Genomic DNA, 144179 nt, shown 5'->3' with positions numbered 1-144179 from the left:
GTTGTCCGTCCTTGTGTCATTCTGACCCTCAGGCCCCTGTGGTTTAATAGACCTCCAGCTCCCAAGAGCTCTTTGCCTGGTGGAGACGTGGAGAACTCAGGGAGCAACACTACATCACACTGGAGCCTGGACCAGAGAGAAGGTTCTTGCCAGGAAGGCTCCATCCCTGCTGTGGGGGGTTCGGAGTTATCACTTCTGATTGTGCATGGCCCTCGGTGCAGGCCCCACTCTGAGATCTGGAAAGGAGGTGGCTTCCCTCATTGACACAGAACTAGTATTTGTTTGTCCTCGTCCTTGTCCAGTCCCATTCCGCTCCCAGGCTCTACCCTTGACCCTCGCCCACAGGATCAGGAGAGCCCAGTTCTAGAGGAGTTTCATACAAGGAGAGGCTCCTGGAGACACTCCAACCCCTCGGCCTAAATAACCATTTCCTTGGAGTTTCACAGCCCTGGGAGGAGACACTGGTTTTGTGTTCATTTTACAGTTGAATATGTTGAGCCTCAGATCATTGTGTGATTTGCCCTGGGTCACTCTACAGGTCAGTAGGTGAGCTGGGATTTGAACCCAGACTCTAGGTCTTGGAGCTTGTGACTGTACAGGTATTTCTGCCCCTCGGTGAAATACATTTTAGGTTTTTTTTTTTTGGGGGGGGATGCATTTGTATATGGGACTGTTCTGTTCTCTCTCTGATGGTTCATATCTTGCTATGTTGCTGAGTTTATTAGTTTTAATAGTTGTTACTTGGTGGAGTTTTTAAGGTTACATATAAATCCTGTTGTTATCGAATAGTGACAGTGTAACTTCATCTGTTCTGATGGGGATGCCTTTAATTTCCTTATCTTGCCTAGTTACTCTGGGAAGGACACTTCCACTATTATGATGAGCAAGACAGGTGAGAGTGGACATCCTTGTTCTTTCCTGATCTTTTAGGAAAACCTCTGGTGGCTCAGATGGTAAAGCATCTGCCTACAGTGTGGGAGACCCAGGTTGGATCCCTGGGCTGAGAAGATCCCCTGGAGAAGGAAATGGGAACCTACTCCAGTACGCTTGCCTGGAAAATCCCATAGACAGAGCAGCCTGGTAGGCTACAGTCCCTGGGGTCACCAAGAGTCGGGCACAACCGACAGACTTCACTGTCACTTTTCACCTCTTTACCACTGAGTTGGATGTTAGCCGTGGGCTCGTCTTATATACCCTTTAGTATGTTCCATGTATAGCCACTGTACTGAGAGATAGTATCCAAATTGATGTTACCCTTTGTCAAAAGCTTTTTCTGCAATTATTGAGAAGACCATGTGATTTTATTCTTAATTTTGCTGATATTTTGTATCACAGTGATTGATGTGCAGATCATAAATCATGCTTGCAGGCACAGAATAACTTACATTTGATCATAGTGTATGATTCTTTTAATGTATTCATCAATTTGGATTGCTAATATTCTTTTAAGGATTTTTACATCCATGTACAGCAGAGTCAGGGTTTTCTGGTGGTTCATATGGTAAAGAATCTGCCTGCAATCCAGGAGACCTAGGTTTGACCCCTAGGTCAGGAAGATCCCCTCGAGAAAGGAATGGCTACCCACTCCAATATTCTTGCCTGGAAAATTCTCTGGACAGAGGACCTGGTGGGCTACAGTCCATGGGTCACAAATAACTGAACATGACTGAATGATTCACACTTACAAGACTACTTCTTGACATTCGTAATATCTAAATTTAAGATTTTATCTCAGTCAAAAATTACAGTCAAATGCAAAATGTCAAAAGTCTAAGAGTCCTTAGAAATAAATGACAATAAGGCATAACAGATGAAAGCAAAGAGAACTCCACATAATTTACTTTTCATAAGAATTTTAGATCTTCAGAGGAATTCTCATTAAGCTGAATTAAAATGCAAGCTTTAGTTTAGAATGGAAACCTTTTTTGGTATTATGTTTCTATGTTGAGACTGAAATTTCATTATTTATGTATGATATATTAAGCAATACTGTGTGGATATTAAAATCATATTTTCAAAACCTTTAATGACATTTATAAGTACTTATTAATTCAGCATCCTGAATTATTACAGAAGCAGTGCGGATCAAAATGACAAGAAATCCAATCCTGTCTGACAGGATGGCCATCCTAACTGTCCGCAAACAGTGCGTGGAGAAGAGCCGGGGGATGATGGGACCCCTTCATGTTCCCTGCGAACACACACTGGCAACAGCCCCAAGGAGAGCCACAGGCCAGAGCGAAACATCTCAGGAGAGCTAAACCTGGGATTCTCATACCCACGCCTCGGCCTATGTCACGAAAAACCGCCATTGAAAGTGACACACACACCCAACGTTCACAGCAGTGGTTCCTCCCATTGCCGAGACATAGACCCAAGAACAGGCCCTCGGACAGATGGAATCTTATATACATATATGATATATATGGTGTGTATATATATATATATATATATATGGTACATATATATAAAGGGCTATTACTCAGACTTGAAACCCCACTTCTGAAATTATGAAATTAGGCCAACAGTCCCAACAAGGCTGGGCCTTGGAGAAAAATACACTTAAGTTAGCAACACAGAAAGCAAATACCAGATGATGTCCCTTGAGGGTAAAACTGAAAGAATGAGATACGGAGGAAGTAATTTACAACATAAGAAGAAACTCTCAGTTGCAAACACAGAGTTTAAAAAAATAAAAACAAAAAACAGGAAAGGGCCAGGCATGAATTGGGAGGTTGGTATTAATGTATACAAAGAAATCTGCGTCTGTAGTAGATAATCCGCAAGGATTATTTCCTCTTTCCTTCCACCCTTGCTTCCTTTCACATAGGCGCTGAAATCTGTGTACCTAACCTACCTCCAGAAATCTGTATCTGTATGAGCTAATCCACAAGGATTATCTCCTGCCTTCTTTCCTTGCTTGCTTTCTACCTTCTGAGAGGGTTACAGGCAGGAAGGATAGGGTCCCCAAACTGAGGAAATGGGCTGCAAGTGTCAGACATTTTCTCTCTCTTTTAAGTGGCAGGAGGAAACAAACCACAAGTGTCAGGCTTTGTTTTCCCCTTGGCGCTACAAAATTAAGAGGTTTATTTTAAAATTCTGTGTTGCCATGACGACACCTGGTTCCACCCGAACTTAACTTTTCTCAAACCTGGAGCTAACCAATGCCTTTTTCTTATGGAAATGCTTTTCTTAAGCTACGTTAATGTGTTATTGTCCTATGTATTTACATCAGACTCTGTCTTTCTTCAAGTCAGTTCTGCCTGAGACTCAGAACCAATAATGGCTCAGCAAACCAGTATGTTTTACTCGTGGAAATGTTCTTTTAACCTATGTTCACTAAACTGTGTATTTGCTCAGAAAACTACCTTTCATCAAGATTCACATCAGTTGTTTTATGGCCCTGGATGACTCACCTTGTGCCAATGTTATCTCAGAATGCATGTTGTGGGTGAGGGGCCTGGTGCCACTTTCTGAGTTTTGAGACATTTCCTTTCTTTAATTAGCAGCTAGCTAATAGGTATATAACTTCTTGCTGAAAACTAGCAAGGGGGCACTCTTTCTGCCCCCTTCTGATGTCTATGTCAGATGCTTTCTCTATCTCTTTTATACTTTAATAAAACTTTATCACACGAAGGCTCTGCGCGATCAAGCCTCGTCTCTGGCCCCGGATTGCATTCCTCTCCTCCGGAGGCCAAGAATCCTGACGTCGTTCCTGGCTCATAGTGGCAACTTTTCACGTCTGTGCACATATACACAGAAGCATCTGTCTCTAACACAGACACAGAAATCTGTCGCTGGGATAGATAGTCTACAAGGACCACTTCCTTGGCTCTTTGCGCATGTGCAAAAACTCTGTCTCTCTAATAAATACACCACAGGGACCTGAAGATCAGAATGGAGAACTTTACTGAACCTTGTTCAATAAACTGTATGGCAAAAAAATCAAAACAAATAAACACTACACATATGCTGAATATATCTGTCATAACTGAATCAGCTCACTGTACACCGAGGACAAGCACAAAACTGAAAATGGACTAGACTTCAACAGAGCATCAGCATGAGACTAAGGAAAAGGAAGGAAACGTAATGCCTACTTTATTCCCTGCCTCCTCCAAGGCTTGGGCTGTTATCCCATCCCTGGACCCGGAGCGGGCTTGAGTCCTAGGGCTGGGCGGGGGATGGGTAGAGCCAGCACAGCAGGGTGCCCATCATAGACACTCCTCTTGAGCCTCTACAGTTTGGTTTGTCCTGTCTTGGACCAGAATCCCTAGTGAACCCAAATCCTACTGGCCCAACCCTCTGACTTTGAGAAACACGGAAAATCACCCAGACCCCAGTCTCCTGGTGCTTGGGTCCCCAGCTCAACACTCCTTCCTGAGAGTGCAGTCTCCTAGGCACTTCAGCAGGGGGCGGTGCCCCAGGTAGGCATGAGGCCAGGGGGAGGGGTGAAGCTTCAGGGAGAAGAAGTGAGATAGAAGGGCTTGGGTGTTTGCTCAGGCACCTTCTACTCTAATTCACAGCCCAGGAAGTCGACCTTCCCTAAGGCTCTGGTTGCAGGTAGAACCAGAGTTGGCATGAAGAAGTGCTGCCGCCTTGTGGACGTATCGTGTAACAACAACTTGCCCACCAGTACTGACTGACACCTCCAATTCAAAAGGCCTGTGAGGTTGCTAAAGACAGTTGCCCTCAGGAAAGGTCCTGGGGCAGGTATTGCTGAAATGAATTCCAAACACAACTGACTTTCAAGAAGCTAATTTCAAGAAGCTAACTTTCCTTGCACCCTTTCAGGAAAGGAAAAAAAAAAAAACCCAAATGCCTACATGACAAGATGAGGACATGAGCTGAGAGCCTTTCTAGATGCTTCATAGTCACAAATGAGGTGAGTGTCTGCCTTGAGGCCTCATAGACACACACAAATTGAGCAAGAGCATTGAGGTCTCTAGATAAACACGAGCTGAGCATCTGCCTAGAAGCCTTATAGTCAAACATGTGGTCAGCATTTGCTGAGAGGTCCCATGACAAGAGATATGCTGTTTGTGTATGTCATAACTGAATCAGGTGGCTGTACACTAACCTGAAGCAAAACACTAGAGATTAAAGAAAAGTGAAAGAAAGAAAAGGAATGCCTATTTTCTTCCCTCCGAACTCCCATCTTGGCCTGCTAACCCATCCCTGGAGCCCGAGTAGGCTTGGGTCCCATGGCTGGACTAGATGGGGATGAGACATCTGGGCAGGGTGTCCTTAATTGACTTACCTTTTGAACCCCTACTATCTGAATTGGTTGGCTGGGAACAAAGTCCCCATGGCACCCAAAAGATGGTGGCTCAGTCCTCTGACCTCCAGGACCGTGGAAAATTCACCTCACTTCTTGGTCTCTTCATGGTGGGGTCCCCAATTCTAGCTTTCTTCCTGAGTTTCAGCCTCCTAGGCACCTCAGCAGGGTGCTGTGGCCCAGGTGAGGAGGTGTCTAAAGGGGAGGGTGGAGCTTTAGGGGGAAGAAGTAGTGAGCCACAAGCCCTTGAGTGTTTGCTCACACTTTCCACTATAATTCACAGCCCAGGAAGCCAGTCTTTCCTAAGGATCTGTGTGCTCCAGGAACAACAGTTGGGCATGAAGAAATGCTGCTGTCTTGTGTACATTTCCTATAAATACAACTTGACCAGCAGTGCTTAATTGCAAGTCCAGTTCACAAGATTGAGGGACTTTTAATGAGAGCTGCCCTCAGGAAATGTCCTATGGTGGGTACTGCAGAAAAATTTCCAAACACATTCAACTTTCAAGAAGTCAATTGGGACATGTAAATTTCTTCAAACCCTTTATGGAAAAGAAAGAAGACCAAATAGCCACAGAACAAGATGTTCAGCATCGTAATTATTACAGGAGGGATGACAATCAAAACAATATCAAGAAATCAAATCCCACCAGTCAGAATGGATATCCTCAAAGGTCTACAGACAGTAAAAGCAGGAGAGAGCCAGGACATCATTGAACCCCACTACACAGTTGGTGGGGATGGACATTGCCACCACCCCTAGAGAAGACAGCCTCAGCATGCCAGAAGATAAACCACTGAAGAGAGCAAAGCCTCGTATCTGACATCCATGCCTGGGCCTATATCCCCGAGAAAACCATCGTTCAAAAAGACACATGCACCCCAACATTCACTGTTGTCTTCCTTACAGAAGCCAAGACACAGAACCACAAGATGTCCTCTGACAGAATAAAGCTTATTGCAGATGTGGTACATAAATGCATTCGTATTAGTCAGACACACAAAAGCAGCACGAAGATTATGAAATTATGCACCACAAGCATGGACCTTGGAGGGTCATACACTAACTGTATTCAGCCAGGCAGGAAGAGAATAGCATATGATGTTCCTTCTAGGCAAATAAAGTGATATATACAAACTAATTTACAACACAAAGGAGACTCTAAAAATTTAAAGAGAAATAAGGAATTACCGGAAAAAAAAAAAGAATAAATAGCCAGGGATGAATTATGAATTAAGGACTAATGTATATGCAGAAATCTGTATCTGTAAGACATATTTTACAAGGATTATCTCCTTCCTTCCCTTCCCTCCTTCCTTCCACATATTCACTTAAATCTGCATCTCTAACATATATACCCAAAATCGTATCTGTAATAGATGATCCACAATGAATATCTCCTTCCTTCCTTCCACATATACACAAATCTGTACCTGATGAGATGGTTGGATGGCATCACCAACTTAACGGGCGTGAGACGGAGGAAGCTCTGGGAGATGGTGAAGGACAGGGAAGCCTGGCATGCTGCAGTCCCTGGTGTCACAGAGTCAGACATGACTGAGTGACTGAACAACAAAATATAGGTAATTCAAAGGATTATCTTCTTCCTCCTTTCTTCTACCTATACAAAAAATCTGTATCTCTAATAGATACTAGGGGTTCCTTGGTGGCTCAAAGGTAAATAATATGACGGGAATGTGGGAGCCTGCATTCAACTCCTGGATCCAAAAGATCTCCAGAAGGGAATGGCTACCCACTCCAGTTTCCATGCTTGGAATTCTCCAGTTTCCATGCCTGGAGAATCCATGGAAAGAGGAACCCAGAGGGTTACAGTCCTTGGTGTCACATACAGTCAGAACGGATACTTCAGAAGGACATAATTTTCAGCACAGGGAGCTTGCTCAACTTTGTTCAATAATCTTTCTGGCAAAAAATTGAAAAAGAACAGAGATGCTGTATGTATATCTCATAACTGAATCAGGAGCCTGTATACTGACAATAAGCACAAAACTGAAAAACAAATATAGGTCAATACTGTATCACCATGAGATTTAAAAAAGAGAAGACTATTGACTATTTTATCCCCTCTGATCTCCCTGACTTGGGCTGCTTTCTAATCCCTGGAATCCGACCAGGCTTGGGTCCCCAGGATTGGACTGGAGAGGGGTTGACACAGTCAGGGTGGGTGCCCTGAAATGAGCCCCTCTTAACCTGACCATCTGGTTTGCTCTGGCTGGGACCATAGACCCTAGTGCACCCAAAGGATGGTGGCCTGACGCTCTGGCCACAAGGATCTTGGAAAGGTCACCTAGCCTCCAGGTCTGCTGGTTCTGGGGTCCCCAGCTGAAATCTCTTTCCAGAGTGCAGCCTCCTAGGCACCTAAGCAGAAAGCAGTGTCCCAGGTCGGGATGAGTCTGAAAGGAAGGGTGAAGCCTTAAGGGGAAGAAGCAGTGAGACACAAGGCCTTGGTGTTTTTCAGGCACATTCTACTCTTATTCACAGGCCAGGAAGCCGACTTTCCTGAAGTCTCAGTTTGTCTGAAGAACCAGAGTTGGACTGGGGGCGTCCCTGGTAGCTCAGCTGGTAAAGAATCTGCCTGCAATGCAGGAGACCCCTGTTTGATTCCTCGGTCAGGAAGATCCCCTGGAGAAGGGAAAGGCTACCCACTCCAGTATTCTTGGGCTTCCCTGGTGGCTCAGCTGGTAAAGATTCCTCCTGCAATGCGAGAGGCCTGGGTTTGATCCCTGGGTTGAGCTAATCCCCTGGAGGAGGGCATGGCAACCCACTCCAGTATTCTTGCCTGAAGAATCCCCATGGAAAGGGTAGCCTGGCGGGCTACAGTCCATGACATTGCCAAGAGTGGGACAAGACTGAGGGACTAAGCACCAGGTTGGACATGGAATAGTGCGGCCGCCTTGTGGACATTTCCTGTAACTACAGCTTAAACACCTTGCTTACTGGTACCTCCTTTCACAAGGACTGTGGGGTTGCTAATGACAACTGCCTTCTGGAAAGGTCCTTGGGCAGTTATTGCAGAAATCAAGTCCAAACACAACTGACTTTCAAGAAGCCAACTGCAACAGGTACATTTTCTTCTCACACTTTAAGGAAAAATAAAGAAGATAAATAATCCCCAAAAGACACAGGATGAGATGCTCAGCATCCCTAATTATTACATGAAGAATACCAATCAAAATAACAACAAGAAATCTAATCACACTAGTCAGAATGGTCATACTAAGAAGGCTACAAATAAATACAGTAGTGGGCTGGCAAGAGATGTAACACCCCTGCTCCCCGCCTGACTCTGTTGGTGGGATTGACATTGGCAACAGCCACTGAAAGGATAGCATCCCCATGCGAGGGAAAAAACTTGCAAAGGAGTCAAGCCTAGGATCTGACATACCCACACCTGGTCATATATCCCATGAGAAACATGATTCCAAAAGACACATGCTCCCCAACGTTCACTGCAGCACTGCTTACAGCAGCTGAGACACAGACATGAGAAAATGTCCACCGACAGATTAAAGATTAAAGAAAATGTGGCAACATATATAGTGGGCTATTCCTCATCCATGAAAAGCTACCAATGAAATTATGAGATTATGCCATCAGGCACTGAAAGAATGGACCTTGGAGCATCGTACACTAAGTGAAGTCAGCTAGAGACAGAGGAAGACAAAATAACATGATATCTCTTACAGGCAAAATTTTAAAAATATACAAAGGAACTCATTTAAAACACAAAGTACCTGCTGAGACTTCAGTCATAATCAATAGGAACTCATTTAAAACACAAAATACTCGCTGAGAATTCAGTCACAATCAGTCAGTCTCAGAAAAGTAACAGTAAATGGGCAGGGATAAAATCAGAGGTCCCGAATAACATACACACAGGGATCCGTATCTGTAATGATAATCCCCCTTCAAGGATCACTGCCTTGTCGTGGCGAAGGGACTTGCGTGACTCACTGAAGCTGTGAGCCGTGCCACCCAACATGAACGGGTCACACCGGAGAGCTCTGACAACACGTGATCCGCTGGAGGAGAGAACGGCAAACCACTCCGGTACACTTGCCATGAGAAACTCATTACCTGCTGTTAAAACATCTAGAGGACGCGAGGGAATTCCAGTAGAGCTATTCAAAACCGTAAAGGATGATGCATCAAGGTGTAGCATTCAACATGTCAGCAAATCTGGAAGACCCATCAGTGGCCCAGGGACTGGAAAAGGGCAATCCTCATCCCGATTCCCAAGAAGGGTAGTACTAAAGATGTGCTAACTATCAGACAGTTGCACTCATCTCTCATGCTATAAGATCAATGTTTAAAATCTTGCATGCGAGGCCTCAGCATTATGTGAACCAAGGACTTCAAGATGTCCAAGCTGGGTTTAGGAAAAGAAGAGGAACTAGAGATCAAATTGCAACATTCGTTGGATCAGAGAGAAAGCAAGAGAATTCCAGAAAAACATCTACCTCTGGCTCATCAACTACACTGACTGTGTGGATCATAACAAACTGTGGAAAGCTAGCAGACCATCTTACCTGTCTCCTGAGAAACCTGGATGCGAACCAAGAAACAACAGTTAGAACCCTGTATGGAACAACTGATGGGTTTGAGATTGAGAAAGGAGGATGACAGGGCTGACTGCTGTCACCCTCCTTGTTTAACCTATATGCTGAGCACATCATGAGAAAGGCCGGGCTGCTGAGTTACAAGCTGGAATCAAGATAAGCGGGAGAAACATCAACAATCCCAGATATGCAGATGATACCACTATAATGGCAGAAAGTGAAGAGGAACTAAAGAGCCTCTTGATGAGGGTGAAAGAGCAGAGTGAAAGAGCCGGCTTAAAACTCTATATTAAAAATACTCAGATCATGGCATCCGGCCCCGTTACTTAATGGCAAATAGAAGGGGGAAAGGTGGAAGTAGTGACAGATTTCCTCTTCTTGGACTCCAAAATCACTGTGGATGGTGACTGCAGTCATGAAGTGAGAAGATGCTTGTTTCTTGGCAGGAAAGCTATGGCAGACCTAGAGAGTGTTGTTGAAAAGCAGAGACGTTACTGTGCTGACAAAGTTCCAAATAGTCAAGGCTGTGGTCTTCCCAGTGGTCCTGTGTGGTTGTGAGAGCAGGACCATGAAGAAGGCAGAATGCCAGTGAATTGATGCCTTCACACTATGCTCCTGGAGAATACTCCTGAACGTCCCGTGGACAGCAAGGCGATCATAATAGTCGGTCTTAAGAGAAATCAACCCTGAATACTTATTGGAAGGAGTGATGCTGAAGCTCCCAAATTGGTCATCCTACACAAACAGCTGACTCACTGGAAAAGTCCCTGATGTTGGGAAAGACTGAGAGCAGAAGAGGGTTTCAGAGGATGAGATGGTTGGATGGAATCACCAGTGCAATGGACATGAACTTGGGCAAATTTGGGGAGATGGTCAGGGCCAAGGATGCCTGGCATGCTGAGGTCCACGGGGTTGGCAAAGAGTCTGCCATGAAAGAACTAAAAAGCCATTTCTCCAAAGAAGACATACAGATGGCTAACAAGCACATGAAAAGATGCTCAACATCACTCATTATCAGAGAAATGCAAATCAAAACCACAATGAGGTACCAACTCACGCCAGTCAGAATGGCTGCCATCCAGAAGTCTACAAACAGTAAACGCTGGAGAGGGTGTGGAGAAAAGGGAACCCTCTTACATTGTTGGTGGGAATGCAAACTAGTACAGCCACTATGGAGAACAATGTGGAGATTCCTTAAAAAACTGGAAATAGAACTGCCATCCGACCCAGCAATCCCACTGCTGGGCATACACACCGAGGAAACCAGAGTTCAAAGAGACATGTGTATCCCAATGTTCATTGTAGCACTGTTTACAATAGCCAGGACATGGAAGCAACCTAGATGTCCACTGGCAGATGAATGGATAAGAAAGCTGTGGTACATACACGCAATGGGGTATTACTCAGCCATTAAAAAGAATACATTTGAATCAGTTCTAATGAGGTGGATGAAACTGGAGCTGATTATACAGAGTGAAGTAAGCCAGAAAGAAAACCACCAATACAGTATGTTGCTGCTGCTGCCGCTAAGTCGCTTCAGTCATGTCCGACTCTGTGCGACCCCACAGATGGAAGCCTACCAGGCTCTCCCCTCCAGGCAAGAACACTGGAGTAGGTTGCCATTTCCTTCTCCAATGCATGAAAGTGAAAAGTAAAAGGGAAGTCGCTCAGTCGTGTCCGATTCTTAGCAACCCCATGGACTGCAGCCTACCAGACTCCTCCATCCATGGGATTTTCCAGGCAAGAGTACTGGAGTGGGGTGCCATGTATACTAACGCATATATATGGAATTTAGAAAGAAGGTAATGATGACGCTGTATGTGAGACAGCAAAGGAGACACAGATGTATAGAACAGTCTTCTGGACTCTGTGGGAGAAGGCGAGGGCAGGATGATTTGAGAGAATAGCATTGAAACATGTGTATTATCATATGTGAAATAGATCGTCATTCCAGGTTCGATGCATGAGACAGGGCACTCAGGGCTGGTGCACTGGGATGACCCTGAGGGGTGGGATGGGGAGGGAGGTGGGAGGGGGTTTCAGGATGGGGGATACATGTACACTCATGGCTGATTCATGTAAATATATGGCAAAACCCACCACAATATTGCAAAGTAATTAGCCTCCAATTAAACACATTTACAAAATAAAAAATAAAAATATTGTAATCTTCACACACACACACACACACACACACACACAGAGTCGGCCATGACTGGGCAACTGAACAACGATGATGCCACAAGGATTATCCTCTCCTTACTCTCTCCCTTTCAAATATACACAGACATCTGTGTCTCTAACATAGACTAAGGAATCTATCTGTGTCAGTGTTATAACTATCTGCTATAGATAACTCACAAGGATTATCTCTTCCCTTCCTTTGTTCCACAAACACAAAAAATCTGTGTTTGCTGTGACCAGTGCCAGACCACCTGACCTGCCTCTTGAGAAACCTGTATGCAGGTCAGGAAGCAACAGTTAGAACTGGACATGGAACAACAGACTGGTTCCAAATAGGAAAAGGAGTACGTCAAGGCTGTATATTGTCACCCTGCTTCTATGCAGAGTACATCATGAGAAATGCTGGGCTGGATGAAGCACAGGCTGGAATCAAGATTGTCGGGAGAAATATAAAAAATCTCAGATATGCTGATGACATCACCCTTATGGCAGAAAGTGAAGAAGAACTAAAGAGCCTCTTGATGAAAGTGAAAGAGGAGAGTGGAAAATGTTAGCTCGAAACTCAATATTCATAAAACTAAGATCATGGCATCTGGTCCTGTCACTTCATGGCAAACAGATGGGGAAACGTGGAAACAGTGGCTGACTTTATTTTTCTTGGCTCCAAAATGACTGCAGATGGCAACTGCAGCCATGACATTAAAAGATGCTTGCTCCTTGGGAGAAAAGTTATGACCAAACTAGAGAGCATATTAAAAAGGAGAGGCATTACTTTGCCAGGCTATGGTTTTTCCAGTGGTCATGTATGGATGTGAGAGTTGGACTGTGAAGAAAGCTGAGCGCCAAAAAATTGATGGTTTGGAACTGTGGTGTCGGAGAAGACTTGAGAGTCCCTTGGACTGCAAGAAGATCCAACCAGTCCATCCTAAAGGAGATCAGTCCTGAATATTCATTGGAGGAACTGATGCTGAAGCTGAAACTCCAATACTTCGGCCACCTGATGTGAAGAACTGACTCATTTGAAAAGACCCTGATGCTGGGAAAGATTGAAGGCAGGAGGAGAAGGGGACAACAGAGGATGAGATGGTTGGACGGCATCTCCGACTCAATGGACATGAGTTTGAGTAAACTTCAGGAGTTGGTGAAGGACAGGGAACCCTGGCGTGCTGCAGTCCCTGGGGTCGCAAAGAGTTGGACACGACTGAGTAACTGAACTGAAAAGAAGGGGAAAAAATGCCCATTTGCTCCCTCCAGCCTCCCTGACTTGGGCTCTATCCCACCCCTGGCCCCTGAGCAGGCGTGGGTGCCCACGCTGGACTGCATAGGGTACAGACAGCAGGCAGGGTGCTGGTAATAGAGCCCCCCCAAACCTGTACTGTCTGGTTTGCTTGGCTGGGAACAGAGTCCCAGGCACCTAAAGGATGGTGGCCCAACCCTCTGACCTCCAGGACCTTGGAAAGTCACCTAGACTTTAGGTCTCCTGGTGCTCGGGTGCCCAATTCAAGCCTCCTTCCTGACAGTGGAGCCTCCTTGGCCCCTTGGCAGGATGCTGCAGCCCAGGCTGGGAGGAGTCTAGAGGGGAGGGGTGAAGCTTTAGGGGGAGAAGTACTGAGGCCAAGCCCTTGAGTGTTTCCTCAGGCACTTTCCCCTGTAATTCACAGCCCAGGAGGCTGATTTCCCCTAAGGACTTCCTTGCAAGGGGAACAAGAGTTGGGCAGGCAGAACTGCTATTGCCTTGTGGACATTTCCTGTCGTTACAACTTGACCAGCACTCCACACTTGCACCTCCAATTCACAATTCTTGTGGGGCTGTTAATGACAAGTTGCCCTCAGGAAAGATCTTGGGCAGGTGTTGCAGAAATTTATTCCAAACAGGATCGACATTCAATCAGCCACTATGACAGGTAAAGATCTAGATTCTTTATGGAAAAAAACCCCGAACCACCACAGGACATGATCATCAGTGAGGGGAATGACAATCACAACAGCAAGAAATCAAATCCCATCAGTCAGGATGGGCATCGTCTCATGTCCACAAACAGTAAATGCAGGAGAGAGCCAGGAGATGGTTGAACCCCACTACACAGTTGGTGAGAATGGACATAGCCAGCAGCCCTTAGAACAGACAGTCTTCCCATGCGGAAGGAAAAAAAACCCTTTCGGACAAACTAAACCTAGTATTGTCATTCCTCCTGTAATAATTAGATGCTGAAGGGCTTGTCCTGTGGATATTTTTTCTTTTATTCCTTAAAGGATTTGAGGAAAGTTGCCTGCCGCACTTGGCTTCTTGAGTCGGTTATGTTTGGACTTTATTTCTGCAATACCCGCCCAGGACCTTTCCTGAGGGCAGCTGTCATTAGCAGCCCCATAATTAAAAGACACTTACTCCTTGGAAGGAAAGTTATCACCAACCTGGATAGCATATATCAAAAGCAGAGTCATTACTTTGCCGACTAAGGTCTGTCTAGTCAAGGCTATAGTTTTTCCAGTGGTCATGTATGGATGTGACAGTTGGACTCAAGAAAGCTGAGCGCCGAAGAATTGATGCTTTTGAGCTGTGGTGTTGGAGAAGACTCTTGAGAGTCCCTTGGACTGCAAGGAGATCCAACCGGTCCATTCTAAAGGAGATTAGTCCTGGGTGTTCACTGGAAGGACTGATGCTAAAGGTGAAACTCCAATACTTTGGCCACCTGATGTGAAGAGTTGAATCACTGGAAAAGACTCTGATGCTGGGAGGGATTGGGGGCAGGAGGAGAAGGGGACGACAGAGGATGAGATGGCTGGATGGTATCACTGACTTGATGGACATGAGTTTGAGTGAACTCCGGGAGATGATGATGGACAGGGAGGCCTGGTGTGCTGCGATTCATGGGGTCGCAAAGAGTCAGACACGACTGAGCGACTGAACTGAACTGAACTGACTGATGCCTTGTGAATGGAGGTACCAGTAAGCACAGGTGTACACGTTGTAGTTGCAGGAAATGTCCACAAGGTGGCAGAACTTCTTCATGCCCAACTCGTCCTCAGGCAACCAGAGACAAGGAGAGCCGGTCTCCTGGCCTGTGATTTAGAATGGAATGTGCCTGAGCAATGGCACCCCACTCCAGCACTCTTGCCTGGAAAATTCCATGGACGGAGGAGCCTGGTAGGCTGCAGTCCATGGGGTGTGAAGAGTCGGACATGACTGCGCGACTTCACTTTCACTTTTCACTTTCATGCACTGGAGAAGGAAATGGCAACCCACTCCAGTATTCTTGCCTGGAGAATCCCAGGGAAGGGGGAGCCTGGTGGGCTGCTGTCTATGGGGTTGCACAGAGTTGGACACGACTGAAGTGACTTAGCAGCAGCAGCAATGCCTGAGCAAACACTCAAAGGCTTGTGTCTCACTACTTCTAAGGTTCTCCCCTCTTCTACAGACTCATCCCAAGCTTGGCCATAGCCCCTGGTGAGGGGCCTACAAGGCTGCACTCCCTTCAGAGAGCCTTGAATTGGGGACCCCAGCAACTTTGTTCAATAACCTCCATGGCAAAGAAGTGAAAAAAGAACAGATGTGCTGTATGTATATGTCATAACAGAATCAGGAGCCCTTACGCTGACAAGCACAAAACTGAAAATCAAACACAGGTCAACATTGTGTAGGCATGAGATTAAAGAAAAGAAAAAAGTAATGTCGATGTTATTCCCTCTAATCTCCCTGACGGGCCGCTTGCCATATCTGGAACCTGACCAGATGGCTTGAGTCCCATGACTGGGCAGGAGAGGGGTTGAGACAGTCAGACTGGGTGCCCTTAATTGAGCCTGCTCTTAAGTAACTACATCTACAACTACAAATACAAGTTGTAGTTACAGGTTTTGCCTTGGCTGGGACCATAGACCCTAGAGCACCCAAAGGATGGTGGCTTGAGCCTCTGGCCACAAGGACCTTGGTAAAGTCACCTATCCACCAAGTCCCCTGGTACTGGGGTCCCTAGTTGAAGCCTCCTTCCTGAGAGTGCAGCCCAGGTTGGGATGCGTCTGAAAGGGATGGGGGAAGCCTTAAGGGGAAGAAGTAGTGAGACAAGTTCTTGGGTGTTTGCTCAGGCACATTCCACTCTTATTCACAGCCCTGGAAACCAACTTTCCCAAAGGCTCAGTTTGCCTGAAGAACCAGAGTTGGACATGAAACAGTGCTGCCTCCTCGTGGCCATTTCCCATAATAACACCATGAAGAGCGGTGCTGCTGGACATTTAATATTCCCAAGGATCTAGGGGCTCTAAAAAATTAAACACATGCCCTCAAGAAATGTCTTATAGGTGGTCAAGAAAAAAGAATTCAAAACAAGGTAGGCATTAAAGAAGCCAATGTCAAGGTGTAAGTTTAACTCATACCCTTTTCGAAAAATCACATGAAATGATGTCAACATCACTAAACGTTAGAGAAGTGCAAATCTAAACTACAGCAAGGCATCATATCACACCAGTCAGAATGGCCATTGCCAAACACTCTACAAGCAGTAAGTGCTAGAGAGGGTGTGCAGACAAGGGAACCCTCCTCTGCTGATGTTTGGGATGTAAATTGTAACAGCTACAAAGGAGAACACAGTGAGGGTTCCTTCAGACATGAAAATGAGAATGAAACTAGAAAACTTCCTAAGACCATACACAAAATCAGCTCCAACTAGTATAAATGTCTAAAGCTAATGATGGATACTATGAAATTCCTGAGAAAAATGTAAACAGGACATGATCTGAGAGAAAATGCAGCCAGTCTGCTGTAAAAGTAAACCACAGATCAGAAAATGGGGCCTCATTAGCCTGGAGACCATTTGCCTACCAAAGGAAACCCTAAATGAGAGACAAGCACAAACCTCAGAACAGGAAGAAACATCTGCAAACAAAGACACCCACAAGGAATTCATCTCCAAAACACACAAACAGCTCATGCAACTCAATATCAAAAATAAATACAACCCAAGAACAAAATGGGCCAAAGATTGAAATGGATATTTCTCCAAGGAAGGCCTACAGATTGCAGTTAGGCACATGAAAGATGCTCAGCATCACTAATTATTCTCTCTCTCTCTTTAGTCGCTAAATCATGTCTGACTCTTGCGACCACATGGACTGTAGCATGCAAGGCCTCTCTGTCCACGGGATTCTCCAGGCAAGAATACTGGGGTGGGTTGCCATTTCCTTCTCCAGGGGATCTTCCCCACCCAGGGATCGAACCCAGGTCTCCTGCACCACAGGCAGACCTTTTACCGACTGAGCTACAAGGGAAGCCCTAAAGTGAAAGTCGCTCAGTCGTGTCGCATGGACTATACATCCCATGGAATTCTCCAGGCCAGAACACCCCAACCCAGGGATCAAATCCAGGTCTCCTGCATTGCAGGCGGATTCTTTACCAGCTGAACCATAAGGGAAGCGCGAGAATGCTGGAGTGGGTAGTCTATCCTTTCTCCAGGGGATCTTCCTGACCCAGGAATCGAACCAGGGTCTCCTGCATTGCAGCTGGATTCTTTACCAACTGAGCTATTATTAGAGAGACGCAAATCAAAAGTCCAATGAGCTAAGCACTCACACTGGTCAGAATGGCCATTTAAAAACATCTTAAAGAATAAATGCTAGGACTTCCCTGGTGCTGTAGTGATTAAGAATCAGCCTGCAAATGCAGGAGACATGGGTTCAATCCTTGGTCTGAGAAGATTCCACATATGTGGGACAACTAAGCCCATGGACCAAAACTGCTGAGCCTGTGCTCTAGAGCCCTGGAACCACACCTGCTGAGCCCTCGCAATGCAGCTCCTGAAGCCCGGCGCTCTAGAGCCCACATTCTGCAACCAGAAGCCACCACAACAAGAAGCTGCACGGTGAAACTAGAGAGTAACCCCTGCTTGCTGCAGATAGAGAAAGCCCATGCCCAGCAGCCAAGACTCAGTGCAACCAAAGGTAAATGGATAAATAAAATTATTTTTAAAAGAATAAATGCTAGAGAGGGTATGAAGACAAGGGAACCCTCCTGCACCATTGATTGCAATGTACATAGGTTCATCCAGTAGGGAGAACACATGGAGGTTCATTTAAAAAATAACATAGAAGTACTTCAGGACCCAGCAATCCCATGTCTGGGCATAAATCTGGAGAAAATTTTAAAAAAATTAAGTTTTTTAAACTTTTTAAAGTTTTTTAAACAGGAACCCCTGCAATCTTGGCCCCACAAGGTACAACAGCCAAGTCTGGGAAGCAAGCTAATTGATGAAATTACAGATGAATGGATACACAATGGGGTGCATACACACAATGCAATATTTCTCAACCATAAAGAAGTAGGAAATAATCCTAAGTCCAGCCACAGAGAAGAAGGTCAAGTGAAGTAAGGGAGACAGGGACAGACAAGCACCATCCATCACTCCTAGCTGTAATCTAAAAGTGGATGCAAATGAACTTCTTTACAAAAGAGAGACAGATTCACAGACTTAGAATCTAAGAAACTTACGGTTACTAAGAAAGAAATGTGGAGGGGCAGGGAGTAATGACCTGGTTCAGGTCGATATACACACATTAGAACGTGAGCTGCTGTTGTTTGGTCACTCAGTCACGTCTGGTTCTGTGTGACCCCATGGACTGTAGCCCAGCAGGCTCCTCTGTCCATGGGGTTTCCCAGGCAAGAATACTGCAGTGGGTTGCCATTTCCTCCATCGGGGAGCTTTCTGACCCAGGGATTGAACCCATGTCTCCCGCACTGCAAGTGGATTCTTCACCACTGAGCCAGCAGGGAAGCCGTAACACAGGTGCTGAGGGGCTCTTAATAGTAACGAGTCCAAGAGGGCTTTAAATGACACCTGCCCTCAAGAAATGTCCTGGGAAAATCATTGCAAAAGAATTCCTAAGAGGGCCAAGTTTCAAGAAGCCACTTTCAAGAGGTAAGTCGTACTCATGAGGTGTAACATAATATAAGCATATGGGAAGATACTCCACATCAATAATTATTAAATCAATGACAATCAAAACATCAATAAGCTATCACCTTACTCTAGAATAAATGCTGTAGAGAATGTACAAAAAATGGAATCTTCCTACAGTCTTGGTGGGAATGTAACTGCTGAAGCCATGATGGAAAACAGCATAGAGGTTCCTTGAAACATTAAACATAGAGGTATCATATGATCCTGCAATCCCATTCCTGGGCTTCCATCCAAAGAAAATCATCATTCAAAATGACACATGCACCTTGATATTCAGGGCAGCACTATTTACAATAGCCCAAACAAAACCCACCAAAATGACCACTGACACATATGAAGACATCATACATTTGTACACTCAAATACTACTCAGCCACAAAACAGAATGAAATAATCATATTGGCAGCAGCAATGAATGAACCAAGAAATTATAATTCTATGTGAGGTAAGTCAAAGACAAAAAGGCAAACATCTTAAGATATCATGTATAGTTAGAATATATAAGTTCATACCAATGAACTACAAAACAGAAACAGCCTGAGAAAACCAAATTCTGATTATCAAAAGAAAGTTAGAAGGGAGGGATAAATTAAGAGTTTGGGATGAAAATATATACATGAATATATGTCAAGTTGATAATGAAAAAGTCCCTACTGAATGGAACTCTCCTGAACATACTGTAATAACCTATATGAGAAAAACAAACAAAAAGAATATACATACATCTCCATATAACTGAATCAAGTTCATGTACACCTAAAACTAAACATTGGAAATGAACTCTACTCCAGTATAAAACAACAATTCAATTACAAACTAAATTACCTTAGCTTGGTCTATGGGAAACCAGACCGTTGTGACCCCATGAATTAGCATGTGATATGCTATGATATTAATATGACACCAGCAAAGGTTTTCACTCAGCAGAACAGAGCAGCAACCCACTCAAAGGTGCCTGACCTCATGTGAATGTGACAAGATGACAAGAAGAAAAAGGACCACAGGTTAATCAGGGCAACACCCTCAATTCAGATGCTGGGAATCTCCTAGGGGACAGGACACACTGCAGGTAAAGAGCAGACATGTGGTCTCTGTGTACACAGGATCCTGACCCACTAGGATGGGGTGAGAGCCACACAATCCCCAGAGCCTGCACCTGGGGACACACTTCCACACTCTTCAGATTGACACCACCTCCCTAGACCCTGCACCTGGGGTTGCATGACCCTTGGTTAGGACACCAGGTCTCTGCTGGTTGGGGCCCTAAGCTGGAAACAAGTGGGTTCCTGTAAACTCCCGGGATGGTAGAAAGAAGTGTAGGGTCTGTCTCCTCTCCCCACACTTGTCTTAGAGAAGTCCTCCTCTTTTCCCTTTGGTTCTGTGTGATTTTCTGCTGGTATGAAAGCTCATGCCAGAGGTGAACACGCGACCTCGGTTCTGGCAGGCTCTGTCTTTCTTGTCCCGCTGAGGTGTTGAGAAAACACGGGAGAGCTGGGCTGAAAGACGAGGGGCAGCTCTGCTCTCTTTGGAGGAGAGAGTCGACGGGAAGGAGAGCACAGCCGCAGCCTCACCTGCTGCCCATTGACTTTATGCCCTACCCCTGTGCCCTGGAACCAATTCGCCAGGTGGACCTGCCTCCCTACTTCACATTCAGGTGAACCTGAATGTGCGGGAACATTGGAATGATTACCAGGTGGCCCACCTGAGGGGTCTCCAGGAGCCCAGGGAGGTGAACCCGGCAGGGGAGAGACTAGGAGCCCGACCGCAGCACTGACCCCCGGGAGGGCCAGGGAAGCCCACTCAGAGGAGAGCACGGTTCCCAGAGAAGCCCACCCAGCCCCAGAGCTCAGACATCTGAGCACTGACGCTCAGACGCAGGCACGGAGTTTCCAGACAGAGGCCAGGCCAGGCCTGCACCCGGGTCTCCACGTCCCAGCGCACGCGGAACAGTCAGGGGTAAATGTCCTCACTGCAGAAAGCGCACAGTCTCATTAAACATCATCAGTGTAGACAGGACTTTTTTCAGTTGCTCTATTTTCATATATGAAATAAAGGAAATCCTACCACTTCATATATGAAATATGCACAGCCATATTCATATATGAAATTCAGGAAATTTTACCATTTTCATAGATGAATTATGCAGCTCTTTCATATATAAAATGTAGAAAATTTTACCACTTTGCAATATGTGCCTCTGTTTTCATATATGAAATATCCCCTGGAGAAGGGAAAGGCTACCCACTCTAGTATTCTGGCCCGGAGAATTCCAAACATGACTGAGTGACTTTGAGCCCTTGGTGACTCAGACAGTAAAGAGTCTGCCTGCAGTGCGGGAGACCTGGGTTCAATCCCTGTGTCAGGAAGATACTCTGGAGAAGGAAATGGCAACCCACTCCAGCACTCTTGCCTGGAGAAGCCCATGGACATATTGCAAAGAGTTGGACACAACTGAGCGACTTCACTTTCACTTTTCACTTTCATATATGATATATGGACCTCCATTTTCATATGAAATATAGAAAATTCTCTTTTCAGAGACAAAATATGCACACATGATTTCATAAATGAAATATAGAAAATATTATTATATTGCCATTTCAGCAACATGGACCTAGAGATTATCCTACTAAGTCAGAAAGACAATGATAAATACCATATGATTTCACTTATATGTGGAATCTAATATGCAAATGAATTTATCTATGAAACAGAACCCGGCTCACTGATATAGAGAACTAATGGTTACCAGTGCAGAGAGGGAGGTGGGAGGGGCAGGACAGGGGTAGGGGAGTAAGAGACGCGCACTGCTGCCTGTGAGGTGAATAAGCTCCCATGACACAGCACACAGCAGAGGGAGATGGAGATGTTATTTTCTGATGCCTTTAAATACATTCCATAAAAATACTGAATCACTATGCTGTACACCCAAAACAAATATAGGGATGTAAATCAGCTGTACTTCAGTTTAAAAATATAGTTACTGGCTAGCTACAAACACAAAAAATAATCAACAACAAAAACGTTAGCAAAATAAAATGGGTATTTTTAAAAATAGAAGATTCCATTCATCAAGAAGTTAATTTTGGTGAGATTTAAAATAATCATATAAAGTAGTTTAGTCTTTTAAAATTTGCTTCACAAAGAACTAATTAGTCAAGTCAAGCCAATTAATCTAACTACAGAATAAATATGGTTTTTTGAAAGTTGCTTTTTTTCAGTGTTCTCTAACAAACACTTTATTTAATGTTATTTTTGATACCTACATATTGATTTCAGTTCACAATGCCATATAAATAAAAGTAACTTAGCAATCTTCTGGTTTCAAATTAAGACTTTCATATGTATTAAGATGTAAGACAGTATACTTGATTTAGAAGAGTTATTTTAAGTCTTTAAAAGCATTACTCAAAAGGCACAATGATTTTCATTCTGGTCGCTGGACTGGTATTTGCAAATCTACTAAATCAAAAGCTCTGGAACTGCCGTCTGACAGTTTGAGTTCACAAGCCCTCCAGGTGATTCTGAAGCACTGGAGCACACTGAAGTTTAAGAACTATTGCCCTAGAAATCCAGGCAAAACTCAAATTTTACCAAGCCCAAGTTGTAAGACTTAGTATCATTATAAATTACAGTAAATTTTTGATTTTTTTGGTCAAAGAATAATAGCAAATGTGTTCACTCTACAGATGTAAATACCTATATTTTCATACATAAAATATATAAAATTCTATTTTCATATGTGAAATATGCAGTGGTATTTTTATATATGAAATATAGAAAATTCAATTTTCACATGTGAAATATGCACCTATATTTTCTGTATGAAATATAGAAAACTCAATTTTCATCCTGAAATACACACATATTTTCATATGTGAAATATGGAAAATTCTATTTTCATACATGAAATATGCACCATATGTTTACATAAAATACAGAAAATTCTACTTTCATATATGAAATATGCACCTATATGTTCATACATGAAATACAGAAAATTCTACTTTCATATGTGAAATACAGAAATATAGACCCGGGTTTGATCTCTGGGTTGGGAAGATCTCCTGGAGAACGGAATGGCTACCCACTCCAGTATTCTTGCCTGGAGAATTCCATGGACAGAGGAGCCTGGCAGACTACACTTGCTCCTTGTGAGGAAAGCTATAACCAACCTAGACAGTGTTTTCAAAAGCAGAGACGTCACTTTGCCGACAAAGGTCTTTGTAGTCAAAGCTAACAGCCAAGACAGGGAAGCAGGCTAATTACAGGAGCAACATGAATGGAGACAGGAGGTGGGGTACACGTACACAATGCAGCAACCTCAATCACAGGAAGCAGGATATGATGCACAGTCCAGCCACAGGAAAGGAAGGGGACATGGTCACTCCCAGAGAAGTGAGGGAGGCAGGGAGATGCCAGTGGCACATGATGTCACTTCAGGTGTGATCTAAAAATGCATACATATGTACGCCTTTCAAAAAGAGACACAGCCTCAAAGACTTAGAAGGGAAACTTCCAGTCACCAAGAAAGTAAGATGTGGGGCAGGGAGAAATGAGCTGCTTCAGACTAACACATGCAGACTCGAGGACCCACTGTGTAACACAAGGAATCTTATACCACACTATGTAAGCACCTATATAGAAAAAGAACCCCCAAAAAACATGTATACATCTACGTGGAAGTGAACCAGTTGCAGCACGTTGAAAAGAAAAAAAAAAAACCGACAAGATTTTAACTCACCTTTATCAGTTCAGCTCAGTCATGTCTGACTCTTTGCGACCCCATGAATTGCAGCACGCCAGGCCTCCCCGTCCATCGCCAACTCCTGGAGTTCACTCAAACTCACGTCCGTCAAGTTGGTGATGCCATCCAGCCATCTCATCCTCGGTCGTCCCCTTCTCCTCCTGCCCCCAATCCCTCCCAGCATCAGAGTCTTCTCCAATGAGTCAACTCTTTGCATGAGGTGGCCAAAATACTGGAGTTTCAGCTTTCGCATCATTCCTTCCAAAGAAATCCCAGGGCTGATCGCCTTCAGAATGGACTGGTTGGATCTCCTTGCCGTCCAAGGGACTCTCAAGAGTCTTCTCCAACACCACAGTTCAAAAGCATCAATTCTTTGGCACTCAGCTTTCTTCACAGTCCAACTCTCACCTCCATACATGACCACTGGAAAAACCATAGCCTTCACTAGACAGACCTGCAAAGTAATGTCTCTGCTTTTGAATATACTATCTAGGTTGGTCATAACTTTTCTTCCAAGGAGGAAGCGTCTTTTAATTTCATGGCTGCAGTCACCATCTGCAGTGATTTTGGAGCCCAAAAAAATAAAGTCTGACACTGTTTTCACTGTTTCACCATCTATTCCCCATGAAGTGATGGGACCGGATGCCATGATCTTAGTTTTCTGAATGTTGAGCTTTAAGCCAACTTTTTCGCTCTCCTCTTTCACTTTCATCAAGAGGCTTTTTCATTCCTCTTCACTTTCTGCCCTAAGGGTGGTGTCATCTGCATATCTGAGGTTATTGATATTTCTCCCGGCAATCTTGATTCCAGCTTGTGCTTCTTCCAGCCCAGCATTTCTCATGATGTACTCTGCATATAAGTTAAATAAGCAGGGTGACAATATACAGCCTTGACATACTCCTTTTCCTTTTTGGAACCAGTCTGTTGTTCCATGTCCAGTTCTAACTGTTGCTTCCTGACCTGCATACAGATTTCTCAAGAGGCAGGTTAGGTGATCTGGTATTCCCATCTCTTGAAGAATTTCCCACAGTTTATTGCGATCCACACAGTCAAAGGCTTTGGCATAGTCAATAAAGCAGAAATAGATGTTTTTCTGGAACTTTCTTCCTTTTTCCATGATCCAGCGGATGTTGCCAATTTGATCTCTGGTTCCTCTGCCTTTTCTAAAACCAGCTTGAACATCAGGAAGTTCACGGTTCATGTACTGCTGAAGCCTGGCTTGGAGAATTTTGAGCATTAATTTACTAGCATGTGAGCTGAGTGCAATTGTGCAGTAGTTTGAGCATTCTTTTGCATTGCCTTTCTTTGGAATTGGAATGAAAACTGACCTTTTCCAGTCCTGCGGCCACTGCTGAGTTTTCCAAATTTGCTGGCATATTGAGTGCAGCACTTTCCCAGCATCATCTTTCAGGATTTGAAACAGCTCAACTGGAATTCCATCACCTCCACTAGCTTTGTTCATCGTGATGCTTTCCAAGGCCCACTTGACTTCACATTCCAGGATGTCTAGCTCTAGATTAGTGATCACATCATCATGATTATCTGGGTCATGAAGATCTTTTTTGTATAGTTCTTCTGTGTATTCTTGCCACTTCTTCTTAATATCTTCTGCTTCTGTTAGGTCCAGACCATTTCTGTCCTTTATTGAGCCCATCTTTGCATGAAATGTTCCCTTGGTATCTCTAATTTTCTTGAAGAGATCTCTAGTCGTTCCCATTCTGTTCTTTTCCTCTATTTCTTTGCGTTGATCGCTGAAGAAGGCTTTCTTATCTCTTCTTGCTATTCTCTGGAACTCTGCATTCAGATCCTTATATCTTTACTTTCCTCCTATGCTTTTTGCCTCTCTTCTTTTCACAGCTATTTGTAAGGCCTCCCCAGAAAGCCATTTTGCTTTTTTGCATTTCTTTTCCATGGGGATGGTCTTGATCCCTGTCTCCTGTACAATGTCACGAACCTCATTCCATAGTTCATCAGGCACTCTATCTATCAGATCTAGGCCCTTAAATCTATTTCTCACTTCCACTGTATAATCATAAGGGATTTGATTTAGATCATACCTGAATGGTCTAGTGGTTTTCCCTACTTTCTTCAATTTGAGTCTGAATTTGGTAATAAGGAGTTTATGATCTGAGCCATAGTCAGCTCATGGTCTTGTTTTTGCTGACTGTATAGAGCTTCTCCATCTTTGGCTGCAAAGAATATAATCAGTCTGATTTTGGTGTTGACCATCTAGTGATGTCTATGTGTAGAGTCTTCTCTTGTGTTGTTGGAAGAGGGTGTTTGCTATGACCAGTGCATTTTCTTGGCAAAACTCTATTAGTCCATGCCCTGCTTCATTCTGCATTCCAAGGCCAAATTTGCCTGTTACTCCAGGTGTTTCTTGACTTCCTACTTTTGCATTTCAGTCCCCTATAATGAAAAGGATATCTTTTTTGGGTGTTAGTTCCAAAAGGTCTTGTAGGTCTTCATAAAACCATTCAACTTCAGCTTCTTCAGCGTTACTGGTTAGGGCATAGACTTGGATAACTGTGATATTGAATGGTTTGCCTTGGAGATGAACAGAGATCATTCTGTCATTTTTGAGATTGCATCCGAGTACTGCATTTCGGACTCTTTTGTTGACGATGATGGCTACTCCATTTCTTCTGAGGGATTCCTGCCCACAGTAGTAGATAAAATGGTCATCTGAGTTAAATTCACCCATTCCAGTCCTTAGTTTGCTGATTCCTAGAATGTTGACGTTCACTCTTGCCATCTCTTGTTTGACCACTTCCAATTTGCCTTGATTCATGGACCTGACATTCCAGGTTCCTATGCGATATTGCTCTTTACAGCGTCGGATCTTGCTTCTATCACCAGTCACATCCAAAGCTGGGTGTTGTTTTTGCTGTGGCTCCATCCCTTCGTTCTTTCTGGAGTTATTTCTCCACTGATCTCCAGTAGGGTGTTGGGCACCTAATGACCTGGGGAGTTCCTCTTTTGGTATCCTATCATTTTGCCTTTTCATACTGTGGGGTTCTCAAGGCAAGAATAGTGAAGTGGCTTGCCATTCCATTCTCCAGTGGACCACGCTCTGTCAGACCTCTCCACCATGACCTTGGGTTGCCCCGCAGGCATGGCTTAGTTTCATTGAGTTAGACAAGGCTGTGGTCCTAGTGTGATTAGATTGATTAGTTTTCTGTGAGTATGGTTTCAGTGTGTCTGCCCTCTGATGCCCTCTTGCAACACCTACCATCTTACTTGGGTTTCTCTTACCTTGGGCGTGGGGTATCTCTTCACAGCTGCTCCAGCAAAGCACAGCCGCTGCTCCTTACCTTGGATGAGGGGTATCTCCTTACCGCCGCCGTTCCTGACCTTCAACGTGGGATAGCTCCTCTAGGCCCTCCTGCGCCTGCTCAGCCACCGCTCCTGGGGATGCTCCTCCCAGCTGCCAAAATACTCATCAATAATTATTAAATCAATGCCAATCAAAACTTCAATAAGGTACCACCTTACACTAGTCACAATGGCCATCATTGAGAAGATTTACAAAGAATAAATACTGTAGAGAACATACAGAAAAAGGAATCCTCCTACCATCTTGGTGAGAATGTAAATGGTGAAGCTACTGTGAAAAACGGCATGGAGGTTCCTTGAAACACTAAACCTGGAGGTATCATATGATCCTGCAATCTCATTCCTGAACTTTGGTTCAGAAAAAAGACTTCATTCAAAATGACATGTGCACCTTGATATTCAGGGCAGCACTATTTACAATAGCCAAGACAGAATCCACCAAAGTGTCCACTGACAGAAGTATGAAGACTATGTGGTACATTATACACTGGAATGCTACTCAGCCATAAAGCAAAATGAAATAATGATATTGGCAGTGGCATGGATGAACCAAGAAATTACAATTCTATGTGAGGAAAGTCAGAGAGAGAGACAAATATGTGATATGTGCAGGTGGGATATATAAATTCATACCAGTGAACTAATGTACCGAACAGACTCACAGCCTGAGAAAACCAAATTCCAATTATCAAAAGAAAGTTAGAAGAGAGTTTGGGATGAAAGTATACACACTAATATATATCAAATTGATAATATATTAAGTTTTCTGAATAGTACGAGAAATTATACTGAAAAAAATTTTAATAACATATATGAGGGGAAAAAAAGAATAGATATATGTCTATGTATAACTGAATCAAGTTCATGTACATCCAATACAAGCAAAAACATTGGAAAGCAACTCACTCCAACACAAAATAACAATTACATTACCTGAGCTTGGTGTAGGGGGAACCAGACAGTGGTGACCCTATGAATTGGATATGGGATATGCTATGATATTAATATGACACCTCCAAAGGTTTTCACTCAGCAGAACACAGAGCAGCAAGCCACTCAAAGGTGCCTGATTTCTTATGAATGCGACAAGGTGAAGAAAAAGGACTGCAGGTAAATCAGGGCAACACCCACAATTCAGATGTTGGGAATCTCAGAGGGGACAAGACACACTGCAGGCAAAGAGCAGACATGTGGTCTCTGTGTACGCAGGATCCTGACACATGGTGGATGGGGTGAGACCCACACAATTCCTCAGACCCTGCACCTGGGCCCACGCCCCAGGTCTCTGCTGGTGGGGCCCCTAAGGCGGAAACGAGTGGGCTCCTGTAACCCCCTGTGATGATGGTAGAAAGAGGAAGAGTCAGTCTCCTCTCCCCACACTGTTCCAGAGAGGTCCTCCTCTTTTCCCTTTGGTTCTGTGTGATATTAACAGTTTTTACAGCTGTCGTGATAATGTTGAACACACCACCTTGGTTCTGGCAGGCTCGGTCCGTTCTTGTTCCACTGAGGTGTTGAGAAAACACGCCAGATGCAGGGCTGGGAGATGAGGGGCAGGTCTGGTCTCTGCTGAGTAGGGATGGTCGACTGGAAGGAGATCACAGCAGCAACCTCACCTGCTGCCCATTGGCTTTTTGCCTGATCCGTGTGCCCTGCAGTCAACTCACCAGGTGAACCTGCCTCCCTCCCGCCATGCTCATGCTGGAAAATTGGAATGATTACCAGGTAGACAGCTACCTGGTACCTGAGGAGTCTCCAGGAGCCCCAGGAAGGGTGAACCTCGCGGGGGTAAAGAGGCAGGCAGGCACAGGCCTGTATAAAGTGAATACCGGGAAGCATTAATTCCTAAACACAAGTGAAACTCTCATGTATTTTTTTTAGCTTTTTCTTAGCTTGGTTTGTGGTCTCCCCATACATGTGATCCTGACCCATTCAGATGCAGTGAGACTCACACAGTCCTCAGATCCCCCAACTGGGGTCACATGTTCCCTCGGTCAGAACACCATGGCTGTGGTCAGCCGGCCTCCGATGTGTAAACAAGCCTGGTCCCTGGGACCTCTGGGGACCCTAGAAAGAAGTCTAGGGTTGGTCTCCTCTCCCCTCAGTTGTCCCTGAGAAGTCAGGCCCCTCCTGTTTTCACTTTGGTTCTCTGTGATTTTTTGCTGGTTTGAAAGCTCATGCTAGAGGTGAACACATTACCTTGGTTCTGGCAGGCTCTGTCTTGTCTCGCTGAGATGTTGAGGAAATAGCAGAGCTGGGCTGAAAGACAAGGGGCAGCTCTGTTCTTTTTGGAGGAGAGAGTCGACTGGGAGGAGAGCACAGCAGCAAACTCACCTGCTGCCCATTGACTTTTTGCCCGATCCCCCAATTCACCAGGTGAACCTACCTCCCTACTTAACCTGAATGTGATGGAAAATTGGAATGACTACTAGTTAGCCTACCTGGGAAGTCTCCAGGAGCCCTACCCACAGCACTGACCCCTGGGAGGGTCATGGAACCCCACCCAGAGAACAGCACAGTTACCGAGAGAAGCCCACCTCAGCTCCAGACCCCAGACATCTGAGCACTGACATTCAGATGCAGGCATGAAGCTTTTCAGGACAGAGGCCAGGCCGGGTCTCTACCCAGCTCTCCGTGCCCTAGTGCACACAGAACACTGTCAGGTCTAAATGATCTCATCGCAGAAAGCACACGGTCTCATCTAAACATCATCAATGTAGACAGGACTTGGAGAAGTCTAAATCTACCATGGAGACAGAACTTGGTCAGGTTCAAACTTGGTCTTCCAGCAGGCACAGGTCACTCACATGCAGAGTCTCTCATCATTGGATGGGGGGTCACCCTCGTGTGGGAGCTAGGATGTACATTTTTTGAAGAAATCATCGCTGGGCTCCACACTTCACCCGCATCAGGAAACTGAAAGGATCTGTGTCATTAAACATTTCAACAGGCAAAACAACAATATTAGCAGTTTCTCTGGTGACATGATGGTCAGGATCCAGGGAAGATCCAGGAACTCCTGAGTGTAGCCCAGTGTCCTGTCTTAAAGACAGACAGGAAGTGGCCAGATTCCAGCACCCCAGGCTTCCAGCAGGAGGTGGACTGGAAGTCTTCCGGAAAATACTTTCTTTATCAGTATAAAAATATACTGTTAAAATTTCCAGCATACTAGTTATTACTTGCAAACCTAAACTAGTCTTAGAAGCTTGGCACCCTCATCTTTGCGGTTTCCATTGTTTCCTTTGTTTCAGGTTTTCTAGGTAGAAGCAAGCCATCATTTCAAACTACTTTCATCTAATTCTGTTATGTTATACTATGAATGAAGGGTCACACTTAAAAATAAAAGAAAGTCCCTGTCAACAATTCGTGATTGAAGGAGCACACGAGCTGCAGGAACTTTTTCTCCTAACAGTTTCATTTTTCTCCGGGAAGAAAACAGAAAACATAGGCCCCCTGATTTCTTGCTTCTCTGTTCAAAGTGAGCTAGAATGGAACTGATTTTCATATCAATAGGTAACATTTTTGAGGGTTGAAATTTCATACCAGGGAAAAAGGACCTGGAGAAGAGGGAATGCTCCTATGCTGTTAGAGGGAAAGCCTATCCTAAAAATAAAGCTAAAATTCAAGTAGGATTTAATTATGACAGTATGTGATTACATAGAGTATAAACCAAGGGTCTACATATAGCAGGCAATATGTGAAGACAAATTTGATATCTCAGATGTGAGAGTAAAGGTTACCTGTCAGATATGCAGCTGGTATGCACATATTCTTTTAGAATATTGCATGTATCTTTTCAAATTATAGCTTTGTCAGGATGTAGGGCTAGGAGTGGGATTGCTGGATCATATGGTGACTGCAGCCATGAAATTAAAAGATGCTTGCTTCTTGGAAGAAAAGTTATGACCAACCTAGACAGCATGTTAAAAAGCAGAGACATTACTTTGCTGACAAAGGTCCATCTAGTCAAAGCCATGTTTTTTCCAGTAGTCATGTATGGATGTGAGAGTTGGACTATAAAGAAAGCTGACTGCTGAAGAATTCATGTTTTTCAACTGTGGTGTTGGAGAAGACTCTTGAGAGTCCCTTGGACTGCAAGGAGATCAAACCAGTCAATCCTAAAGGAAATCAGTCCTGAATATTCATTGGAAGGACTGAAGCTGAAACTCTAATACTTTGGCCACCTGATGTGAAGAACTGACTTGTTAGAAAAGACCCCGATGCTGGGAAAGATTGAGGGCAGGAGGAGAAGGGGATGACAGAGGATGAGATGGTTGGATGGCATCACCGACCAAGTGGACATGAGTTTGAGTAAACTCTAGGAGCTGGTGATGGACAGGGAGGCCTGGTGTGCTGCAGTTCATGGGGTCACAGAGAGTCAGAAACAATTGAGCAACTGAACTGAATAGAACTGATCCTGCAATTAGATTCATTGGCCACACTTGACTGGAAAATTCTTTGTAAAAAAATGAAGAGGAAAACTGCTTTATATGATTTTTTTTAAATTCTCATTAAAATTAGTTTCCTAATGGGATCTTCTATTTTGAAAAATCTTCCACTTTTATTTTTCTATTTTGCTGAGTATTAGTCTATATATATTTCATATATGGCAATACAGATATGTATGTCATATGAAAATATTGGTATATCTTTTATGGCAACATATTTATATATCTCATATATGAAAATAGAGGTATATATTTTATATCATAAAATTTAGAACTTTCATAAATCAAAGATTTTCAAACAATTAAAGCCTTTCATTGTGTGGCTCACAACAAACTGTGGAAAATTCTTAAAGAGATGGTAATACTAGACCACCTTACCTGCCTCCTGAGAAAACTGGATACAAGTCAAGAAGCAACAGTTAGAATGGGACGTGGAACAATGGACTGGTTCCGATTTGGAAAGGAGTATGTCAAGGCGATATATTGTTACCCTGCTTATTTAACTTATATGTAGTGTTGATGTTCAGTTGCCCAGTCATGTCTGACTCTTCGTAACCCCGTGGACTGCAGCTCACCAGGCCTCCCTGTCCCTCACCATCCCCCAGAGTTTGCCCAAGTTCATGTTCATCACATCAGTGATGCCATCCAACCATCTCATCCTCTGATGCCCTCTTCTCTTTCTACCCTCAATCTTTCCCAGCACTTTTCCATTGAGTCATCTGTTTGTATCAGATAATCAAAATCCTGGAGCTTCAGCTTTAGCATCAGTCCTTCCAGTGAATATTCAGGGTTGATCTCCTTTAAAATTGGCTGGTTTGATCTCCTTGCTGTCCAAGGGACTTTCAAGAGTCTTCTCAAACACCACAGTTTGAAGGCATCAATTCTTTGGTGTTTTGCCTTCTTTACAGTCCAGCTGTTATAACCATACACGACCACTGTGAAGACTATAGCCTTGACTATATGGACCTTTGTCGGCAGAGTTAATGTCTCTGCTTTTCAACACACTGTCTAGGTTAGTCATCGCTTTCCTGCCAAAATAATCGTCTTCTGATGTCATGGCTGCAGTCACCGACTGCAGTGATTTTGGAGCCCAAGAAGGGGATCTCTGTCACTACTTCCACATTTTCCCTTCTGTTTGCCATGCAGTAATGAGGCTGGAAGCCATGATCTTAGCTTTTTAAATATTTAGTCTTAAGCTGGCTCATTCACTCTCGTCCTTCACTCTCAGCAAGAAGCTCTTTAGTTCCTCTTCACATTCTGCCATTAGAGTGGTATCATCTACATATCTGAGGCTGTTGATGTTTCTCCCGCCTATCTTGATTCCAGCTTGTAACTCATCCAGCCTGGCCTTTCTCATGATGTACTCAGTGTATAGCTTAAACCAACGGGGTGACAACAGATAGCCCTGTCGTATTCCTTTCTCGATCTTGAACCAATCAGTTGTTCCATACAGGGTTCTAACTGTTGCCTCTTGACCTACACACAGGTTTCTCAGGAGACAGATAAGATGGTCTGGTATTCCCATCTCTTTAAGAACTTTCCACAGTTTGTCACGATCCACATGGTCAAAGCCTTTAGTGTTGTCAATGAAACGGAGACAGATGTTTTCCTGAAATTCCTTTGCTTTCTTGATAATCCAGCAAATGTTGGCAGTTTGATCTCTAGTTTCTCTTCCATTTCTAAACTCAGCTTGGGCATCTGGAAGTTCTTGATTCATATAATACTGAAGCCTAGCATGCAAGATTTTAAGCATGACCTTACTAGCACGGGAGATGAGTGCAACTGTCAGAAGGTCAGCACATTCCTTGGTACTACCCTTCTTGGGACCTGGGATGAGGATTGACCTTTTCCAGTCCTGTGGCCGCTGCTGGGTTTCCAGAGTTGCTGACATAATGAATGCAAAATCTTGACGGCGTCATCCTTTAGGGATTTGAATGATTCTGCTGGAATTTCATTGCATCCACTAGCTTTCTTAACAGCAGTGCTTCCTAAGGCCCACTTGGCTTCACACTCCCAAATGTCTGGCTCTGGGTGACTAAGCACACGATCGTAGTAATGTGGTTCATCAAGATCTTTTTTATACAGTTGTTGCATGTATTCTTTTCATCTCTTCTTGATCTCATTGTCTACTAGGTCTCTACCATTTTTATCCTTTATTATGCCATCTTTGGGTGGAATGCTCCCTTGATGTTTCCAGTTCTCCTGAAGAGATCTCTAGTCTCCCCCTTCTGTTCTTTTCTTCTAGCTTTATGCACTGTTCATTGAAGAAGGCCTTCTTGTCTCTTCTAGCTGCTCTTTGGAACTCTGCATTTAGTTGGATGTACCTTTCCCTCTCTCCCTTGCTTTTCGATTCTCTTCATTCTTCCACTATTTGTAAAGCCTCCTCAGATAACCACTTTGCCTTCTTGCTTTTCTTTTTCTTTGGGACGGTTTTGTTTGTCACCTCCTGTACAATATTACAGGCCTCTGTCCATAGTCTTTCAGGCACACTCTTAGCTAGATCCAGTGCCTTGAATCTGTTCGTTACCTCTACTGTGAATCCATACGGAATTTGATTTCAGTCATACCTGGCTGGCCTAGTGTTCTTCCCAGGTTTCCTTTAGTTGAAGCCTGAATTTTTCTGTGAAAATCTGATGACCTGAGCCACAGTCAGCTCCAGGTCTTGTTTTTGCTGACTGATTATAGTTCCTCCATCTTCAGCTACAAAGAATGTGATCAATTTGATTTCAGTAATGACCATTTGGTGAGGTCCATGTGTAAAGTCATCTCTTGTGTTGTTGAAAAAGGGTCGACAACATGAAGGATCCCCTTCACGGATCACTGCCTTGTCGTGGTGAAGGGGCTTGCGTAACTCAATGAAGCTATGAGCCATGCCATGCAGGGCCACCCAAGATGGACGGGCCATAGCAGAGAGTTCTGACAAAACGTGATCCACTAGAGGAGGGAGTGGCAAACCACCCCAGGACGCTTGCCGTGAGAACCTCATGAACTGTATGAAGGCCATATGCGCAGAGTGCATCTTGCTAAATGCCTGGGTGGGTGAATCACAAGCTGGAATCAGGACAGCTGGGAGAAATATTAACAGCCTCAGATATGCAGATGATACCACCCTAAGGGCAGAAAACTAAGAAGAACTAAAGAGCCCCTTGATGAGGATGGAAGAGGAGAGTGAAAAACTGGCTTCAAACTCAACTTAAAATCATGGCATCCAGGCCTATCACATCATGGCAAATAGAGGAGGAAAAAATGCAAACAGTGGCAGATATTCTTTTCTTGGGCTCTAAAATCACTGTGCTTCAAATTTCATGGTGACTGCAACATGAAATTAAAAGACATTTGCTCTTTTGAAGAAAAGCAATGACAAACCTAGACAGCATGTTAAAAAGCAGACACATCACTTTGCTGAAAAAGGTCTGTATAATCAAAGCTATATTTTTTTCAGTAGTCATGTATGGATATGAGAGTTGGACCATAAAGAAGGCTGACCACTGCAGAACTGATGCTTTTGAACTGTGGTGCTAGAGAAGACTCTTGAGAGTTCCTTGGACAGCATGGAGATCAAACCAGTCAATCCTAAAGGAAATCAACCCTGAGTATTCATTGGAAGGACTGATGCTAAAGTTGAAGCTCCAATACTTTGGCCACATGACGTGAAACATGGACTCATTTGAAAAGACCCTGATTCTGGGAAAGATTGAGAGCAAGAGGAGAAGAGGGCGGCAGAGGATGTGATGGTTGGATGGCATCACTGACTCAATGGACATGAATTTGAGCAAACTCCAGGAGAGTGAAGGACAGAGAATACTGGTGTGCTGCAGTCCATGGGGTCACAAAGAGTTGGACACAACTTAGCAACTGAACAGCAACAAAGAATTAAAAAGGTTCATAAAATGAAGAAGTTTCTGAAAATTTAAACTTCATGAGACTAAAACCTGCTTCATCAAATTAAAAACTTCCTAATATTGAAATTATAAAATTATTTATAAAATTAAAAATTTCTATTCCGGGAGACAGCTTATTCAGAAAACCAAAAGATGAACCACATCCTGGAAGAAGTCATTTCCAAAATACATATCAAATAAAGGCTCTGTACTCAAACTAGACCAAACAGCCCCATTTACATTTGGTAAAGGCTGAAAAACACACCTAGCCAAGGAATATAAACAGATATGTACGTAGATATTTTTATCAAGATATAATTTTTATATCTCTGTGTAGATTTTAACATCTCTGGGTAAATAGATATTTATATCTCTTGGTAGATAAATATATATATATATTCTATAAAATTAAAACTTCCATAAAAATAACTTTCATAAATTGAAAAACTGGCATAAAATTAATAACTTTCATAAAATTAATAACTTTCATAAAATTAATAACATTTATATTACTCAGTTCAGTTCAGTCACTCAATTGTGTCTGACTCTTCATGACCCCATGGACTGTATGTAGCACGTCAGACTTCCCTGTTCATCACCAACTCCCAGAGTTTACTCAGACTTATGTCCATCGAGTCGGTGATGCCATCCAACTATCTCATCCTCTGTTGTCCCCTTCTCCTCCCGCCTTCAATCTTTCCCAGCATCAGAGTCTTTTCAAATGAGTCAGCTCTTCGCCTCAGGTGGCGAAAATATTGGAGCTTCAACTTCAGCATCAGTCCTTCCAATGAACACCCAGGACTGATCTCCTTTAGGATGGACTGGTTGGACCTCCTTGAAGTCTAAGGGACTCTCAAGAGTCTTCTCCAACACCACAGTTGAAAAGCATCAATTCTTCAGTGCTCAGCTTTCTTTATAGTCCAAGTCTCGTGTCCACAACTGACTACTGAAAAAACCGTAGCTTTGACTAGACAGACCTTTGTGGCAAAGTATTGTCTCTGCTTTTTAATATGCTGTCTAGGTTGATCTTGGCTTTACTTCCAAGGAGCAAGCATCTTTTAATTTCATGACTGCAGTCACCACCTGCAGTGATTTTGGAGGCCCCCCCTCCCCCGCCCCCGGCAAATAAAGTCTCTCATTGTTTCCATTGTTACCCAGTGTATTTGCCATGAAGTGATGGGACTGGATGCCGTGATCTTAGTTTTCATATTACTCACTTCCATACAATTACTCACTTTCATGTGACCAAAAACTTTCCCAGAAAATTAAAAACTTCCTCAGAAAAAGAAAACTTATAAAAAAAACTTTCACTCTATGAAACATCTTATTCAGAAAATTAAATAATGAACCACAAACTGAAAGAGGCTATTTCCAAAACACATATCAGATAAAGGCTCTATACTCAAATCATACCAAACAGCTCCATTAGAATTTGGTAAGGATCGAAATACAAACCTGGGGGGAAAAAAAGGTAAATAGATAATAAATAAGGAAGGACTAGGGTCGGGTAGAGACAGCCCCTTGAGGCAGCTAACCCTAGGGCCTGACATTCCCACACCTGGTCAATGTCCTGAGAAAACCACCATCCACACAGGCAAGTGCCCCCCGCCTTCATTGCACCTCTACTTACAATAGACAGATTAAATCTTGAAAGAAATGTGGTGTCTATATTCAGCGGGCCATTACTCAGACATGAAAACTGCCACTGAAATTATGAAGCTATGCCACTGGTCACCACAAGGCTGAACCCTGGAGGATCAAACACTATGTGGGGTCAGCAACAGAGAAAGAAAATAGCAGATGATGTCCCTTCTTGGAAAGTTAAACAAAGAGATACTCTGGAAGTAATTTACAACACTAAAGGAGACTCAGAGCTTCAAACACACACACAAAAAAGAATCCAGGAAAATAAAAAGGAAAGGGCTAGGGATAAATTAGGAGGTTGGTACTAATGTATGCACAGAAACCTGCATCTGTGACAGATAATCCACTAGGATTGTCTCCTTCCTTCCACCTATGCACGTATCTCTAACATACCCACAGAAATCTGTATCTGTATCCACAAGGATTATCTCCTGCCTGCCTTCCTTCCTTTTGGCCTTTTTTCCATTTACATACACAAATACTTATCTCCACATATAAATACCTGTCACCATAATAGGTAATCCACAAGGAATATATCCTTCCTTCATTCCTTGCACATACACAAGAATTTGTATCTCTAATAGTTACTCCACAGGAAACTGATGTTCACCATAGAGAATTTTATTCCACCTTGTTCAATAACCTCTATGGCAAAAGGATCAATAAAAAGTGCAAACATGCTGTGTGATTATGTCATAACCGAATCCGTCCGTTGCACACGTTGCAATGAAAGGAGGAAGAGAGGAATAGGTTTTTCCCGTTTCCTTTCCTGAGAACAAAGAAGATAAAGAGAACAGTGAGCAGGCCTGAACATTCCTAGTTGTTTTTTTACTTTAACTGCTCCTGACTCTGCAGGTCTGTAACTAAATTTGCTTTGTTCCTCCCTAACTCTGCAGGAGCTACAATTCACATTTTTCTTTAGACTCGATGCTAAACACATCTCTCTGCTTACAACACCCTTCCCCTTGCAGTCATACATCAGAAAGTAGGCCACAGAGCCACTGAAAGCCCAGACACAATTACTGAGTTACTGACCCCAGCCTGTGACTGTCTTTGAAACCATCAAATGAAAACATCTCCTGCCATATTAATAAACAAGAAATATCACCACCATCAGTGATTTCTGGCCTCCAAATGTGAATGAGGGCTCCCCAAACTGCGATCCAGGGGGTGTGGCCACCCCCTCCCATGGTGATTGCTGAGGGGCTGGGGGAATGCAAGAAGCAAGAAGAACAAGGAAACACGATTGGCCCCAGACAGCTGAGGTCACGGGAAAGGAGTGGAGGCAGTGACCCCGAGGCTGCACCTCCCCCACACAGAATGCTGGATGCCTTAACCTGATAGCTGATCTCTGATGTGCAGACTGCCTGCTCCCTGCGTTGCAAACCTGTATATAGCCTGACTCACCCTCTGCCTCCTTGGAGCAGTTTTCTCAGAGCTACTGAGATGCTGTCTCCAGAGCTTAGAGTCCTAAACATTCGCACCAAATAAAATAACTCTACTTTGAGGTTGTGACTATATTTTTTAGTAGACAAAACAATGCACGAGGAAGAAATCAAGATCCTGTCGCCTTTGCCCCTCATCTCATGTAAGCCCTGGACTCCTCATGGAGCGGGGGCGCAGTTCTTGAGGCATGAGACCACTGTGTTCCGCTCTCTGATGGCTGAGAATTAAAGCCACCTTTCTATTTCCTCCAAACTCTGTCTCCGTGTTTTCCATTCAGCTTTGGTGGGCAGAGAGGCCAAGCTTTTGGCCAGCAACACACTGAGGACAAGCACAAAACTGCAAATTGACTAGACTTCAACATAGCATTGGTGTGAGATTATAGAAAAGGAAAGAAAAGTAATGCCTAGTTTATTCCCTCCCACCTGCTGGACTCAGGATGCTATTTGATCCTGGGAACGTGATTAGGCTTGAATTCCAGGGCTGGGCTAGTGTGGAGTCCAGACAGCCAGGCAGGATGCCCTTCATTGAGATCTGTTTCAATCCTGTACTGTCTCTGGTTTTCTCTGGCTGAGACCAGAATCCCTAGTGCAACCCACTGATGGTGGCCTGACCCTCTGGGCTTGAGGGCAAGAGTAAAGTCACCAAGTATCCAGGGCCCTGGTGCTGGGTCCCCAGTTGAAGCCTCCTTCCTGAGAGTGCAGCCTCCTAGGCACCTCAGCAGGGAGCGGTGCCCCAGGTAGGCATGAGCCTGGAAGGGAGGGGTGAAGCTTTAGGGGGGAGAAGCAGTGAGACCCAGGGCCTTGGGGGTTTGCTCAGTCACACTCCACTCAAATTTATGGCCCAGGAAGTTGACCTTCCTTAAGGCTCTGGTTGCAGGTGGAACCAGGGTTGGGCATGATGAAGTGCTGCCACCATTTGGACATTTCCTGTAACTACAACTTGCCCACCGGTGTTTACTGGCACCTGTGTGGCTATTAATGACCGCTGCCCTCTGGAAAGGTCTTGGGATGAGTATTGCAGAAATCAATTCCAAAGATAACTGCCTTTCAAGAAGCAGCTTGCAACAGGTAAAATTTCCTCACACCCTTTAGGAAAAAAAACAACCCGGATGGCCTCAGGACAAGATGCTCCACATCCCTAAATATTACAGGAGGAATGCCGATCAAAACAACAAGAAATCAAATCCCAGAATGTCCATCCTCACAAGCCGACAAATAATAAATGTGGGAGAGAGCTGGGTAAAGGGGGAACCTCCCTGCATGGTCAGTGGGAATGGACGCTGGCAACAGCTGCTAGAAAGGACAGCTTCCCTATGCCAGAAAAGAAAAAAAAAACTTTCCAGAAAACTAAGCCTAGGATATTGATTTCCCACACCTGAACCTAAATCCTGAGAAAATCATCATTCAAAAAACACATGCACCCCAATGTTCACCGCAATGCTACTTCCAATAGCCAAGATGCAGACTCAATAAAACATCACCGACAGATTAAATCTTAAAGAAATGTGGTACACATATACAATAGGCTGTTACTCAGATATAAAAATTTCCACTGAAATTATGAAATTAAGCCACTGGTCACCACAAGGCTGGACCTTGGAGGATCATACACTAAGTGGATTTAGCAACAGAGGAAGAAAATAGCAGATGATGTCCCTTCTAGGCAAAGTAAAAAAAAAAAAGAGAGAGAGAGAGAGATACAGTGTAAGTAATTTACAACACAAAAGGAGACTCAGAGATTCATACACAAAGAATTGCAGGGAAGAAAATGGAAAGGGCTAGGGATGAATTAGGAGGTCGGTGCTGACGTATACACAATCTGTATCTGTATTAGCTAACCCACAAGGATCATCTCCTTCCTTACGTTCTTCCGTTTATGCTCATATACAGAGAAACAGTTGTCTCTAACATATACATAGAAATCTGTGGCTGTAATAGATAATCCACAAGGACTATCTCCTTCTTTTCCTTGAACATGTACAAAAAATGAGTATTTCTAATGAAGAGTCCAGAGGGACCTGATATTCAGCACAGAGAAGTTTATGAACTTTGTTTAATAAAGTCTATGGCAAAAAAAATTTTTTAAGTACAAATATGCTGTGTGTATCTGTCATAAGTAAATCAGTCCATTGCTCACTGAGTGATAGTTGCTCAGTCATGCCTGACTCTTTGCAACCCCATGGACTGGAGCCTGCTAGGCTCCTCTGTCCATGGAATTCTACAGGCAAGATTCCTGGAGTAGGTTGCCATTTCCTTCTCCAGTGCATGAAAGTGAAAAGTGAAAGTGAAGTTGTTCAGTTGTGTCTGACTCTTAGCGACCCCATGGACTGCAGCCCACCAGGCTCCTCCATCCATGGGATTCTCCAGGCAAGAGGACTGGAGTGGGATGCCATTGCCTCCTCTGGGGAACCTTACTATTAAGAGACATTTCTAAGTATAAAGACAGGTCAACTTAAAAAGTATCAGCAGATACATGCTTGACTTTATCTTATAATCTATAGACAATACATTAGAATATGTAATGAATCCATACACCTTTTCCAAAGGAATACCCTAGACACAAGTAGCAATAAAGTTATAAATGACAGTCATCAATCAGATGAAATAATTTAGATGAAGCTTTTCTCTCTCGAAGACATGGGGACTGGGCAAGCGGTCAGGAAGGAAATACAATGTGCTTTTAACTTTGTATGAAAAATAATGTTGCTGATAATAATGCTGTTCCACGTTGCTGAACACAGTTCTGTTTTTGTCAAATAAATCCTCTACTTCAAATTGCTGTCCAAATGCTTTATTAAACTCTGCTTCTGGCCTTTGTTTTGGAATCTGTCACTTTTGTTGCCACCTCCTGATCGCTGTCCCCTGAAGCTTCCACTTCTTTCCTGCTGTCCCCTGACACCTCGGTTGCCCTCGCACTCTCCCCTGAAGCCTCGATGGCCTTCTCACTGTCCTCGGAAGCTGGGATATCCTTTCCGTGGACCTTCTAGCTCTGGTTGCTCTGTGGCCACAGAAAGCGGCCAGTGCGTGAATCATGCCACTTTTCCTGTACTTCTGCTACTGATGCAGTAGGGATATCAAAGCAAACACCCTGCTTTCCTTTGAGAAAGACCATTCCCTTCACTTTGGAATCAATATCCTCACCCAGCTGCCTTTTAAGTTCTTTCCAAGCATAGCTAATGTTTGGCATTTCAACTGAGCACCACAAGGTCATGGCCACAGAGCCTGCTTCGGAGTTGATCAAGGAGCGCTGGTCTACCGACACGGCCCCGGAAAGGCGGGCCAGGGCTGCAGCCAGGGCTTCTGCAGCGCCCTCTCCGCAACCAGCTGCTCGGCTGACCGCTTGAAGTGACCAGTCGCAGTGGGAGGCACCGAGTCCAGGAGCCTGATGGCATCTTTGCTAGAAGCTTTAATTATCTCTGTTGCAGAAGGAACAGCTATTTGTTTAAATTTAATTCCTGCTTTTTGCTCCACTTGGGCTGACTGGTATTCTTTGTGCTGGTAAAAGCAGATGCAAACCCCGGTCCTCTCGGCTCTACCTGTTCACCCATAACGATGAATGTAGGATTGCACATGCTTTGGTGGAGAACTTTGAACAACCAGATCGACCTTGGGGATATCTAACCCATGTGCAGGAACATTGGTTGCAACCAAAACTCCAAAATCACCATTTCGAAAACCTTTCAGGGTGATTTCCCTTTGCTTCTGTGGAAGTCTCTGTGTAATGACTGGGCATCCTGTCTTACAGCCACATTCTGTGACAACTCCTGGACTTTATTCTTCATTTCGCAAAATATGCTAGTGTGCCCTTGATAACCACTGTACACGCAGGTCACGTCTCCAGTAACTGCTGTCCTCTGAGTCCCATGGCACTTGATAGCCAGATGCTCTAGAGTTACTGCTGTTTTCTGCGTCCTTTTACCAGTCAGGCCCACTTGTTCTTATGTAGATTTCATGTATTTTGTAGCAACATTATACACCCAATAGGGGCAAGTTGCAGAAAAAAGCAATGTTTGGGGATTGTCTTCTGAATCTTTCTTGTATGTCACACATAAAATGTCTTCCGCTTGATCAGGAAAGCCCATATCCAACATCTGGTCAACTTCATCCACGATAACATGCTTAAGTTTGGTGAGATCTAGCTTGCCATTCTGCAAGTGGTCTTTGACACGACATTTCTCCGTAAAAACAAGCCACTGCCAAGGTTTTTTGTGATGTCACTGAAGTCTCTGCTTACTTGACTTGCCAACTCCCTTGTGGGTGCAAGAACCAGTACCTGAGGGGCATGACCTCTCTTCCAGTCTTGCAGTTCTCCAAGAAATTTCTCAACCAAAGGGATAGCAAAGAAGAATGTCTTTCCAGTTCCTGTCCACACCTGTACAATCAAATCCTTCTCAGTATAGACATAGTGAAACGTCTTTGCTTGTATAAGAACCAGGAAGGTCACCCCACAGGCTTTGAGAAGTTTAATAGTTTCTTCAGATATGGGAAAATTAGAGAAAGCTCCTTCTTTTTGCTCCACAGTCATTCCCTGTCTAACTCACTGTTTTCTTCACTGGCAGCTTCCTTGGAGTTGGAGTCAGGTCCAGAATCAGGGAATCCATTCTTGAGGTTGGGGCTTTTCTCTCAAATTTCTCCATTTATTTCTTTTTCTTCCTTCATCTTTTTGGGCTTAGGTGCACCCAATTCTTCCTCAGAAGGCTCTTCATTTTTTTATCACTTTTTTGGTTTTAAGAGGAACAATTGTCTTTTCACAGGCGTCCTTTGATTTTTTTGAACCTTGGTTTTAGGAGAAATAATGCCATCTTAGGATGGCTCCTCTTTTTTGACTTTTTAGATTTAGGAGAATTCACGTCAACCTCAGAAGGCTCTCCTTTTCTTTTTAACCTTTTTAGCTTTGGGAGAAATCATTTCTTCCTTTTCTTCTGGTTCCTCTTCAGTCTTACTAGATTTTGGCTTCTCTTTTTTACCTTTCTTCTCATTTTGCTTTCACGGTATCTCCATTTCTGCCACGGCTGCGTCTGACTCCAAATCTGCTTCACTATGAAGTTTCCCTGGCATCACTCACACAAGCTGTATAGGCCGACCAGTCTCAGTTGCTCACTGAGGACAAGCACAAAACTGCAAATTGACTAGACTTCAACATAGCACTGGCATGAGACAAAATAAAAGGAAAGAAATATAGTGTTAGTTTATGCCCTCGACCTCTGTGACTTGCTATCCCCTCCCTGGACCCTGAGTAGACTCAGTCCCAGGGCTGGGGGTGGGGCCCACACAGCCGTGCAGGGTGTCCTGCACTGAGGCTCCTCTTAAGCCTGTACTGTCTGGTTTTCTCTGGCTGGGGCCAGACTCCCTAGTGAACCCCAGGAATGGTGGCCTGACTCTGGATACAGGGTAAAGTCACCAAGTATCGAGGTCTCCGGTGCTGGGGTCCCCTGTCCTTCCTGAGAGTGCAGCCTCCTAGGCACCTCAGCAGGGAGCGGTGCCCAAGGAAGGCATGAATCAGAAGGGGAGGGGTGAAGCTTTAGGGGGAAGAAGTAGGGAGACTCAAGTCCTTGGGTGTTTAACAGCCCAGGAAGCCGACTTTCCCTAAGGCTCTGGGTGCAGGTGCAACCAGTTGAGCAGGAATAAGTGCTGCCGCCTTGTGGACATTTCCTATAACTAAACTTGCCCACCAGTGCTGACTGGCACCTCCAATTCAAAAGGCCTGTGGGGCAGTTAAAGACAGCTGCCCTCAAAAAAGGTCCTGAGGCAGGTATTGCAGAAATGAGAGCCAAACACAACCTATGTTCAAGGAGCCAATTTCAAAGGTCAATATTCCTCACATTCTTTAAGGAAGGAAAGAAAGAAAAGAGAGAAAAAGAACCCAAATGGCCACAGGCCAAGATGCTCAGCATCCTGAAGTATTACAGGAGTGACGCTGATCAAAATGACAACAAGAAATCAAATCCCATTTGACAGAATGGCCATCCTCACAGTCTGCAAGCAGAGAAGAGAGCCAGGAGATGACGGAAACCCCCTTCATGTTCCCTGGGAACAGACATTGGCAAGTCTCTTGAAGGGATAGCCTGCACAGGGCAGAACAAACAGGTCAAGAGAACTAAATTAGAGCTAGGATTCTAATACTCACACCTGGGCCTATATTACAAAAAAAAAAATCATCACTCAAAATGACACATGAACCCCAACCTTCCCTGCAGTGGTACCTCCAACTGCCAAGACACAGACCCAAGAAAAGGTGCACCGACAAATTAAATCTTAAGGAAATGTTGTACATATATACAAGGGGCTATTACTCAGACTTCAAATATCACCAATAAAATTATGAGATTATGCCAATGGTCCCCACAAGCATGGACCTCGGAGGAAAATACACTCAGTGAAGTCAGCAACAGAGGAAGACAGAATAGCAGATGATGCGCCTGGAGGGCGAAATTGAACAAAAGAGATACAGAGGAAATAATCTGCATCATAAAACGACACTGAGATTCAAACACAGTTCAGTTCAGTTCAGTCAGCTCAGTCGCTCAGTCGTGTCCGACTCTTTGCGACCCCATGAATCGCAGCACGCCAGGCCTCCGTGTCCACCACCAACTCTCGGAGTTCACTCAGACTCACGTCCATCGAGTCTGTGATGCCATCCAGCCATCTCATCCTCTGTCGTCCCCTTCTCCTGCCCCCAATCCCTCCCGCATCAGAGTCTTTTCCAATGAGTCAACTCTTCACATGAGGTGGCCAAAGTACTGGAGTTTCAGCTTTAGCATCATTCCTTCTAAAGAAATCCCAGGGCTGATCTCCTTCAGAATGGACTGGTTGGATGCCCTTGCAGTCCAAGGGACTCTCAAGAGTCTTCTCCAACACCACAGTTCAAAACCATCAATTCTTCGGCGCTCACCCTTCTTCATAGTCCAACTCTCACATCCATACATGACCACTGGAAAAACCATAGCCTTGACTAGACGGACCTTTGTTGGCAAAGTAATGTCTCTGCTTTTCAATATGCTATCTAGGTTGGTCATAACTTTTCTTCCAAGGAGTAAACGTCTTTTAATTTCATGGCTGCAGTCACCACCTGCAGTGATTTTGGAGCTCAAAAAATAAAGTCTGACACTGTTTCCACTGTTTCCCCATCTATTTCCCATGAAGTGATGGGACCAGATGCCATGATCTTCGTTTTCTGAATGTTGATCTTTAAGCCAACTTTTTCATTCTCCTCTATCACTTTCATCAAGAGGCTTTTTAGCTCCTCTTCACTTTCTGCCATAAGGGTGGTGTCATCTGCATATCTGAGGTTATTGATACTTCTCCTGGCAATCTTGATTCCAGCTTGTGCTTCTTCCAGTCCAGCGTTTCTCATGATGCACTCTGCATAGAAGTTAAATAATCAGGGTGACAATATACAGCCTTGACGTACTCCTTTCCCTGTTTGGAACCAGTCTGTTGTTCCATGTCCAGTTCTAACTGTTGCTTCCTGACCTGCATACAGATTTCTCAAGAGGCAGGTTAGGTGGTCTGGTATTCCCATCTCTTTCAGAATTTTCCACAGTTTATTGTGATCCACACAGTCAAAGGCTTTGGCATAGTCAATGAAGCAGAAATAGATAGTTTTCTGGAACTCTCTTGCTTTTTCCATGATCCAGCGGATGTGGGAAATTTGATCTCTGGTTCCTCTGCCTTTTCTAAAACCAGCTTGAACATCAGGGAGTTCACGGTTCACAGATTGCTGAAGCCTGGCTTGGAGAATTTTGAGCATCTAGCATGTGAGATGAGTGCAATTGTGCGGTAGTTTTGAGCATTCTTTTGCATTTCCTTTCTTTGGAATTGGAATGAAAACACAAATATTCCAAAAAAAAAAAAAAAGAGAGAGAGAAAGTTCCAGGGATGAATTAGGAGGTTGTGACTACTGTATACACAGAAATCTGTATCTGTAATAAATTATACACAAGAATTATCTCCTTCCTTCCTTCCACACATGCACTGAAATGTGTATCTCTAACGTTGTTTGGTCGCTAAGTCGTGTCAGAAAGTTTGCAAACTCCTTGAATGGTAGCCTGCCAGCTTCCTCTGCCCATGGCATTACCCAGGCAAGTATACTGGGATGGGTTGCCATCTCCTTCTCCAGGGTTTCTAACATACCCGCGGAAATATGTATTGGTATTAGCTAAGCAACAAGGATTATTTTCCACCTTCCATCCTTCCTTCTGTGCACGCATCTAGAGGAATATTTCTCTCTATCATATACCAAGAAATCTGTAGCTGTAACAGAACACCCACAAGGACTATCTCCTTCCTTCGTTTCTTGCACATGTACAAGGAAACTATACCTCTAATAAATGTTCCACAGGGATCTGATGTTCAGCACAGAGTACTTTATTCGACCTTGTTCAATAAACTGTGTGGCAAAATAATCAGTAAAAAGTACTAAAGCCCATAATATATGTGTCATAGCTGAATCAGTCCATTGTACACTGTGGACAAAGACAAAACTGCAAATAGACTGGACTTCAAGATAACAACAGCATGAAATAAAGGAAAGTAATGTCTAGTTTATTTCCTCCAATCTGTTTGACTTAGGATGCTATCTGAATCTTGGTAGCTGAATAGGCTTAAACCAGGGATGGACGTGGGTGGTGTCGAGATAGCCGAGCAGGTTTGCCCTGGCTGGGACCAGAATCCTTAGTGAACTGAAATCCGGATGGCCCGACCCTCTGACTTGGAGGAACACAGAAAACTGCCCAGATCGCAGGTCTCCCCGTGCTGGGGACCCCAGCTCAAGACTCCTTGAGAGTGCAGCCTCCTAGGCACCCCAGCAGGGAGCACTGCCCAAGTACAGCATGAGGCTAGAGGGGAGGGGCGAAGCTTCAGGGGGGAAGAGGTGGTGAGATGGAAGGGCTTGGGTGCTTGCTCAGGCACACCCCACTCTAATTCACATCCCAGGAAGCTGACTTTCCTTAAGGCTCTGGTTGCAGGTGGAACCAGAGCTGAGCATGAAGAAGTGCTGCCGCCTTGTGGACATTTCCTGTAAGAACAACTTTCCCACCAGCGCTGACTGGCACCTGCAATTAGGAAGGCATTGCAGGGAGAAATATCAATCACCTCACATATGCAGATGACACCATCCTTATGGCAGAAAGTGAAGAGGAACTAAAAAGCCTCTTGATAAAAGTGAAAGAGGAGAGTGAAAAAGTTGGCTTTAAGCTCAACATTCAGAAAACGAAGATCATGGCATCTGGTCCCATCACTTCATGGGAAATAGATGGGGAAACAGTGGAAACAGTGTCAGACTTTATTTTTTTGTGCTCCAAAATCACTGCAAATGGTGACTGCAGCCAATTAAAAGATGCTCACTCCTTGGAAGAGAGGTTATGACCAACCTAGATAGCATATTGAAAAGCAGAGACATTACTTTGCCAACAAAGATCCGTCTAGTCAAGGCTATGGTTTTTCCAGTGGTCATGTATGGTTGTGAGAGTTGGACTGTGAAGAAAGCTGAGCGCTGAAGAATTGATGGTTTTGAACTGTGGTGTTGGAGAAGACTCTTGAGAGTCCCTTGGACTGCAAGGGCATCCAACCAGTCCATTCTAAAGGAGATCAGCCCTGGGTGTTCTTTGGAAGGAATGATGCTAAAGCTGAAACTCCAGTACTTTGGCCACCTCATGCAAAGAGTTGACTCACTGGAAAAGACTTTAATGCTGGGAGGGACTGGTGGCAGGAGGAAAAGGGGAAGACAGAGGATGAGATGGCTGGATGGCATCACCAACGCGATGGACATGAGTCTGAGTGAACTCCGGGAGATGGTGATGGACAGGGAGGCCTGGCGTGCTGCGATTCATAGGGTTGCAAAGAGTCGGACACGACTGAGCGACTGAACTGAACTGATGGGGATGTTAAAGCCAGCTGCCCTCAGAAAGGTCCTGCGGCAGGTATTAGAGATAAATGCCAAACACAATCGACTTTCAAGAAACCAATTTCAAAGGTCAATTTTCCTCATACCCTTTAAGGAAAGAAAAAAGAACCTAAACAACCACAGGACAAGATGCTCAGCATCCTGAATCATTACAGAAGAGATGCCGATCAAAACGACAACAAGAGATCAAATCCCATCTGACAGAATGGCCGTCCTAACTGTCTGCAGCAGTACGTGGAGGGGAGAGCCGGGAGGCGATGGAATCCCCCTTCGTGTTGCCTGCGAACAGACACTGGCCAGAACAAAACAGTCAAGAGAACTAAAGCTAGAATTCTAATACCCACACCTGGGCCTACATTTGGAAAAACCTCCATTCAAAATTACACATGCAGAAAAAAACAAAAACAAAAACAAAATTACACATGCACCTCAGCTTTCACTGTAGTGGTACCTCCAACCGCCAAGACTCAGACCCAAGAAAAAGTCCACTGACAGATACAATCTTAAAGAAATGTGGTACATATATACAAGGGGCTATTACTCAGTCTTCAAATATCGCCACTGAAATTATGAAATTATGCCAGTGGTCCCCACAAGCATGGACCTTGGAGGAAAGCACACTAAATGAGCAGAGGAAGAAAATAGCAGATGATGTCCCTGGAGGGAAAAACGGAAAAAAAGACATACAGAGGAAGTAATTTATAACATAAAAAGAGACTCAGATCAAACATGAATAATTGTTAAAAAAAAAAAAAAAAAGAAAGTGCCAGGTACATATTAGGAGGTTACTACTACCTTATACATAGAAACCTGTATCCGTAATAGATAATCCACAAGGGCCTGATTTTTAGCACAGGAATTCTATTCAGCCTTGTTCAATTATATTTACGGCAAAAGAATGGATAAAAAGAACAGATACGCTGTATATGTATATATGTCTTAACTGAATAGTGGACTGTACACTGAGAATCACAAAACTGCAAATTGACTATACTTCGACATAGCATTGGCATGAGATTAAAGAAAAGAAAAAGAAAAGTAACGCCTATTATATCCCCCCGACCTTGCTGACTTGCGCTACTATTCGCTCCCTGGACCCTGAGTAGACCAGAGTCCCAGGGCTGCACTGGGGTGGGGTTGAGACAGCCAGGCAGGGTCCCCTTCATAGAGATGCCTCTTAAACCTGTACTGTCTGTTTTTTTCCGGCTAGGACAAGCATCCCTACTGCACCCAAAGATGGTGGCGTAGTCCGCTGGCCTCGAGGATACAGGGTAAAGCTCCCAAGTATCCAGGGCCCTGGCGCTGGGGTCCCCTGCTGAAGCCTCCTTCCTGAGAGTGCAGCCTTCTAGGTGCTTCAGCAGGGAACGGTGCCCCAGGTAGGCATGAATCTTGTGGGGAGGGGTAAAGCTTTAGGGGGAAGGAGTAGTGAGACTCAAGCACTTGGGTGTTTGCTCAGACATAGGCCACTCTAATTCACTGGGCCAGGAAGCCGGCCTTCCCTAAGGCTCTGGTCGCAGATGGAACCAGAGTCGGGCATGCAAAAGTGCTGCCGCCTTGTGGACATTTCCTGTAACTACAACTCAATCTTTTGTGCTTACTGGCACCTCCAATTCACAAGGTCTGTGGGGCTGTTAATGACAGCTGCCCTCAGGAAAGGTCCTGGGACGGTTATTGAAGAAATAAATTCCAAACACAATGAACTTTCAAGAAGCCAACTGCAACAGGTAAATTTTCCCCACATCCCCCAAATCCCCAAACGGCCACAGGACAAGATGCTCAACATCCCCAATTATTGCAGAAGGAATGCCGATCTAAAAGACACCAAGAAATCAATTCCCACCTGTCAGAGTGGTCATCCTCACAAGTCTACAAACAATAAACAAGGGAGAGAGCCAGGCGGAGAGGAAACCCCCCTACGCGGTCAGTGTGAATGGACACTGGAAATAGCCCCTAGAAAGGACAGTCTCCTCAGGGCAGAAACTAAAGCTTCAGGGGCTCAGCCCATGGCCTGACATACCCACACCTGGGCCCATATCCTGAGAAAACCGCCAGTGAAAAAGACACAGGCACCCCATCATTCGCTACAGAGCCAAGACACAGAACCAGCCAGATGTCACCTGACAGATTAAAGGTTAAAGATGTGTACATACATACAATGGACTATTACTCAGTCATGTAAAATGGCCACTGAAATTGTGCCACTAATTGTCACAAGGATCGACCTTGGAGGGTCATAGACTAAGTGAAGTCAGTTGGATGGAGAAAGACAATTTTGCCTTATAGGCAAAATACAAAAAGAGATACAATGGAACAAATTTACAACAAAAATAGTGACTCTTGAGAATTCAAATACAAGCAGAAGTTCCCCCAAAAAAGTGAAAGAGCAAGGATGAATTAGGACGTCAGGGCTAAGATATACACAGAAATCTGTATCTATAATAGAGAACCCAGAAGGGTATCTCTTTCCTTCCTTCCTACTATACACAGAAATATCTCTCTCTCTAGACACTCAGGAAGGGCCTGATGGTCAGCACAGGGTGCTCTACTCGACCTTCTGCAGTAACCTCTATGGCAACAGGATCCAGAAAAGAACAGATATGCTGTCTGTATGTGGCATAAGTGAATCAGGTGGCTGCAATCTGAACACAAGCACGAAACTGCAAAGTGACCCTACTCCAAGACAGCACAGGCACGAGACTAAAGAAAAGGAACAGAACAGCAGTGCCTAGTTTATTCCCCACGACCTCCCTGAGTTGGGCTGCTCTCCCATTCCCGGAGCCTGAGCAGGCTTGAGTCTCATGTCTGGACTGGGCTAGAGTCGAGGCAGCTGGGTCGAGACGACCACAATTTTAATAGACACGTAACCTGCGATTTCGGCCCCACTAGGTACAACAGCCAAGACAGGAAAGCAAGCTAGTTGTAGAAGCACAGACGAATGGATTCAGACAAGTCCATGTGCACAGCGGAATATTTCTCAACCATAAAGAGGCAGGAAATAATGCCACGTCCAGCCTCAGGAAAGACAGTGGAGACGATCATTCCAAGTGAAGTGAGGGAGACGAGGAAAGACAAGTATCAGATGATATCACTTCTAGGTATAAACTAAAGAGGGATACAAATGAGCTTATTGCCTGGAGACACAGGCTCCCAGACTTAGAAAAGAAACTTCCGGTCACCAGATATAAAGATGTGGGGCGTGGAGAAATGAGCTGCTTCAGACTAAGATATGCACACTACTATTGATAAAGTAAGAGACCAAGACCCACCAGGTAACACAAGGAAACTGATTCCACACGCTGTATTAATCTATGAGGGAAAAATCCCCAACAAATCATATATACATCCATGTAAAAGCGAAACAATTTGTGGTAGAAGGAAAAGCAAAAAACAAAAAACCCACAAGACTGTAATTCACTGCATTATGCTATGCTTAGTCGCTCAGTCGTGTCTGACTCTGTGCGACCCCATGGACTGTAGCCCGCCAGGCTCCTCTGTCCATGGGATTCTCCAGGCAGGAATACTGGAGTGGGTTGCCATGCTCTCCTTCAGGGGATGTTTCCAACCCACAGTTCAAATGATGGGATGAAAACAGAAAAAATGAAAAAGAAATTCTGACTCTATTTCCCTCAGGAAATACTGAGTTGGGCTGGCGTCATATCCCTGGAGCCTGGCTGGTTTGGGTCCCAAGGATGGAGTGTCCTGGGGCTGAGGGAGCTGGAAGCATGTAGCAGGCAGTGTGTCTCCAAAATGGACCTGGAGTGTCTGTTGCCCCCTGGAGAGCCCCCAGCCTCCAGAGACAGGCAGGAGAAATTAAGAGATTGGAATTAACATGTACATATTAGTATATATCAAATAGATAATTTAAAGTACTCACTGAATAGCACAGGAAAGTTTATTGAACACACTATAATCACCTATATGCGAAAAGAACCCGAAAGGGAATAGATAAACGTCTATGTGTAACTGAATCGAGTTCCTGTAACCTGACACAAACACATCAGAAATCCACTGTATTCCAATAGAAAATAACAAGAAATTTACAGACCCCCCCCTCCCCCTCGACGAAGAGAGAGAGAGACAACGCGGCATGAAGTACTGCTGCCGCCTTGTGGCCAGTTTCTGTAATAACACCATGCACAGCTGTGCTGCTGGGAATTGAATATTCACAAGGATTCCGGGGCTGTAAGTAAAAAACAAGTGCCCTCCAGAAATGTCCTTTGTCATCGAAAGAGAACCCAAAACAAGACAGGCGTTAAAGAAGCCAATTTCAAGATGTAAGTTTAAATCACACGTTTTTTAAAAAATCACATGAAAAGATGTCAACATCACTAAACATTAGAGAAATGCAATTTTAAACTACACTGAGGTATCACATCACACCAGGAGGAATGGCCGTTGCCAAACACTCTGCAAACAATGAGTGCTGAGAGGGTGTGCAGACAAGGAAACCCTCCTCCACGGAGCTTGGGATACAAATGGGGAACACCCACTCGGGAGGATACCGTGAGGATCCCTTCAACCATGAAAATGAGAATGAAATTAGAAAACATCCTAACACCAAACACAAAATAAACACCAGAGAGCATAAATATCTAGATGTAATGACGGATACTATGAAATCCTTGAGAAAAATATAAACAGGACACAATCTGACATAAAATGCAGCAAGTCCTTTATAGGTCCCTCTCCTAGAATAATGAAAAATAAACCACAAATCAGAAAGTGGGACTGAATTAACCTTAAAAGCATTTGTATACCTAAAGGAAATCCTCAAGGAAAGGCAAGGAAAATCCTCAAAATCAGTTCAGTTCAGTTGCTCAGTCATGTCTGACTCTCTGCGACCCCATGGACTGCAGCATGCCAGGCCTCCCCATCCATTATCAACTCCTGGAGCTTACTCAAACTCATGTCCATCGAGTTGGTGATGCCATCCAACCATCTCATCCTCTGTTGTCCTCTTCTCTTCCCACCTTCAATCTTTCCCAGCATCAGGGTCTTTTCAAATGAGTCAGTTCTTTGCATCAGGTGGCCAAAGTATTGGAGTTTCAGCTTCAGCATCAGTCCTTCCAATGAATATTCAGGACAGATCTCCTTTAGGATGGATTGGTTGGATCTCCTTGCAGTCCAAGGGACTCTCAAGAGTCTTCTCCAACACCACAGGTCAAAAGCATCAATTCTTCAGTGCTAAGCTTTCTTTATAGTCCAACTCTCACATCCATACATGACCACTGAAAAACCATAGCTTTGATTAGACCGACTTTGATGGCAAAGTAATGTCTCTGCTTTTGAATATGCTGTCTTGGTTGGTCATAGCTTTACTTCCAAGGAGCAAGCATCTTTTAATTTCATGGCTGCAGTCACATCACATCTGCAGTGATTTTGGAGATCCTCAAAATAAAATCTCTCACTGTTTCCATTGTTTCCTCAAGTATTTGCCATGAAGTGATGGGACCAGATGCCATGATCTTAGTATTCTGAATGTTGAGTTTTAAGCCAACTTTTTCACTCTCTTCTTTCACTTTCATCAACAGGCTCTTTAGTTCTTCTTCACTTTCTGCCATAAGGGTGTATCATCTGAATATCTGAGGTTATTGATATTTCTCCCAGGAATCTTGATTCCAGCCTGTGCTTCATCCAGCCCAGCGTTTCTCATGGTGTACTCTGCATATAAGTTAAAGAAGCAGGGTGACGTACTCTTTCCCCAATTTGGAACCAGTCTGTCATTCCATGTCCAGTTCTAACTGTTGCTTCTTGACCTGCATACAGATTTCTCAGGAGCCAGGTCAGGTGGTCTGGTATTCCCATCTCTGTAAGGATTTTCCACAGTTTGTTGTGATCCACACAGTCAAAGGCTTTGGCTTTGTAGTCAATAAAGCAGAAGTAGATGTTTTTCTGGAACTCTCTTGCTTTTTTGATGTTCCAGCGGATGTTGGCAGTTTGATCTCTGGTTCCTCTGCCTTTTCTAAATCCAGCTGGAACATCTGGAAGTTCACGGTTCATGTACTGTTGAAGCCTCAACGTGGAGAATTTTGAGCATTACTTTGCTAGCGTGTGAGATGAGTGCAATTGTGCAGTAGTTTGAGCATTCTTTGGCATTGCCTTTCTTTGGGAATGGAAGGAAAACTGACCTTTTCCAGTCCTGTGGCCACTGCTGAGTTTTCCAAATGTGCTGGCATATTGAGTGCAGCACTTTCACAGCATCACCTTTTAGGATTTGAAATAGTTCAACTGGAATTCCATCACCTCCACTAGCTTTGTTCATAGTGATGCTTCCTAAGGCCCACCTGACTTCGCATTCCGGGATGTCTGGCTCTGGGTGAGTGATCACACCATCGTGATTATCTGGGTCATGAAGATCTTTTTTGTATAGTTCTTCTGTGTATTCTTGCCACCTTTTCTTAGTATCTTCTGCTTCTGTTAGATCCATACAATTTCTGTCCTTTATTGAGCCCATCTTTGCATGAAATGTTCCCTTGGTATCTCTAATTTTCTTGAAGAGATCTCTAGTCTTTCCCATTCTGTTGTTTTCCTCTATTTCTTTGCATTGATCACTGAGGAATACTTTCTTCTCTCTCCTTGCTATTCTTTGGATCTCTGCATTCATATGGGTATATCTTTCCTTTTCTCCTTTGCCTTTCACTTCTCTCCTTTTCTCAGCTATTTATAAGGCCCCCTCAGGCAACCATTTGGCCTTTTTTGCAAAGGTTTCTTTTTCTTGGCAATGGTCTTGATCACTGCCTCCTGTACACTCTGAGGAACCTCCGTCCATAGTTCATCAGGCACTCTGTCAATCAGATCTAGTCCCTTGAATCTATTTCTCACTTCCACTGTATAAGCATAAGGGATTTGATTTAGGTCATACCTGAATGGTCTAGTGGTTTTCCCTACTTTCTTCAATTTAAGTCTGAATGTAGCACTAAAGAGTTCATGATCTGAGCCACAGTCAGCTCCCCGTCTTGTTTTTGCTGACTGTATAGAGCTTCTCCATCTTTGGCTGCAAAGAATATAATCAATCTGATTTCGGTGTTGACCATCTGGTGATGTCCATGTGTAGAGTCTTCTCTTGTGTTGTTGGAAGAGGGTGTTTGTTATTACCTGGGTGTTCTCTTGGCAAAACTCTGTTAGTTTTTACCTGTTTCATTTTGTACTCCAAGCCCAAACTTGCCTGTTACTCCCGGTATCTGTAGACTTCCTACTTTTTCATTCCAGTCCCCTATAATGAAAAGGACATCTTTTTTGGGTGTTAGTTCTAGAAGGTCTTGTAGGTCTTCATAGAAACGTTCAACTTCAGCTTCTTCAGCATTACTGGTTGAAGCATAGACTTGGATTACTGTGATATTGAATGATTTGTCTTAGAAACAAACATTATTCTGCTATTTTTGAGATCAGGAATAAATTTTTGAAATAGGAAAAAATATTTGCCAAGGAAGATACCCAGAAGGGATTCATCTCCAAAACCTAGGAACAGCTTGTGCAACTTAATATCAACAATACATACAACTAAGAACAAAATGGGGAAAGATTGAAATGGTTATTTATCTCAGGAAGACCTACAGATTGTACTTAGGCACATGAAACTATTCTCAGCATCACTAATTATTAGAAAAACACAAATCCAAGTCCAAGGAGCTAATCACTCACATTGGTCAGAATGGTCATCTTAAAACATCTTAAAGAATAAATGCTAGGACGTCCCTGGTGGTGCAGTGTGAAGAATGTGCCTGGCAATGCAGGAGAAGCAGATTGAAACCTTGGTCTCAGGAGATTCCACATCAGTGGGGCCACTAAGCCCCCATGCGCCACAACTGTGGACCCTGTGCCCTAGAGCCCCCGGACTACAACTGCTGAGGCCTCCTGCCACGACTCCTGAAGCCTGGTGCTCCAGAGCCCGCTTTCTGCAGCCAGAAGCCACCACAAGGAGGAGCCTCATTCTACAGTGAAACTACAGAGTAGCCCCGCTCACTGCAGATAGAGAGAGCTGGATTTCTGCAACTGAGGCCCAGTGCAACCAAAGACAAATGAATAAGTAAAATTATTTAGAAAAGAATAAATGCTGGAGAGGGTGTAGAGACAAGGAAACCCTCCTGAACTGTTGATCACAATGTACATAGGTCCCTTCAGTAGGGAGAACAGTATGGAGAGTCATTTGAAAAACAACATAGAAGTACTTTAAGACCCAGGAATCTAAATCCAGAAAAAATAAAAAAATGTAAAGGACACCCCTGCAATCATAGCCCAAAGATGCAACAGCCAAGTCTGGGAAACAAGCTAATTGTAGAAATTTCAGATGAATGGATACAGATGATAGGGTACCTATACACAATGCAATATTTCTCAGCTATAAAGAGGTAGGAAATAATGCCAAGTGCAGTCACAGAAAAAGAAATTAGAGATGATCATTCAAAGTGAAGTAAGGGGAGACGGGGGCTCAGGGCGCGCGTGCGCGCGCTGGGGCCGGCACCGGAAGTGTGTGGTTGCCATGTAATATCCTGGCCGCGCGGGCTCGCGAGGGTCTGAGGCGGCTCCGGGGCGGGCGGGGCTGGCTTGAGGGCGGCGGAGGCCGTGCCGTAGGCGCCCGTTGAGGCGCCCGTTGAGGCGCGCTGGGGGTTGGTGGCGCCCGGAAACCGTCGCCTGCGCGGTCCCTCCAGTTCGCTGTGTCCGGGCGGCAGGCCCGACGGCGGGAGGCAGCATGTCGGTGGCTGGGCTGAAGAAGCAGTTCTACAAGGCGAGCCAGCTGGTCAGTGAGAAGGTCGGAGGGGCAGAAGGGACCAAGCTTGACGATGACTTCAAAGAGATGGAGAAGGTGGATGTCACCAGCAAGGCTGTGACAGAAGTGTTGGCCAGAACCATTGAGTACCTGCACCCCAACCCAGCCTCTCGGGTCAAGCTGACAATGCTCAACACGGTATCCAAGATCCGAGGGCAGGTGAAGAACCGCGGCTACCCACAGTCGGAGGGCCTGCTGGGCGAGTGCATGATCCGCCATGGGAAGGAGCTGGGCGGCGAGTCCAACTTTGGTGACGCCCTGCTGGATGCCGGGGAATCCATGAAGCGCCTGGCTGAGGTGAAGGACTCCCTGGACATTGAGGTCAAGCAGAACTTCATCAACCCTCTGCAGAACCTGTGTGACAAGGACCTGAAGGAGATCCAGCACCACCTGAAGAAGCTGGAGGGCCGCCGCCTGGACTTTGACTACAAGAAGAAGCGGCAGGGCAAAATCCCCGACGAGGAGCTGCGTCAGGCCATGGAGAAGTTTGAGGAGTCCAAGGAGGTGGCGGAGACCAGTATGCACCACCTCCTGGAGACTGATATCGAGCAGGTGAGCCAGCTCTCTGCCCTGGTGGACGCCCAGCTGGACTACCACCGGCAGGCCGTGCAGATCCTGGATGAGCTGGCTGACAAGCTCAAGCGAAGGATGCGGGAAGCCTCCTCACGCCCCAAACGGGAGTATAAGCCCAAGCCGCGGGAGCTCCTGGACCTCGGAGAGCCTGAGCAGTCCAACGGGGGCTTCCCCTGTGCCGCGGCCCCCAAGATCACAGCTTCATCATCTTTCCGATCTTCTGACAAGCCCATTTGGACCCCCAGCAGGAGCATGCCACCCCTGGACCAGCCGAGCTGCAAGGCCCTATACGACTTCGAGCCTGAGATCGATGGGGAGCTGGGCTTCCATGAGGGCGACATCATCACGCTGACCAACCAGATCGATGAGAACTGGTACGAGGGCATGCTGGACGGCCGGCCAGTCAGGCTTCTTCCCCCTCAGCTACGTGGAGGTGCTGGTGCCGCTGCCCCAGTGACCACCCCTCCGTCCAGATCTCTGCATTCCACACGGCCAGGGCAGTGCTTGTGGCCGGTCCAGGGGCAGCAGGGTCCCCGTTTACACTAGCACTCACCGCCAAGGGGCTCCCTTCCCCACTCCGCATGGCCATCTTGGGGCTGGGCAGTGTTCCCCATCTTGCTGCTCTAGACTCTGCCCCCGGCCTACCCGCTCGCCCCAGGAGGCTCACACTAAGGTGCTCTTAGAAACACTAACTCCTACCCCTTTCCAGGGATGGGTGACTCCAGGTGGACCTCCTTCTCTCCCCCCACCTCTTTCTCACACACACAGATTCAAACACACATTCTTTCCCACACACATACATGCACACTCACATCCTCTCATGTCTCCATCCAACATTCACACACATGTGCACATGTCCTCTCCCACCTCCATCCCTCACAGCCCAGAGACTTAAGGCTGGGACTGAACGTTGGTGTGATGGGGTGGTCTATGCAAGACACCCTGGCTGAGACTTACCACCCTGCTTTTAAATCCCCTTCCAGGGTCCCCTGGGCCCATGAATGTCTACAGATGTCACCTCCCTGGAAGGGCCTCGCCCCTTCCCTCTGGCTGGGGGCTCACGAAGAGACAAGGCTGGGTGTCTCAGAGGCCAGGGCCCCCAAGGACAGGCCATCGCCCTCCTGCAGGGCACTGAATCCCACACACTCATGCCCACCGCCCCATCTCCAGCCAAGCACAGGGAGCATCTCTCTCTGGCACAAGCTGCCATGACCAGCATATAGTGCGTGTACACATACACACACATTTACAGACACACACGGGACCATGGGGGCCCAGCCTCCACTATGTGGAAGGTCAAGCACAAAGGCTTTGATAAGTGAATGTTCCTGAGCCCTGGTGCTGGAACCCCTGGGGAGTCCCAGGCAACTCCCTGTCCCAAGCCAGCCATCACACCCTCTCTGGACAGTGGCTCAGGCATCTCCTCCACACCAAGGTAGGCAGCTGCCCAGGCCAGCAGGGGACCCTTGGCCTGGCTCACATTCCTTTCCTCTGGTGACTGATAAAGCCCCCAAGGACATCAGGCCCCCCTTCTCGTCCCTGAGGCCCCCTGGTTAACCAGCATCTGGAGGAGGCACAGATGTCATAGCCTGGGGAAGATCCAAATGTAATCCTGATGTTTTTTTGAAAAAGTATTAAATGTCTCTTTCTACAAAAAAAAAAAAAGTGAAGTAAGGGAGACAGGGACAGACAAGGATCATATGATATCACTCCTAGGTGTAATCTAAAAATGGATGAAAATGAACTTCTTTTTTAAATAGATACAACCTCATAGACTTAGAAAAGAAACAACTGCTCACCAACATAGAAGGCTATCGGTGAGGGAGAAACGAGCTGCTTGAGACTAATATATATATGCACAGTGCTATTTATAAAGTCACCAGGACCTACTGTGCAACACAAGGAAACATATGCAACACTATGTGATTACCTACACATAAAAAACCGAAAAATAATGTATATACATCTGTGAAGTGAATCAAGTTATCCTAGATAACAACCCACATGATTGTAATTCACCTATTTACTCCAGTTCAAATTATAGGATAAAAACATTAAAAAGAAAAATAAGAAGAAATGCTGACTCTATTTCCCTCAGGCCATAGTGACCTAGGCTGCTGTCACATCCCTGGAGCCTGACTGGCTTGGGTCCCAAGGCTGAGTGTCCTGGGGCTGAGGGAACTGGGAGCATGTGGCAGGCAGTGTGCCTCCACAAAGAACCTAGAGTGCCTTTGCCCTCTGCAGAGCCTCCAGATACAGGCATGAGAAATTAGGAGTTTGGAGTTAACATATACATATTAATATATAATCAAAAAGATGATCAAAAATTAATTGCTGAAAAGCAGAGGGAAGTTTATTGAACATACTGTAATCACCTATATGCAAAAAAGAACCTGAAAGAGAATGAATAAATATCCATATATGACTAAATTGAATTCCTGTACATCGTAAACAAATACCACATCAGAAACGACTCTATTCCGATATAAAATAGCAACGAAATTACAGATTAAAAAAAAAAAATTGTGGCATGAAGAAGTGCTGCCACCTTGTGGCCATTTTCTGTGATTACATGATGAAAAGTTAGGCCGTTGGGCCTTTAACATTCACAAGGATTCAAGCTCTGTAAGGAAAAAACACAACATTTGAGGTCTTAGGATTGGACATCCAAAAAGAATTCAAAACAAAGCAGGTGTTCAAGTGGCCAATTTCAGGTGGTAAGTTTAACTCACACCCTTTAAAAAAATCACATTAAAATATGTCACCGTCACTAAATATTAGAGAAATGCAAATCAAAATTCCAATGAGGTATTTCCTCATATGATTCACAATTGCCATTGTCCAAAAGTCGACAAACAATAAATGCTAGAAAAATGTGGAAAAAAGGAAACCCTCCTACACTGTTAGTGAAAATATAATTAAATTAGTAATAGACTATGGAGAATGGTGTGCAGGTTTTTAAAGAGATGATAATGAGAGTGTAATTAGAATACCCCCTGGTGCATGCATAAACATAAACTCCAAATAAAGACCTAAATAAAAGGACGGATATAATGAAACTCTTGAGGAAAGGAGCAGAACACACTTTGACATAAAATGCAGCAAGTCCTTTTCCAACCCACGTCTTAAAATCATGAAGAATAAAACAAAAATAAATTAATGGGACCTGCTGCTGCTAAGTTGCTTCAGTTGTGTCCGACTCCGTGCGACCCCAGAGATGGCAGCCCACCAGGCTCCGCCGTCCCTGGAATTCTCCAGGCAAGAACACTGGAGTGGGTTGCCATTTCCTTCTCCAATGCATGAAAGTGAAAAGTGAAAGTGAAGTCACTCAGCTGTGTCAGACTCTTTGCGACCCCATGGACTGCAGCCCACCAGGCTCCTCCACCCATGGGATTTTCCAGGCAAGAGTACTGGAGTGGGGTGCCATTGCCTTCTGTGTGTGTGTGTGTATGTTATAAACACTAATATTTATCAAACTGATAATCAAATAGGCCCTACTGAATAGAACAGGGAACTCTACTGAAAAACTGTAATAACCTATATAAGGAAAAAACTGGATAAAGAATAGATATACTTCTATGTAGAATCAAATCAAGTTCCTGTACCAACAAGACAGTGGAAATCAACTCTACTCCCCTGTAAAATAAATAAAAATTAAATTACCTGAGATTGGTGAAGGGGAAACCAGACAGTGGTGACCTATGAATTAGCATGTGATATGCTATGATATTAATATGACACCTCCAAACATTTTCACTCAGCAGAACACAGAACAGCAACCCACTCAAAGGTGCCTGACCTCAAGTGAATGCGACAAGGTGCAGAGAAGGAAAAGGACCACAGGTTAATCAGGGCAACACCCTCAATTCAGAAACTGGGAATCTCTGAGGAGACAGGACACACTGGAGGTAAAGAGCAGATATGGGGTCTCCGGGTACAGGAACCTGACCCATGTGGATGGGGGTGAGCCCACACAATCCCCAGACCTGGGGTGCCATGACCCTTGGGTAGGTCACCAGGTCTCTGCCAATTGGGCCCCTAAAGTGGAAGCAAGTGTGTTCCTATAGCCCCCTGGGATGGTAGGAGGAAGTGTAAGGTCAGTCTCCTCTCTTCATACTTGTCCCAGTGAAGTCTTCCTCTTTTCCCTTTGGTTCTGTGTGATATTAACTGTTTCTACAGCTGTCATGATAATGTTGAACACACCACCTTGGTTCTGGCAGGCTCGGTCCTTTCTTGTTCCACTGAAGTGTTGAGAAAACATGCCAGATGCAGGGCTGGGAGATGAGGGGCAGGTCTGGTCTGTCCTGAGTAGGGACAGTTGCCTGGAAGGAGATCACAGCAGCAACCTCACCTGCTACCCATTGGCCTTTTGTCTGATCTATGTGCCCTGCAATCAATTCACCAGGTGAACCTACCTCCCTCCCGCCATGCTTGTGCTGGTGAATTGGAATAATTACCAGGTAGCCACCTGAGGAGTCTCCAGGAGCCTCAGGGAGGGTGAACCTCATGGGGGTAAAGGGGCAGACAGGCACAGGCCTGTATAAAGTGAACACCGTAAAGCATGAATTCCTAAACAAGTGAAGCGCCCCTGTATTCTTCCCTTTTTCCTAGTTGTCTGTGTGTGGTCTCTCTCTACACATGATCCTGACCCATGCAAATGAGGTGAGACTCACACAGTACCCAGACCCCTCACTTGGGGGGGTCACACATCCCCTCTGTCAGGACAAGGACACCGTGGCTGTGGTTGGCAGTTCCCAATGTATAAAAAAGCCAGGTTCCTGCGACCTCCAGGGACCCTAGAAAGAAGTCTAGGGTCAGTCTTTTCTCCCCTCAATTGTCCATGAGAAGTCAGGCCCCTCCTGTTTTCACTTTGGTTCTGTGTGATTTTTGCGGCTTTGAAAGCTCATGCTAGAGGTGAACACACTACCTTGGTTCTGGCAGGCTTTGTCTTTCTGGTCCCGCTGAGGTGCTGAGAAAACAGGAGAGCTGGGCTGAGAGACGAAGGGCAGCTCTGTTCTCTTCGGAGGAGAGAGTGGACGGGAAGGAGAGCACAGCCGCAGCCTCACCTGCTGCCCATTGACTTTATGCCCGATCCCTGTGCCCTGGAACCAATTCACCAGGTGAACCTGCCTCCCTATTCAACCTGAATGTGCTGGAACATTGGAATGATTACCAGGTGGCCCACCTGAGGGGTCTCCAGGAGCCCCAGGGAAGGTGAATCTGGCAGGGGACAGACTAGGAGCCCGACCGCAGCACTGACCCCCGGGAGGGCCAGGGAAGCCCACTCAGAGGGAGAGCACAGTCACCCAGAGAAGCCTACCCAGCCCCAGAGCCCAGACATCTGAGCGCTAATGCTCAGACGCAGGCACGGAGTTTCCAGACAGAGGCCAGGCCAGGCCTGCACCCGGGTCTCCATGTTCCAGTGCACAGAGTACAAGGTCAGGGCTAAATCCCACTGCAGAAAGCGCACAGTCTCATCTAAACACAATCAGTGTGGACAGGACTTGGAGAGGTCTAAACCTACAGTGTAGATGGAACTTGGTCAGGTTCAAACTAGTTTAAGGCTGGTCTCCCAGCAGGCACAGGTCACACATATGCAGGGTCTCTCATCGTTGGACGGGGGGCTCACCCTCGTGTGGGAACTAGGATGTACATTTCTTGAAGAAGAAAGCATCACTGGGCTCCACACTGCACCCACATCAGGAAACTGAAACGATCTGTGTCATTACACATTTCAGCAGGCAAAACAACAGTGTTATCAATTTCTCTGGCCGCATGATCATCAGGATGGAAGGGAGACCCAGGAATTTTTTAGAGTGCAGCCCAGTGTCCTATAAAGATACACCGGAAGTGGCCTGATCACAGCATTCCAGGCCTCCAGCAGGAGGCGGCCACACTGGAAGTCTTCTGGAAAAGTACCTTCTTTATTAGAATAGAAATATGTTGTTGAAATTGCAAGCATTCTAGTTATTATTTGCAAACCTAAAATATTCTTAAAATCTTGGCACTCTGATCATTGTGTTTCCCACTGGTTCCTTTGTATTCAGATTTTCTGGGTAGAAATAAGCCATCATTTCAAATTAGTTTCTTCTAATTCTGTTTTGTTGTTATATGAATGGAAGATCATATTTGAAAAAAATATAAAAATTTTCCCACAAACAATAGTGACTCAAAGAGCCCATAAGGGGCATGTACTTTGTTTTCTAAGAGTTTCATTTTTCTTCTTGAAGATACCGAACAAATAGGCCTCCTGGTTTTTTTGCTTCTCTGTTCCAACTGAGCTGAAAATTTAATATTTCAAGATATAACAGTTTTTGAGTTTTGAAATATCATACCAGGGTAACAGGGGTTCAAGGAAGTGGAATGCTCCTATGCTATTGGCAGGCAAACCACATCCTTAAAATAAAGCTTTTGGATGTTGGTTAAAGTATGTGCCAGAATATTGTGTGAAGTGTTTCTCAGTTGTGTCTCTTTGCAACCCCATGGACTGTATCCTGCCAGGGTCCTCTGTCCATGGGATTCTCCAGGCAAGGATACCATTCCCTTCTCCAGGGGATGGTCCCAACCCAGGGATCGAGCCCAGGTCTCCTATATTGCAGGCAGATTCTTTACCATCTGAGCCACCAAGGAAGCCCAGAATATTGTGCAGACCCAAATTAAAACTATCTAAAATCACTGGCAGGGTCACCACCTTTGGGCATGAGGATGCCTTGTGGCAAATTCCCCACAACAGCAGCCTTAAAGGTTTTGCTTTTGAGTACTTAATATTCACAAAAATTGCTGGGCTCTAAATGACAATCCCAAGAAATCTCCAGAGTTAAAGAATAAGAAATGCAGGGAAGATCCCACATGCCACGCAACAACTAAGCCTGTGTGCCACAACTACTGAGCTTGTACTCGAGAGCCTGCAAGACACAAGCACACAGCCCAGGCCCTGCAACTCCTGAAGCTCATGTGCGCTAGAGCCTGTGCTCCACAGCAACAGAAGCCACTGCATGAGAAGCCCACCCGCTGCAGTGAAGGCCCTGCACAGCCCAAAATAAACAAATAAAACATTTCTTGTGAATTATTCACCAGGCTTGTTCCAATTCCACAAGGACTTCACCACAGTCACTAGGAGGAGAAATATCACTGGTTTTCCATGTGCTCCTATTTTGGCCTCTTCACTCAGAATATGAATCTTTTCTTTCAAATCCATCACAGCTGCATTTATATTATCTACCTTGAGAAAAGGAAATAAGCAAGAACACATCTAAGATCATAAAAATACCATAAAATACCATAAAATGGTTCTTTGTGCAGAACCATTCTTTAACCATCACAAAAATCAGCTTAATATTTCTAGAGACCAAAAAGGAGGTTGCTAAATTTTCCTAGGTGAAGAATGACATGCTTCAGAATTTTCTCCATTAGTCAACATTTCTCCTTATGACCTAAATGATGTCTGCTCCACTTCCTAGCATGTTCTTGTGGCAGCACTATTGATGATTCTTCACAAATTATTCTTCTTAAGAGCCTTGGGTTCCTCCTTTATAAGAGGGAGAGGAGGTCTGCCATATAAACGGCCAAGAGATCAAAACGAGATAACAGATAAGAAGCTCTTAGCACAGTTGATAGAAGGTACTCGACAAATATGAGTGATTCCCTGATCTCCAAACCTCCCTTCTGCTAAACTCTCTGGTTATTACTCATTTTGGCCATTCAGTGCGGCATGTGGGATCTTAGTTCTCCGACCAGGGAACTGTGAGCATTTCTAGGGAGTTACTGGGTATGAGGGTGGGTTTGTGCTTTGCTGTGCTTAGTCACTGAGTCGTGTCTGACTCTTTGTGACCCTATGGGATGCAGCACGCCACTTCCCTGTCCTTCACTATCTCCCAGAGTTTGCTCAAACTCATGTCCATTGGGTCGATAATTTCATCCAACCATCCCATCCTCTGTTGTCCCCTTCTCCTCCCACCTGCAGTCTTTCCCAGCATCAGGGTCTTTTCTAATGAGCCAGTTCTTCACATCAGGTGGTCAAAGTATTCGAGCTTTACCTTCAGCATCAGTCCTTCCAGTGAATATTCAGAGTTGATTTCCTTTAAGAGTGACTGGTTTGATCTCATTTCAGCCCAACAGAATCTCATGAGTCTTCTCTAGCACTGCAATTTGAAACCATCAATTCTTCGGTGATGACTGGCTCTAAACTTTGCAGTCTGACTGATAGGTATATCAGTTAAAGTTTATATATAAATATATGCATGCATGTTAAGACAGTTACTTCAGTTGTGTCTGACTCTCTGTGACCCTAGGGACCATAGCCTGCCAGGCTCCTCAGTCCATGGGATTCTCCAGGCAAGAGTTATTGTAGGTGTGTATAGGTGCACATGATGTCTGCTGTATGCATTATTTGCTTTTTAAGATGTCTTAGCAATTTTTCCATGTCAATAAATAGAAGTCAACTTTTAACCTAGTACATAGTACCCTAAATAATTATTTCATAGAAATAAACAAGGTGACCTAATCATTCCCGTAGTAATAAAAATTTGGACTATAAGAAGGGAAGTGTGCTCTTCCCAATGGTTCAGTGATAAACTATGCTTCCCTGGGGTTGCCTGTTGAACAAGAGTTTAGTGTGAGTTTGTAGAAAACACTCCACTGGCATCTGAGACCACATGCACACAGCAGGGATTGGCGGAGACAGATGTAAATATACTAGAGTGAAAAGAGACCAGCAGGAGTAACAGTAGAAATATTTGAAGAGATATCTGATCTTACATAATTGAAGAGAAATATGAGTTCTCAAATTAACAGTACACTTGAGAATGAAGCAGGATTAAGATAAACCAATACTGATACATGTAATAGAAAAACTGAGTAACATCAAAGATACAAAGACTTAAGATACAAAGACTTATCTTAAGAGCTTTGCAGGGCAGGAACAGAGGCCCAGACATAGCGAATGGGCTTGTGGACACAGTTGGGGGAAGGGAGGGTGGGACGAACTGAGAGAGTAGCATTGACATATATACACTACCATGTGTCAAATAAATAGCCAGTGCAAAGCCGCTGTATGATGCAAGGAACTCAGCTCAGTGCTCTGTGATGATCTAGAGGGGTGGGATGGGTGTGGAGGGTGAGAGGGAGGCTCAAGAGGGAGGGGATACATGTATGCATACAGTTGATTCGCATTGTTGTATAGCAGAGATTAATACAGCATTGTAAAGCAATTACATTCCAATAAAAAAAGAAAAAACTATAAAGCAAACATTTTCCCAGTTGCTGATGATAAAATATAGAGTGAACTTGTGGTTCTGTCACTCAGTCATGTCTGACTCTATGCGACTCCACAGACTACAGCATGCCAGGCTTTCCTGTCCTTCACTATCTCCTGGAATTTGCTCAAACTCATGTCCGTTGAATTGATGACACCATCCAACCATGTTATCCTCTGTCGCCCCCTTCTCCTCCCGCCCTCAATCTTTCCCAGCATCAGGGTCTTTGCCAATGAGTTGGCTCTTTGCATCAGGTGGCCAAAGCAGTGGAGCTCCAGCTTTGGCATCAGTCCTTCCAATGAATATTCAGGATTGATGTCCTTTAGGATTGACTGGTTTGATCTCCTTGTAGTACAATTCAAAAGCATCTGTTCTTTGGTGCTCAGCCTTCTTTACAGTCCAACTCTCACATCCATACGTGACTACTGGATAGCTTGAGCTGGCCCAACCAAATCTTTGTGTATCACTTCATGTTGTTCATATGTGTACCTGATCTCAAGGCCATCTTCAATATGCTTAATTGTATGCTCTGTATAATAGTAAAATGCCTTTAAAACTTTATTTTAAAAAATATTTAGATAATGTCATTGTTCTTATGGGGACATAATACATGATTACTAATTGGATTGGTGCCTAATTATTCTCATTTTAAAGATGTAGAGTCTGATGCACAGAGTGATTAATTTTCGAGGTCATGTGGAATCCATGAGTATAATTGGTGAGATATTTTGAGTTTCTCAGATAAGTAATATCATGGAAAAAAAGACCCCTGCTTATACTCCTCCCCCCCAAAACATAACTAAATGACAACAAAATACTCAAAGGAGATATAGCAACCAATGGCAATATGTGCCTACTACTGGGATTTTAATTCAAACACAGACACTATAACAAACTTTACTATCTATTAGATATTTCATGATATTAGAGGATTACCATTAATTTTGTCTTAGGAGCCATTATGATTTTGTATAAATATGTAAAAAATGCAACAAACACAAACATACAACTAAATTATAGATGAAATTACATAACGTCTAGAAATGGCTTCACAGTAACATAAGAAGGAGTAAATGTGATGTGATGGAGCGAGTGTATATCAAAAGCAATAACCCTAGTACAATCATGAGAAAAATCGCAGACAAATCTCAGCTGAGGGACATTCTACAAAAAAACCAACTAGTAATCCTGAAACATATCAAGGCCATTCCAAACAAGCAATGCCAAGAAATCATCACAGTCAAGAACAGCCTCAGGAGACAAGGTAACTAAACCTAATGTGGTAGCTGGATGGGATCCAGGGCATAAACTAAGAAAACCTGTATAAAGTATGTTTTAGTTGATAATAGAGTATCAATTTGGCTCATTTACTGTGACATAGGTACCATACTATTAATAGTAAAACATTAATATTAATAATATATATTTTTAAAAGAACCTAAAGAGATTAATAACTGTTTGTAATAAGTGAACCTTGTTTGGGTCTTGATTAGAACACATCACCTATAAGGACATTCATGAATCAATCTAGTAAACTTGATAAATCTGTGTATGATGCTGAAGCTCCAATACTTTGGCCATCTGATGTGAAGAGCTGACTCACTGGAAAAGACCCTGATTCAGGGAAATACTGAAGACAAAAGGAGAAAGGGGCAATGGAGGATGAGATGGTTAGATAGCATTACTGATTCAGTAGACACGAATCTAAGCAAACCCTGGGAGATGGCGGAGGATGGGGCAGCCTGGTGTGCTGCAATCCATGGGGACACAATTTTTCAACTGAAGAACAGTGGGCTCTAGCAAGTTTCTGTTGAATGCACTTCCACTTTCCTATGAACAAGAGTTTTAAAGTGGTCATCAGAGCATTCCTTAATCTTCTCCCATTTTACCTTATCTTCTAGAAACTTCTTAAAGCATTTAGTGTGTGGAAGGCTCTCTCAGTTCCCAGTGCTCCTGTAGATTTCCCCTAATTAAAAAAAAAAAATTTATCTGCTTCTACTGGGTGGAATTCCTGCTTTCTTCCTTCAAATCTTTATTCAAAAGTTAGAAGCTTATGAGAGAATTCTCAACATTAACAGTCACTGATTATCCTTGAGCCTTTCTTTTCTTAGCTGCAAAGTGGAAATCACCCTGTAAAGCTGTCGTCAAGGTGAAAGGGGGTGTGGCATGGGTTGGGATATTAAGATTGACATGTATACATAAGTATGTGTACAATAGACAACTAATGAGAACCTACTGTATGGCACAAGGAACTCTACTCAAGGCTCTCTGGTGACCTAAATGGGAAGGAATTCCCAAAAAGAGGGGATATATGTATACATGTAGCTGATTCACATTGCCGTACAGCAGAAACTAACGCAACTCTGTAGAAGCAACTATACTTTAATAAAAAGTAAAAAAAAAGATTTAGTAATGGCATGTATGTTGAGTGCAGCACAGAGCCTGGAGCATGTTAGTCGCTCAGTCGTTTCTGACTCTTTGCGACTCTATGGACTATAGCACACCAGGCTCCTCTGTCCATGGAATTCTCCAGGCAAGAATACTGGAGTGGGTTGCCATTTCCTTCTCCAGGGGGTCTTCCTGATCCAGGGGTAAAACACTAGTCTCCGTCACTGCAGGCAGTCTTCACCATCTGAGCCACCAGGGAAGCCCACCTGGAGCATAGTGGAAACCTAAAAAACGACAACGGTTTTATTGTTGTATCTCTAATGGTATTATTTAAACCTCACCATGGAAGCATGGCTAGAAAGGTAGGAGTTTAGCAATTATTTGTAAAAAAAAGTATATTGCAAATTTGTTTACTATATAACAGAATTATATAACAGATATGCAACGTGTGCTCTAACTACAAATACAAATAAAATTGTGAAAATGCCTCTTTCTAAAAAGCATACGAATCTAATTAACATGCCACAGTACTCAATCAACAGTGTAGAATTTAACTCTGGGTGTTTGCATTTATTGCAGTTGGCCATGGATAAGGTAAGCAGCCTGCAAGGTCCAGAAACATCAGGAAGCAATATACTTTCTTTACAGATTCTCTACATGAATCAGGTCAAGTCTTGAAAAATAATTTCAAAACGATTCTAATCAAGCTTTCAGGCTTAAGTTGAAATAATGTTAGTAATGGTGATGATGGCCATAACAATAGTTCATATATAACTGCTAAACTCCAAACTTTCTAGCCATGTGTCCATGATGAGGTTTTAATAATACCATTACAGACACAATAAAACACAGTTGCCGTTTTCAGGTTTCCACAATGCTCCAGGCACTGTGTAAACTCAACATACACAGTCACTAATTCGTTTTCATTTTTATTGGAGCTCCCTGGGAAGTAGGCTGACTGCTGAGGGAGACCACTCTGTATGATTGGAATTCATGATCCCAGCCTGATCACAGGAAGGATTAAATGTTAGCACTATCTTTCTTGAGATTCAACAAGGAAGACAAACTAGAGCTAATTATGATCAGTCTTATTAAATTTCTACCTTGCTAATTTGGAAACTGTGATAATGCAGACCTGGTATATGTGAAAGACAATTAAGATATATGATTCTGTGCTGTCAAGTGGAAATTTTCTATTAACTGTGCACCATTGGATGATACAGACCAATCATTCACGTGTTTATTGTTTAGTTGCTAAGTTGTATCTGACTCTTTTGCAACCCCATGGACTGTAATCCGCCAGGCTTCTCTGTCCACAGGATTTCCCAGGCAAGGATTCTCTACCACTATGCTACCAGGAAAGCCCCTTATGTGAGTTTATCATCTCTCAATTTTGTGCACTTATTTTTTACAGATTTTCTTTTTTTGGTATTGTTCATCGGTAAAGAATCCATGTGCTGATGCAGACTTGGGTTCAATCCCTGGGTTGGGAAGAACCCCTGGAGAAGAGAATGGCAACCCACTCCAGTATTCTTGGCTGGGAAATTCCATGGACAGAGGAGTCTGGCAGGCTACAGATCGAGGGGTCTCAAGAGTCAGGACACAACTTATCAGCTATCTTCATTAGATTTGTTACAATATTGCTTCTGCTTTGTGTTTTGACTTTTTGGCCATGAGACATGTGGGATCTTAGCTCCCTGAACATGGATGGAGCCTGAACTTCCGGCAGTGGAAGCTGAAGTCTTAGCCACTAGACTACCAGGGAAGTCCCTGTGCACTTATTTTTGACTCCTAAGTGCCATGTGCTTCAGTGTTATAAAGGTTCACCTCAGGCTGAAGGAATAATACTTATGTGCCACAAAGCATGAGTGGTTTATGGAGAGAGGTTCATGAGGGGACCAACAAGGATGCAGCAGGGGTGGCTTACAGAAGGGGTGTCAGTCTGTGCTGCACACGTCTTGGGAAGATGACCAAAATTCCAGAGCAGAGAGCTGAGCTGGTGAAACTCAGAGTCCCTCTGCAGGGATGATGTGGAAGCAACTCTCAGAAGTATGGCTCTAGGGTGCATCTGGATGGCCAGGGTTTAAGTACATACACACTGCTGATACTGTGTATAAAACAGAGGGTGGCTCAGCTGGTAAAGAATCTGCCTGCAATGCAGGAGACCCAGGTTCCATCTCTGGGTCAGGAAAATCCCCTGGAGAAGGAAATGGCAATCCACTCCATATTCTTGCCTGGGAAACCCCATGAACAGAGGAGACTGGTGGGCTACAGTACATTGGGTTCCAAGAGTTGGACACAACTAAAACGACTGAACACCATATAAAATAGGTAACAAATGAGATAACCTGCTGTACAGCTCAGGGAACTCTACTCAATGTTCTGTAGTGAACTAAATGTTAAGGAAAATTTTAAAAAGGGCATATATATATATATACACACACATACACACACATATATAAATACATGGGCTTCCCTGGTGGCTCAGACAGTAAAAAGTCTGCCTGCAATCCAGGAGACTGGGGTTCGATCCCTGGATTGGGAAGATGCCCTGGAGAAGGGAATGGCAACTCACTCAAGTATTCTTGCCTGGAGAATCACATGAATGAAGGAGCCTGACGTCCACGGGGTCGCAGAGTCAGACACGAATGAGCCACTAACACTTTCACATATGTATAGGTATAGGTGATTCATTTTGTTGTACAACAGAAACTAGCCCAACACTGTAAAACAACTGTGCTCCAATAAAAATTAATTTTAAAAACTGTGAAGAAAACAAAAACAAAACAAAAAAAACAGAGCACCTGTTGAGCTCACTGGGGCCCTGGGTATCGCCTGCCTGTGACCTCGCAGGGCAGTGGTTTCAGTGCAGCATAGAGAAAGCCTCTGTTCTCCTTGTCGGTTTAACCATACAATACACAATCATGTAAACAAATTAATTTCCCTGGGGACTTTTGAAAGCATCCTAACTGTATTATCATTTTTCTGCATAAAGGAAGGTTAGCAAGAAAACAATTACAGAATGGACTTGAAATGATCTCCAAATGGCCATCAAATAGAGATGGCAGTCCACAGACATGCTGGGGAAAAAAAAAAAAGTTTCTCTTGTTAAATCCAGATTTGTTTATTCTGAAAGCTCGGTTGACCCTCTCCTGTTCTTCTTTCCCTTTGGGCAGAAATTCTTTGGCACCAGCGTTTAAAAAAATTTAAATGTCCAGAGACTTTGTGCTCTGTCCCCTCACTCCAGCCTATTATCAAGGCCAAGGAATTCTCAAATTTGGCCTATTCTGCAATGAGCTGACCAGGCTGGGATGGGGAGGATGAGTGGACAAGCCACTCCAGTATTCTTGCCTGGAGAATCCCGGGGACACAGGAGCCTGGTGGGCTACAGTCTATGGGTCTGCAAGGAGTCAGATGCTGACTGAGCAATTGAGCACACGTACACACACATAAACAAAAATAATGCTAAACCTCAATTAACTAGAACTTTGATTCAAAAACAGTGCCTCTGGCAACCCATTCCAGTATTCTTGCCTGGATAATCTCTTGGACAGAGTAGCCTGGTGGGCCACAGTCCATGGGGTCACAAAGGGTCAGACACAACTGACCAGCAAACACTTTTAGAAAAAAAGACAAGTAACAAAAAATAAAAGGATAATAGATATTTATTTATAATTCCAGGGGATGTCCCATATCAGTAAACTGTTCCATTTCTTGTCCCTTCTATGACTACTTTCAGTTACAATCATTCAGCGTAACACACTGGAGGCAACTGAAATACCTCAAGCATCAAACAACATTAACTTACCTCTGGCATACTGTACTTTTTAAGGCAGAAGTATTTTCTGCAGTTGTATTTTCCAGCAAAACTGAAGAGTTATTGCTGGTTAATCTTCAGTTTATCAGACCACACATTTCAGAGTTATTCCAGTTAACTGAGGTTTACAGTCTTAAGATCATATTACCAGAGAGGGAAAAATTTCCCTTTTCCTCAAGCCATTTTAAGAGACCTCTGCTGCCAACACACCTCCCTATCTTCATGAAAATATCAAGTGAAATACTACTTTGGATGGAAATTTTATCCTAATTACCATTTAGAAAAAATTCTTTTTAAGTTGATACTAAAAAGAATTATGATTTCTGCACATCTTCTACAACTATTTGATAGAGCTTAATTATACATACATTTTTAATGAGATAATCATTTTCAAGGGAAAGAAAAAGAAAGTTATTTATATAAAAATTTTGCTTTATAAAAGTGTATAAATATCATCCTGCCAATATACTTCCCATTCCCTCCTAAGGCAGCTGCACCTGTGACAGTGAGGCCGTAAATATTAAATCTTATTTCTTGGATAGAACTATGTAGGTGTTCAGAAAGTATATTTTCCAGCAGGTGTGATTCTGTTGGATATCAAAGCAGTCGTTAGAGATGTTAGTATTTCATTCCATTCCTCCTTTTGTAAGATTATCACCAAATGTCGAATTGATGATGTCTGTTTAGCCAGGCACCACCACCATCACCATCATCATTTCAATTTTGGGAATTCTCAACAGCATGCCTCATTCAGAGAGATGGGTATAGTTTATATATACTATAAACTTTAAGTGATAAAGATTAAGTGATAAAGAATCCAGCCTTAAAGTACATCTTTAGATCCTCTGTTCATAACAGATTACTGTGAATTTGTACAAATTCAATTTTATTGATTAAAACTGTACTATGTAATATATTACTAGACTATTATGAAATATTTTTTCTATAAATGCACTCAAAATTTTCTGAGGCATTTGTTAAGCCTATTTCTAGCACTATGCCAAATACTAACAACCAGATATTTCAAAACTCCAAGGATGAAGTCAGCTTTCTTCATTTTCTGAAAATTAACTTTAGTAGGAATTCTGTGGAAATACTGACCTACCTCATCTTATGTAACCTTCAAAATAGTTCAAACAAAAACAAACAAAAAACACAAACAAGCTACATAAAACAAGAATCTTTCAATTATAAAACTGCTGAAATATCATGAGTCAGCTGATCTAAGAAATTATACAAGATAAAGCTGAAATAGCTGTTTTTTTTAAAACAATTAAACCCATTCTTTTTTCCCTTAAGGTTATAAGAAAATGGAAATCACCCGTTAAATCATGCAGAGATTTAAGTCACATTTATTTACCTAAGAAACCAAAATGTCTCTTATCTTACAGTTATAAATATTCATAACACTCAATCTCTTTTTTGTGACCAGTTCTTTATGCTGTTGAGACTAGACTGCATGGTACTGTTTAGCCAGGATGTATTGTAACGCTGAATTAGGTATTGTTCAGCTGGATGTTATAAAGCTGAATTAGGTATAAAATATTATTTCTGGTATTTGCCCATCTTCTATTGAAGTGCCATTATTATTGCCAGGAGAACTAAAAAAGAAAAAGACAGTCTTGCTAGCAGTAGGTGTTTCATGCACCACTTTCTTCAGTCCTTTTGTGCCATAGTGGGAATCTGGACCCTAAATGAGAGCAAACGGTTCATTAGTAATTTTATTTAATAAGCACTCAACTGGACGTGGCATTTCAATTAGATTAACGATCTACTTTATTTCTTTATAGCTCTTGGATAAAAATGCATGCCAAGTCATTTACTGAAAAATGTTGTTTCTGCTACAAGCTAATTAATGACTAAAAATACTGAACGCAGAGCTCGGGTATTAGAGAACAGTGAAATGGTTTTAAGAAAAACTGTTTTATCTTCTATTAAACTTGCAATCTCCTGCTCAAAGGGGCTACTAGATTCTTGTGGAGAACTAACCATTTCTTCCCAAGCAGAGCTGTGCTGAGAGGGACTGCTTTTCTCAAAGCCGTGGTACAATTTAGCTCCCAGCTTCCTGCCTTCCCTGCTTCCGCCAAGGATGTATTTTGAATGATTCTCAGCTGCTATTGAAACACGTGCTCTGCAGCATGAAGGATGAAACCCCAGGCCCCATAGCTCACCAAGTAGAACATTCGGGAAGACTCTTACTTTGAGTGTTGCGCATGCCACGTAGCACAAGTTGGGCAGGATCTCTATGGGTTCTTTGAACATGACTCTGAATGTGTTAGCAGTTCCATCACAACTGAATCCAGTATCGTTTTGTCCCAGTGTTTGTTTTTTTTCATATTCAATGATCTGTAATTTTTAAAAGAAAAGTTAAATTTAAGTTACATCAACTGGAAAAAAGTTTCCTAGAAAATAATATGAAGCCCTTAGGAACAGCACAGCAGGCTTCTACTTCTTTCTGTTGTCATTTTTCTCTGCCATCTCTAACCACCAAACATGGCTTGAAACACGTGGTCAGAAAATGCATTCACCACAGTGAGGATGGGAGGATGTCAGATAACTGGGCCTTGGCTGTAGAAGAGCTTCTAAAAAGGACACATGGCTTGGGAACTGGTGTTAAAGAATGTGTGGATTTTAGAAACTTGAGGGGAATGAGCCTTTACTCCTTGTTAGCCTCTGTCTTGTTGCTGGGAAATTCCTGTAACGTCCTATGTGGATATTTAAAATATGATAATTCTGTCTGTCCCATAATCTGTGCCAGGCACTGAGACACCCTCAAGGAGCTTCTAGTCATGAGAAGACAAGTAAACAGGGACGATTCAGAACAGCACCTGCAGCAGGAGAGTTGTGCTTGAGATGAAGTGGAGGAGGACAGGAAACACTGATTTTGTCAGGAAGTGGTGAGGCTACACAGAAGAGTTTTAAAAGCTCAAGTCAGAGGTCCAGGTTATAAGAGAAAAGTCTTCATGCAAAGGCAGTATGTGTGGAAGCCAAGGCTCACAAAGCCATCTTATTGCATACTTCAGATAAAAAGAGTAATAGGAACACAGGCTGAACCAGTACAAGCAGTGGAAGATCGGGACAATGGCCACCTTGGGGGGAAAGAGGCCAGAAAAGATCACGCTGGATGTCTGGGGTGCTGTAATGCACGAATCCTTCATCAGGCTGCTGGTTACACAACCGAGTCCACAGTATACGAAAAGGAAGTCATACACTTATAACTATGTGTACTTTTCTGTATATACAATTGGCCCCTGTGGACGTGGAGGGCTGACTGTATGACACCATTTTATAAAAGGGGCTTGAGTATCTATGGATTCTTATAACCACGTGGGGTCCTGGAACCAACCCCTCGAGGATACGAAGGGACCACACTGTATCACAGCTCAGTAAAAAATTTAAAAGAAACAAAAGACATGCTGGCACCCGGGAATAAAGTAGTGGAGACACAAGATTTGGTTGTGCCAATGTAACCTAGAGCAAGCCACTTCACTTCTCTGAACCTCAGTTTTATCTTTTAATTTGGGAAAAAATTTGTTGGCCTTCTTCCTAAGGCTACGGTGAGAATCAAATTGTAAAACTAGAGCAACAATGATAGCAACAGACTCTGTTTCAAACACTTTACAGGCATCGGCTCAACTGGTCCTCAGAACATTATAATGGAAGTACTATGCCTATCAAAGTAAACAAGGAAACTGAGGCTTACAGGGGTCACATAATCTGCCCACAGTCACACCGTGGAGATAGCAGAGTTGAAATTCAAACCCAGGGAGATCTATCTGGTAATGTATCTAGAGAGAGCATAAGACCAGTCACTCAGTGGAAGAACATAAAGAGAAGTCCTATTTCTATTCATTTTCTATTTTATCAGCTAAGTACACCTATAACCCTGATGCCCTCCAGTTTGTAAACAAGGGCTCTGGAGTCTCATGTAACAAGTGACGGGCACTGAAGGAAGAGAGGGCTCTTCAGCCATAGAGAATGATCGTGGGACCCTCGCTCTCCCAGGCCTGCAGATTACACAGCCTGCCTAAGTGGGTTTACGGATCCTATTAGGTAGGATCTCAACAATATATAGAGTAAAACCGGGAGTGACCATGAAAATCTTTATACCCCTCAGAGGTCTTCTGTGATTTTTTATTTTCTAACCTTTAAAATCTCTCAGATAAACAAATTTCAGTGGCTTTTGAACCTATTTGTTAAAAATATTAAAACTGTAACTTTCTGATTTATAAAAGCAATGAATTGATATGAATGATATAAATTTATAGCTGAATTTCACTAGATTTTAGTGGACAGGATTTAAAAATAAGCATGATTTCATTAGCTCAGCCAATAAAACAATTCTTCCATTTGGAATGAGGTGTCTTTTTGAGGGGGCTTCCCTGATAGCTTAGTTGGTAAAGAATCCACCTGCAATGCAGGAGATCCTGGATTGATTCCTGGGTGGAGAAGATCCACTGGAGAAGGCATAGGCTACCCACTCCAGTATTCTTAGGCTTCCCTTGTGGCCCAGCTGGTAAAGAATCCACCTGCAATGTGGGAGACCTGGGTTTGATCCCTGGGTTGGGAAGATCCCCTGGAGAAGAGAAAGGCTACCCATTCCAGTATTCTGGCCTGGAGAATTCCATGGACTGTATAGTCCATAGGTTCACAAAGAGCTGGACATGACTGAGCTACTTTGTGAGTCTTTGTGAAGAAGTGAAGTATCTTTTCTGGATGTCATCAGACAAGGTCTTTGAATTATTGTGTGGTCCTGAAGACTAATGATGTATTTTGATCACAAAGTTCACTCATGTTTTCACTATTAAAAACAGAATGTTAATAACATTTTGGAGAGGGCAGTTTTTTCTGTTGATGGAAGTCTGAAATATTGTTTACTTCCTTTTTTCCTTTGTTTTGTGTTTTTATTTATGTATAAAATTAGTATAGTACTGCATAGGTGTATGTATATAGTAGATAAAAGTACAATGTGGATGTGTTTCAAAAATAATTTTACTAACTAGGGCATGCAATGGAAAGTGTGGAGAACACTGGTGGACTGGGAGGGAAGGAGAGAGGCGCTTCACTTTCCTCAAGGGTAAGTGACCATGCCTTATCTGAAAAAAACTGAGGTGGAGCAGACCTAAGAATGGGGCAGGGCACAGTCAGACCATCAGAGACCAGGGATGTCACCAGGAGTTACAGGCAGTTTCAAGCTCTAGAGTTCAAGCATCATGAAGAAAGCAGGTGGGTGTTTGCAGATACCCAGTGCAGATAGGAAGGGCTAACAGAAGGGGTTCCTGGACAAAGGAGAGCTCCTTATAAGTGAATGGTTCTGTTAGGAGCCCCAGGACCCCAATTTTCTGAAACCACAAACTTTAGATCAATTGTAAAAAGGAATCCTCTAGGTTTAAAATGCTACTAGTAGGCTTTCTGATGCCTTTGATAATTATACTGAAACTTGGATTTCATCAAAACAATACCTTACTGCAAAATTACACTTGTTATATACTTCAGATGGTATAGAGTGGGTGAAAAAAGTGTACCTGTATATTCACTTGATAATCCGTGGGGCCATGAATAGAGCCATATAAACCAAATCCAACTATAGAGATTCTTCTGTTAACTGTGAACCTGAGGAAATGAGAACAAATATCAAATAATATACAAAATTCAATAAGCATTCATGTTCTAAATGCTTATACATTTTTAAAGTATTACTCAGCACATCTAACTTTGCTCATAATAAAGAAAACTATTAAAAATTAAACATCCTTAGAAATGTCTTCTGCTTACCAAAAACCTCTAGCTAGAGTAACTTAATGGGAACTTAACTAGAATCTGTTGCCTGCACTGTACACCTTTTGAGTCAAGCATTTCAGCCTACATGCCCACTTCTGTTGTGATAATTTTAGTCCACATCTGCCTGCACATTTCCTTCATGAACACAGATGTGTAAACCAGCAGCAGCCCAAACTCTGACAATTCCTCAGCTAGATGACTACTTCAGTTCAGTTCAGTTGCTCAGTTGTGTCCGACTCTTTGCGACCCCATGAACTGCAGCACGCCAGGCCTCCTTATCCATCACCAACTCCCAGAGTTCACTCAAACTCACGTCCATCCAGTCAGTGATGCCATCCAGCCATCTCATCCTCTGTTGTCCCCTTCTCCTCCTGTCCCCAAACCCTCCCAGCATCAGAGACTTTTCCAATGAGTCAACTCTTCGCATCAGCTCTTCGCATCAGATGGCCAAAGTATTGGAGTTTCAGCTTTAGCATCAGTCCTTCCAAAGAACACCCAGGACTGATCTTTAGAATGGACTGGTTGGATGTCCTTGCAGTTCAAGGGACTCTCAAGAGTCTTCTCCAACACCACAGTGCAAAAGCATCAATTCTTTGGCGCTCAGCTTTCTTCACAGTCCAACTCTCACATCCATACATGACCACTGGAAAAACCATGGCCTTGACTAGATGGACCTTTGTTGGCAAAGTAATATCTCTGCTTTTGAATATGCTATCTAGGTTGGTCTACTGAGGGCATATTAGACGGAGGCACTGTGCCTGGCCCTGCAGAAATAATGGTCAACAAGACAGTTTCCAGCCCTACTGCACTTATGTGGAGGACACTGATTATAGATAAGTAAACAAGACTTAAATCATTAATTATAAATTGTGCTAAGAATTGTGAAGGAAGCAGGCTGCTGTAACAGCATAGGTGGTGGAGGACTTGGGCACAGGACCTGAGTTACACCGGCAGATCAGAATGGGATTCCACACTAGAACAATGAGCAGGTCCAGTCTGGTCACTATAGTTAAGAAACAGACCCACCTTACTCCATTTATAAACGTATGAAAACTAGCATCAAGCACAAATGGCACAAATGATTGTATAATAAGAAAGAATCTATAACATAAAGGAGTTATCCTCAATATTTCATGTTTCAAGAACTGAAGTCACAAGTTTAATTTTACTATTACTACTACCACAGCATTACCACTTTATAAGCACTTCCTGTGTTAGGCACTGAGCCCAGTTCTTTATATGAATTATTTCCTTTAGTCATAATAGTTCTATAAACTAAGTAACAGTATTATTTTTATCACTGTCAGTTTTTATAGTTGAAGAAACTGAGGTTTAGAGAAATCAGCCTATCTGGATCAAAATTGCATACCTGAGCTGGGACACAACCCCAGGGCTGCATGAATCAAAAGGTCACACTCTTAACAAAACTCCCAGTATGAGACTCTCCTTAAAATTTTAAAAATTTATAATATAGCTTTTATTATAAAAAAGCAATATACTATTTAAAGAGTTAGAAAATGTAGCTAAACAAATAAGAGGAAAAATTTAAAGCAACTCTAAATATACTATCTAGAGATAACTTCATTTTTAATTTGGTGCATTTCCCTTTCAGACTTTTACTTCTATTTTTAAAGAACAGAAAAATAGACTTTTTTCTGTGAATATACATGTGCTATTTTAAAAACCATGTCAGTATATATTTTTATAACTTCATATAAAAAGGTCAAAGATTATTACCGATTCATTTAACTAATTCCTATATGTTAGATAATCAAGGTTGTTTGCAATTTTTGTTGTTATATAACAATGCCATGATGAACAATCTTATAGCTAAATCATTTCACAGTGCCTTGACTATTTCCTAGAATTAATTCCTGTAAGGAGATTTTTCTGGGGAAAATAAAAGGTATATTCTTAAGGCATTAGATGAACTTCATCAAACTGCTTTCTGGGCAGATTATAAAACTTTATACCCAAGAAGGAATCAAAATCACTGCTATCTCACTCTCAACTACAAGTATCATCTTTTTACTGTTGAGAAACTGATGACTGACAAATTCTATTTATATTTGATTATTAATGAGTTTGGGCTTCCCTCTTAGCTCAGTCAGTAGAGAATCTGTCTGCAATGCAGGAGACCTGGGTTTGATTCCTGGATCAGGAAGATCCCCTGGAGAAGGAAAAGGCTACCCACTCTAGTACTCTTTCCTAGAGAATCCCATGGACAGAGGAACCTGGTAGGCTACAGTCCATGGTGTCGCAATAGTTGGACATGACTTAGTGACTAAACCACCACCACCACAATTAATGAGTCAGCACATTTGCTTATATGCATACGGTCTACTGGATTTTCTCTTTTAATGAAAATCCCACTCATGTTCTTTCCCCTTTTTCTTGGCTGAGGAGTGTCTTTTCCATATGGATTTGAAAGTTCATGCTTTGTCAATAATATTCATTTCAGAAAGTTTCATTTGTCATTTATCTTTCAATTTTATGGTGGTTTTGGACATAAACATTCTGACTTATTTGTAGTCTAATTATGATCTATGCCAAGTTTAGAAAGGCCTATCTCATCCTTATAATAAATATTCTGTTCCAACACTTTCTCAGTTTCATTTTTTTAATGTTAAAATTTTAACGTATGCAAATGCTGGAAGATGGCATCAGTAAAGACTGAACTTTATTTTTGCAGTGGTTAATTCTTGCCTCACATTCTGAATGTTCATTTTACATTAGATTGGTTTCTGAACTCTTTATATACACTATCTTATTATAGCTTTACAATATTTTTCATATCAACACCACTCTCTTAAAAGAAATATTTATTTTTGCAGATCAATTTTGGAATAGTTTTGCCAACCCACCCCTCCCTACCAAAAACATGTGACCTCTATAAGGAACTGCATAACACAGAGTTAGTTTGGAAAGACACTGCCTGATTTTAGTCAAAGTTCTCCAGTTCTTCAGGTGGTATACCACACTGTACATTTCCTATAGGATTTAATTCTGCTACTTTGTTATTTGCTACTATTGCAGGTGGGTCTGTTTCTACTATTAAAAATGAAAATTCAAACATTAAATTTTGGGGGGAGGGCCGTGCTGTGTGGCCGGCAGGATCTTAGTTTCCCTGACCGAGGATTGAACCTGGGCCTCTGCAGTGAAAGTGCTAAGTTCTAACTACTGGACTGCCAGGCAATTCCCTAAAAATTTTTATTGTGGCAAAATATATAACAAAATGTACAATCTTAAGTATTTTAAAGTCCCTAGTTCAGTGGTATTAAGCACATTCACACTGCTGCTAACCACCAGCACCATCCATCCCTGTAATGGAATTTTAATGACATGAGAACATCACTGGCTTTTGCAAATACATTTTGTAACTGACCACTATTTTTTTTTATTGATTCTAACAGATTTTTACTGATCCCGAAGCTGTCTGGGTTGAATACTTGTTCTCAAAAGGCTTTCCACCCCAAGGAGGTATGTTCTGTTTTCATGAGGATTATGAAGCACTACTAGCAGGCAGCCAGGGCCACCAGGTTTACTGCAATGCTTGGGACAGGCTCCCAAAAAAAAAGAACCCCGATTAGTTCAAGTGTCCGGTCAGAATTCATGCAGATAAAACACCTGTTTTTAACTATGAGCTTTGAACCTAATTAAAACTTATTTATAGACCAAAGATTTTTACGGTAATTTTAATATTCACGGACTTTTACAAGAGGTGATTACAATTCAAATCAAGGAAGTAGAATTTTGGTCAATTCTCATTGTGGCAGTTCTATTTTATAGTTTTCACAAACAAAGAATCAGCAAATACTAAACCACTGCTCTTGGGGGAATATGTATACACACCCTGGGCTTTCCTGGAGGCTCCTGCCAATGCAGGAAATGAGGGTTCAATGCCTGGTTGAGAACATCCTCTGGAGAAGGAAATGGCAACCCACTCCAGTACTCTTGTCTGGGAAATCCCATGGACAAAGGAGGATGGAGGGCCACAGTCCATGGGGTCGCAAAAGAGTCAGACATGACTTCACGACTAAACAACACACACACCCGACTTATGTGGAGTATAATCTTAAATTCTATGAATGATTCAAATCTTTCCTGGGAATGACTGAGAACGCACTACTGGTGTTGACTTGGGGGTCACAAATAAATTCTAGTGAGTAGATGAGTTCTCAAATATGGAAAAATAGGATGGACTGTAATGTGCTTTGCTTGAAAACCTTTAAAGAAAATGACAAAACTAGCAGCACTCCACATCCTGTTCTCTGCACCTGCAGCTGTCTCAGCATGCTGGTGTGCACAGGTACTATGTCTGATTGCTTCTTGTCTTTTGTTGCTGCCCAAGTGCCTACATGTTGAGGTATGCATTTTATTTTACTATCAGTTACATTTATTTTCCTTTACATTATAACTAAGCCATTATACCACTTAAAAAAAAGAAACACAGGCTTCCCTGGTGGCTCAGTGATAAAGAATCCATAGGGAACACGCGTTCAATCACTGATCCGGGAGGATTTTACATGTGCAGAGCAACTAAGGCCGTGCACCACAACTACTGAGCCAGTGCTCCAGAGCCTGTGCTCTGCAACAAGAGAAGCCACCGCAGTAAGCCCAGGCACTGCAGCTAGAGAATAGCTCCCGCTCACATACCTCCCGCTCGCTGCAACGAGAGAAAAAGCTAAAACTAAATAATTATACAAGAAAAAGTTACTCTTAAAAGAAAAAAAGAAAAAGAAACACATTATAAATTTCATTTCAGGTTACTAAAGGGGGAATACAAATTATAAAAGGAGAAATAGATCTGATGGAGATAACACAGATGTTATCTGCAAAAAATGAAAAAGACTCTTCCTTTCCAATAGTTATTTATTTATACTGAAGTATACTTGATTCACAACGCTGTGCTAATTACTATGTTTCTTTATCCTTTATGCCTACATCAATCAAGCGTTAAAACAATATTGCTGAAATCAGCAACGTTACCAGGCACCCCTATCTTGAGGGTTCGATAGTCTATTGTGTTAAAATAAGTATTCCTCTAGACCCAGCCTATTAATAGTTATACCTGGATTGAAGGTGAAATTTTATCAAAAGTTTTGACATCTATCCAAATACACTGTTTATTTTTTCTTTGATCTGCTACCATGGTGAGTTAAAGCAACACGTTTCCTAGCATTGAGCCATTCTTTCAAACTCCAAACAAACTTTCCCTTTTATGGTTTCTTTGCACTACTTTTCCACTGATGGACTTTTGTAGGAATAGCCCTACAAAACTCACTGTTGGATGGATGTTACTTTAAAAGATGTTCAATGTATCGCTCAGTGTCCTCTTTCTAAGAAACCACAGGAGGAACTTAAGTCTCTGTATCTGAAATGGCCACCCTTCTCCTGAGCAATATGTGTGCCTTTCTTGTTATAAACACTTCAATTTCTATAACTTTACAGCTTCAGAACCAAACTTAAAATGGCAGAACTTGGATCTTGCATATTTATCTCCACTGGATATATTTTTCCAACTCTGATTTATCTTTTTTTAAAACTGGAGTATAGTTGATGTACACCTATTTCTGATTTACATCTACTTGCTTTTATAGTATTATCCTTGTGAGGTACTGCTAGATTCAATAAGCTATTTTAGGTAGGATGTCTTTTCTATATCAGTGAGCTTGTTAGATTCCTGTATAAGGGTTAGGCTTCCTTCAATAATTAACCAAGAAGTATTTTCTTTTTCGAATGTTCAAGGAAACAATTTGTTCCCTGAAGGTCTCATCAAACTCACCTGTCAAAACCACCTTGTGAAGGGACAGTTCTTTGATAACTTTTAATTTCTTCCATGGTAACTGGTCTAGTCAGGCTTTCTTCTTCAGTCAATTTTGATTATTTATATTTGCCTATAAAATGATCCATTCCATGAAGATGTTCAATTTATTAGCACAGAGTAAACCCAGAATTAAAATTAAAACATCCTCAGTATATGATTATATTCCATTATTTGTAGATGTAGTTTATTACCTTTGCTAGAGGTTTACTTTATTGGTCTTTTTCAGGAACCAGCTTATGGATTTAGCAATTCTACTATTTTTAATTCATTAATTTCTATGTTTATCTATTTCTTTTCTCTTTTCATATGGTTTTTTGCTATTCATTTTCTACCTTCATGGGTGAAATGGTTAAATCATTTATTTCTACTCTATTTAGTAAAGGTAGTTAATTATTGCTAATTCTCTCTGTGATGCTCTGGCCTCATCCCCTAAGTTTTCATATATAGTATTCTCATTGTGTGAATTACTACTAAATAGGCCACAAATGCATTTTTATTTCTATTTTAACCCAATATTTACAGGCGTCCTCTCCCCCTTGGGAGTTCTAGTTTTAAACAAACTTGGTGTTAGTTTCTAGTTTTATACCAAAGTGCTATTAACATTCAATATGAAAACAGATACATATCTTATTTTCACATTTAGCCTAAGAAACACGGTAGGGCAAATATAAATTCCAAAAGGATTACATGCATACATCTTTTAAGATTAAAAATGTTTTTCCCATTCAAAATTGTTATAAATGTATACTGAGATATTTTCCATGTAACATCTATGCAAAGAAAAAACTTACACTAAACTGAGTTAATGTTCAATGTATTAAACTGTAGCCCTAAGACTCTTAAAACAGTGTTTGATCAATTAAGGTCTAGACTTCAGCTCCCCACCAGAGACAATCCTTACAAAACTCACAGACCCATTCAATCCTTCGTTACTTGTTTCCTAAAAGGTTCCCTTGCTCATAATTCAGTAAGGAGACCAGTAAGCCTCCCTTATTGCTATATCAAGTTAGACATGTATTAAACAAAGTATAAAATAAAATGTGGTTAATCATCTCCCAGGATATGAACAGAGAGTCAAAGGCTAACCACTGCCCTGCCCACTCCTGAGACTCCAATATAGCTAATACCTGATCCGGTCACTCGTGCCACTGTAGCCCCACCGGCTCTCTACTTGCTGGAACCTATTGATGCAGCACTCCTTTCCTCTGAGGCAGCATCTCGGTCGATCAATGTATTCAACACGGGGTTTAGGATTGACAGTGAAATGAAGAAAGAGATTGACCACCTCCCGATCTGACAGAATTCCAGACTGAGCAGGACCTGTAGAAATAAAAGCATAAACCTCAGTAAAACTAACTTCACTACAATTCCTAACTGTGTAGTATTCCACATAAGGTGAATTCAAATGGGAAAGATGTAAAGTAAAAATGAGGTAAAAAAATTCTTAAGCTTATGTTCAGTTCAGTTGCTCAGTCGTGCCCAGCTCTTTGTGACCCCATGGACTGCAGCACGCCAAGCTTCCCTGTCCATCACCAACTCCCGGAACTTGCTCAATATGTAATTTTGTAATAACATACATATTACATTGCCTGGAGAATCCCAGGGACAGGGGAGTCTGGTGGGCTGCCGTCTATGGGGTCGCAGAGTCAGACACGACTGAAGTGACTTAGCAGCATTATAATATGTAATTTTAGCATATATTTAAAACTTATACTAAATTCATCTGAGGTTAACCTAGTATATAAGTGTGCAAATCACTGATAAATCCAAGCTTAGGTGAAACCTTGAGATCAGAGAAAGATCTCTGGACTTTGCTATCCATTCACTCTCTCTGAGGATTCTGTTTACCAGAAAGGAAAAGTGAAGAAATGCTTACAGTGGTAGACAAGAGTTATCCTGACCTTTCCAATCCTCACCTGTCTGAGGCTATAATTGAACAATGGAATATGTACAGGTGGAAATAGATGGCACAGTGCTCTTTCACTGTGGGATTTTGAAATTAGCAGAGGGCAGGAGTTAAGACTTGGAAGAGTTGTGAAAGCAACGTATCACATGCTATACTTCTCTCACTCACTGCTTCTGAGAAAACTCCAAACTGCTTAAATTTACCCAGGAATAAATGCTATTCCTCATAAAAGATGCCAGGAGATCTCTTCCAAGGCTGGAAAAACAATTTAGATAAGAGACTGCAATATATTAGAAATATGGTTTCAGTTCAGCTCAGTTGCGTCCAACTCTTTGAGACCCCATGAATCACAGCATGCCAGGCCTCCCTGTCCATCACCAACTCTTGGAGTTTACCCAAACTCATGTCCATTGAGTTGTTGATGCCATCCAGCCATCTCATCCTTTATCGTCCCCTCCTCCTGCCCCCAATCCCTCCCAGCATCAGGGTCTTTTCCAATGAGTCAACTCTTCACATGAGGTGGCCAAAGTATTGGAGTTTCAGCTTCAGCATCAGTCCTTCCAATGAACACCCAGGACTGATCTCCTTTAGGATGAACTGGCTGGATGTCCTTGCAGTCCAAGGGACTCTCAAGAGTCTTTTCCAACACCACAGTTCAAAAGCATCAGTTCTTCGGCGCTCAGCTTTCTTCACAGTCCAACTCTCACATCCATACATGACCACTGGAAAGATCATAGCCTTGACTAGATGGACCTTTGTTGGCAAAGTAGTGTCTCTGCTTTTTAATATGCTATCTAGGTCGGTCATAACTTTCCTTCCAAGGAGTAAGCGTCTTTTAATTTCATGGCTGCAATCACCATCTGCAGTGAAATTTGGTTTAGGAAGCTATATATCAGATTTTAACAGAAAACACCCTAATTTTTAATAAAAAATTTTAAAATATCACACACAAAATATATCAACCTGCCAGACCTAGCACTATGGTTCATTTGGAATCTCTGGATAGAGAATAGTCTGAATAGAGACTGTAAAGAAGAAAAAATACAATTACAAACTTAAAACATGCACTTAGAGGGGAAGAAAACAACGGAACTAGAACTGTATAAGATCAGAAGAGAGACGGAGGTGAAAACTCATGTAACTTTCTGAGAATAACAAGAGGTAAGACAAAAGAATTAAAACGTTAAAGGTGATTAAAATGGATGATAAAAAGCAGAGATCAACATACAGTAACTAGCATTCCTAAGAACTAACAAAAATAGGATGATGCAATAATTCAAGGTACTGGCACATCTCGCTTGTTTTGCAGACACATTTTCATTTTTTTCCACAAATTAAAGGTTTGTGGCACCAAACAAGTCTACTGCCATCATTTTTCCAACAGCATTTGTTCACTCTGTGCCTCTGTGTCACATTTTGGTAATTCTTACAACAGTTCAAACTTTTTCATTGTATTTGTTATGATGATCTGTGATCAGTTACCTTTGATGTTACTACTGTTAATAGTTTTGAACCACACCCATAATAATACTGTGAACTTGATGGATAAATGTGTGTGTTCTGAATGCTCCACTGATCAGCCATTCCCATCTCCTCCTGAGATACCACAATAATGAAATAAGGCAAATTAACAACCCTACAGTGTCCTCCTAAGTGTTTCAAGAAAAAGCAACAGTCACACATGTCTCCTTTAAATCAAAAGCTAGAAATGATTAAGCTGAATGAGGAAGGCATGTCAAAAGCTAGATCTCTAGCACCAAACATTAGCCAGGCTGTGGATGCAAAGGAAAAATTCTTGAAGAAAATTAAGTGCTTCTCCACTGAACATATAAATAATAAAGCGATATAGCCTTAAAGCTGATATGGAAGAAGTCTGAGTGGTTTGGATAGAAGATCAAACCAGCCACAACAGTCCCTTAAGCCAGAGTCTAATCCAGGGCAAGGCCTAACTCTCTTCAATTTTGTGAAGGCTGAGAGGAATGAGGAGGCTGCAGAAGAAACATCTAAAGCCAGAAGAGGTTAGTTCAGGAGGTGTAAGGAAAGAAGTCGCCTCCTGACATAAAAGGGCAAGGTGAAGTACCTGATACAGAAGATGAAATGAGTTATTTAGAAGATCTAATTAAGATAATTAATGAAGGTGACTACACAAAACAACAGATTTTCAATGTAGACAAACAGCCTTCCATTGAAAGAAGATGTCATCTAGGACTTTGACAGCTAGAGAGGAGAAGTCAATGCTTGCCTTCAAAGGACAGGTTGACTCTCTTGCTAGGGATTAATACAGCTGGTGACATTCAGCTGAAGTCAAGGCTCATTCACCATTCTGAAAATCCTAGGGTCCCAAATTTATGCTAAATTTGGATCAAAGAATGTAGAGTTTCAAGCCTTATTATTTAAGAAGTACATTTTGTAAAGCTACAGACAGTGATTCCTTTGATGCATCTGGACAAAGTAAATTGAAAATCTGGAAAGGAGTCACCATTTTAAATGCTACTAAGAACATTTACGATTCATGGGAAGAGGTCAATACCAAAACCAAACAAAGTTTGGAGGAAGTAAATTGCAACCCTCATGCATAACATTGAGAAGTTCAAAGACTTCAGTGGAGAAAGTAACTGCAGATGTGGCACAAACAGGAAGACAACTAGAATTAGAAGTGGAACCTGAAAATGTGACTAAAATGCTGCACTTTCATGGTAAAACTTGAACACATAAGGAGCTGCTTCTACAGATGAGAAAAGAGGTTTCTTGAGAAGGAATCTCCTCCTGGTGAAGATGCTGTGAAGACTGTTGACATGACAACAAAAGATTTACAGTATTACATAAATGTGGTTGATAAAGCAATGGCAGCGTGTGAGAGGGTTGTCTCTAATTTTGAAAAAAGTTCTACTGTGGGTAAAATGCTATCCAACAGCATTGCCTACTACAGAGAAATCATTTGTGAAAGGAAACAATCTGTGAAAGGAATCAATGTGGCAGATTTCACTGTTGTCTTATTTTAAGAAATTGCCAAGACCACCTTGATCTTCAGCAACCACCACCCTGATTAGTAAGCATCCATTAACATCAAGGTAAGACCCTCCATCAGCAAAAAAATTATTACTTGCTAAATGCTCTAGTGTTCTTTAGCAATAGTCTTTTTAAATGTAGGTATGCATTTGTTTTTTTAAGACATAATACTACTGCACACTTAATAGACAACCATATAGTGTAACTATAACTTTTATACGCACTTAGAAACCGAACAATTTGTGTGACTCCCTCTATTGTGATATTCAATTTATTGCAGTGGTCTGAAATCTAACCCACACTATCTCCAAGAAATGCCTGTATAATAAAATTTCCTTAATTGAAAAAAGAAGTCTTCAGATCATGAAAAACACTCTCAGATACATACCATATACCTATCTAAAGAAAGTAATCAGGAATACACTTGGGATGAGCACTAAAACCAATACAACCTATAGTTAAGAAGTTGTATTTTTGTAGCATGTTGTGTGGGTGTACAATCTACCTATAATAGTCAAAGGGTGAAAGGATGAAACATCATACTAACATTCATATCTGAAATAGGGAAGGCAAATAAATACTGTTTTATTATGAAATGGAGAATTAAGAAAATTGAAGGGGAAAAAATTAAATGCACAATTTATTACTTCCTAATCTCTAGAAGGAAAAAAAAAGTGTTAAACACACAAAAGCAAAATAGAGAATATAAAGGGAATTCTCCCCAAAACATTTTTGAAAAATATAATACAGAATAATATGCACAACAGAAAATAGCACACGTAACAGCAAAAGAAGAAATGTTATTTGACTACATAAAAATATTAAGAAGTCTGCAGGATGGAATAACCTACTATGGGTTTCGCTGGTGGCTCAGGTGGTAAAAAATCCCACTGCAATGCAGGAGACCCAGTTTCGATCCCTGGGTCGGGAAGATCCCCTGGAGAAGGGAATGGCTACCCACTCCAGTATTCTTGCCTGGAGAAATTACAGATGAAACAGTACATAAAACAGTTATTTCACATTAACAGTGAACAACTGAGACAGTAAACTGAGATTATGCCCTATATTTGTCATCACTTTCCCCCTTGGAATATTTGCTGATCTGCTTCACATAGCTATAATGTCACACAGAAATGGGCAATCTAGAAACTATACTAGTCCTCACTCAACTGAAGAGACAAAAAGCCACCAAGGCAGCCAGACAATGATCTGGAAGAGAATACTTAATAGACAAACAAGAGCAACATCTTGTGCATCACTTCTCCTTGAAGTATTGGTCAATTCCTAAGCTATGCGCAAGCAAGAGAAAACCATGACACCAAGAAACCAAGCAGAACGGAGCTGCTAAGGGATAAACACTTAAACAGAAATTTGTCTTAATGTTGGGAAGAAAAATGCCCAAATATTTGAAAATTAAGCTACGTATTTATAGCCCTTGGATCAAGAAAAAAATTACCATGAAAATAATTTGTATTGAATGGCAATGAAAATACAATATATCAAAATTTCTGGGGGAAAAATGGATGTTTAGACAGAAAACTAGACATGAAAAGAATAAAGTTGAAAGCCACTGTTTTGAGTATATCTCAAAAAGTCATAATGACTAAGTAAATAATCCCCAGCAAATTAAAATTAAAGGAAATAATAAATAAAAAAGCAGAAATTAGTGAAATGGAAAACATATATACAATAAAGAAAATTAATAAAGCCAGACGTCAGTTCTTGGAAAAAATTAACAAAATGGATAAACTCCTAGGCAAGGCTGATTAAAGGTACAATAAATCAGTATCAGAAATGAAATAGGGGACATAATTTAGATGTCACAGAGATAATAAAAGGATATTATGAAATTCACATTAATAAATTAAAGGTCTAGATGAAACTGTTACAAAAATAGGAAACCTGAAAAGTCCTACTCTATTCAAGAAATTGAATCTCTAATTAAAATACTTCCACAAAGAAAACACTAGATCCAGATAGCTTCACTGATGAGTTCCTCTAAACAATTAAGGAAAAATAGCACCAATTTTACATAAACTCTTGAATACTGAAAAAAGAAATATTCCTAAGTTTTGCATGAGTCCAGCGTAAACTTGATAATAAAAAATCTGATCATTTCATTACAAGAAAGGAAAATTATAGACTAATTTCTCTCATGAAGCAGTCCTAAAAATATTTTTTAAATTTGGTAAAGAGCATCTAGTGATATATAAAAAGAATAATGCATGACAACCAAGCCAAAGGTTTAACTTGGAAAATCAAACAATGCATATTAAAAAAATTAAAGGGGAAAACTGCATCACTATCTCAACAGAGGAAAAACATTTGATAAAATTCATGATAAAACTCTTAGTAGAGTAGTAATAGCAGGAAACTTTCTTAATCCAATAAAGGCTATCTGCAAAAAATTTACAGCAAGCATAAATTCCTCTGTTGGGAAATACTGAAAACTTTCTGCCTAAGATGAAATAATATAAGATATTCACTTATCTGTACCTCTTAGCATGCTCAAGCTTCTAAGTCATACAGTAAGGCAAGAAAAAGAAATGTCTAACAGAATTATCATTGTTTGCAGATCAGATAACTGTACATGTAGACTATGCACAATGAACTACAAATGAATTACTAGAATTTGTGAATTTAGCAAGCTCAGTATAGGATACAAAGTCAATACAGGAAAACCAACTGCACTTCTACTGGCAAACAATTAATTAGGACATGAAAATTAAAAAACCAATCACTGTAATAACATTTAGCAAGTCAAATATGTACAGAATAAACCTACCAAAAAAAAAAAAAAATGCAAGACCGCTACCAGAAAACTCAAAATATTAATACTACTGAGAGAAATTTTTAAAGACTTAAAGTTTATGGAATAGAAAACAGAGTATCATAAAAATATCAATTATCCCCACACCAATCAATGGATTCTACGCAACTCCAATCAGAAACCCATGACTGTTTTTGGGTGGAAACTAACAAGCTGCTTAAAATGTTTATATGAAAATACTTAAGACCAAGAATAGCCAAGATAATCCAGAAGAACAAAGCTAGAGGATTTTCACGATCAGAGGAAATGAAAACTCCACAGATTTGGTTCAAGTAAAAACAATACAACAGCAGAGTAAACATTACAGAAATAGATTCATTCATATATAGTGAGATGATTTACAAAAGTTAGCACTGCCGTAGCTCAGTTGGTAAAGAATCCGCCTGAAATGCAGGGGACCCCGGATTGATTCTTGGGTCGGGAATATCCGCTGAAGAAGGGATAGGCTACCCACTCCAGTATTCTTGGGCTTCCTTTGTGGCTCAGCTGGTAAAGAATCCACCTGCAATGCAGGAGACTTGGGTTTGATCTCTGGGTTGGGAAGATCCCCTGGAGAAGGGAAAGACTACTCCAGTCCAGTATTCTGGTCTGGAGAATTAGTCCATGGCGTCACAAAGAGTTGGATACTGAGCAAGTTTCACTTTCACTATCACTGTTGCTGGCTCAGACAGTAAAGAATCAGCCTGCAATGTGGGAGATGAAGGTTAGATCCCTGGCTCAGGAAGATCCTCTGGAGGAGGAAATGGCAGCCCACTCCAGCATTCTTGCCTGGAAAATTCCATTGACAGCGGAACCTGGAGGGCTAAAGTCCATGGGGTTGCAAAGAGTCAGACATAACTGAGCAACTAATACTTTCACTTTAGCACTGCTGGGCATGGGGGCAAGGATAGTTTTTAATATATAGACACATGGGGAAAAAAATGAATCTTGACCCCTAACCTCACACCACACACGTGTGGGGAAAAAAGAACACAAAAAACAAAAACCCAACTAGATTACAGACTGAAAAGTTAAATGAAAAACAATAAACTTCCTAGAAGAAAACCTAAGAGAATATCTTTTATCACCTTGAGGCAGGTAAAATTTCTTAAGGAAGACATAAAAAGCCTTGACCTTAAACAAAAAGATTGATAAATTCATTCATTAAAATTAAGATCTTCTATTTATAAAACGACAACATTAAGATAATGAAAAGACAATTCACAGACTGGGGGATATTAGCTGTATATACACACATTATATATGTGTCTAACATATTCTGGATACAAGTATTCTGTCAGATTATATACATCGAACAAAGCTAGTGGAGGTGATGGAATTCCAGTTGAGCTGTTTCAAATCCTAAAAGATGACGCTGTGACAGTGCTGCACTCAATATGCCAGCACATTTGGAAAACTCAGCAGTGGCCACAGGACTGGAAAAGGTCAGTTTTCATTCCATTCCCAAAGAAAGGCAATGCCAAAAAATGCTCAAACTACCGCACAATTGCACTCATCTCACATGCTAGTAAAGTAATGCTCAAAATTCTCCAAGCCAGGCTTCAGCAATACGTGAACCATGAACTTCCAGATGTTCAATCTGGTTTTAGAAAAGGCAGAGGAACCAGAAATCAAATTGCCAGCATCCACTGGATCATGGAAAAAGCAAGAGAGTTCCAGAAAAACATCTCTTTCTGCTTTATTGAGTATGCCAAAGACTTTGACTGTGTGGATCACAAGGAACTGTGGAAAATTCTAAAAGAAATGGGAATACCAGACCACCTGACCTGCCTCCTGAGAAACCTACACGCAGGTCAGGAAGCAACAGTTAGAACTGGACATGGAACAACAGACTGGTTCCAAATAGGAAAAGGAGTACGTCAAGGCTGTATATTGTCACCCTGCTTATTTAACTTCTATGCAGAGTACATCATGAGAAACGCTAGGCTGGAAGAAGCACAGGCTGGAATCAAGATTGCCAGGAGAAATATCAATAACCTCAGATATGCAGATGACACCACCCTTATGGCAGAAAGTAAAGAGGAACTAAAAAGCCTCTTGATGAAAGTGAAAGAGGAGAGTGAAAAAGTTGGCTTAAAGCTCAACATTCAGAAAATGACGATCATGGCTTCTGGTCCCATCACTTCATGGGAAATAGATGGGGAAACAGTGGAAACAGTGTCAGACCATTTTTGGGGGCTCCAAAATCACTGCAGATGGTGACTGCAGCCATGAAATTAAAAGACACTTACTCCTTGGAAGGAAAGTTATGACCAACCTAGACAGCATATTAAAAAGCAGAGACATTACTTTGTCAACAAAGGTCCGTCTAGTCAAGGCTATGGTTTTTCCAGTGTTCACGTATGGATGTGAGAGTTGGACTGTGAAGAAAGCTGAGCGCTGAAGAATTGATGCTTTTGAACTGTGGTGTTGGAGAAGACTCTTGAGAGTCCCTTGGACTGCAAGGACATCCAACCAGTCCATTCTGAAGGAGATCAGTCCTGGGTGTTCATTGGAAGGACTGATGCTGAGGCTGAAACTCCAGTACTTTGGCCACCTCATGCGAAGAGTTGACTCACTGGAAAAGACCCTGATGCTGGGAGGGCTTGGAGGCAGGAGGAGAAGGGGACGACAGAGGATGAGATGGCATCACTGACTCGATGCACATGAGTCTGGGTGAACTCCAGGAGTTGGTGATAGACAAGGAGGCCTGGCATGCTGTGATTCATGGGGTCACAAAGAGTTGGACATGACTGAGTGACTGAACTGAACTGAACTGAATGGAGAGGATATGAGGAAACTGGAATGAACTCTTGACTAAGTTTGGTATTTGGCTATGAACTGTTACAACTACTTTGGGCCACTGTTTGGTAGGATCTACCAATGCTAACATATGTACACTCTGCAACTTTGCAACGGTACTGCTCCCACTCAATAGAAATGTTCACATATAGACACCAAGCCACAGGTATAAGAATATTCTGCATGGTGCCATATAGAAACAACACAAATGTCCAACAGTAAAGTGGATAAATAAACCATGGTTCATCCATACAGAGGATGCAGCAATGAAACAGTGTGTGGCTTTGCCATACACAGCCACAGACATGAATCCAACAGACATAGTGTCAAGAGAAAGAGGCCACACACAAAGAATACATGCTGAATGCATGGCTTCCTTTACAGTAAGTTTAAAAACAGACAAAACTCATTTATAGAAGCCAGAAAGAGTCATCTTTGGGAGGGAGATAAAAGACTAGGAGAGACATGCATGATGGAGACTGGAGGGATATGATAATGTATTATAAAGAGGTATGTGTGGTCACATAGGTGTGTTCACAGTATTTATCCACTTTACTATGTAGATGTTATAAACAATTTACAGAAAGAAAAAAACAAATTATTCCAACCAGCAAAAACAACTTGGGAGAATACTGGAACATAATAAGAAAAATCTGAATACCTCAATAGAATAAAAGTCATGAATGTTAAGAAAAAAATACAAATGGCCAATGAACATAAAGAAGTATAACTGTAAACAATTATGAGTTTTTTTCTTTTAAATCAATCTGGCCATGACTTAGAAGCAGACTATACTCAGTGTTGATGTGGGAAATAAGAACTGGTCACAGAACTAAGAAGCATCAACCCTAAGAGTCAGAAAGATCTGTCATTGTAACTCTGGGTAAGGTGCTTAACCCCTCCCAATCTTAAACCTATAAGATACCGTTTAACTTCTATGTATTTATAATATTTTTTAATGATATAAAATACATAATTTAAAAAATACAAATATATAACCTATAATATTATCTTCAAGGGCTATCAGGAGAACTGGAGGAAATTACACACACAAATGTATATACACATAAATAGCTTCTTTTTCTCTCTCACACAGGGAGACTGACTGCCCATTGCAATAGTTTCAAGTAGATTTTGGACAAGTTATAGCCTTACCTGCCGCAAACTCCTCAATGGTCATCAGTGGGAAGCGGATCAAGGACAGTGCTTTCCCCAGAACTTTCTGCTTGTTTCCAAAGGTCATAGGCAATTGTTGTCTTTGACATTCTGCTTCTGCCCATCGTACAACAGCGCCAAAAAGTCGACATTCTCTAATACTAAGAGTGTCTCTTTCTAGAACTGCACAGAGTGTGTCTACAAGTAATTTACAAAAATAAGTCAAATTAGGAATATTTTGCTATTTAACAAAATACTGACAAATATACTTATATTAAAATTTCAACTCTCAATAAAAAATAGGTTACTTAAAAGCTATAGATTCTATATTTTAAAATATTAAAGAATTAAAGTAACTGCAAAGAATTCTTTAAAAAATTACAATAAGGTTAATATTGAACTTATTTTAATATATGAAAGCCTACATACAGTATCTCCTTATATATTTCATGCCATTTATAAGCAAACTCAAATATCCAGGATAAGAATAGTAAGTCAGAGAAAAAGGCTCCCAATCAGTAATGAACAAATTTATAAATTTGAATTCATAGTTGAACAAATGCAACTACAGATTACAGTTAATTAATTCATTCAGCAAATATTTCTGATTAATCACTCACAATGTGTCAGGTACTATGTTAGACACCAAGGATACATCATTAAACAAAAAGGTTTAAAAATTCTTTCCTTCATGGAGCTTACGTTCTAATGGGGGAATCATTAAATAAACATAAGTAACTTATAATGTGTCACATAATAAATGTAGGAAAAAATAGCAGGGTAAGTGGAATAATCAGAAATGTAGCTTAAAACAGGATAGTTTGGATCGGCCTCATTTGAGCTAAGATCTGAAGGAGGCTTTGGGTCAGGGTTGGTAGGCCAGATAGACATCTCGAGAGAAGCAGCACTCCAGGACCAGCCAGTGTGAAGGGTCTTTTATGAGGGTGTGCCTGGCGTGTCTGAGGAAGAACCAGGAGGCCAGTGTGGTGGGAAGTGAGTGAGCAAGAAGGGAAAGCAGGAGGTGAGGAAGCTATAACACGGGGGAAGCACGATGCATTCATAAGGCATCCTGCAGATCATTTGGCTTTTGAATGAAAAAGGGAACCTCTGGAGGGTATTGGGCTGTGACATTTTATGCTCTACAAGGACCACCCTGGAAGCTGTGATAAGAAGAGATGGTAACAGAGGCAAGAGTGGAAACACTATCAGTAGGGAGGTTCTTGTGGGGTTCCAGGTGAGAGGTGATGGTGGCTTGGACCAGGCAGAAGTGGTGAAAAATGACAGGATTCAGGGTATATTCTGACAGGAGACAGGAGACTTCCTAACAGATTGGATAAAGGGGTGACAGGAAGCCTAAGTCCAGGGTAACTCTCAGGTTAATGGTAAGCAATGGTGGGCTGACAGTGGCACCAACTGAGATGAGAGCAACTATGCAGAAGTGGGGTGGGGAGAGGAAGTGGTGAGAGGCTGAAGTTTAATTTTGGACTTCAGTTTGAAGCCCTATTTGACATCTGAGTATAAATGTCATGACCGTAACTCAGGCCCTCACTCAGAATCCTTTTCCTCTTATCATGGGCAAAATTAAAATAGGCTGAGTTATTTTTAAGCTACAGTAGACCAGAAGCGGTAAGTTCAGAGAAAAGGGCTTTAGAGGTTAACTTATTAACATGAGATGACATGCTGCAATCTAACAGGGACAAGAAGAGAGGAAAACTCTGAAAAGTAGACAGAAGTACTTGAAAAGACAGTGTGGAGTCTTTTACACAAAGAGAAAGAGATGTTAAAAAAACTTCAGAGACCTGGCGGTTTCAGTTTACAACAACTGATACTGATCATAATGAGTACTAATAACCACAAGAATCCTAAATTACAGTCAATATGTATTGTTTAATAAGGACAAGCAAAATAAAACATTTTTTAGGTATCTTTCTCAAATGGCCAAAATGAAAGTCTTGTTTCTTTAAAAAAAAAAAATTGTTCAAGATGTACAGAAAAAATTTCTTAAAGAACCTTATTTTCTAAAGACCCTCAATATAGTAGGCACTATTATAAAATATCTAACAATTGTATTTTAAGTTTAAATAAAAACAAGGATAGTATATTGCAGAAATCAATGAAAACATTAAAATACAATTAAATTGCCCAGAAACACACACCTCAGAAAAATTTGTTAAAAACAAAATTTTATTCTGCAGTGGCCTACACATTCATACCAGAACCAAATATTGATTTAATAACAAACACAGGTATCATTCCAGCGAAGACGTCACAGTCCCTAGAACAGAGAAGGGGCTCAACAGTATGTTAAAAATGAAAAGGTTAAGCATAACCCTTTGATTTTTAAAAACTCAAGCTTTTTTCTTCTCTAACAGCTGAGTAGATGTGTATAAACTAAGGCCCCAGGAAAACTCAGAAAATGAATGTAAATCAATTAAATCAATATACCTCAATAGTTGTAGAATTAGGAAAACATCATTACCGTAATATTTAATCATTCGATAGAAAAACAGACAACTTTCAACATACATGTTTCTACCTTGTATGCTAGTAACTGCAGTAAAGATAAACACAGAAACTTAAAGACTTGAAAAAAAAAAAGGCACATTATACTGCCCCTGGCATAATGTAAATTGATTCTGTTCAACCAAAGGATGTATTATCTTTTTCCTTTGACAGAATGCTGCAAGAGAAACAGTATCTCACTACTTGTAAAAAGGTAGGCATATCCCTCTAGAGCACATATTCAAACGCCAAAGGAGAAAAAGCACCCCCAGAATGTAAAACAGCTGTTGAAAAAAAGCTCCTGAAGCCAGGGCTTGCTTCCTCTTAGCCCTGGACTGCTCTTTCATTCCCAAGTCTTAACAAGTACACTTGAGACAAACTAGACTATGAGGTGAGAACGCATAGGTTTTCTACTGACAGATGTGTTATAATAAGAAATGACAGCTGAGAGCCTAATAAAGATCATGAAAGCACATAAGATTATATTTATATACATAATACAATACTGGGTTTAATATAAACCACTGCCAAGTCAAATTCAATCAACAAATATTTATGGGGTTTTCATCCTGTGCAAGGAGCCTACTTCAAGACTTCCAGGACCCAATGGCATGACTAATGTAGAAGCTATTTACAAAACAGCTTCTTGGAGTGAGTCACTCTGATGCCGGCAGCATCATTTCACGTGAGAGTAGACTGAAGTGGAGCACCTGACGCCCCTTCAAAGGAAAGAAACTGGGATTGAGTCATGCTTCCTTGCCAATGGGTGGAGTGCTCAGGGTTCTCAAACATCCAGTAACTCAACAAAAACTCAAGAGCACACAATGTGTAGGTGCTGGGGAGGAACCTAATGTAGTGCCTCCCCGTCAGGATAATGCAGAAGAGTATAAATCCTTCCCATGATAATATGCAAGAGACAGGGAAACCAAAACAGAGATGTTACTGTAAACAGGAATATATTAAATTTCATGGAAGGGGAACGGTAGCAGCTTTTAAGAAAGGAGTCTCTGCAGAGTTATAATCTGAGCCAAGACATGAAGACTGAGTAAGAACCAGCCAAGATGGGAAGGAGCGGCAACATTCTAGACGCAGCCAATCAGTCTAAGAAATATTAACTGAACACGTATTGTGTTCTACTGCTTTCAGTGTTGGAGGTACAGTGGTAAACAAGACAAAGGAGTTTAGAGTTTAAGAAGTTTACAATCTAGAAGGGGAAGGTGGACAATCAACATATACATAAACAAAGCCCCAGACAAGATAGTCAGAGAGTGATACATATTAAGAGAAAAAGAAATCTGAGTAATGGAACAGGGATTGTTTAGGGGAATGTGGTATCTACTTTAAGTAGGTGTGAGATGGCACATCTCAGGTCTCCTTTAACCTAAGATCTGAATGATTAGAAAGAACGAGCCATATAAAGAAGCTCCAATACTCCGTCATCTGATGCGAAGAGGCAACTCATTGGAAAAGGCCCTAATGCTGGGAAAAATTGAGGGCATGAGGAGAAGGGGGCAACAGAGGATGAGATGGTTGGATGGCATCACTTACTGAATGGACAAGAGTCGGAACAAACTTTGGGAAATAGTGAAGGACAGGGAAGCCCTGCATGCTGCAGTCCATGGGGTTGCAGAGTAAGACACGACTGAGTGACTGAACAACAATAATACAAAGATTTAGAGTGGGGAAAAGGATTCCAATCAAAAGGAACAGCAAATACAATGGCTCAAAAAATAAAAATAACTGGCCAGTGTATATGGAACACAGCGAATAAGGAACAGAATGGCAGGGGACAGGTGAGAGAGAGAGAGTTAAGTAGTGACTGCCAGCTCTTTACAAAACTTGTTTTCTCTTCTTCCTGGGATGTGGATCATCTGCATCTCCTCGCTTCCCCAAAGTGAGGAGGGGTCTGGTGACTGAATTCTGTCCAGTGAAGTAAGAGCCAAAACAAGGGTGCCATTTCAAGGCCAAAGCTCATAAAACGTTGGTGTTTTCCCATCTGTCAGCAAGGTACAGATAATAACTCAGCCATAGGAAGTAGCAGAAAGCTAATCACCAGCCAGGGATACTGCCTCGGACTGCTGTCTGAGTGTGAAATCAATTTCTTTGTGTTGGAGTTTATCTGTGCAAATATGTTGAGCTTGCATTTTGGGGTATATCTGTTATCAACACCATGGCCAAGCGTAGCCTACCCTAATAAAAGGCCTAATCATGTAGGATCTTGTAAGCTTTGTAAGCAATTTGAATCTTACTCTAATTGCAATGGGAAGACACTGGAAGCCAAGGAGGTGATACAATTTGCTGCTATGTAGAGAATGGACAGGATGAAAGCAGGAGTGAGTGGACAAGACGAGAAGACAACCCTCAGGATGGGAGAAAATAACTGCAAATGAAGCGACAGACAGAGGATTAATCCCCAAAACTTAAGCAGCTCTTGCAGCTCATTACCAGAAACACAAACAACTCAATCAAAAAATGGGCAGAAGACCTCAACAGACATTTCTCCAAAGAAGACATACAGATGGCCAACAAACACACAAAAAGATGCTCAAAACTGCTCATTATTAGACAAATGCAAATCAAAACCACAATGAGGTATCATCTCACACCGGTCAGAATGACCATCATCAAAAAATCTACAAACAATAAATGCTGGAGAGGGTCTGGAGAAAAGGGAACACTCTTGCATTGTTGGTGGGAATGTAAATTGATACAGCCACTATGGAGAACAGTGTGGAAATTCCTTTAAAAACTAGGAATAAAACTACCCTATGACCCAGCTGGAGAAGGCTCTAAAAAGTTCCTTGAATAGCAAGGAGATCAAACCAGTCAATCCTAAAGAAAATCAACCCTGAATATTCAATCGTGGAAGAACTGATGCTGAAGCTCCAATACTTTGGCCACTTGATGTGAAGAGCCAACTCACTGGAAAAGACCATGATGCTGGGAGAGACTGAGGGCAGGAGGAGAAGGGGGTGACAGAGGATGAGATGGTTGGATGGCATCACTGACTCAATGGACATGAGTTTGAGCAAACTCCAGGAGACAGTGAAGGACAGGAAGCCTAGTGTGCTGCAGTTCATGGGGTCACAGTTGGACACAACTGAGCGACTGAACAACATGACCCAGCAATCCCACTACTGGGCATATACCATAAGAAAACCATAATTCAGAAATACTCCTGTACCCCAATGTTCACTGCAGCACTATTTATAACAGCCAGGACATGGATGCAACCTAGATGTCCATTGACAGATGAACGGATAAAGAAGTTGCAGTATACATATACAATGGAATACTGCTCAGCCATAAAAAGGAAGAAACGAGTCAGTTGATCTGAGGTAGATGAACCTAGAGCCTGTTATACAGAGTGAAATGTCAGAAAGAGAAAAATAAATATTCACACATTAATGTATATATATGGACTGCAGAAAAATGGTATTGATGAACCTATCTGCAGGGCGGGAATCAGACAGATGTAGAGAACGGAACTGCGGACACAATAAGGGAAGGAGAGGGTGGGATGGATTCAAAAAGTAGCATTGAAACATACACCTTATCATACGCAAAACAGATAGCCAGTGGGAAGATGCTGTATCGCACAGGGAGCACAGCTAGGTGCTCTGTGATGACCTAAAGGGGTGGGATGGAGGAGTGGGGGGTGGGAGGCAGGCACAAGAGGGAGGACACACACACACACACACACACACACTGATAGCTGATTCACAATGTCATATGGTAGAAACCAATACAACATTGTAAAGCAATCATACTCAAAAAAAAAAATAATAATAAAGTAAAAAAAAAGAGTGAGTGGCAGCAGGGAGACAACAGGAGAGCACAGAGCTTATCCAGGTGAATGAGAACAGTGATTTAGACCAGACGGGAGCAACAGACAAAGTAAGACATAGTCAGAACTAGGGATACTATTTTTTAGGGGGGTGGTGGGGTGTGAGCTGCACCATACAGCTTGTCATATTTTAGTTCTCCGACCAGGGACCGAACATGGGCCCAGCAATGAAAGCACCAACTCCTAGCCACTGGATCACCAGGAATTTCTCCAGCATACATTTTGACTGGAGAGCAGAGAACATATGCTGATAAACTGCATGTGGAGTATGAAAGAGAGTAGCTAAAAATAACTTCCAGGTTTTTAGTTATGCATGGTGGTGCCATTAAGGAAGAGCAAAAAAAAAAAAAAAAAAAAAAACTGGAAAGGAACAGAAAAGATAATGGGGAGTATGGGACAATCAATGGCTTTCTTTTAGCTGTGCTATTGGAAATGCCTATAAAATCTCCAAACGAAGATGTCAAGTAAATAGTTGGCTACACAAAATTTGGAGCCCAGAATAAGATAAAAGTTATTTTGGGCTTATTAGATGATGATGATATTTAGAGTTATAGGCTGGATCCTCTCTTTCTGCTACCCTACATGACAAAATTCAAACTCCTGAGCCTATGACTGCATGGCCCCCACACCCTGGATTTCACTTGCCCTGCACTGCCCATCCTCTACACACACTTTCTTCATGTGGTTCTACCTGCCTCTAATGCCCTCCCCTCTTCACTACCCAAATACTATCCATTCCCTAAGGCCCATGTCAGAACTTCCTGTGCCAAGATTCTCCTAACATCCCATTATGAGGAGCTCTCTCCACATTTTGGATTTGCGTAGTAATTATTTTCTATGTATCTAGTTCCGAAAAGGCGAAAAGACATTTTGCCATATGTCATCCTTTCTATGTAATGTCTTAATATTAATTTTCACATATTTCTTCCCTGATTCTCCAAAAAGATGACAGTTTCCTAAAGAAAAAAAAAATCAAATCTTACCCTTCTTTGTATTTCTTATAGGGCCCTGATATAATGCTATGCATATGGTGAGCATTTGTTTGATCTGATCTCTTTTAAAAGGCAATGAGGTAGTTATGACTTTTAGGACTATTTCAGCAAAATAAAGAAAGCAAAACTCTTAAAGAGGCAAACTTAAAATCACTTGGAAAAACCACTGATTTAAAAACAGCTCCTCTGCCAACAAGGCTCACTAGTAACGCATTACTGTACTCAAAAGGTTAACATTTTAATTCACAGTGAACTTACCTATGTCAATATCAGTAAACCCTTCTGCACTTATTGCATCCATTGTGTTTCTGTCTATTGTGTCTAGACAAAGACTAGCAAGCTGAGGTTCATCAAATAAACGAGCCTGAACATATAAAAAGATAGTTATTTTCACAGTTATTCTAACTTCAGGCTGTCCATATTCAAAGGTAACACTGTAAACAGTTATAACTGACAATTATATAAAAACTCATACTTAAAAGTACAATTATAATATGCTTAACTTTTCATTCCACAATCAGAAATAATGGAGAAAAGCACAAATGCCCAAAAGATAACAATTAATTCAATTACCATTAACAACTGTTATTTTTATATGCATATATATGACATATTTTGATCCTTAATGAAGCACTCTAGGGTAGATAAGGCAGACATCTTCCCATTATACAGATGAGAAAAGAGAGGCTCAGAGAGGTTCACTGACTCTAGCCAGATATGTTCCAAAGTGAAAGTGAAAATCGCTCAGCTGTGCCTGACTCTTTGCAACCCCATGGACTATACAGTCCATGGAATTCTCCAGGCCAGAATACTGGAGTGGGTAGCCTTTCCCTTCTCCAGGGGATCTTCCCAACCCAGGGATCGAATCCAGGTCGCCCGCATTGCAGGCGGATTCTTAACCAGCTGAGCCACAGGAGAAGCCAGCCCTTAAATCCAAGTCTTAGGATCTTTTCACTAAATGATAACATCAATTGTCAAACATACCAGTACAAACAGATTTTTTCCCCCATTTCCTGTTTGATTGGGGGGAAGAGAATAAAGTACAAAAATTTTAGAGCATTAAAGTTCTGGGAACCTAAGCAAAAACCTAACAACAGAAAAGCAAATAAGTAAATCCACATGATAGAATATTATACAATGAGAATGAACAATCTACAACTACACACAGCAAGAGGAATGAATTCCTAATGGTAAGCATAAGGAAGTACTGTATATGTTGAGCAAAAGAGTATACAGCTGACACCTGAACAACTTGCAGGTCGGGGGCACTGACCTCTGTGCAGTTGAAATCCACACAGAACTTACAGTTGGACCTTTGCATCTGAGGTCCTTCCATATCCGCGGATTTAATCAACCACAAATCATCTACTATTTACTACTGAAAAAATTACATATATAAGCGGACCCACTAAGTTCAAAGCCATGTTGGTCGAGAATCAACTGCTATATGATTTCAGCAAAGCTGAGCTTTAAGAAGTCAGAAGTCAAACTTATAATATGTGTTTTATCAGGCTGTACATTATAATTCAAAAAACAAGTTTAAAAGTAAGTAAAATTCTAATGTTAGCAGATATTCTAGCTGGCCAACTCAGCGTTTATAGTTGAGTTAGTATTTATGCAGAAAAATGAATTGTTTCACTTTTAGGAAAAATAATTTTTGGTAAAAGTTATTTTATTCAGAGTAGGAATATTTTCAGTCATTCAATACGATATCATATTTGCCTAGGAATCTACCACTGCTACTTAGGAGTAAAATTAATTTTCTCTAAATTTGAGTGTGGCACTGTTTTTAATGACTCTATTGCCCCAGAGTGTTTTCCCTCTGTAATCCATGCTGGGACAGCACACTGGTTCTTTGTTTTAGAGGGACGCTGGCATAAGTCCTCTCAAGTAAATGAACATTCTCAGTTCAAATGATTCACTTGGCAGGAACAAGACATTCACATGACAATTCATGGGCTAATTCACATGACCCCACCAAAGAAAAATCTGGAGTAATGTTGAGTTCTAAGACCAACAAAGCAATGAAAAGTTCCTTTTTTCCTCAGTGACATATGTTAAGCCTTGCTACTCAAAATGTGGTTTAGAAGCACCAGCATCATCCTAAAGTCTGTTAGAAATGCAGATTTTCAGGCCCATTTTGCTGTGTGTAGATCTAGAACAACAGGAATGAATCCCAGAAACTTAATGGTAAGCAGAAGAAAGGAAGATACATGTTGAGCAAAAGTATACAGCTGACTTTGGCTTACTGAACTAGAAAGTGGATTTTCATTGTCAACGTTTAATTTATTGGCTTCTAATTTTTCTTTTTTTGGCCACATCGTGTAGCATGTGGGATCCTAGTTTCCCAACCAGAGATCTGACCCAAGCCCCCTGCAGTGGAAGCTTGGAGTCTTAACCACTGGAGAGCTAGGAAAGTCCTACTGGTTTCCAAATTTTATGACTGAATTTAAAAAAATGAATGTAGCTAAGTGACCCTCTTCACACACAATAAAATTCTTCAGACAACAAAGAATCATGATTATCAACTTCTGTATTAGATTTTCATCGCAAGTTCAGAAAAGGAAAAAAAAAAATGCAAGTGGTAAAGAATCCACCTGCCAATGCAGGAGATGCAGATTTGATTCCCCGGTCAGGAAGATGCTCTGGAGAAGGAAACGGCAACCCACTCCAGTATTTTTGCCTGGGAAATCCCATGGACAGAGGAGCCTGGAGGGCTTCACTCCAGGGGGTTGCAAAAGAGTTGGACATGACTTAGCAACTGAACAACAGATATCACTTGTTAGTTATATAATCTTTATTGAGTTATTTCACCTCTCTGTGCTTCTATATAAAAAGTGGATGATAAGAAAATCTTCACTGAGGATAGCTACAACTCCTAAAGTTATTGCAAAGATTAAATGAATTAATGCATACAAAGTATTTAGAATGGGACCTGGCATACACTAAGTCACTCAATACATTTTGCAGTTATTATCAATATCACCATACTCTATTGGTTTGAGACCTTTTACCAGTTGCTATCTTACATTACGTTAGATATTTACCTCTTTAAGCTTCCATTTCATCTTTGAAAGGGGGATGATAATAATAATAAATAACATCACAGCTTAAAGAAGGAGTAAATGTGATAATATATACAAATGGATTAGCCTGTGTCTGGTGTACAATATACACAGACATGGAGTTCTGTGATTACGTCCAAGAAGAGGTGACATCAGCATGTTCTTTCTTCTGTAACTATAAATACTCAATGACCAAAGATTTACAAAAAGACATATCATCAATCATTTGTGATGTGACAGAACGCATGCACAATGGCAAACAAGTCTGACTCCACCCAGCCTGTTGTGAGACTTTGGGCAGGTAGTTAACTAGTCAGGTTTTAGTTTTTTCATTTGGAAAATGACAGGGTTAAGCTAAGGAATATCCATGATTATTTCCACTACTAGTATTCAGCAGGATTACATATTATCAGCTTAGACATTTCTCCCCCTCTCATTTTACTCTCTCACCTTTGTAAAGACCCTATCTGCAAGTAAGGTCACATTTTGAGGGTCCTGGGGATTAAAATTTCAACACGTGAGAATTCACCCCCTGGCACTGAATTACAAACTAGCTTAGGATTTTTTTAAACAATTCGTAAAAGGGTATCATTACATTGTCTAAGAAGAAAAAAACCGATTTACTTATATCTCAAGTATGAAGCTCAGATTATAGGCATTTAACAAGTGCTAAATAGCGTATGTTGAGGACTGGTTAATGGTTCCATAAATGTGTTCAGTATGTAAACCTTCAGACTATACACATTATGACATGTGCACTTTTCTGTATTTATAGTATACACGTTGAAAACTTTCGTAAGTGTCAAAGAAAGAATATTCTTAAATTTTAACTCCTCCAAAATATCATATGACATCCCTTACATGTAGAATCAAAAAAGAAATGATACAAATGAACTTACTTTCAAAACAGAAAGAGACTCACAGAAAGATTTAGAAAATGAACTCATGGTTGCCTGGGGGAAGGTACAATTAAGGACTCTGGAAAAGTCATGTACACACTGCTATATTAAAAATGGATAACCAACAAAAACCTATTATATAGCACATGGAACTCTGCTCAATGTTATGTGCCAGTGTGGATGGGAGCGGAGTTTGAGGGAGAATGGATACATGTATATCTACAGCTGAGCCCCTTCACTGTTCACCTGAAAGTATCACAACACTGTTAACTGGCTATACCCCAATACAAAATGTTTTTGGTGTTCAAAAATAAAAATAAATTCTAAACTCTTCAGAAGTGGGTCATCAAGCTGACAGAATACAGTAAATCTTACAACTGCTCTGGACTTGAAATACTAAATGTTAATTTCGGACCCAACAAAAATAGAGCACTAAGGTCCAGAAAGCTTCATACTCTCAATCACAGCATAAACAATGCTGGATACTACTCTCAACTCCAATCCTAAACAGCTATATAACTTTATAGAGATGAAACACCTTATTTACATAAGGTTTGGCTCAGATGGTAAAGAACCTGCCTGCGATGCCTGCAATGCAGGAAACCTGGGTTTGATCCTTGGGGTCAGCAAGATCCCCTGCAGAAGGGAACGGCAACGCACTCCAGCGTCCTTGTCTGGAGAATTCCACGGACAGAGAAGCCTAATGGGCTACAGGTCTGTGGGGTCTCAAAGAGTCGGACACAACTGAGTGACTAACACTTTCTTCAGTTTCTTCACCTACATGATACATTAACTTTAATTTGTTTTTCTATTCTAAAATCACATGAACCTGACATATTTCCCTCAATGAAATCAGAAGATTTCATACGCTTTAAAAATAATGATCTTGGACTAATTCTCCAGGAAATATTAAGTTTTCATATACAGTTAAACCCAATTTTTAAAGTTAAAAGATACATACCTTAGCTACATCAACTTACCTGCGTAAGTAACATAAAGGCATTATCTGCCCTGAGATGTTTGGTGAGAAATTCCACACAATGCGCTTCCAAGGCTGGGACCGCGTACTTCTTAGCCGTATAAAGAGTCGTCATAACTGTTTCTGGGCCGATTTGAACTTCATCTGAATACAGAAATCTGGAAAGCAAGTGGAAATTGCAGAGATGGTCAGGAGGGTTTTAGACAAGCAATCCATTGGAATTAAGTCTCTGAGGAATATTTGAAAAGATAATTAGCAAAGTGAAAAATAACTTGAAAAGTACATCAGACTTTCCAGGATTATTTGCACATACATCACCTCATTTTATTCTGACTCAATCCTGAGAGGCAGGCAGTCTCCATTTATAGAGGAGACTAAAGTTAAGTCTTCAAGCCAAATTTTTAAAGGCCTTTTAGCATTCCATAGGAGCTTCCTTTCTTCTTCATAAAAAAATTTTCACTTAAGCAAACTTACAGACAGCTTAAGTTCACATCTCTGAAGGTCAAAACATCCATTTATTTCCTGATGATGGTATCTTCTTATTCTGGGCATCTTTTAACCTTTCCTTATTATCCCAGAATTAGCATTATGACCAAAGACTAGAGTACGGGGGTTCAGAAGAATAAAACTGTTTAATGATATCTTAAATGGCCCTATATTGCTATGCACTTTTGAGTATATAGGTCCAATTTTCTCTCGAAATACTACCAAACCAATACCACCTTACCTATGGCCTCAGGAGCCGATTCTACCTGGTACTAGGTAAGTCAGATTCCTACAACTGCACATAGAGGATAAGAATCTCAGACAGGGCCTGGGCAGTTCCTGCTGAATTATACTGAAGCTACTGCATATTCATTTTAGTTCCCCTGCGGTTCCTGAGAAACCCTTGAGCTTACTGCCCAATGCTCAGTTACACTCAGAGCAGCTGAGGGTGCTAGAGAAATGAGGCAATGAGAACAAGTATTTTATTTTAGCAATACGAATTAAGACTTAGAACACTGGAAAGCCCACGAATATCTTTCAGAACACTATACAGTAGAGTGAGTGAGAAAGGAGGTTCTAGTTCACGTCCCTTCCCTCCGCTTTTCAATTTCTCTATTCTGGTGTCCAGAATCACCGTCCAAGATCAAATTCTAGCTGGTTACATCCCCCAACTTCCCACTTTAACCAAATGCTGGCATCCCTCTAAGAAGATCATTATCCTTACAACTACTTCGACTGGAAGCTGTTCACCTCCATCCTTCCCTGGTGGCTCAGATGGTAAAGAATCTGCCTGCAATGCAGGAGATCGGGGTTTGATCCCTGGGTCGGGAAGATCCCCTGGAGAAGGGAATGGCTACCCACTCCAGTATTCTTGCTTGGAGAATCCCATGGACAGAGAAGCCTGGTGGGCTACAGTCCATCGGCTCACAAAAAGTCGGACATGATTGAGCAACTCCCTTACAACTCAGGTGCAAAAGTGAAGGTTGCTGTTTTTCAAGATTACACTGTTTTCAAACATTTTTCCAAAACCTCTCAAGCCAGCCATCTGTATCACCCTCATAATACTCAACGATACGTGCCATTTAGTGATGAGTGCACGGAATTAAGAAAAACCTTAAGTGTCTTATAGTCAGGGGTAGGGGGATGAATAAAAAGAGGAGGGCAAATTAGCATTTGTTGAGTCTCTATCATGTGACAGACGCCAATTCATTTAATCCTCTCACAAGGAAGGGAGGTGCTGCTACCTGCGTTTTAAAGATGGGGAAACAGGCTGAAGAAACACAAGAGCTGTCTACCATAACACACCATTTCTATGCTTCTGACTGCTTTCAGTGTTAGACTCTCAGACCAGTCAGGTGGGAGCCCTCTTAATTTGTCTGGACTCAAGAAGAGATCCCTTGAGTTTGAATCTGTTCTATCACTTGCTAGCTACATGACTTTAAACAAGTTATCATTGTGCTTCTTTCTGTTAAGAGATGTGAACAACAGTGTCTTCTTCATAATGCTCTGGTGAGGATTAGTATCAGTTAAAATACACACAAATAGTTAGTAAACATTAGCTATTTATTTTTTATACCGCTTCATTTTTTATCTCTGCTATTTTCCTCTGTATTTCACAAGATTTCAAGTGTTCCAGCCCTTCTATTTTTTCCCCCAGCAATCATACAGTTAAATTTCTAAGAATTCTTGCTTCTTGAGTATTATTTTTTTTAACTCCACAGTACCATGTCTCATTTTTAAGGATGCGAAAAATGTTCTCAGTCTCCAAGTTTTAAAAGTTCCTTTCTGTTCCCTGAACTACCTACTTCCTCGAGGATCAGCTGTTCTTGGTCTTTATCATTCATATTCTGACTTTCCTTATATGTCAAAAGTTTAATGATTATCTCCAGTGACCATTCCAGTAGCTGGTGTGTTTTCTTTGCTGTTGTGTAAGTAGGACTGCTTTCCAGCTAAAACCTTCTCCAAAATGGAGAGGTGGGTGGGGAGCTGTGTATGTGGGAGGCTCGTTGACTGACACCTTACCTGAGAGTGGGAAAGCAGCCTTTAGGTCAGATACCACAACTCCTCCACCCCCTTTCAATGCCATTACCCTGAATTCCCTAAGATAAGCCAGCATTCTAGTTCTCCCCAGGTGGTTTGTCTAGTTTATGTAAAGAGGAGTCTGTCAGCTATTGTGGAGGGGGGCAGGGGCGGGGTGGTGGTGGTGGTGGTGGTGTGCAATGGTCAGCATACAAGAGCTGGTTGAGGGGATGACCTTCTCATTTCACCTTGCTCACCACCACCTCTCAACCTAGAGCCAAGCTGGGGCTCAGCCAGGAAGGACAGCCCCCATCTCCATCACAGCTCCTCCTTCTCTGGATTCTGGGCTCCAGTCACTTTACTTCATTATCAACACACTTCCAACTGCCTTGTTCCTTTTCTACACTGGCTTCCAACCTCTCTCCCTTTTTAGTCTTCACTGTAATGGGTTACTTCTTTTGTATTTCTCTATATAGTCATTTTAACTGGAACAGACAGAAGGCTAACAGCATGCTCAATTCCCTTCTTAAACGAGAAACCGATTAAATTTTTAAGGAAGAGATAGGAAGAAGTCTTCATATATGTCTTAGTTTGTTTTCAGGCAAAAATTACTAGTTATAAACTATAGAGCTGAGATGCAGGGCCTTTATTACCATTGTTTGAATAGATTCAAGCATACGGTTCTGTAACAATCTATAACTGGTGTCCTTGACAAAAAGACCTGGAAAAGATTCCCACAAGAACTTCTACTTGAGATCCAAAACATGAAAAGCAGGTAGGAAGAACATTCCAGGAACCAAAGAATTGTGTTTTTAGACTATACTATATGGCCCACAGGGCTTCACTGGTGGCTCAGTGGTAAAGAACCTGCCTGCAATGCAGGAGACCTGGGTTTGATCCAGAGGTCGGGAAGATTCCCTGGAGAAGGAAATGGCAAGGCACTTCAGTATTCTTGCCTGGAAAATCCCATAGACAGAGGAGCCTGGTGGGCTGCAGTCCACGGGGTCGCACAGAGTTGGACACAACTGAGTCACTAACATGTGGCCCACAACTCCATTCAAGTTGCCTTTCATGACCCAGATAACCACAATGGTGTGATCACTCACCTAAAGCCAGACATCCTGGAATGCAAAGTCAAGTGGGCCTTAGGAAGCATCACTATGAACAAAGCTAGTGAAGGTGATGGAATTCCAGTTGAGCTATTTCAAATCCTAAAAGATGATGCTGTGAAAGTGCTGCACTCAATATGCCAAATTTGGAAAACTAAGCAGTGGCCACAGGACTAGAAAAGGTCAGTTTTCATTCCAATTCCAAAGAAAGGCAACGCCAAACAATGCTCAAACTACCGCACAATTGCACTCATTTCATACGCTAGCAAAGTACTGCTCAAAATTCTCCAAGCCAGGCTTCAGCAGTATGTGAACCGTGAACTGAACTTCCAGATGTTCAAGCTGGATTTAGAAAAGGCAGAGGAACCAGAGATCAAATTGCCAACATCCACTGGATTATCAAAAAAGCAAGAGAGTTCCAGAAAAACAACTTCTGCTTTATTGACTCTGCCAAAGCCTCTGACTGTGTGGATCACAACAAAGTATGGAAAATTCTGAAAGAGATGGGAACACCAGACCACCTTACTTGCCTCCTGAGAAATCTGTATGCAGGTCAAGAAGCAACGGTTAGAACTGGACATGAACAACAGACTGGTTCCAAATCGGGAAAGGAGTACATCAAGGCTGTATACTGTCACTCTGTTTATTTCACTTATATGCAGAGTACATCATGCAAAATGCCGGGCTGGATGAAGCACAAGCTGTAATCAAGATTGCAGGGAGGAATATCAATAACCTCAGATAAGCAGATGATACCACCCTTATGGCAGAAAGCAAAGAACTAAAGAGCTTGATGAAAGTGAAAGAGCAGAGTAGAAATGCTGGCTTAAAATTCAACATCCGGTCCCATCACTTCATGAGAAATAGACAGGGAAATAGTGACAGACTTTTATTTTGGGGGGCTTCAAAATCACGGCAGATGGTGACTGTAGCCATGAAATTAAAAGATGCTTGCTCCTTGGAAGAAAAGCTATGACCAACCTAGACAGCATATTAAAAAGCAGAGACATTACTTTGCCAACAAAGGTCCGTCTAGTCAAAGCTATGGTTTTTCCAGTAGTCATGTATCGATGTGAGAGTTGGACTATAAGGAAAGCTGAGCACCAAAGAATGGATGCTTTTGAACTGTGATGTTGGAGAAGACTCTTGAGAGTCCCTTGAACTGCAAGGACATCCAACCAGTCCATCCTAAAGGAAATCAGTCCTGAATATTCACTGGAAGAACTGATGCTGAAGCTCCAATACTTTGGCCACCTGATGCAAAGAACTGACTCATTGGAAAAGACTGTGATGCTGGGAAAGATTGAGGGCAGGAGGAGAAGGGGATGACAGGATGAGATGGTTGGATGGCAACACCGACTCACTGGACATGAGTTTGGGTAAACTCCAGGAGTTGGTGATGGACAGGGAAGCCTGGCGTGCTGCAGTCCATGGGGTCGCAAAGAGTCGGACGTGACTGAGCGACTGAACTGAACTGAAACTATACCTTGGCGATTTACCTTTGGCTTGAATATATTTGAGAAACATCTATATTTATATCTAAAGATGTAGATTAAGGACACTATTCATCCCAGCAATGCCTTCTTTATGATGGGACGGCATCAGGAATTTTTTTTAACTGATCTTAGTATCAGATAAGAGTTGTGCATCTCTTAAGCAGTTGGCCTGTTTTCAATCTGACAAACACTATGAACTGTAACTGCCTGGCCAGCTTTCCCTTTTTGTAATAGTTGCTAAAATGATCAAAATTAAGTCTGTAGAGTATGCACAGCATGCATTTTTATATTAGCTTCATTTTGACTGCTTTATTTCTTACCTCTGTGTTTCTTGTTAGACATTTTAAATTGTTTTTGGAGCAATGGAAGTTATAAATAAATACCAGACTATAAACTGTAAGAAAGGGAACTCTGTGTTTCTTATATTTTTTCCCATATCTTTCCTACAGCACCAGGCTCAGTTTGGGTACCTGGCAAAGATTTAATAAATACACGTTAGCCAACTACACAGCTCAGTACAAGTTTCTAGCTATTGATAGGGAAACCATTTTCATTTCTAGTAAGAAAAAAGGCTACTTAAAAATCCAAGAATCACCTTGATTCATATTTTACATACATGTTTTCCCCACATTTTATTTAATTACTAACACTCTTGTAATTCAAAAAAACTCTGTAAGCCAATATTTACAAATTATAACTTAAAATTAAACATAGTATTACCACAGTACTTTGCACTTTAAAATTAACGTTTCTAATACACTACCTCTAAGAACCAGAGCACAGAGAAATAATTACAGGTCATCAAACTATTTCTGATTTTTTCCTGAAGATGAACAGCTTTCCAAAATATAAAACTCAGGTTACATTTAATCCAATTTAAAAATTAAACGACTAAGGTACAAACTTCATTGTAAATTAGAAAAATCATAAGATTATGTACAGGAAACTGTGTCACTACTGATTTATTCATTTTACTCAAAAACATTTACTGAGGGCTATATAATAATAGACAGGTCCTAGAAATACAAACACAGACAACACTGCCCATAAAAAGCTCATGGTTTGGTAATAAAATGATTAAAAAGTAATGTCATAATTATAACAGCATTATACATTAGGCATGATTTGATAACTATCTCTAAAGATGGCCCTAATAAATCATGCTTTCCATGATCCAGACCTTTACACAGAGCTGTCCCATAATGAATCTGGGCTCGTCCTGTTTGATTTCCTTTAATCAACAGAACGTGGCAGAAGTAACACTATGCCAGCCTGGGGCCTAAACTCTGAGGATGCAGAAGCTCCTACTTTTGTGCTTTCAGGAGCCATGGCCTGCTGCTTGCCAGGAAGTCAGGCTAACCTTGCAAAGATCAGCTGGAGGAGCTTTGGAGAGAGAGAGGCTCAGCCAAACCATAATCTGAATCAAACCCCCAGATGACCCTTGCCCCAACTGTTATCAGACTGACTGCATGGGAGACCTGAAGAATATGCTAGAAGAACCTCTCACACAGTTGTGAAAGATAATAAGACTATGTTTAAGCCACTAAGTGTTGGAGTTGCTTGTTCTACAGCAACAGATTAAAAACTTGATACAAGACATTACATGAGGCAGCAAATCTGCTGGCAGCGATGTTTTATAAAGAGATAAAGCCTCAAGTATATCTGAAAGGTAATTATTAAGTCCGTAAACCTTCTAGGCAAAGAAGTACAAAGGCAAGGAGGCATTAGAAGGCAAGTATTAAAATAAGAAAAAGACCATCAGCAGAACTGGGGTACTCACTAGATGGAGAGGAAGAGAAAGAGATATCAAATCATACAGGTCTTGCATATCGGTTAAAATGTTTAAATGCATCCCATACGCAAAAAGAAGTCATTAAGAGATTCAGGGGAGTCCTGTAATAATGTCTAGATATCAGAGAGATAACTTTGTTAACAGCGTGAAGAATGAAGCGAGCTGAGTCTAAAGGCAGTGTGATCTGTTTGAAGCAATGCAAAAAAAAAATTGAGAGAATTGAGCAGAACCTTTAAGATTGGTCCAAACAGGATGAGAAACAAATGGAACATAATGGAACCAAACTACAGCCTGCAGCCAAGCCCACCTGAGTCATCCCCAACTGACCCACATAACAAGAATATTCAGAGGAAGAATACACGATTGCTTTTCTAAGCCTCTGATTTTGGGGGTGCTTTATAGCACTGTTATGACAAAAGCTGCCTGAGACAGGACATATGAAGTATGCCTGCCTCAAAGACTGTTCTGAAATTTGGGTTCACACAAGGTGCTCAGGAACAACAGTAAGGAGAACATGGCAAGCACTCATTAAGTGTTAAGATATTTTTATTGTTGACAGTCCATCTGCATGTGTACTAAACAGACACTCATTTGTGATTGTCCAGTTGGAAACGGGGTTTGGGTTGAGCACAAGTTTCACGGTACCGCTGGAGCAGTATGTAGCGCCACAGGTTAATGGGAGAAAGGAAGACAACAGCTGTCACCTGCTCCTTTTACTCCTTCCACAGTCTAATCTCCAAACAACTGCCAGGAGTTCTTAAACCAGATCACAGCAACCCCTGATTCCATGGAGAGACAAGCTTGGCGGGCTATGCAGTCCTGGTGGGGCCACAAAGAATGGGATACTACTGTGTGACTAACACTCACTTTTCCTATCAACTCCCTGTTCAAAACCCTTCAAAGGATTCCCACTATAGACAGGGGAATCCAAGTCTTTCCATGGGCTCTACAGCTGTGCACAATCCTGGCCAGCCTATCTTGTTGACCTCATCTTCTACCACTTCCCCCCTTATTCTGTCTGTTCAGATCACACTGGTTTACTCTTGCAGTTTGTCTAACAGGAGAAATTTGGGGCCTTAAACACGTTTTTCTTGAGATGAATGGTCCTTCTCCTACAGGTTGATCATCTTTCCTTAAAACACTTATTTGTACTTGACATTCTGTCTTTGTTTCTCCCTACTAGATGATTAACTCTGTGAGGGTAGGGACTTCCTCTTGTTCACTGCTATATCCGATATCTAAAACAGTACAAGGAAGGCAGTGTTTCTCAAATGAACAACTAAGAACATCACTTAAAGGTCTGGCAGATCAAAATGAGCAGTTTCTTAAAGTGCTTCAAACTCAAGTTCAAAAGCCTTTAAGTAATGTTTAATTCAAGTTGTAAACATAAAAGTATGCCCAAGCTAACCTGCTTTTCAACCTCAGTAAGTACCATGACACATCTTTTTGTCACACAATAATAGGTAAATACAGCATCTTTGCTTCACAACCAGCCAACAACCTAAGTTTAAAAATCAGTCCAGAGATCACTTTCAGAATAAAACAATGACTAGAGCCTGAAGAAGTATAAATACCATGACCACACTGAAACTAGAAAAATTTCAAGGACTCAGATGAATCCACTTATTTTCTATTCGTGGGAAACAACAGACTGATTAACAGTTTCAGTGAAAACATGAACCCAGCATTTTCTCTCTACATTCTTATCCTAGCAATCTCTGTATTTTTTAAGAGAAAAAGTTACCCAACAATATTTAGATCGGTGGCTCTCAAACGTAGCCAATATCAGATTCAGGGAAAGAATTAAATACACTCTCAAGGTCCCACTGGCAAACATTACAATACTGTGAGGAGGAAGGAAGAGAATTAAAAATGTAACAGGTGATTACAAGGAAGGTGAACCAACAATTCATTAAAAAGTACTTCCAATTTAGAAAATCTAAAGAAGTAAAACCAATGCTCCCAGTCAACTTCAAACCAAATCCCCAAATGATCTAGATATTAGCTTGAGTTGTTGTTTTTCCTTTTATAAATGTAACTGAACTAAATTACAAAACATATGAAAAACAAGTCAACACCATCTTGCCACTCCAACACAACTTTGGTTAGCATTTAGGTATATTTCCTCTCTCCCTTTCTCTAAGTATATCTTTGCTGCTTCTTTTCTCAGTTTTTAACTACTGTGAGCAATTCAAATGCTAATTATACACTTTTTTTTTTCACAATAATGTTATTATCTAGTCTTCATGACTATCATACTTAGCAGCTGCACTGCTGCTAAGCCACTTTAGTCAATTCTCTGCAACCCTATGGACCACAGCCCGCCAAACTCCTCTGTCCATGGGATTCTCCAGGCAAGAACACTGGAGTGGGTTTCAGTGCCCTGCTTAGCAGCTGCACCACATGCCATCAGATGGACCTATCACTGGTAAAACCGTTCCCTCTGCTACACTACTTCCTCACTACTATAAACAGTCCCCCTTAAATATTTTTGTGTGGAACATTTTCAGTACTTGACTACTTCCTACCTGTGGGGAAAATAATCTACAACGCCCAACTGTTTTCCTACCACCTTTGTTGGAAAGGTCTTGCCAGATGTTATCTTCACCAAAACACACACACACACACACACACACACACACAAACTGGAGGGTTTGTAAGAAGAGGAAAAGTACTATACTTTTAATTTGCACTTCTTTAATTGTTAATGAGGTTAAACACTGGCTGCTAATTATACTTTTTCTTCCCTAAATGATCTATCCTGTCCTTTATTCATTGTTTAATGGGATTTTGGTATTACTTTCTACCTGTGCTAACTTTGTATTCCATTTCCTACTGACCTCACTGAGCTGTTAGCCTTTGTGGAGAACTTATCTGTTCCCTGACCTACCTGTTATGCCTCAGTACCATCCAAGCCTGTTGTTTTAACAATACATTCTATTCAGGCAGCTAAAACCATCTCATAATGAAACATACATGGTCTCTGGTATGGGCTGGCTCTATTACCTCCATCAAGTTACTTGACTTCTCTGGGCCTCAGTCTCATTATCAAAACTGTATAAAACAATACTTCAGTTCAGTTCAGTTCAGTCGCTCAGTCGTGTCCGAGTCTTTGCAACCCCATGAATTGCAGCACCCCAGGCCTCCCTGTCCATCACCAACTCCCGGAGTTCACTCAAACACGTCCATCGAGTCGGCGATGCCATCCAGCCATCTCATCCTCTGTCGTCCCCTTCTCCTCCTGCCCCCAATCCCTCCCAGCATCAGGGTCTTTTCCAATGAGTCAACTCTTCGCATGAGGTGGCCAAGGTACTGGAGTTTCAGCTTTAGCATCATTCCTTCCAAAGAAAACCCATGACTGATCTTTAGAATGGACTGGTTGGATGTCCTTGCAGTCCAAGGGACTCTCAAGAGTCTTCTCCAACACCACAGTTCAAAAGCATCAATTATTCGGCGCTCAGCTTTCTTCACAATACTTACACCTTCCTATATGGACTTTTGTGAATAACCAGGTAATAATGCCAGACTATTAGCTCCCTCCATTAAATAATATTAATCAGAAGTCAATCTTCTATCCTCACATAATCAAAAAGCCAATTCTAACACTGATAGGAAGATTTTTTTTTTAGCAAACATAATCTTGTCTGCTGGAATGCAAGCTAGCTAGAACCAAACTTACTTGTTTAGGTGTTTACTTTCCTGGATCATGACAACTAATATTAATGGAAAAGGAGTAACAATTTACAAAATAATAAAATTAAAAGGTCATCGGTCTTCCAAGACTCCGCAACTACCCCTCTCCCCCAACAAAACCCTAAAACGTCGCAAATAGGCCATCAGGGCGATCTGACCCAAACTCTGTTCTCATCACGTCCCTAATTCCCTAAAATCCCCGCTACTGGAAACGGGAAAACGCAGGCTCCTGGGCCCCAGACACTAGCGTTTACCCTAACGACAGGCAGGCAGCCGTCCAGGCTGACGAATGTCGGTTTCGACCTCCCCGAGCATCACCGACGCGGGAGGAAACTGAGGCCGGGGGGTAAGCAGAGCCTCGCCCAAAGTCACGGCTGGGCGGCCGCCCTCACCTCAGCAGCGCCAGGAAGGCGGCGGGCTCCACGTCGGGCAGCTCGATCTCGGCCGACGTCGTGGCCATGCCGCCGTTGAACATGGCGTCGAAGACGGCGCTGCCCGCCGCCAGTACGAAGCGGTGGGCCGGGATGCGCTGCGGGCCCCCGGCAGCGCCACCGCCGCGGCCCTTGCCCAGCACGAAGCGCACATCGCTCAGGAGCTCCGAGTTGAAGAGGAAGGCGAAACGCTCTTTCAGCGATGCCTTGGTCGCCTGCCAGTTGTACAGCGGCTCCCGCTTCAGGGGGAGCAAGGGCCCTAGAGAGGAAGTCGACGGCGGCGGCGGCCCCGCGGCACCCGGCTCCGCTTCAGCCCCTGGGACCTGCTCGCCTGTAACTGCTGGTCCGAGCGAGGCCATCCTCCAGCGGCGCGGCTCCGCGGGCTAGAGAGAGCGGTGCTGCCGCCCAACCGCCATCGCCGAGGCTGGCACCGCCTCCCTACCTTCCGGGAAAGGCGCTTCCGGAAGCCGCGCGCCTCCGCCGGCCCCTCCCCGAGCTGTCCGGCGCGCGTGCCCGGGCGGAGGCGCGTCCCCGCCGCGGGGCCGGAGGTGGGAGTTCTACCGGGCCTGAAACGCTGGCCCCTTCCTTCCCTTAGGCCCCTCCTCAGCAACTGCAGCGCCTCCCACTTGTATCCAGGGCGAGTTCCTAGGCTCTCCTTCTGGGAGTTTCACGTCTGGAAGAAGAGGGGGCGGAGGGCATGGCCAAGAAAGGTCGTGAGAGGGGAGAAGGTGATTTCACGTGGCCCCCTCCTCTAGGAATCCTCAAAGTCACCCCTCCAGAGGGGCACTGTTCCTGTGGTAATGCTGGGAGCAAGCGTGGAGCCCTTCTACGTCTAACAGCCTCCCCCTATCCTCCTCCCTCTTTTGCCTCTATTTTTGGTATCTATATAGATCAGGGATTCTTTTTTCTTTCCTTTTCTTCTTCTTTTAAAAATGTGTTTGAATTACCCAAAATTGACCGTATTCTAAATCTCAAAAAACAAAACCCCTCAAAGTTACCTAAGTAAATTAGGGCTCCCCTGGTGGCTCGTGGTAAAGAATCTGTCTGCAATGCAGGAGACCCAGGTTCGATCCCTGGGTCGGGAAGATCCCTTGCAGAAGGGAATGCAAGTATGCTTACCTGGGAAATGCCATGGACAGAGGAGTCTGGCAGGGCTACAGTCCACGGGGTCGCAAAGAGTCAGGACTGAGCAACTGACACTTGTATCTAGTAAAGGACAATAAAATCATAATAGAAAAAAATAAAGACACTGCATTATTAAAGCTTATGGAATGTGATAAAAAATTGAGTGCAAAGAATAGCCAAAAGCACTTCTTGGCCGAACTGAAAATAAAAATAAGTGAATTTGAGGATTCTGGGAAGATAGCAGAGTTTGGATCACCAGGAGTCTGTCTTCCTACGCAAACAATTTCACTAGTAGAATCTGTTTACTGTACTTATTTTAGAACTATGGACTCTGTTGAAGGCTGGTAACTTCTAGGGGAAGACTTGGAAAGCAAATTGCTGTTGATTTTGATCAGCTTCAGCTCTTTGCACAGTAGCAGCTACATGTCCTCCACCACCAGCCACATGGTAGTACACACCTCTGTCACCTACAAATGGCACTTGCCATCTACCTCTGCAAGGATCAGATTATGAGCCACTGCAGCTGCTGATGTTCAACACCCCCTGAAAGGAGTTCAGGGTGGAGATCAGGAATGAGGCCCTCTGTGCTCTGGGAGAAACTGGCCAAACAGGTCTTCAGATAGATATTTTCAGGAGATGATTTTATGACCCCAATCCTTGCCTCTCCTTGTATCTAGAAAAGCACTAAAATCCTTCATGGTGACGTCTGCTCCTCGTGACTAACAGTAACCTTCTGCAAAATATATGTCCTTGATTGCATGTATTCCTCCCTTCACCAAAATCACATCTATACTGACTGTCCCTCCACTGCCCCCCCCCCACCACCCACCATGCCTCTTTGGAGCAGTTTCTCAAAGCTCTCTGAAATGCTGTCTCCTGGGCTGTAGCCCTCATTTTGCCCCAAATAAAACAACTCACAATTCTCACACTGTGGATTTTTTTTTCAGTTGACAGCCTGTAGGAGCCAAGGAGGGCAAAAAGGCACCTATCCTCCAAATATTGGGGATCTGTACTCAAGAGGATTTCTGCTTCTGAACACAAAGGCACAGACAAAGAGGGTGAGCTATTGTTGTTGGGGTACCCCTCTCCACTGCTGCAGGATGCTTAAGCTGAAGTGACTTCCAGGGGTTTTAAAGGACCCGCACCCTTCCCTACCCCTCCTTCATTTTCACTTTTTCCCTTTTGTGGAACCAGATAGTAAAGACTAGTGTATTAACAAGCAACTGTACACATGGGAAAAATTAGAGTGACCATACATGCCCAGGGAACGGCAGAGAAAATGCCTGAGAAGACCTTAAGTTTACATCTCAGGCAGGTCCTTGGCAAAAAGATAGATTTTAAAACAATCAATGCAGGAGACACAGGTTTGATCCCTGCTCCGGGAAGGTTCCACATGCTGCAGGGAAGTTAGGCCCAGGTGTGCCAACTGCTGAAGCCCAAGTATCTAGAGCCCAGGCTCCACAACAATAGAAACCACAGCAATGAGAAGCTTGCGCACTGCAACTAGAGAGTAGCCCCCACTTGTCTCAGCTAGAAAAAGACTGCTTGCAGCAACAAAGACCCAGTGCAGGCAAAAATAAAATCAATCAATAAAATTAATAAAAAAATACTTAAAAAAATAGAAAACCGTGGGGGAAAGGAGAATCTGATTTCCAAAGTCACCATATTACTAGACTCGAATGTCCAATGTTCAACAACAACAAAATCACAAGTCATACAAAGAAATAAATGTTTGTTTGACCCATGCAAACAAAAAAATAAATCAGTAGAAAGAAACCACTTCTACAAAAGACCTAATGGCAAATATACTAGACAGACTTTAAAACAACTATTTTAAAGATGGCCAAAGAACTTAAGAAAATATGGAGAAAATCAAGAAAATGATGTGTGAACAAAATGGAAGTATCAATAAAGAGATAGATAGGAAACCTGGAAAGAAACCAAAAAGAAATTCCAGAGCAGAAAAGTACAACTCAAATAAAAAATTCACTAAAAGAATTTAAAGGTACATTTGAGCAAGCAGAAAAAAAAAAAAAGAATCAGCAAACTTTAAGATAAGACAACAGAAATTATCAAGCAGAGAACAGAAATCAAAAAGCTTGAAGAAAAGCAGAGAAAAGAAAAGCAAACACCCTAAGGGAACTAGGGACTTGTCTGGCAGCTCAGATGGTAAAGAATCTGCCTGCAATGCAGGGCACCCTGGTTTGATCTCTGGGTTGGGAAGATTCCTGGAGAAGGAAATGGCAACCCACTCCAGTATCCTTGCCTGGAGAGACCCATGGACAGAGGAGCCTGGAGGGCTATAGTCCATGGGGTCGCAAAAAGTCAGACACTACTGAGCGACTAACACTTTCACTTTAAGAGAACTATGGCCCCTCATTGACTTCCCTGGTGGCTCAGACGGTAAAGCATCTGCCTGCGGTAGAGGAGACCTAGGTTTGATCCCTGGGTTGGGAGGATGCCCTGGAGAAGGAAATGGCAACTGACTCCAGTACTCTTGCCTGGAAAATTCCATGGACTGAGGAGCCTGGTAGGCTATAGTCCATGGGATCTCAAAAAGAGTCAGACATGACCGAGCAACTTCACTTTCATGGCCCCTCATTAAACAGACAATGTTGTGGGATTCCTAAAAGGAGAAAAGAGAGCAAAAGGGGCAGAGAGAACACTTGAAGAAATAATGGCTGAAAACTTAGGAAGCAAAAACTGAAAGAATCGAAGGGAGAAATAGATGGCTTTACAGTAATAGTTGGAGCCATCAATATCCCACTCACAGTAATGGACAGAGCAACCAGACAGGAGATAAGTAAGGAAATAGAGGACTTAACATAATAAACCAACTAGATCTGACAGACATATACAGAACACTTCATTCAACAACAGCAGCACGCACGTTCTTCCCAGGTGCACGTGGACTATGTCTTCTCTGACCACAGAGAGATGCAGTTAGAAGTTAATAACAAAGGGAAAACTGGGAAATTCATAAAATTGTGGAAATTAAGCATCATACTTTTAAAATATTTATTTTTATTTTTTAAATTTACTTGGCTGCATAGGGTCTTAGTTGCAGCATTCGGGATCTAGTTTCCTGACCAGGAATCAAACCCAGGCCCCTTGCATTGGGAGTTCAGAGTCTTGGCCACTGGACCACCAGGGAAGACCCAGATATTCTCACTAAGTTATTTATAACTTAGAGAATTCTTGCTAAGACTGAGTTAGGCAGGCCAAAGACAGGCCTGGGACCACAGCTGAGGCACAGTTGAGAAAGGAGCCTGACTGAGTTTGGTCAAAGAGACTTTGTCAGCAGTAAATAATAAATATTGCAGATAAGACTTGAGGAACTAGGGTCCTAAAGAGAAGGGAAGCACATGAGATTTACTCCTGTTTTTTCCCTGAGGGTATTTTCTAATTTATTGCTTGTTTCTTAAGCAGAAACATCTTTCCCAGTGACTCAGACGATAAAGAATCTGCCTGCAATGTTGGAGACCCAGGTTCAATCCCTGGATCCAGAAGATTTCCTGGAGAAGGAAATGGCAACCCACTCCAGTATTCTTGCCTGGAGAATTCCATGGACAGAGGAACCTGGAGGGCTATAGTCCATGGCATTGCAAAGAGTTAGACACAACTGAGCGACTAACACTTTCACTTTCTTAAGCAGAAAGAATTCAAGAGACAGACTATGAAACTGCCAAAGTTGGAGCAGAGTCCTCAAAAAGAGGGAACTGTGAAGATTTTCCCTTCCTAAAAGGGAACGCCAAAATTGTCATATAAATTAACTTCATGCTATTGGATAATTTCTAAGTTGTGCATGTACAAGGAGAAACAATAGCAGCTGAGAGAATAGAGATAAGTAGAGGCTTCACATGTGCTACAGTGTTAGGGAGACAGAAGTTTTAGTTCAAGCTCCACTAAAATGAAAGAGTCTTAGTAATTAGATTGAGATCTCATAAGGACATGCCCTAGAAGAAAGGCTTACATGCTAGCAATATGAAAAAAATTAGCTAGAGTAAAATCAGTCTTTTGACAGGGTCAAGGTGATATGTAGGAGCTGCTGCAAGGAAATTCAATTCTATTTGAAGAAAGATATGCCTGGAGAATCCCAGGGACAGGGGAGCCTGGTGGGCTGCCATCTATGGGGTCACACAGAGTTGGACATGGCTGAAGCGACTTAGCAGCAGCAGCAGCAGCAGCGTACCATCCAGAGAGTCAACATTTTTTTTTCTACAATGTTGTCAGGAAAAAAATGAAAATTATGAGGCATGTTAAAAAACAGAGAGAGAGAAGGAGAAAGAAGAGACAACAGAAATCAGTTTTATGGATGATTAAGTTCTATGGACAACAGAATCAGTTCTATGGATAAATCCAATCAGTTCTATTGGATTTATCAGACAAGGACTGTGAAATAGCTATGATTAATATGATGAGGAAAACAGAAGATAGAGAAGAATTTCACCAGAAAGTTAGAATCCATGAAAAAAGGGTCAGAGATTCTTTATCGGAAAGGCACTATAACAAATTGTGTTTAACAGCAAAACAGATGACTAGTATAACTAGAAAGCAAGTCAGTAGAAGATGTACAAATTGAAACAGAGAGGAAAAAGGTCAGAAAATACAGAAAAGAGTATGTGTCTATTAATTATCTGAGACAGAATGAAAAAATGGACTATTACAAGGAGAATGAGAATGAGGCAGAACAGTATTTAGAGAAATTCTGGTTGGAAATTTCCCAGAGGTACTGTCTCAAGAAAACCAGGTGGAGGTGCATAATTTTTTTAGACCTAGCCTCAAAAGTCATGCAAATGAAGGGCCATATCCATTATATTCAACCGATTACAAATGATTCGCTAAGACCAGTCCAAATTCAAGGAGGGGGCACACATACCCTTCCTTTATGGAGTAGTATCAAAGAATTCATGGGCATATTTTAAAACCACCACCCTACTAATGGACCTATTTGTAGGGCGGGAATAGTGATGCAAATGTAGGGAATGGACATGTGGGCACAGCAGGGGAACGAGAGGGTGGGACAAACTGAGAGAGTAGCATTGATGTATACACACAACTGTGTGTACCAGGGCCTCCCAGGCGGCTCAATGGCTAACAATCTGTCTGCCAACGCAGGAGACACGAGATGCGAGTCCGATCCCCTGGAGTGGGAAGCGGCACCCTACTCCACTATTCTTGCCTAGAAAATTCCATGGACAGAGGAGTCTGCCAGGCTACAGTCCCTGCAGCTGCAAAGAGTCGAACGTAACTGAGTGACTGAGCACACTGGGAAGCTGCTGCATGGCACAGGAGCTCAGCTTGGTGCTCTGTGATGATCTAGAGGGTGGGATGGGGGGAGGGGGACGCAAGAGAGCGGATATATGTATACTTATAGCTCATTCACATTGCTGTACAGCAGAAACTATCACCACGTTGTAAAGCAATAACACTTCAATTAAAAAAAAACAAAACCACCACCCTACTAAAACTAAACATACCTATATCCTGTGACTTAGCCATTCCACTCCTAGGTATATATCCAACAGAAACTAGTACTTATGCCTACCAAAAGAAGTACATGAATGTGCATAGCTGCTTTATTCATAATAAATGAAAAAATGATGACCAGTACTAGAATGGATAAATGGTGGTATATTTCTACAATGGATGAAAAAGAACAAACCCAAATACTGAAATAATACGAATTTCATGTTGAGCAGAAGAAGCCAGACACAAACAATATATCATGATTCTAATTATATCAAACTTCACCGTAGCAAAACTAATGTGGTGCTAGTGGTCAGAATAGCACTTAAGCTTTGGGAGGGTTGTTGAATGGAAGGGTGCATGAGGGAACCTTCTAGGGTAACAGAAATGTTATGTATACAGTGGTAGTTACATGGGTGTTGTTCTGGCTCTTTATTACTGTGTAACAAACCTGTCCAAAACCTAGTGGCTTAAAACAACAATTATTGGGGTCTTCCCTGGTGACTCAGTAATAAAGAATCTACCTGCCAATGCAGGAGACAAGGGTTTGATACCTTGTTTGGGAAGATCCCACATGCCGTGGAGCAACTAAGCCCACATGTCACAACTATGAAGCCTGTGCTCTAGAGCCTGGAAGCCACAACTACTGAGCTCATATGGTGCAACTACTGAAGCCTGTGTGCCCTAAAGCCCATGCTCTGCAACAAGAGAAGCCACGGCAACGAGAAGCCTGTGTACCTCAACCAGTGAAAAGCCCGAGCAGCAGTGAAGACACAGCACAGCCCCCATTTTAAAAACAAATAGCATTTTTTGAAAAATGAGTTATGAAGCTGAAATAATACAAAATCTAGTAGGCACTATAGTATAAAGCAAAAGGACAATGTGACAGTGTATTGTCCAACTGTTGGCCTTGACCTCTCTCTATTTTAGTCTCCTTTCAATTCAGTTCAGTTCAGTCGCTCAGTCGTGTCTGACTCTTTGCCACCCATGAATCGCAACACCCCAGGCCTCCCTGTCCATCACCAGCTCCTGGAATTTACTCAAACTCAAGTCTATCAAGTTGGTGATGCCATCCAGCCATCTCATCCTCTGTCATACCCTTCTCCTCATGCCCTCAATCCCTCCCAGCATCAGAGACTTTTCCAATGAGTCAACTCTTCGCATGAGGTGGCCAAAGTATTGGAGTTTCAGCTTTAGCATCAGTCCTTCCAATGAACACCCAGGACTGATCTCCTTTAGGATGGACTGGTTGGATCTCTTTGCAGTCCAAGGGACTCTCAAGAGTCTTCTCCAACATCACAGTTCAAAAGCATCAGTTCTTTGGTGCTCAGCTTTCTTTATTGTCTGACTCTCACATCCATACATGACTACTGGAAAAACCATAGCCTTGACTAGATGGACCTTTGTTGGCAAAGTAATATCTCTGCTTTTTAATATGCTCTCTAGGTTGGTCATAACTTTTCTTCCAAGGAATAAGCGTCTTTTAATTTCATGGCTGCAATCACCATCTGCAGTGATTGTGGAGCCCAGACAAATAAAGTCAGCCACTGTTTCCACTGTTTCCCCATCTATTTGCCATGAAGTGATGGGACCAGATGCCATGATCTTCATTTTCTGAATGTTGAACTTTAGGCCAACTTTTTCACTCTCCTCTTTCACTTTCATCAAGAGGATTTTTAGTTTCTCTTCACTTTCTGCCATAAGGGTGGTGTCATCTGCATATCTGAGGTTATTGATATTTCTCCTGGCAATCTTGATTCTAGCCTGTGCTTCCTCCAGCCCAGCATTTCTCATGATGTACTGTGCATAGAAGTTAAATAAGCAGGGTGACAATATACAGCCTTGACGTACTCCTTTTCCTATTTGGAACCAGTCTGTTGTTCCATGTCCAGTTCTAACTGTTGCTTCCTGACCTGCATATAGGTTTCTCAAGAGGCAGGTCAGGTGGTCTGGTATGCCCATCTCTTTCAGATTTTTTCACAGTTTCTTGTGATCCACACAATCAAAGGCTTTGGCATAGTCAATAAAGCAGAAAGAGATGTTTTTCTGGAACTCTCTTGCTTTTTCCATGATCCAGCAGATGTTGGGAATTCGATCTTTGGTTCCTCTGCCTTTTCTAAATCCAGCTTGAACATCTGGAAGTTCATGGTTCACGTATTGCTGAAGCCTGGCTTGGAGAATTTTGAGCATTACTTTACTAGCGTGTGAGATGAGTGCAATTGTGCACTAGTTTGAGCATTCTTTGGCATTGCCTTTCTTTGGGATTGGAATGAAAACTGACCTTTTCCAGTCCTGTGGCCACTGCTGAGTTTTCCAAATGTGCTGGCATATTGAGTGCAGCCCTTTCACAGCATCGTCTTTCAGGATTTGAAACAGCTCAACTAGAATTCCATCACCTCCACTAGCTTTGTTTGTAGTGATGCTTCCTAAGGCCCACTTGACTTCACATTCCAGGATGTCTGGCTCTAGGTGAGTGATCACACCATCGTGATTATCTGGGTCATGAAGATCTTTTTTGTATAGTTCTTCTGTGTGTTCTTGCTACCTCTTCTTAATATCTTCTGCTTCTGTTAGGTCTGTACCATTTCTGTTCTTTATTGAGCCCATCTTTGCATGAAATGTTCCCTTGGTATCTCTGATTTTCTTGAAGAGATCTCTAGTCTTTCCCGTTCTGTTGTTTTCCTCTATTTCTTTGCATTGATTCCTGAGGAAGGCTTTCTTATCTCTCCTTGCTATTCTTTGAAACTCTGCATTCAGATGCTTATATCTTTCTTTTTCTCCTTTGCTTTCCGCTTCTCTTCTTTTCACAGCCATTTGTAAGGCCTCCTTAGACAGCCATTTTGCTTTTTTGCATTTCTTTTTCTTGGGGATGGTCTTGATCCCTGTCTCCAGTACAATGTCACGAACCTCATTCCATAGTTCATCAGGCACTTTGTCTATCAGATCTAGTTCCTTAAATCTATTTCTCACTTCCACTGTATAATCATAAGGGATTTGATTTAGGTCATACCTGAATGGTCTAGCGGTTTTCCCTACTTTCTTCAATTTCAGTCTGAATTTGGCAATAAGGAGTTTATCATCCAAGCCACAGTCAGCTCATGGTCTTGTTTTTGCTGACTGTATAGAGCTTCTTCATCTTTGGCTGCAAAGAATATAATCAATCTGATTTTGGTGTTGACCATCTCGTGATGTCCATGTTTAGAGTCTTCTCTTGTGTTGTTGGAAGAGGGTGTTTGCTATGACCGGTGCGTTCTCTTAGCAAAACTCTATTAGTCTTTGCCCTGCTTCATTCTGCATTCAAAGGCCAAATTTGCCTGTTACTCCAGGTGTTTCTTGACTTCCTACTTTTGCATTCCAGTCCCCTATAATGAAAAGGACATCTTTTTTGGGTGTTAGTTAACCGTTCAACTTCAGCTTCTTCAGCATTACTGGTTGGGGCATAGGCTTGGATTACCGTGATATTGAATGGTTTGTCCTGGAAATGAACAGAGATCATTCTGTCGTTTTTGAGATTGCATCCAAGTACTGCATTTCAGACTCTTTTGTTGACCATGATGGCTACTCCATTTCTTCTGAGGGATTCCTGCCCACAGTAGTAGATATAATAGTCATCTGAGTTAAATTCACCCATTCCAGTCCATTTTAGTTTGCTGATTCCTAGAATGTCAAAGTTCAGTCTTGCCATCTCCTGTTTGACCACTTCCAATTTGCCTTGATTCATGGACCTGACATTCCAGGCTCCTATGCAATATTCCTCTTTACAGCGTTGGACCTTGCTTCTATCACCAGTCACATCTACAACTGGGTATTGTTTTTGCTTTGCCTACATCCCTTCATTCTTTCTGGAGTTATTTCTCCACTGATCTCCAGTAGCCAGGCCCTTCTGTCCATCACGAACTCCTGGAGTTCACCCAAACCCATGTTCATCGAGTCAGTGATGCCATACAACCATCTCATCCTCTGTCGTCCCCTTCTCCTCATGCCCTCAATATTTCCCAGCATCAGGGTCTTTTCAAATGAGTCAACTCTTTGCATCAGGTGGCCAAAGTATGGGAGTTTCAGCTTTAGCATCAGTCCTTCCAATGAACACCCAGGACTGATCTCCTTTAGGATGGACTGGTTGGATCTCTTTGCAGTCCAAGGGACTCTCAAGAGTCTTCTCCAACATCACAGTTCAAAAGCATCAGTTCTTTGGTGCTCAGCTTTCTTTATTGTCTGACTCTCACATCCATACCTGACTACTGGAAAAACCATAGCCTTGACTAGATGGACCTTTGTTGGCAAAGTAATGTCTCTGCTTTTTAATATGCTCTCTAGGTTGGTCATAACTTTTCTTCCAAGGAATAAGCGTCTTTTAATTTCATGGCTGCAATCACCATCTGCAGTGATTGTGGAGCCCAGACAAATAAAGTCAGCCACTGTTTCCACTGTTTCCACTGTTTCCCCATCTATTTGCCATGAAGTGATGGGATCGGATGTCATGATCTTAGTTTTCTGAATGTTGAACTTTAGGCCAACTTTTTCACTCTCCTCTTTCACTTTCATCAAGAGGATTTTTAGTTCCTCTTCACTTTCTGCCATAAGGGTGGTGTCATTTGCATATCTGAGGTTATTGATATTTCTCCTGGCAATCTTGATTCCAGCTTGTGTTTCCTCCAGCCCAGCATTTCTCATGATGTACTGTGCATAGAAGTTAAATAAGCAGGGTGACAATATACAGCCTTGACGTACTCCTTTTCCTATTTGGAACCAGTCTGTTGTTCCATGTCCAGTTCTAACTGTTGCTTCCTGACCTGCATACAGGTTTCTCAAGAGGCCTATTTAGACAAGATTTTGCATTTTCAGAACTTGTTGAAAATAACATGCATATTTTAAGCATTATTTTGAAACCTTGGAAACTATCTCTAATGTTTCCCTTCTGTCTGAGGTGTAATAGACATTTACAGTACTGCTAGAGGTCTGTGCCCTGCTGCTGCTGCTGTTAAGCCGCTTTAGTCGTGTCCAACTCTGTGCGATCCCATAGACAGGAGCCCACCAGGATTCTCCAGGCAAGGACATTGGAGTGGGTGAGGTCTGTGCCCAACAAATGGGAATTCTGATAAACTCTATTTTGTGTGATTCCTGTCACAAAAGGCTATGATTAGCTATCATTGTAACTGATGAGTTATCAAGAATATTCCCCCTACCAAAGAAAGGACTTCTTTTTTGACCAGATGTTGATAAAAAACAAACCCTCCTCAATTTGCAATTTTACATTTTGATAGGTTGGAACAATTTCCCATAGAAATCTGTTGTTATTTATTTTTAACCTTGTTTTTTTCCACTGCCCACATACTTCTGGGGCTGGGTCCCAGAGGATCCATTTATGTTGTAATAAGAGTGCTGGCTTGTACCTTTGTGTCATGATGCCAGGTAAGTTGCCACAAAGGCAGTACAAGTAGTCCTGGAAGCTGTTCCTACATGAGGCATCCAGCAAAAGTGAGTGATGACCACATAAGTCTATCCTGCTAAACCTAACCAAATGTGTCCCTGACTCAGCTTCTTCTTAAGGCCAGAGGCCATTCCAGTGCCTCCCAGTGACATAGGAAATTGTGATGGAAGATTCATCAGAACCTCTAGTCTTAACCAACCATCATTAAAATACTTTGTTTTGCAAATTTTATAAAAACATAACATAATGTGAATAACTAAGGCCCCTCCCAGACTCTTGGATGAAGTCTGTGCAAGTGAGGGGCCTTGAAGCTTAAACTTCATTAGTTTCATGATAAATGTGCCACTGCATAGAGTTGCTGTAAGGTTTAACTAAATTAATATGTGGAAGCATTTAGAATAGCCCCATTAAGTGCTCAATAAATATATTTATTATACATTACTGATATGGAAATAGATAAATATAGCAGACTAGCCAATCTAGAAAGAGACTCAATTACATATATACATTTATTTATTGGAGGTAGATTATATTGTACTCTCCAAAATATATACCTGAAAGAATAAATCTATGTAGTAAAGAAGGCAATGATAACAAAGAAGAAAAGAAGAACAATAAGAAGACAAAAGAACCAAAATAAAGTGCAAGTGAAATGATCTGGTTTTGAGGTGGGGAATTTCTTTCTAAGCATAACACCAGGATTAAATCCATAAAATAAAAATAGGAGCAGATTTGACTACAAAAAATGTTAACTTCTGTCCATCTACAAATAAAGCATATTAATATTAAAAGTAAAGAGACAGGGACTTCTCTGGTCCAGGGATTAAAACTCTGTGCTCCCATTTCCGGGGGCCTGGGCTTGATTCCTGGTCAGGGAACTAGATCCTGCACGCTGCAACTAAAGATCCCACATGCCACCATGAAGACGGAAGCTCCCATGTGTTGCAACTAAGACCTAGTGCTGGCAAATGAATAAGTAAATAAAATAAATGTTTTTTAAAAAGTAAAGATACAAACTAGAAAAAAATGTTTGTGTATCTTTTATGACAAAAGAACAACATCCTTAATATGCAAAGAGCCCTTGTAAATCAGTAAGATAAATATCCACTTACACCCTTTTAAAATGGACACAGGACATGAACAGGGAACCCATAGAATAACCTTTCTGAAGAGTGACTCAGAAATGTGTGTTCCATAGTTAAAAATGTATGTATCTTTTGTCCCAGCAATTCAACCTATGGTAATTTATCCTGAGGAAAGAAGATCAAAGTATAGAATAAAATCTGAGAAGGAAATGCAATCCACTCCAGTATTCTTGCTTGGGAAATCCCATGGACAGAGGAGCCTGCTGGCTAAGGCCATAGGGTTGCAAAGAGTTGGACACGACTGAAGCGATTTAGCATGCATAGAATAAAACCAGCACCACCATGGATGTCAAAGCATGATAATAAGTTTAAAAAATGGAAACAGCCTAGACAGATGACTGGTTAGGTAAATTATGGTACAACCAATCATATGCCAGAATAATAAATACCTACTGAGGAATGTTTATTGGTATAAGAATGTGTTCTCAACTCATAAAGCTGAGTGAAAGAGGAGGCTACAGAACAAAATACAGAGCATACCATTTTTTCCTGTGGGCTCAAGAGGACATCATTTTGTTTTAAATGTCTATATTATATGTATAAAAAGATGAAGTTTATAACCACTGTTGCTAATTTGCTATATTGCAGGATGATGGGATTGTGAGTGATTCCACTCAATTTATATTACTCTTCTCATTTGAGGTTAAGAGGTAGGGGACTTCCCTGGTGGTCCAATGGTTAAGACTTAGCTTCCAATGCAGGGAGTGCAGGTTTGATCCCTGGTTGGGCAGCTAAGATCCCACATACATCACAGCCATAACGCCAAAATGTAAAAAAAAGATGAAGAAATATTGTAACAAATTCAACAAAGACTTTTAAAATGGTCCACATCAAAACAACCTTTTAAAAAATTATATTAAAAAATAAAAAGGTAAAAATATTGTGAGATTTGACTACAACTGACTACGATACAATAATTGAATTGGCTAACTGGTAAGTAAGCAAGGACACCTGCATGTCTGTCATAAGATGTGGTTCATTTCTTTGTCTTCCCCTGAAATGCTGTGAGGTATCACCTCTCGTTTGACAAAATAAAATTTAATTCCGTTCAACACTCATTTCCTACTCCTAGTGCAAGGCACTGGAGATGACATTACAAAGATGACTAGAACATACTACTTTCCTCGAAGAAGCTAATAATTTAGCAGGGGGGAAACCCGCTGGGACCTGCTTTAGCTAGAAATAAAATTTCTTTTGGGATTAAAAAAAAAACAACCCAGCAGCAAAGGCAATTTGCCATCCTCTAAATTCAGCTTACTTATGGAGCTCTTCTTTCTCTGCTTGTCATCGCTTTCTGGAATTCAGCCTAGGAAAGTAATATATGTCACCATGTGTGCTAGTTTATAATTAGAACAAATGTGAGGATTTATAAGAAAAAGACCTATTGGCAGAAAAAACATCTAGTGAAATTCTAGAAAAGGCAGTCAGGAGAATGAGGAAAACATCTATTTTGGAAATTAATGCTATAAAAAGAAAAAACATTTGAAAAATATAAAATGCACTTACTATGTCCTTATGATTTTTTTCTCTTTTTTTTAACTTAATGCAAGTTTGTACTTAGATTAAAAAAATAAACTTATAATTCATTTACAGCAAAATTAAACTTTTACAGAAAGATAATATAACAATACAGTTAAGTCGGGCAACAGCATCATGAATTTATCCACAATTTCACCACATTAATAACTTCTATGTTTTCCATTATGATGTTTTCCTGTGTATTTTAACAAGGTTGTATTTATATTTTGTAATCTATGTGCAATTTTTGTATCCTTTTTTAACATTTAACATTATATACTAAAATTTTTCCGAGGTCATTGCACAGTTTCATAATTGTCATTCTCATGACTGCATTCTCACACTGCATCAAGGGTACAAAACTTTAATGTATTTCTTTGTTGCTGGAAGTTTCCACTGCTTCCAGCTTTGGTGATTACAATACTGCTGCAGTGAAGAGCTGACTGCTTCAGTCTTTAGGATTTTTATGTTTCAGGAGCGTGTGAAAAAGTAGCTGCTATTGGATTACCCTCTATTCGAAAGGATGAGTATTGTGGGTATAAATAGAAGCTAAGGTCAGAAGCTAAAGGCAGAAAAAGACTCACGTGTCCAGCAGAAACTGATAAGCATGTGAAATAATATCCTTGACTCATAAGGCTGCAATTATGCCTGTGACCTGAGTGTGAGCTCCAGGGAAGAGGGGAGGGGTGAAAGTCAGAATGGCCCAAGATTGCCCTTATAAATCTTTTAAACCACTCCAAGTCTTCACCAGACTTCACTACGATAATATTAACACACAGCAGAGGCTTATTCCTAAGCCCTCTGAGCCTATAGAGTAATTTTCTCCCCACACTTTACCTGTTTACAATGAGCATAAACACTTTTTGGAAATATGCGGCAGACGTTAGCCCTAAAAACCATCATCTCCTCTCTCTTTAGGGTCAAGAGTTTCTGAGAAGGCTTTCCTAGAGGCATAGCCCCAGGAATTTAAAAGCAAGCAGGTGAAGGGTCACGCTAGTCTGAAGCAGCTTGATTTCCCACCATCTCTCCATCTCCCTACTGACCTCCTTGATCTCAGAATTCCACCTTCTGCTTTCCTGCTCCAGACAGAACAGCTCAGCTTCCATCCTTCTCTAGTGTTCTGTCAGCTTTCATGTCTGCTCGGGCTCTTGTAGGGCATGTTTCCCTGAACACTTCCCCACCTCCTCCTGCCTTGACTGTCCCCTCCCTTTTCTTGGGCTCTGGTCCCAGCTGCCCAGGCTGGACTCATTCACCAAGGGCTCTACCACTGTGCTCCACCGTGAATGGTTGCCAGGGTCTCTGCTGAGTGGTGGTGGATTACCTGGATGCTCAGTCAATCAGCTGCCTCTTCTTGGTCCTTCTCTGAGAGGTCTCTTCTCTTCACTTGACTCCCATCCCTTGAGGCTCTTCAAGAGCAGGGGAGACAATCTCTAGTTTCATCCATTATGCTCCAAATACCATTACTTCATTCTTTTCAATGGCTGAGAAATATTCCACTGTATGTATGCACCACATCTTCTTTATCCATTCCCCTGTGAATGGACATTTAGGTTGCTTCCATGTCCTGGCTATTGTCAGTACTGCTGCAATGAACACTGGGGTGCGTGCATCCTTTTGGGCCATGTCTTACTGAGTGAAGTAAGTCAGACAGAGAAAGAGAAATATCCTATGACATCCTTAATATGCAGAATCTAAACAGAAATGATATAAATAAGCTTATTTATAAAACAGATACAGACTCACAGACTTAGAGAAGGAACTTATGGTTGCCAGGGGGAAGGATGGGGGAATGGGATAGTTAGGGAGTTTGGGATGGACAGGTACACACTTCTATATTTAAAATGGATAACCAACAAGGACCTACTGTCTAGCACAGGTAACTCTGCTCAATATTATGTGGCAGCCTGGATGGGAGGGGAGTTTGGGGGAGAATGGATACATGTTTATGTATGGCTGGGTGCTCTGCTGTCCACCTGAAACTACCAAAACATTGTTAATTGGCTATACCCCAATACAAAATAAAAAATTAAGAAAAAAAAAAAACAAAGGAGAGGATGGCTTTTTATTTCACCAAGTCAACGCAAGCTCTCTAAGTCCCCAGCTCTGAGAGAGATGGACATGCCTCATCTCCATGAGGAATATTTCTCTTCTGCTTCCACCTGGGAGCCACTCTTACTGACTTTAATGAGAATGTAATGGCTGAAACACAATTTTAGTCTGCGACCCACCTGAGGGATAGGCAGGACATGTCTACCCATCCCAAAGAGATTTGTGGCATCTTTTTGCTGAGGTGCTGGAACTTGTGCGTGGGAAGAGGAGGTATTTATTGTCTGTGTCCTTTATCTTTTGAGCTCTATTTCTTAAGTTCCCTCAGGCAATAATATTCCTTCTGATCTAGCTTTCTGGGAGATGAATAAGGGAAAGTCGAGGTTTGTAATTTCAAATAGCCCTGGTTTCTTAACCTAAACATTTGTCCACTGGCAGGCCCTGGGGCCCTATGTGTGGTTTATTGCCTTCTCACTATTTTTCTTCCAAATACCAGATACCATAAAATTCTCATGGATTCCCAGAATCTGTCATCTTCTGTCAAAATTTCACCTCCTGGGATTTCCCTGTTGATCCAGTGGCTGAGACTCCACACTCTCAGTACAGGGAACCCAGGCTCTATTCCTGGTCAGCGAACTAGATCCCACATGCTGCAACTAAGACCTAGCTCAGCCAAATAAATAATTTTTAAAATTCATCTCCTTTCTCTGATCCCATAAGAACACACATTATCATGGGCCAGGACAACTGACACAAATGTTGGGTTTTTAGTTAATTAAATTTACATGAAGACGAGTGTGTAGAGAAACTAGACTTGTCAATCAAGTAGAAGTCAGGGCACTCTGAGGATAGTTTACTTAGATGCCACAACAATACCAATAAGCACATTCACATAAGTGTATGTTATTGTTTTTGGTAATTACTTTTCTCCTTCCTCCCTCCCTCTCCTTCTTCTGACACTGAGATATAGGTCTGGGACATGAGATCTGCTGCAGTGCTTGCACCTGGACACACCACTCCATGAGCAATAAAATATGAAGAAACCATATGGGACTAAAAATAAGTGCATGCATGCAGTAGTTGGGGCAAACTCTGGACCCAAAAGATAAAAAGAGACCCAAGAATCCAACTGCCACTTCTGAAGAGCCTGGAGCAAAAACAGGGGTTTGAGAGACAATTGTGCGTGTCCTCTGCACACAGCGCCACCTAGGGGTGGGCAAACCACCTAAGCCATCCCTCCAGCCTGATCCCTGGCCACATTCGTTCAGTTCAGTTCTGCCTCAGTCATGTCCGACGTTTTGCGACCCCACGGACTGCAGCACGCCAAGCTTCTCTGTCCATCACCAACTCCCAGAGCTTACTGAAACTCATGTCCATTGAGTCGGTGATGCCATCCAACCATCTCATTCTCTGTCAGTCCCTTCTCCTCTCGCCTTCAATCTTTCCCAGCATCAAGGTCTTTTTTAGTGAGTCAGTTCTTTACATCAGGTGGCCAAAGTATTGGAGTTTCAGCTTCAGCATCAGTCCTTCCAATGAATATTCAGGACTGATTTCCTTTAGGATAGACTGGTTGGATCTCCTTGCAATCCAAGGGACTCCCAAGAGTCTTCTCCAACACCACAGTTCAAAAACATCAATTCTTTGGCACTCAGCTTTCTTTATAGTCCAACTCTCACATTCATACATGACTACTGGAAAAACCATAGCTTTGACTAGAGATAACTTTGTTGGCAAAGTAATGAATCTGCACACCCATAACCCCACCCCAAATAAGGAGCAAGCTTGCCCCCCTTCCCTGCGGAGCAAGCAAGGGAACCTGTTTTTGTTCTTGCTCCCTGATACTGCAGCAGGGACCCCAATAAAGCCTTGCCTGAATCTCTTCTCTGGCCTCTGATCAACTTCTGTTGATTGGGGAAGGCCAAGAATCCTGGTCAGCACACACACTATCTCATCACTTATTTTTAACAATTTTCTTGTTCAAAAGTTCCATTTCTAATTTACTCTGGTTCCACCCAATAATTTGAAGTTGAATAGCACAAAGTATCAGAGAAGGCAGTGGCAGCCCACTCCAGTACTCTTGCCTGGGAAATCCCATGGATGGAGAGCCTGGTAGGCTGCAGTCCATGGGATTGCTAAGAGTGGGACATGACTGAGCGTGTTCACTTTCATTTTCCACTTTCATCCATTGGAGAAGAAAATGGCAACCCATTCCACTGTTCTTGCCTGGAGAATCCCAGGGACAGTGGAGCCTCATGGGCTGCTGTCTATGGGGTTGCACAGAGTTGGACATGACTGAAGTGACTTAGCAGCAGCACCAGCAGCAGCACAAAGTATCATATGGTAAAGAATCTGCCTGCAATGTGTGAGACCCAGGTTTGATCCTTGGGTCAGGAAGATCCCCTGGAGAAGGGAATGGCAACCCACTCCAATATTCTTGCCTGGAGAACCCCATGGATGAAGGAGCCTGGGGGGCTATAGTCCATAGCGTCACAAAGAGTCAGACACAACTGACTGACCAACACTACACCAGCACAAAGTGTAGAGCACACAGTCTAGAGCCACACTGCCTGGGTTTGAACTCTGGTTCTGCCCCTCAGTGACTGTTCAACCTGTGGTAAGTTGCTTACCATCTATATGCCTCAGTCTCCTTATCTATAAACTGGGGATCATGACATCTACAGAGTTGCCATGAAGATAATGTAATAAAGCCTGACATGATAGAATATTGCCTGACATGTGGTAAGAGCTATATTTAAGTGTTTTAAAACAAATATATGTCTTTGAGAAAATTAGGCAGTATAAGCATTTGATTACTAAGATTTTTTTTTTAATTTTTATTTTTACTTTATTTTGCTTTACAATACTGTATTGGTTTTATCATACATTGACATGAATCAGCCACGGGTGTACATGAGTTCCCAATCCTGAACCCCCCTCCCACCTCCCACCCCATATCATCTCTCTGGATCATCCCCGTGCACCAGCCCCAAGCATCCTGTATCCTGTATTGATTACTAAGATTTTTAAAAGCAGAGATACCACTTTGCTGATGAAGGTCTGTATAGTCAAAGCTATAGTTTTTCCAGTAGTCATGCATGGATGTGAGAGTTGGACCATAAAGAAGGCTGAGTGCCAAAGAACTGATGCTTTTGAACTGTGGTGTTGAAGAATATTCTTGAGAGCGCCTTGGACTGCAAGGAGACCAAACTAGTCACTCCTATCAGAAATCAACCCTGAATATTCATTAGAAGGATATATGCTGAAGCTCCAATAATTTGGCCACCTGATGTGAAGAGCCAACTCACTGGAAAAGACCTTGATGCTTGGAACGATTGAGGGCAGGAGGAGAAGAGGGAGGCAGAGGATGAGATGGTTGGATGGCATCATGGACTCAATGGACATGAGTTTGAGCAAACTCCAGGAGATGGTGAAGACAAAGAAGGCTGTTATGCTGCAGTCCATGGGGTCACAAAGAGTTGGGCACGACTTAGCGACTGAACAATAACAACAACAGAAAGTACCCAAGTGTTGATCTTTAACAGATAGAGATGTAAATTGTCTCATATTATCACAATGGAAATCTACACAAAATGAACTGATATAGCATAGATGAATTATTCTCCAACCTAACATTGAATAAAAGGAGTCTGACCCAAAAGAGTATGTGATTCTGCTTATGTAAAGTTCAAAAACAAGAAACTGATCTACGGTGCTATGTCAAGACATGGAAATGACAGGAGGCATGCTTCTGGGTGCCATTAATGTTCTGTTTCTAGATCTGGGTGCTGTACAAGTGTAGACTGACCTCTGAAAATTCATTGAAGGGATAAGAAAGCCTTCCTCAGGAATCAATGCCAAGAAATAGAGGAACACAACAGAATGGGAAAGACTAGAGATCTCTAAAAGAAAATCAGAGATACTAAGGGAACATTTTATGCAAAGATGGGCTCAATAAAGGACAGAAATGGTACAGACTTAACAGAAGCAGAAGATATTAAGAAGAGGTGGCAAGAACACACATAACTGTACAAAAAAGATCTTCACGACCCAGATAATCACGATGGTGTGATCACTCACCTAGAGCCAGACATCCTGGAATGTGAAGTCAAGTGGGCCTTAGGAAGCATCACTACAAACAAAGCTAGTGGAGGTGATGGAATTCCAGTGGAGCTGTTTCAAATCCTAAAAGACGATGCTGTGAAAGGGCTGCACTCAATATGCCAGCACATTTGGAAAACTCAGCAGTGGCCACAGGACTGGAAAAGGTCAGTTTTCATTCCAATCCCAAAGAAAGGCAATGCCAAAGAATGCTCAAACTACCGAACAATTGCGCTCATCTCACACGCTAGTAAAGTAATGCTCAAAATTCTCCAAGCCAGGCTTCAGCAATACGTGAACCATGAACTTCCAGATGTTCAAGCTGGATTTAGAAAAGGCAGAGGAACCAGAGATCAAATTGCCAACATCTGCTGGATCGTGGAAAAAGAAAGAGAGTTCCAGAAAAACATCACTTTCTGCTTTATTGACTATGCCAAAGCCTTTGACTGTGGGATCACAAGAAACTGTGAAAAAATCTGAAAGAGATGGGCATACCAGACCACCTGACCTGCCTCTTGAGAAACCTATATGCAGGTCAGGAAGCAACAGTTAGAACTGGACATGGAACAACAGACTGGTTCCAAATAGGAAAAGGAGTACATCAAGGCTGTATATTGTCACCCTGCTTATTTAACTTCTATGCAGAGTACATCATGAGAAACGCTGGGCTGGAGGAAGCACAAGCTGCAATCAAGATTGCCGGGAGAAATATCAATAACCTCAGATATGCAGATGACACCACCCTTATGGCAGAAAGTGAAGAACTAAAGAGCCTCTTGATGAAAGTGAAAGAGGAGAGTGAAAAAGTTGGCCTAAAGTTCAACATTCAGAAAACTTAGATCATGACATCTGGTCCTATCACTTCATGGTAAATAGATGGGGAAACAGTGGAAACAGTGGCTGACTTTATTTTTCTGGGCTCCACAATCACTGCAGATGGTGATTGCAGCCATGAAATTAAAAGACGCTTACTCCTTGGAAGGAAAGTTATGAGCAACCTAGACAGCATATTAAAAAGTAGAGACATTACTTTGCCAACAAAGGTCCATCTAGTCAAGGCTATGGTTTTTCCAGTGGTCATGTATGGATGTGAGAGTTGGACTATAAAGAAGGCTGAGTGCCGAAGAGCTGATGCTTTTGAACTGTGGTGTTGGAGAAGACTCTTAAGAGTCCCTTGGACTGCAGGTAGATCCAGCCAGTCCATCCTAAAGGAGATCAGTCCTGGGTGTTCATTGGAAGGACTGATGTTGACGCTGAAACTCCAATACTTTGGCCACCTGATGCAAAGAACTGACTCATTGGAAAAGACCCTGATGCTGGGAGGGATTGGAGGCAGGAGGAGAAGGGGACGACAGAGGATGAGATGGTTGGATGGCATCACCAACTCGATGGACATGGGTTTGGGTGGACTCCGGAAGTTGGTGATGGACAGGGAGGCCTGGCATGCTGCGGTTTATGGGGTCGCAAAGAGTTGGACATGACTGAGCGACTGAACTGAACTGAACTGAATACTCTTAGGATTTGTGCACCTTTTGGGGTGTGTGTTAGACTTATATTAGAATTGCCAGAAAAATTTTGAGGATTTTTTCTCCAAATTCTTACATTTCTTCTGGATTATTTAGTAGAGAAGTTTTCCTTAAGCTATTACTGCAGTTTTACTATTATCATCCTTAAATTACTTTTTGCTTGCTTTAAGTATTGGTGACAAAATTTTTGCACACAATAAACAGATGTATTTTATTTCCTTCTAAGAACTGTTCCCATGCAGCCTTCCCTAAGACAGGAGGCTTATCTTCCCAGAAGAGGAAAGAGTGAATTTGGCCTCCTCAAAGGGATTGGTCTAAAATTAAGGTGGCCAGGGAAAAGACCCAGTGTTCATTCCTAAGCCTTTTTTGCCTTCACCCGCCGCACCCCCCCCCACCCCCCCACACACAGTTAGTTGCTCAGTTGTGTTCGACTCTTTTTCGACCCCATAGACTGTAGCCCGCCAGGCTCCCCTATCCATGGAATTCTCCAGGCAAGAATCCTGGAGTGGGTAGCAGTTCCCTTCTCCAGGCGATCTTCCCAACCTAGGGATCAAACCCAGGTCTCTTGCACTGTAGGAAGATTCTTTACTGTCTGAGCCACCAGGGAAGCCCCTTTTAGCCCCTAGAAAAGTAGAACTGAGAATCATGATCTCGTGAGTGGGAGTGAGGCAAACCCACTGCCTGGACCTCCTGTTCAGGGGCCAGATTGACAATGTGGTAGCGACTCAGTGGAGCCCAAGGATCACTTCAAGCTACAGTGAGGACATGCCAACTGGAGCACAGTCCTCAAGCTCTGACCAAGACAAATAAAACTGGGTTGCAAGTTAGAGCAGCTGCAGGATCAGCTGTGGACACTAAAAGCCAGGCCAAGACAAGCTGAGTCTCAGTGGTCACCAGCTCCCACAGAGCAGAAGACCAGCATGAGACCAGGGTATCTTGAGGTCACCAGGGTCCCTTTCCTGTATGCAAATGCTTACCTTGCAGACAAGCTGGAGAAAGAAAGTGGAATCGGACAGACTGAGTTGTTTTGCCCCTGAAGCAACCTTACTAGAAGGGATTGGTCTCATTCCTTACTTGGATTGACTATAATCAAATGGGACTAAAATACATGTTTCCATGTCACCTAATCAGTAGGACCCAGTAAGGTCAGATTGTGGTATAGCCCGCCAGGCTCCTCTGTCCATGGGATTCTTCAGGCAAGAATACTGGAGTGGGTTAGCATTTCCTTCTCCAGGGGATCTTCCCAACCGAGGGATCGAGCCCACATCTCCTGCACTGGGGGGGATTCTTTACCAACTGAACTATCAGGGGTATAGTGCAACTAAATTTGCAGCTGTCTTTCTTTGGTTTATTTTTCCTTGATTTTACCAACTTGTAAACTTTTGTTGCTGAAAACTGTTCATTTTAGGAATTTTTCTGAATAGAAAGCTCCTGGCATTGCTACTCTCCACAACCATCCCTTTATGAGTAAAACAATTTCATAGTTTTATAGTTTCTCTAACTTTTCCATTCTGTTCATCATCCAACCATCTATCTACCCACCCAAACAGTAACCATCTCTTTGGAGTCATGTGCCAGGAATTGAGCTAGAAGGTTTGATGACAGTCCTTGACACTGAGACTTCCCTGGAAGTCCAGCAGTTAAGACTCTGTGCTTCCAATGCAGGGGTGAGAGTTCAATCCCTGGTTGGGGATAAAGGATCCCACATGCCATGGGGCATGGTCAAAAAAACTAAGTAAATGAAAAGTTTTGAATACAGAGGGTGAACAGATAACCAACACTGTTCTAGCTTCACCTTTCCAAACATCCACAGAGGCTTGCTTTCACTTTTCGTGTCTAGGCACATTAATTGCCAAGTTTTGCTAAGAGTACCAGGTTTCTGAGCCTTACGATCTGATGGCAAAAATCTTTAATAAGAGTTCCCTTGCTTTGTAGTATGTCAAGCTGTGTGTCTGCTGTCCTAGACCTGGAATTAGTCATTTCTCTAAGGAGCTTCAATTCTCTTTAATAGGAAATATATTTAGAAACCAAAAT

At 42.2% G+C, this 144179-nt stretch overlaps 1 protein-coding gene and 2 pseudogenes across 1 annotated transcript; 1 reads left to right on the top strand and 2 right to left on the bottom strand.

The window, feature by feature from the left end:
* Positions 1 to 41427: 41427 nt before the first annotated feature.
* LOC138094956 (nucleolar RNA helicase 2 pseudogene) lies at positions 41428 to 57080 on the bottom strand (annotated as a pseudogene).
* LOC138095242 (endophilin-A2 pseudogene) lies at positions 57079 to 58186 on the top strand (annotated as a pseudogene).
* A 14886-nt stretch (positions 58187 to 73072) lies between these two features.
* On the bottom strand, positions 73073 to 120146 carry BTBD1 (BTB domain containing 1). Its single transcript, XM_068991080.1, has 8 exons — positions 119749 to 120146; positions 108763 to 108919; positions 104077 to 104182; positions 96478 to 96675; positions 85924 to 86116; positions 78714 to 78801; positions 75388 to 75534; positions 73073 to 74878 (listed from the first exon to the last, which is right to left on the bottom strand). The coding sequence occupies exons 1-8, from the start codon at positions 120144 to 120146 to the stop codon at positions 74720 to 74722; spliced, it is 1446 nt and encodes a 481-aa protein (XP_068847181.1). The 3' UTR covers positions 73073 to 74719.
* Between the last annotated feature and the right edge of the window lie 24033 nt (positions 120147 to 144179).

This window comes from Capricornis sumatraensis, chromosome 19, assembly GCF_032405125.1.
Source record: "Capricornis sumatraensis isolate serow.1 chromosome 19, serow.2, whole genome shotgun sequence".
In the NCBI taxonomy this organism is placed as follows: domain Eukaryota; kingdom Metazoa; phylum Chordata; class Mammalia; order Artiodactyla; family Bovidae; genus Capricornis; species Capricornis sumatraensis.
Note: the sequence above shows the minus strand (reverse complement) of the source record. Positions and strands in the feature narration are given on the sequence as shown.

Excerpts from the sequence above, each read along its gene's own strand:
- BTBD1 (XM_068991080.1), bottom strand. The coding sequence starts at position 120,146 with ATGGCCTCGCTCGGACCAGCAGTTACAGGCGAGCAGGTCCCAGGGGCT. Across the intron at positions 75,535-78,713 it reads ATTATCAAGTGAATATACAG|ATCATTGAATATGAAAAAAA; the intron begins GTACACTTTTTT and ends TAAAAATTACAG. Across the intron at positions 74,879-75,387 it reads TGGCATGCGCAACACTCAAA|GGTCCAGATTCCCACTATGG; the intron begins GTAAGAGTCTTC and ends GCTCTCATTTAG.